The sequence below is a fragment of the Lycium barbarum genome, chromosome 4 (assembly GCF_019175385.1).
Source record: "Lycium barbarum isolate Lr01 chromosome 4, ASM1917538v2, whole genome shotgun sequence".
Taxonomy (NCBI): Eukaryota; Viridiplantae; Streptophyta; class Magnoliopsida; order Solanales; family Solanaceae; genus Lycium; species Lycium barbarum.
This window is the reverse complement of record NC_083340.1, coordinates 139004416-139148594: the sequence shown is the minus strand read 5'-3', so window position 1 is coordinate 139148594 and position 144179 is coordinate 139004416. Positions and strand designations below refer to the sequence as shown.

At 34.2% G+C, this 144179-nt stretch overlaps 5 protein-coding genes, 1 long non-coding RNA gene, 2 other non-coding genes and 1 pseudogene across 10 annotated transcripts; 2 read left to right on the top strand and 7 right to left on the bottom strand.

Moving 5' to 3' along the window:
* Positions 1-6233: 6233 nt before the first annotated feature.
* LOC132637904 (uncharacterized) lies at positions 6234-12794 on the bottom strand. Its single transcript, XM_060354919.1, has 3 exons — positions 12708-12794; positions 12322-12618; positions 6234-7601 (listed from the first exon to the last, which is right to left on the bottom strand). The coding sequence occupies exons 1-3, from the start codon at positions 12792-12794 to the stop codon at positions 6234-6236; spliced, it is 1752 nt and encodes a 583-aa protein (XP_060210902.1).
* Positions 12795-17310: 4516 nt separating this feature from the next.
* LOC132636640 (cytochrome b561 and DOMON domain-containing protein At3g25290-like) lies at positions 17311-21379 on the bottom strand. Its single transcript, XM_060353596.1, has 4 exons — positions 21043-21379; positions 20254-20612; positions 18954-19208; positions 17311-17855 (listed from the first exon to the last, which is right to left on the bottom strand). Exons 1-4 carry the CDS (start codon positions 21362-21364, stop codon positions 17496-17498), a joined length of 1296 nt encoding a protein of 431 aa, XP_060209579.1. The 5' UTR covers positions 21365-21379; the 3' UTR covers positions 17311-17495.
* A 49526-nt stretch (positions 21380-70905) lies between these two features.
* On the bottom strand, positions 70906-81273 carry LOC132636639 (homeobox-leucine zipper protein HDG2-like). Its single transcript, XM_060353595.1, has 13 exons — positions 81011-81273; positions 80130-80223; positions 79147-79367; positions 78874-78991; positions 77787-77975; positions 76569-77021; positions 75912-76013; positions 75488-75688; positions 74594-74774; positions 73605-73882; positions 72639-72734; positions 72040-72423; positions 70906-71181 (listed from the first exon to the last, which is right to left on the bottom strand). Exons 2-12 carry the CDS (start codon positions 80196-80198, stop codon positions 72043-72045), a joined length of 2289 nt encoding a protein of 762 aa, XP_060209578.1. The 5' UTR covers positions 80199-80223; positions 81011-81273; the 3' UTR covers positions 70906-71181; positions 72040-72042.
* A 7229-nt stretch (positions 81274-88502) lies between these two features.
* Positions 88503-88574, top strand: TRNAE-UUC (transfer RNA glutamic acid (anticodon UUC)). The gene has a single exon. It is a non-coding gene; the product is annotated as a tRNA-Glu (tRNA).
* A 7536-nt stretch (positions 88575-96110) lies between these two features.
* Positions 96111-97774, top strand: LOC132638713 (vascular-related unknown protein 1-like). Its single transcript, XM_060355505.1, has 3 exons — positions 96111-96548; positions 97062-97127; positions 97546-97774. The coding sequence occupies exons 1-3, from the start codon at positions 96201-96203 to the stop codon at positions 97690-97692; spliced, it is 561 nt and encodes a 186-aa protein (XP_060211488.1). The 5' UTR covers positions 96111-96200; the 3' UTR covers positions 97693-97774.
* A 13465-nt stretch (positions 97775-111239) lies between these two features.
* TRNAT-UGU (transfer RNA threonine (anticodon UGU)) lies at positions 111240-111311 on the bottom strand. The gene has a single exon. It is a non-coding gene; the product is annotated as a tRNA-Thr (tRNA).
* Positions 111312-111565: 254 nt separating this feature from the next.
* On the bottom strand, positions 111566-134117 carry LOC132638712 (isocitrate lyase-like; annotated as a pseudogene).
* LOC132638711 (fumarate hydratase 2-like) lies at positions 113430-117486 on the bottom strand. Of its 3 annotated transcripts, none has more exons than XM_060355502.1 (5): positions 117424-117486; positions 115711-115821; positions 115526-115609; positions 114450-114570; positions 113430-113726 (listed from the first exon to the last, which is right to left on the bottom strand). In XM_060355502.1, the coding sequence occupies exons 1-4, from the start codon at positions 117454-117456 to the stop codon at positions 114541-114543; spliced, it is 258 nt and encodes an 85-aa protein (XP_060211485.1). In that variant the 5' UTR covers positions 117457-117486; the 3' UTR covers positions 113430-113726; positions 114450-114540. The 3 variants fall into 3 exon arrangements, with proteins under 3 accessions (XP_060211485.1, XP_060211484.1, XP_060211486.1); XM_060355501.1 differs by having other exon boundaries at positions 114450-114551; XM_060355503.1 differs by lacking the exons at positions 113430-113726; positions 114450-114570 and adding an exon at positions 114608-114685.
* Positions 118322-119554, bottom strand: LOC132638709 (uncharacterized). Its single transcript, XR_009581857.1, has 3 exons — positions 118724-119554; positions 118544-118568; positions 118322-118447 (listed from the first exon to the last, which is right to left on the bottom strand). It is a non-coding gene; the product is annotated as an uncharacterized LOC132638709 (long non-coding RNA).
* Positions 134118-144179: the final 10062 nt, after the last annotated feature.

Here is a 144179-nt window from a genome sequence, read left to right as displayed (position 1 = left end):
AAGGAACATTTTAAAAGATGTATCTGCTGTTAACATAACAAAGCAAATCACACCTTTAAAAATCAAAATAGTCTTTTAAAATTAATGCTTCTCATTTGTTCTATTTTTCAACATAAAATCTTTGAGGAAAAGCTGAAGATAAAAATGTTGTCTGGTTCAAATTTTCCTCCCTGTAGCATTAAAGTAGAGACCACTATTTTCTAAAAAGAAATTTCTATACTCTTTGAGGTAGAAATTTCTAGACTTTTTGTGGATTTGGTAAGTCTATTAGGTTCAAAATGTAATTCATGATTTAGTCGAGTCAATAAACCTACCAAAAGGAAGTTCGAATTAAAGACATACCAGCTCGTGCACAGTGATCACAAGAAGTTCTAACGGAGTAATTCTCCATTTCTTCAATGGTGTAAAGAGGAAAACTAATACCTCTCTTCTCATCGCACAGATGTAAAATCGGACACCAAATTTGCATTTCATTTACTCTATACTGCATACTCTTAGCACAATTAGCAACAAAATCCATAATGTTCTCCTAAAAGGGAAGTCCACATTTACGATCTGCAAAATTCGCCATACTGTTTGTTGTCTCCTCCCCCTTCCTCTTGATGGAAGCCTCGGTCATTTTGTTTGGAAACAGAAAGAATTTGAAAGTTTAATATGTTTATCGGGACAAGGCCCCCGTCATACCTTAACTGCATAACTGACATGAAAATAAATAAAGATAACACTTCAAATGAAATGTGGCTCACCAATAGCTGATACGAGTAAAGACCTAAAGAGCTGCTCCGTCGTCCTGTAAATCTGCATCGTGATATGCAGGCCCCTGGAAAAATAAAAGGGGCCGTCAGTAAACTTGAATTGTATTGGTATATAAAGCAACTGAATGAAATAAACATGACACATGAAATAATAGAACCGAAACTGAAACTGTAAGCTGAACATGAACATGAGTATATATGACATGAATATATATATATATATATATATATATATATATATATATATATATATAAAACATTTTAAGTGAGAGAGCCTTAGTATAACTGACGTGTAACCATCACGTGAGCACGTGGCGTCTGATCTCAGCCCGATCAACTAAGCCATCTTGTACCTTGCCGGGGTATAAGACATGAACATGACATGAATGGATCCAATAATCCGCAATGGGTAAACATGAAGGAATCGTCCTAACTAGGCGGAGCGATCCTTATCGTACACTTGCAAACGTAGTTTCAGGCTGTCTGAGTTGTCTCGATAATCTGTGCAACTCTCAAAAACATGAACATGGATATGATTGGCTTAGTAGCTCGTGAATTATATAAACATGATTATAAACATGATTCGTGAGTATATTATAACATGAAGATAAATTAGACATTGAGATAAAGCATAACTCCAAATTTAGCATATATAAATAAGCAGTGATCCGACTGATAGTAGAAAAATCAATATGAAACAAGATAGGATTTTAGTTCCTCATACCATGGTCGCGGAGCCTGTTTAAACCCATAAATTGCTTTGTGAAGCCGACAAACATGAGTGGGATATGTCTCATTCACAAAACCAGGAGGTTGAGACATATATACTTCTTCAGTTAGAGTCTCATTCAAGAAGACATTGTTAACATCTAATTGACGAAGTGGCTAATCAAATAAAGCAGCCAGTGAGAGAATAACACGCATTCCTACTGGAGAATATGTTTCACTATAATTAACACCTGGATGCTGCAATAAACCTTTAGAAACAAGTCGAGCTTTATAGCGGCTAATACTTCCATCAGAATTATATTTAACACGAAAAATCCACTTAGACCTGATAGGTTTAGCTTGAGGATCTGCTGGTATAAGATACCATGTGCCTTGGCCCTTAAGAGCCGATAATTCCTCATTCATAGCAGCACAACATTTAGGATCTTTTAATGCGTGGCTAAAAATTCTAGGCTCAACAGGTTTGGGTATTGAACTGGAAGAAACAATAGACCTAGTAGGTTTGGGCTGAGGCAAAATTTTAGCATTAGTATTTGAGGAAGTGGCTGGCAATTTAGATGGTTGTGCAGTAGTGGATAATTCAGCTTTAGAAGCTAGAGTAACATTGAGACAAAGTCTTTGAATTGGCTTACTGATATTGTTTTTTGGAACGGGTAACCATGGGATGATTTAGTATAGGGGCAGAAGAAGGAATGGAGGAAGTGGAAGGGGTTGGTACTAATAAAGAGGATGATGAAGCAGAGGTAGAAGAAGAAGTAACAGAAGACGTACCTAGAAAAGACGCAATAGAATTCTTAAGCTCGTCTGATAAAAAGCGATTGCTGGTGGCGGCCTCATGAGAGGTACTTCCTGAATCCGATGTTGCAGGTATAACATGAGAGGAGTTATCAGATGGATTTGATGTAAAAGGAATAGTATAATGAGAGCGAACCCATATATCTGTCACGACCCGAACCGGAGGGCCGCAACTGACACCCAAGACCCTACTCGACTGAGTGCCATACTACCATTCCATCCGTGAGTCACAACTTTTTGTGAACCTTTAATCTACGAAATGACGCTTCCGTCAGGTAAAAAAAAAACTTTTCAATAAAAATCTTTTGTCAAATCAGGGACTTCTCCCTTATCGTTAATTCAAGAAAACCTTTAGTCACAATAAAATCCTTAAAAATAAAGCTTGAAAACACATCGACCTATATGGTCGCTTTATACCACTGTCGACTGCTCGACGCACTATCCACAGGACACTGTCTGCAAAGTCTCTAACATATACAGAATGCCATAACATAAGTACTTTGACTCGGCAACACTCCGAACTGAGATGGAGCTCACCAATCCAACTGATAGCTTGGGAACATCCTATAGCCAATGTCTTCTACTCATCTGTATACACCTGCGTGGCATGAAACTCAGCGCCCCCAGGCAAAGGAACGTCAGTATGAACAATGTACCGAGTATGTAAGGCAGAACTGAAACAATATATCTCGACTCGGATGATAAAAGAGTAACACATTCAACCTGTACCTGTAACCAACTTTGATAAACATGTACGTGCATATGAACTTTTGACGCAACATGAGTATGTGTGTGTATATATATATAATGCATGCCTTCACCCTGCTCGCAGCCCCTTCGGGCATAATAGCATAATGGCCTCTTCGGGCATCATAATCATCGTATACCAGCTGATCAGGTGGTTTGCGTATATAATGCCTTATCCCTTTTCCCTTCCCAATGAAATGATATCGTGCATGTATGTAAATATGCAAATGCGTGAAAATCTTTGAAAACCATCAAAAGACTCCCTTCGGAGCAATTTTAACGCAAAACGGGAACTTCTTCCCCTTTTCATTTGTCTCTTTCGAGACTCCAAAATTTAAATGTAAAATGCATAGGAAAGAAAAAACCCTTTGAATGTCCCCTTCGGGAATTAGACAATATTATGAAATCGCACAACCTATGGATGCCCCTGCGGGACTTAAGAGGTCAAAGATACGAATCCTCTTACACTGTCTAGGAATAGAGTCTTTGGAGTTCATTTATTTGCTGGGTTCGTTTAGATAATAAGGATCTTCGTCACTACCATAATCATCACCACTATCATGTCTCACTTTGAATGATCCATAACATAAACTGAGGCCATATGTTATATGGCACGCTCAGACATAAGTTGAGGCCATAGCACGCTCAGACATAAGCTGAGGCCATAGCACACTCAGATATAAGCCGAGGCCATATATTATATAGCACACTTAGTCGCGTCATGAAATCATCTAGAAACTTAGGCTTGAAATCTCTAGGATTGGAATCATCATAAGATTTTCAGAAATTATAGACTTCTGGCATTCCTAGGAGTAAAATATTATGAATGTCATGTATGGAATCAAAACATAGGAATCATGCCTTTGAAAGAAAGGTTTAACCTTAACATACCTGGAAGCTCGCATCTCGACTTTCCAACCTACCTCCTGTCTTGAAATCTACATATAAAACCATTCATTCTATTGGTAGGCTCGTTATTATATACTTATCCTAAACCTCCAAATAAATCTTTCTAGAATCTGCCGAAATTCGGGCAGCATCTCCCCTGTTTATATGCCTAGCCCGAATTCTCAATTCAGCAATCAACAACAACAACAACAACAATACCAACATCAATAACATCATTTCCATCACCAATATGTACCATAAAACAGCCCACACGCTGTTTTCCAACTTCTATAACTAACCAACTTACTACACTATTATTTAACGACTTTATCTTCGAGAATATACCGGTATTATGTAATTAGAAGAAGATTCATACCTTATTCTCGTTGAAATAGCAAGATCTCCAATATCCTCTTTGAATCCATGATAGAATCCACCACATAACAATGCTAGAATCATGAGCACGCGCTATCCGAACCTAAACTAATACTCTGTCGCTTAAAATTTGCTCACTTTTTGTTTCCCTCTCTCTCTCTCTCTCTCTCCAATTTTTGGAAATTTCTAGCAAAATCTGGTGAAAAAAAGGGGTTCTTACCCTTTTTATAAGGGTCAAATTCGGGTCGGGTTCACTGTAGCACGCGTTTCTGTTCTGTAAACTGAACTTGTAACGTCTATAATTCTCTACTCCGAAGTCCAATCGACGAGCGGTTTGTTGCGTTGGAAAATTATTAAATTCAAATAATTAGCCATTAAATAAGTAATTCTTAAAGCAATGATATTTATATGTATTACCATTAGAAATATTGCATTATTTCAATTCTGATCCTGAGTCAGTAAAGAAAATACTGGTATGTTATATATATAGGAACTTTTCTGGAGAAAATAGTAGAAGAATTTCACCTTGAAGTCGCAATTTTAATAGGTAAGTTCATTTTCTTCTTTATTACTTACATTCTTTGAATATTTATCAAAATTGTATATTGAATTTATTCAACTTTTTAATTAAGTGACATTCTCTATCTTACACATGGCAAACATAATCTAGTCAACACTATGTTAGCTAGGTTTACCTAAGTCGAGGATGAATGACCACCCTTGAAGCCCATCCTAGCTTAAGCCTGTCAAGTGGGTCGGGCCGAGCCATATAAATGAGGGTCACACGGGGCCGGGTCGGGCCATAGTTAGTGGGCCGGGTTGGGGCCGGGTTGGAGGAGGGTAAGGGGTGTCCGGCCCAGGCCCTACCCGGGTAGGGATACATAGTGGGCTAGGTGGGCCGGGCCGGGTTTTAGTTAGTGGGCCGGACCGGATTTTAAATATTTTTTTAAAAAAAATTCTAATACTAAAATTTATTAAGTTTGATACTTTAAAATCTAGTTGTTGTCAACTTTATTTTAACCATCAAGTTCCTTAAATTATACTTTGGCCCTATTTTCAATCTATAAATACCATTCATTCTTCTCCATACATTTGGTTATGAATTTATTGAAATTGTATTAACTTTCTTTAATGTTTAGTTAGTGAAGTATGCATATCTTTGAGATTTAAAATTTAAATAATTTTGTTATTTTATAACATTAAAAATAAAAATAAAAATAAAACAAATTTTATTTATCTTTTTTGCCTAAAACAGCCTACTATTATTTAAATGTCAAATATTGTTATAGGTCTATAACAGCCAAAAGATTTCGAACCTAACGACGTTGTTACAGAGAGATTTGACTATACTTGTCATATATTTCTACTACTTGTATGGGAAAAGTTCGCTAAGTGAACAAATGCTCACTAAGTGTCGGTTAGAGTCTAGTCCAGATTTTGGATTATGACATTTTTTTTTTGACAAAACCACCTAAAATGGTGGGAATTTATTGGAGCAAATATTTACAGAAGAAAAGCAAGTTACAGAAAAATTGCAAAGAAACGAAACTATCTAGAAAGCTGAAAACTAGCTATGATCACCACATTAACACTACTAGAACCTTCATCATACTAAAGCAAACCAGGGACCTTGATTTGTATCCATCTTTCACACTCTCAAGTCTCACAAGTGGAATGAATCAAATCTCTTGAATTTATCTTCAGGTCATCCTGGATGAAGTAGAGTTCAGCTCCAATCTTATAGATGTATGATCTTAACTAGCATAGATTCTGAACTTAGTCACAGAAGTTGCTGATGAACCTCCTGCTTATTACTTGCTGCATCTGATTCCACATTGATTAATTCCTAACTAGTAATATCAGTGTTTTGTGGTAGAATGAACCAAGGTTGATACCACACACCACAAAACAAAGTTATTTCCAGTTGTATCCCCTTCCCTACCTTCATTGATGTTCTGTGCTGCTGTTGTCCTGATTGCTGTATGAAGCCTGTTTGGTTGTTGATCTAACTCTGAAGTTTGGAAGTTGGCTTTTATCCATGTTGATCGATCTTCTTCCATGAGTTGGAATATCTTGAAACTGATTGTATTGAATTGTACCCGCAAAATCAAAAACCATGTTAATAAAATAATCTGCCACACTATTTCCTTCTCTGAACACATGCACCACTGAAACCTCTTTGTCATTCCTCCATCTTTGTATACTCCTCACTGGCAAAGCAATACTCCATGGCACCTCCCAAATACCATCCAGTACCTTTTGCATTTTAAGGGAATCAGTTTCCACTATAACAGGCAATAACTCATGTAGAACGCAATACTTGATTCCCTCTTCAATGGCCACAACTTCAGCAACTAGATTAGTTGTCTCAGTTAATATCCTTTCCATAGCATATATAAACTCTCCTGAACTATCTCTAATACAAAAGACTGCTGAACTTGGTTCTGGATTCCCTTTAGAAGCACCATTAGTGTTGCATTTGAAGCATCCTCTATCTGGAAATGTCCACTTAACCTGTTTATATATTAATGACAGCCTGTAGTTCTCTAGTAATTCAACTATCCTAGGCCACCATTTAGGCATGTTCTGCAGCCAAGGATATCTCTTCCTTGCTAGCATATATATGTTCCTATTGACATCATGTATGACCTTGTTTTGAGAAACAGCCCCTCCATGCCTTCTAGTGTTCCTGCTCTTCCAAATTTTCCATAAAACCAATGCAAGAATTGCTTGATATAGAGGCTTCAATCTTGCAGTAGTTTGAAAGTTCCACCAGCACAAGATTTTATGCTTAACTTGTAGGAAAGGGCCCAAGACACCTACTGCAGTTGAGAAATAATGCCATATTATAGTTGCAAAAGGACCTGTAATGAAAATATGATCCATGGTTTCCTGCTGATTCTGACAACACCAACACCTTGAGACTATGCTAATTCTCATTCTCATCAACACTTCATCTATATGTAACTTCCAATACCAAACTCTCCATAGGAAAAATGAGATTTTGTATGGCAAGCCTTTAATCCAGAATTTGTCATAAACAGTTGATATCTGCTTTCTATTTCTCAACTCCTCCCATGCACTTTTAACTGTAAACTTACTAGAACTTGTGAACATCCACCATGGCTTATCTATCTCATTTGTTCTCACAAAATGTCCCAGTTCCATTCTAGCATGATCAACAATATCTACTGGTAACACCTCTTGTAGCTTTGCATAGTTCCATTGATTTTCACTCATCGACTCTTCAAGCTCATCTCCTAAAACTTCATTCTGATAATGATTAGGTATCAGATCATACAAAGCACCTATCTTAGACCAATTATCAAACCAGATTAAAGAAGATCCATTCTTGGGTTTGTTGACACCCAATTTTGTCCCTCCTTTATTTCAATTTATTTCTTTGAGCTTCTAAATTTATTGACGAGCTGAACATTTTATTTTCACTATCACTAATTTTCACTACTTTACTATCAACATTACGAGCATTACTTTATCACAATGGCTCGTCATCATTTTATCTTCGTATTTTTGTGTTCGTTAAATTGATTATACTTTATCAAGTTTTTTTTTCTTCTTTTATATTTATCATAGTAAATAAGTGTACTAGTTATTAAATTAGAAGCCCAAAAATAATTAAATAGAAAGGATCAATAATTTTCAGCCAAATTATTAGCCCATACTCTAATTAATTCACCCCAATATTTCAGACCAGCCCATATGTTTGATTCACCCAGCCCACCTTTTAAACCCAAATATCCAGCCCAACACCCCGACCCGACCCAATTTTATTTTCCTAAAAACCTAACCCTTCAGCCGACACCCCCATTCCTCTTCAGCTCTCTCTCTCTCTCCTCTATCTTCATCTCCTCACCGCCACGCTCCCCTCCACTCATCTCTCTCTCTCTCTCTCTCCATGCTCTCTTCCACCTCTCCTTGTCCCCCACGCCTATCTCTCCACTTCCCCTTGTCTCCCACGCTCCTCTCCACTCATCCTCTTCCTCCGCTCCCTTACGCTCTTCCATCTCTCTCTTCTTAAACCCAAACTCTATAAAAGGATGGTGAGTTGAATCGAGGAGGGGGAGACCGAAAAATCCCAAGGATCTGGAACCACAAAATCCCCTACAAAACACAAGTTTTAATCATCAAAGATAGCCTTACGCGAAAAAAGAACAACCAACAATTACTCTATTTTTTTTGGTTGGAAACTTTTGTTACTTTAATCGGGTTCTTCGAGTTCGAGCATAAATCCGAGACGTCGACACCCCAGTTCATTGCACACAAAAAAGGTAAACCTTGATACACTCATTGTTTTTAATCTTTAGTTTCTGCTTAAATCAAAATTCTAGCTTATTTCTGCTTTTTCGTAGTCGTTATGCAGTTTCTTTGTTGTCCTGTTATTTGTTTGATGTTTGGGAGCTGTTAGGATAGGTTGATAACTGCTAAAATGAATTTAAAAGACGTATATTGTATTTTTGGATGTCTAGACTGAATTTCCAGGACTTAGAACCTATTTAAAGTCGAATATACATAGGATATACAGTGGGTTATCAAGGTAAGAAGGAGATATACATTCGATATACATCTGATATACACACCGTGGTGCGTATATCTTAGGTATATTGTGTATGTGATTAAGACAGATCGGCACTGAATCATCTCCATAATTGTCTTTCATTTGTAAGTTTAAGTTTCCTGTTTTGGTTGGTTTAATATGATGTCTAGTGCCACTTTACTGACTTTGGATAGATTAGTCTATTAATGGGCCCTTTATATATTTGTCTGATATGTTTCTCCTCTTAATCTATAATTTAGTCAATTCATGAGTTTTTCTAACATTAGTTTTTTTTTGGTAGCTTAGTTTAGGAATCATACATGCTATGTTGTTATCTGGTTTGTATGCATTGGTTGGTTTAACCTGGTTTAGTTACTGCTTTAACCTCACCTGAGTTAAGATAAATTTACCTAATCATTGGCATTCCTATAAATTCTGTTTAAAGTGGAAATTTTCCAGTTAGGTATTCATTAGAAGCTGTTTAGTCCATAGCCTGTTTGAACCTGATCCTTGCCTAGTCTGGTCAGTCACATACCTTAATAACTCTGTGCTTGATTCATGTTTGTGTTTTGGCCTGTTGATTCAAAGTAAGATATTTGCTCGACTACTTTGACTATCTCTAATATGTATTTAATTATGAGAAGGTTCATGTGCTAGTGGTTTGTATATGTTATTATTTAGCTTTAACCTGTGTTGAAATACTGTTTGGTAGTGTTAGTAATAGGTGTCATTCTTATCTAATATAGATAAGTGAGATTAGACATTGGCATGTTTGTATCTATTTACTTAGTATAGTCTCATGATATGAATGGTAACCTTGTTTGGGTTTCAATTTGAATCTTGTACATGTCCATATGCTGTTTGGTCTTAGTCCTTGCATTAACCCTTCATAATGTGATCTCTTAAGGTCATTAGATGTTTCTTTTCGAAATTTGTGATTGATTGGTTTAGAATAAAGTATGATCCTTTCTTCCTACTTTATAGCCTGAATGTATTCTCAGATATGCTCAGATGTGCTCAATGGTGAATTGTGTTTAAGCCTGCCTCGTTTCCTACTTATAGCTTGATTCAAAATCTTATTCTCTTTGTTCTGTTGTGAAGCTAACGTGATACGATAGCATACTTAAGGCTTATTTGTGTTAGTTTCCATAGGGGCCAGTAGGAGCTATCTATAATTTTGTTGCTTGATTGTTATAGTTTAACCTTAAACTTAAGATCATATTGTACTCTCAAATTTCTGTCAACTTAAGTGATACAATTGTTACTTGTGCCTTGCCCTGTTAACAACCAAAATTAATTAATTCCCTGTACTAATTCTGCTGTTACTGTTTGCATATTTGTGTATATGGAAGAATGATATTGCCCTCTCTGTCCTGACCCCCCGTCGTTTGATATTTTGGGAATTTAGCTTAGTGAAAATGTGATGACAGTTGCTGTTGGGCAGAAGCAAGCATTGGTGTCTCTTCTTTTATCTGAAAGTTGTATGATTAGTATCGTGGTCAATTTTGTGAAGTTCAGTGTCACTGCTAATAACTGATGTCGCCTAGGCATGTTTGTAGTTAATGTTGTTCACTGACACTGCTATGCAGATGCAGTTTGCCGTGGCATATTGTGCAGTTTTCCCTGCATTGTTCATTGCCACTTCTTTTTCTGTGCATTAGTATGGGATGCAGCCAGTTAGTTTTGTGGAGTACACTGCCACTACTGTGCAAGTTTGCCTATTTTCTAGTGTTTGTGTTGCCTCTTATTTTGTGGTTATCCCATCCTGCAATTTAAGGGATTGGAAAGTCATTTCCCTCTTGGATATTTTAGACTACAATTTATCCATGCTTAAACATCTTCATGACTAAAACAAGACAAATGGTTCATCGCATGTCGTTTTTATACTGGTCATGAGTTTCCCACCGTCGATAAATGTTTGTATTATGTCAAAGTGCACCATTATATATGTGCGTACTGATATTGAACTAATGCGAAACCCTTCTACTCTCCTTCTTCCTCTTTGCTATTATGCTACTGCTATGCGATATACATGGCATATACACCATATACACAAGCTACTGATTTTTTTTTAGTTTACATTTTATATGCTTAACCTTATTCATTGATAATATACTAATCATTTTCTTTTGTTCTTATGCATGAACATCACATACGAGTCCGAGGGGACTCGCCTTCTCCCATATCCGGTGTTGGGCTAAAAGCCCAACGTAACTCTTCCTGTGTCAGCCCAATCCACAGCTAAACAAGAAAAAAAATAAAATCTGGGCCCAAGCCCAATAGACAAGAACAGCCTGCAGCGGCAATACAAAGAAATTTATTGGGCCGAAGCCCAATAGGCGATGAACAGTTCGCGGCAACATATTAAGGCTGCTGGGCCGAAGCCCAACAGTCAACAAATCACAGCAGTCTAAAATGGGCTGAGCCTATTTGCATTATATCTACTCCTCTATTTTATTTTGTGTGCATTTAATGTGTATTGTATGGCTAACATTTTTGTTTGTTAATTTAGATGAACCTTAGTGACATTAAGGGGTTTAGTTTAGTAATGGGTAGTTAATTCTTACATGTCTATCTATAACTTTAGTCATATTTACAAAGCTACGTTCTTTTTTGATAATACTATATTTACACTTAGCCTAACTAATCGTAAGTCCGGTCGGTTAACCATTGTTAATGGGTCTTAAAGGGTGCCTAATACATTCCCTTTAGACTAATTGAACCCTTACTCAGATCTTTTGGTTTCGTAGACTTTAAAATAAAATCAACTTTAGATAATTACTTTAATTAAGTTTAGGTGTCCTAATTCACCGTAAATAATTAGGTGGCGACTCCTTAAACAAAAACAAAAATAGGAATCACCAATATGTTGTACTTCTAATTTAACCAAGTTAAAATGGGGTATAACAGGGTTCCCGCCAAATACCATGTTCCATTTCATCTCTAGCTTGCAACATCACTTCCAAGTCTGAGATCCCCCTTTCCACTGAACCACAGTTGGCCTAAACCTTCTACAATATTTGTTCCACATGAAATTGGACCACAGTGTACTGCTTGTTCTAAATCTCCACCAAAGTTTAGCAAACAAAGCTTTAGATATATCATGTAAATATCTGAAGCCTAATCCTCCCTCATTCTTAGGATAACATACATTTTCCCATGCTGACCAGTGCTTACTTCTTCCTTTTTCCTTAGTTTGCCAAAAGAATCTATTAAATAACTTGTGCAGATCTTTAATGACACATTTTGGAGGCACCATAACAGACATTAGATAAATGGGGATGCTTTGTAAAACACTTGATATCAAAACAGCTTTCCCTCCAAATGACAGTAGTTTTCCTCTCCAAGCCTGCAACCCGTCCTTCACTTTCTTCATCATATCTTTATAGAACAACTTCTGCCTTCTAGCATGAAAGATAGGACATCCCAAATAAGTAAATGGGAAGTCCCTTTGTTGAAGCCTGTTGTTTGTTGTACCTCCTGATTCAGCTCATTAGCCACCTTCTTATGCATATAAAAAAAGCTCTTGTCTGCATTAATTTTTTGTCCAGATTCTTTTTCATAATCATGCAAAATGGACATAATCATCTCCAAGGATGTTTTATCAGCAGATGCAAATATGATAGCATCATCTGCATAAGACAGATGATTCAACTTTGCACTCCACTTTGGCATACCATATCCTCTAAAACTGTTTATTTCAAATAATGAATTAAGAGCCATAGACAGTACCTCAGCAACTAGAATAAAAAGAGCAGGAGATAAAGGATCTCCCTATTTGACCCATCTTGTAGAGTGGAAAAAACAAAAGATTGTCCATTAATGAGAATGGAATACCGGTTATTAGCAATCAATCTCTATACCATGTCTACATACTCTTCTGCAAATCCCATCTTTCTGAGAACTTGAACAAGGAACCTCCAAGAAAGTCTATCATAAGCCTTTTCCATATCTAGCTTAATGATGACATTAGTAGGTTTCCATCTCTTTCTGATATCAGCCACCACTTCTCAAGTAAGTAACCCATTTTTAATGATATTTCTACCCTTCACAAATCCAGACTGATTTGGAGATATTAGAGATGGCAGAATCATCTCTAGCTTATCATGTAATAGTCTAGAAATAATCTTGTTTATGAAATTGCTGAGGCTGATTGGCCTCAGGTCTAAGAAAGTGTTGATAATTCTTTCTTAGTCAAGAGGACCAGATTTGTATGAGTTACTGACTTTGGTAGAGTTTGTCCCTCGTAAAAGCTACTGATCACATTATACACATCAGCACCTACTATATTCCAACACCTTTGATAAAAAAAACTCCAGAAAAGCCATCTGGTCCACAAGCACTATTAGGTGATAATGCAAAAACAACATTTTTCACCTATCAGGTGATAATGCAACTCCACCACTTTCCTGAGAAAATTTATTTTTGACAAAATGAAATAGCTTCAGTAGCAATATCATCCAAATTGTCCACCCATTCACCATCTACATTTTGTATTCTTGTAAGCAACAACCTCTTTCTTCTTCCTTTTACAAGACTATGAAAATATCTTGTATTCCTGTCTCCATCTGAGTGCCATTGGATGCCTGCTTTTTGTCTCCAAAACGCTTCCTCAAAATGCAGATACCTTTTGAATTGAGCCTGTGCCCTTTGCAACAGCATTCTATTCTCTTCTGATGATTCTTCCTCAAATAGTTGCTCCTTGATCTTCACACTATCTTCTCTGATTGTCAGTTGTTTGAACAAATCTCCAAATGTTTCTTTACTCCACCTAGACAAAACAGCCTTTAAACTCTTCATTTTTAACTTAAATGTAATGAATAGATCTCCTATAACCTCAGTTCTCCAATGCTGATCCACTGCATCCATAAAAGACTCATGATCCAACCAGAACTACAAAAATATAAAATGCTTCTGAAACTGCTGAGCCTGCTCTCCTGCTGACAGCAAGAGTGGAGCATGGTCTGAACCTGTTCTTGATAGATTCTCCATACTCAAGTTAGTAAACCAGTCCTGATATTGCTGATTAACTATAATCCTATCCAATCTTTTGAATATGCAATCTGGCCCAGTTCTTCCATTCCACCAAGTAAAAGGATCCCTCTAAACTCTACTTCAATTAATTCACAAGAGTTTACACAAAAAGCAAAGTCTTCATATTCTGATGGATAAACAGGTAAACCACCTATTTTTTCTTCTTCATTCAAAATAACATTAAAATCCCCACCAATCATCCATGGTAAATTCATAGAGCTTGCTAAGGAGTATATACTATCCCACAACTCTAATCTAGCATCAGAATCACACTTTGCATAAACCATTGTAGAGATTAGTTGCTTACCACTTTCCTGAAATAGAAGCTTAATATTCACTTGTTGTTCAGTGTCCATTAATACTTCCACATCAATTCCATCAGCAACAAAATACCAAATCTTGTTATTACAATTATGTTTAGCATATTGCATACCCAATCTCCTCTTATATCTATCAATTTGCCTTGGTTGTTGAAAAGGCTCCAATAAAGCTATGAGGACAAACTTATGATGTTTGTCCAGCATTTGAACTCTATGAAAAGCCTTCTGAGTATTAACTGATCTAATATTCCAAAAGAAGGACTTCATCATTAGAAATTAGATTTGTTAGTAACATTTCTCTTTGGAAGAATCCTAGTTGGTTGCACCTCCCCATCACCTTTGGATCCTGTTTGAGTCTTTTTACCTTGGATCTTAGCAGATCCAATTTCACCACCATTCTTGATCTTCTTGCTCTTCTTAGACTTGTTGACTTCTTTATGAATCAAATCAGCAGCTTTAGATACTTCATTCTTATGCTGCAATATATCCTCTTCTTCCATCTTGTTGAGGTCTATATTCTTTCCTGATTGATTTTTCAATAGCTCTTCTTCATTAATTTTATACATACTACTAAGATCATGAGACACTAAAGCATGCAATTCTTTAGTGGGAGATACTTTTTAGTCACATGCATCATTTGATTATTTTCCTTCATCACCAGCATTTCAGTAACCTCCTTCAAAACTTTGCCTTCTGTGTCAGGTGGGTAACTACCTTGAGAAAAGGCTTTCTCAATTTGGCTTCCCTGATATTTCTCTGCTGCATCATGTATATTATCAATGCTCTTCTTCTTTGCATCTGCTATTTCTTCATCTCTGGCATAGTCTACAATATGATCCTCAGGAGTAATATTTTCCAATCCTATGATCTCCTTTCCTTCATTGACAACATGAACTTCTGTATTGCATTCATCAATTACCACTAGCTCATTACCCATTTCTTCACTCTCTTTCTCTTGATATAGGACTAGATCTAGTCCTGAAGGTTCCATAACATCATATGCTGGCACCTGATCCTCCTGGCAAATTAGTAGCATGTCATATAATACTTCTTTTGGTATTAGCAGTTGACTAATATTGTCACCTGCTTCCTTTGTGATTTCAACCTCATCACCTTGACACCCCAAATGAGCAATATCTTCAACTTCTCTAAGATCCTTTCCATCCTTTCCAATCTCCTCCTCACTTGCCCCTGAGAGAATTTTAGTTGCCTCCTCCTCTACCACTGCAATTATATCAATTGAAGAGCTTTTATTAGCCCCTCCACTTTTCTTCTGTTCATCAGTACCAGTTGGTGATCTTTCAGAGATGCTTACCACCTGATTAAAGTTCTTTTCCGCCTAATCCCTAATGCTTAACTTAGGAGTTTGTACTACCTGATCCATACCACTTTTCTGAATATCATTTTCCACATTGGCATTAGACACTTCTGCTGCATTATTCACTTTGCTGGATTCTTCCTCCTCATTAATTATTGATAGGACATAAAACTTGTTAGTGTTGATCACTATATCTTGATTTTTTGTCATGGTACCCCATCACTATTATTATTACTATCCTCAGCCTTGTTTTCCTTTCCAGTTGAATCTACATAATTCTTTTATTCAGGATAAGTCACCACCTTGCCACTAGATAACACCTTGGGAAGATACTGTTGAATAGGTTTTTGCCATCCTTTATAACCTCTTCTATTGTCATTCTTTCTATTTCTTTGTTCTTGTCTAGGGTCTTCCACCCTCTCCTTATCATCACCTTGAACCTGAACCTGATCAACAACTTTATTCCCTTGATCAACAGTCTTATCATCTATATCTAGATGGAGGACTCGACAGTCATCATTAGAGTGACCTTATAACATACATTCAGTACAGTACGTAGAGAGATGATTATATTGAATCTTCACTCTAAGATTACGAATCTCCGTAGTATTTTCATCTTCTATATCCATCATCACAAACTTAGGAAAATCTGCCAATAAATCCACTTGCACTTTAACCCTAGCACAGTTTGGTCTAGTTTTGTTAACAGTGGCAAGATCCAATTGTAATGGCTTTCCAACAACAGAAGCTAGAGAGAATAATGATTCTTTCACAAAAAAAGTTGGAAGAATATTAGGGAACGAGATCCATGCCATAGCAGTCGTGGTTTCCTCATCAATCTTAAAGTTTGAATCATATATTAAAGGTCTTATCTGATAGGAAAATCCATCCTTCGACTTGAGCCAAAAAGCACTTTTGGATGAAATAGTAATGAAGTCTTCCATCCTAGTACATCGTATTAAAACGTGCCTGTTGCTGAAAAAACCAACCTGACACTTTCCTTTAACACCACATTGAGTTGGAATGATGTTCTTCAACTCTTCCAACTCAGGCCAACCGTATGAGAATTTTCCAACTATTGCATATTGTAGATTCTCTATCACTTCCATTCTAGCAACTTCACTTGATGTCCATTTTACGTAAGGAATCCCATCTACGTATGTAATCTTCTTCAAGGGAATGAGATCACACTCATGCATGGAAACAACATCTGGATCTATCAAAGTATTGGCATATAAAGTGGTCGGGATAGTAGGAAGCGGGTGAGTAGGGTTGTTAGCGGGGAGTTTCATTGATGGTAGAGGTAGGAAGTTTGATGATAATGCGATATCCAAAGGCTGGCCAACCGCCGTTGACGGCTGGCCAGTAGGTGGTGCCACCATGTGACTACGTTAGGGTTAGGGTTTGCATGGGAGAGGAGAGAGAAGAGAGCGTCCTAATTATTGGTTTTTTTTTTTTGGTTGGTATCCCCTATACCAATCTAAAGCTACGATGAGAGTCATTTTGGGAGATTTTAGATTATGACACTACTCTTCAGATAATTATTTTTTGGATAAGCTTTCAGTCCAAAAAATAATTACATCACCTGCAGAATATATAGATAGAAGCCTTTGCCAAGAAAATATGCATTCTACCACACCAAAAGATGTAAAAAAAAAAGGCTCCAAACAGAAACTTACAATAGGACAAAACAGAATAGAATCGAGCCAAAACAGAAGGAAACGAGTAAGTGGTCCAACACAGAGTGGCGGAGCCAAGAATTAAACAAAGGGATTCAAAAAAAATATTCTTACATTAAGAGGATTCAACAACTTTTATAGATGAAAAAATATTATTTTTAACCTATTAATATAGTAGTATAATATTCCAACGAAGAGTGTTCAATTTAACCCCCTTGCACCCCTCTACCTCCGACCCTGCAAACACGTACTATACCATAAACGGCAGCAACTGCCTTGTTGCTTCTGTATTAGTGTCTCTTAGTTGTTTTTAGGTGTATCACTAGGCTGAACTTTGCCATCTTCTCTTGAAGATTTTCTTGAATTTGGGTCCGTGTTTGGTAAGTTCTTTTCACATAGAATCCCAAGACCAAACTTGACATGCAAAAATCTGTACCACGATACAATTTCAAAGACTAGAAAGATGAAAGCCAGGCAGCCAGCTATTCCGAAATAAATAGGTAGCAAGTGCGGATCATCCGGATGCATTATGCTTATCCCTTTATATATGTTGATACTACTCACAACGAGTAATGAATATCCAACAACATGATGGAACATGTTCCTATACGTACGAAATTCGGCACGAACGCCCGGTTTAAATGATATGAAAACCAGCATCTGTGTGGCAAACCAAATGATCAGAGACCTTTATTTGTCAATATGAGCTAAAAAGATATCAATAATTTAACTCGTTAGGATCATCAGTAGATAATTTATTCTACTACTTGCAACTCTTTTTATTGGTTCAAGTTGACATTAATAATTTTTGTGTAGATTTAGAGGGTTTCTGCAATCACAATGCATAAATTTTTACACCGTCAGGTTAATAGTGGCCAGCAGCAATACATAATTCTAATTTGACAACTTACAAAATCATAGATCATCTGTTATGACCGGTTAAAATACACTAACAATACATAATTTTCCACACTATTAATATATACTCCCTTCCTTCACTTTTGTTTGTCCACAATGGACTTTACACTTCTTTTAAGAAAATGATAAATGAAGTGCATATTTTATTATAATTATACCCATGACTATTAGCATTTCAAAAAAAATATTGGAAAATGATTTGGAGAATTTAGTAGTTCTAATGTTAAGGGTAAACAGAAAAATAATTGTTTTTATCTTGATATGCTAAAGTGGATAAATAAAACTGAAAATTAGTATAGTTGACAACCGAAAGTGAACCGTGAGAGTATTATTTAAATATCCACACAAATATATGTTAGTATACTTTTGAGAGCATAAAATGTTGTGAAACCAATTGATAGATAATGTTGTGTTGTGTTAAAGAGTAAATATGCTTGTGAAGTACCAGACGGACCAAAAACACTCATCTAATTGGTTGTTTCAAGCGTAATATACACTCTCTCCGTTCATTTTTATTTATTCACTTTTAATTTTATGCATGACTCTTTATAATTAATAAATGAAGTATATATTTTATCATAATACCCATATTAATTGGTGTCTCAATAGACTTGAAAAATGATTTGAAAATTAATGAGTAATTAATGTAAGGGTAAAACAAGAAACAAAAAAGTTTGTCTTTCTCTTCATATGTGAATGTGGACAAGTAAAAGTGAAAATATATTTTTATTATAGTGGACAAGTAAAAGTGAATGGAGGGAGTACATGCTAGTGAAGTATCAGAAGAACCGAAGTTACACGTTACCAATAATTAAGGGATCTCAATAGAGAGACTCTTACTTGTAGGGTTGCAAAAGTGAAAATGAAGATGCCAAAAGTTCCATGTGTGGAGAAGGAGTAATATTTGGATGTTCTACCAAGCCATATTCCAACAGCCCAGCCAGTTGAACCCACAATGTATCCAACACTTTGGCATATAATATGATATTTTTCCCAACTCGGACAATGTAATGGAAACTCTTTGAAATTCCTTGCTATGATCACACCAATAGGTAGCAATGTACCCCACCCAATAATATTTAATATCCCATGAACCTGCACATAATATTCTCAATTCATCATTATGCAACAAAAATATCACAACATGCGAGTTCTTTATGTTGATGTTAGTATATTTGTCTGTACAGAAACACGTGCCGTTTATACCGATAATAAGAAATAGAGTATTAGTTATTTTATTTTATTTTTTCCATCTGGTACCCCCATTAGAGTCCGATTATATGGCGCTGCGTAAGGCCCATTTCTAGGAAAAGCACTCCCCACCAAATTTTTTTCCATATCGTCAAACGTACCTCTGGCTAAGGAAAAATAAGCCCCATCCGCTGCACCACATCCTTTGATGGTATATGAAATATTAGATGCTTATTCTATTGTTCACCTTTTTTACTTTAAAACGAACGAAAATTCTGATTTACTTTTATCCATTTATCTCATTTTATGCGTATTTTAATAGTTGGAATTTCTAAATTTTACTTCCTTTATTTCATTTTATATAAACCTATTTGACTAGACACAAAGTTTTTTTTTTTTTTTTTTTTATAAGGCTTTTGAATTTGAGGTTTCAAACAAGCTATGACATTTCTCAGTCTATAAAATCATGATGGTAAATGCGGTCTAAAGTTAAATTGTTTCTAAGAATAAAAAGATGTATTGTTTTGCTGGAATTGATTAAAAAGAAAGAGGGTTACATAATCAGATTCTACGAGAACCTTTTTATTTTTGTTCTTTTTTCTTCTTCGTGCAAATACTCCGTTGACCAATATAACAAAATTGTGCGCATTCTACATATACCGCGGCTAATTATATTGGGAAACTTATATGTACAGTTCAATCAAACTTATTTATCAATATAGTTAGAAACTTACAAAATTTATACACTGAATATGTATACTATATGTATAGGTATGTATATTATACTACGTATCTTATATGTGTACTATATGTATACATTTTGTCATATTTTGTAAAATAGATCATAAAAATGCATTGAGATGTAATTTTTCCTATTGTTATATATGCATATGGAGTTACCAAAATAAATTATTTATCCATATTCAAAAGTAGTAGAAGCCTGACTTACTTTTCTTATTCGAGAAGATGCATGAACTCTATTGCCTCGACCTTTGCCAGTCCTCAAGTTAATTGTCTCAGTGCTATCATAATTCCTTAGTTCTTTAGGATGCATCTTTGGTTCCTTTCCTTCTGCCACATCAATTCCAACTTGCCACACATGATTTAATCTCGACACATCATATTTCAGTGGAAGAACAATACTTGCTTGTATGACATAATACTGAAGATGTTCAATGTAACTGAAATTGAAACTGGAATTGCTTATGATCAAGTCAATGGCAGAAGGCAAGAGTTGACAACCTATCTTGGTAAACCTTGTGATGTTGTATTTATCCCAAAGTAATTCCCCATTCATGTTCTTGATACCTACGAGCAGATGTGGCAAAATTAGCCAATTATAACATAACCTACCCAATTTATTCAAGTTTGGGTTGGTTATTGACCTACCTATTTAATAGATCGGCTCATTCAGCCTATCAAAAATTGAGTTGATATGTAGCCAAAGCACGAGAAATTTCGTGAGAATATTTACAAAAAGATATTTTTTTCATTTGATATGTTATATATAGTATAATAGTTAAAACAAAATAGTTTAATTAGGTATTAAAAAATTATAAAAGAACAAACCAAACAATTAAAATTAGTAAGAATTGGGCAGGTTGGGTTATGACCCGCTTTATAGCCCATTTCAGCCCAAATAACTTTTGAGCAGGTCAATAACAGCTAATTTATTAACTCAGCCATTTTAACCCTCCCAAATTCGGCCTAACCTAACCTGCTCATTCGACAACCCTACCTATGAGAGCTTGTGTCCCAACCATTCTAGCTTCTGAACCAGGGTTCAAACCCCAGGCTAGCCACCCCGTTTTTTTCTCTAACTTAGCTCCCACCATTACGTCAAGTCTTCGAGACTTTTCGCGTAGATCCATCGCTATTTCGACTGCATTGCTTTCTTTATATCGCTTGCAAAATGTTATAGTTAGATTTCTCTGGTTCGCTTCTGACAAGAATCCTTCAGTGCAATGATGAGCATGAATATTTGTAAATGAAAATACTGATAAAAACAAGAGAACAACTCCAAATATGAAAGAGCAAGATGGTGGTGACATTTCTATCATATTGTTTAGCTTATTTTTGTGTGTATACCTACTTGTAAGAATATATAATTATAAGGAAACAAGTATAGATAATTTTCCATGGTGTGAGAAGGTGGAGTTGAAAGGAAGCAATGGATATATTCTCTTTTCTTTTTGTCATTTTTCACCTAAAGGATGAAAGGTTATGTGACCATTGTTCTGATTACGTACTACTATTCCATTTTTCACCACTTTTACTTCTTTTTCGTGGCCTTTCTTGCTCACAACGCCATCAACAAAGTGAGATGCCTTTCCTCTAGTTTTTGTGTGTTAATGATTCAAAGGGAGCAATGTGTTTCACGATATAAGGGAAGGAGTACGTCTCAAGGTACAAGCATTGCTTCTTATATACAAAGAAGATGTTAAAAATAATAGACTGGAAATGTTTGAACTTCAAATTTTGGAGAATGCAAAGTTGCCTATAGGTCTCTTCTAGACGCCCCAAATATAAAGGAGCAAGTGATAAACCAGCATTCTACATCTTTGAATTTCATCCAGCGAAACACATAGATCTATCTGCCTTTAATTACCATAAATATGCATGTAACATTTCATAAATCATTCTCATAACTTTGGAAGGAGAACATATGGTTTATATCATAAACTATAAGTTCCAAAATAATAGTAGTGCGTAATCATACATAATAACAAGACATAAATGTTTCATGTAAATAACTAGACCTTTCGACATTGTATCATGAAACCTCTAAGGTAAGCCTGTCAAGTGGGTCGGGCCTGGCCGGGCCATTTAAACGTGGGCCACATGGGGGCCGGGCCGGGTCGTAGTTTCGGGGCCATGCTAGGGGCCAGGCTTGGGGAGGGAAAAGGGTGTCCGGCCCAGCCCTACCTGGATAGGGGCTACACCTCGGGCTAACCGGGTGCCGGGTTTTAGTTAGTTAGCACGGATTAATAAAGAAAAGGTTCACGTAAAATGAAACGGAGGGAGTATTATATTTGATATAATCTACATATCCACAATATATATGACATGCTAATGGAATTTTACTTTTATATAAAACTATCACAATCTAATATATACTATATACTAAAAATGTATCAAAGGTATATTTGTTGAGAAAACAAGATTGTCTAGCTTTAAAATACAATTTTAAAGAAAACTTAAGTGCTCCGTAAAAAGAGACTCCTAATTTATTGGGATGCAATGTTTTTAAAATATTTATTATTAGTAATAAATGTAGTACTTATCTCTTTTCTTTTCTTTTTTAATTTTAAGTGGGCCGGGCCGGTGCCCCTGTGGGCCATCACCCGGGCTACTGGTGGGCCGGGCTAGGGGGCTGTCCACCTTGTCCGGCCCAGCCCCCTACTAAATCCCTCCTAGCCCAGCCCCTTGCACATCTCAGCGGGTTTGGGCCGGGCCGGTGGTGGGCCAAGTTTATCGGGCTGGCCCGGCCCACTTGATAGGCTTACTCTAAGGACGGACATAAGAATATAAAGATAATTCCCTGACTCGACAAAAGAATATCATAATGACTCTACACCGGCTAATGGCAACGAGGGTCTCACAACAAAATAAACTAGAAGGAGAAGACACATCACACATGTCGTTGACTCTGAAAATTCATGAATTTGTTACAACACCAACAACATTGCCCATAAGTCAGTCAGAAGCGGCTTTTGGGTGAAGCCTCTAAAGCCTAGGTTTTAGGCCCCTTATTTTGGGGGGGCCCATTTTTTATCAATAAAGGTTTTTGTTTGAAAACTATAAATATTTTGAGTACTTTTTCACATAAAAGAAGAGCCCTAAATCAGTAAGTAACATATAGTATACAAATGCTCAATCTATATTTAGTATATTGGCACCAAAGAAGGCCCCTGATTGATTTTCCTACAATATCCAATCTACTTTCTCTATACTTTAGTATACTTCAACGCTTTTATATTATTCTTTTTTTCTTCAAAAGAGTATTTGATTATATTGTTATGAAAGACAAGAGCCACACTGTATGAATTTGCTATTTTTATTTTTTCTCGGGCACCAAATATTGCAAGAGATATATTGAAGCACCAAATAATTATTCTCAACTCAAGTTATCAACTTCTTGAACCAGGTTATATTATTTCAATTTCTTAGTATTGTATTCATCTACAATTTTTTTTTTATATTTTACTACGTAATATATATCGTCTCTTTAACTATTTATTATAATATAAAATATGTTAACTAGAAAATATGTATATGATTGTTCAAAACTCAAAAAAGAAGAGTTGAATCTTTGATACAATATCAAAAAGGAGCTCTTGAGAAAGTTTGTGAGATATATATCCGACATAAATCCTCAGAAAGCAGACTTCAAATCAACAACAACAACATACCCAGTATAATTCCACCAGGTGGGGTTTGAATAGGGTAGAGTGTAGGCATACCTTACCTCTACCTTAGAAAGGAGGCTGTCCCCGATAGACCAAAAAAAGTAGACTTCAAATAACAAATAAATTTGATTTTTTTTCTATTCTCATTTCTGTGATTAAAAAAAGTCAAGGTCATTAAAGTTTGGCTTTAGGCTCCCGACAGTATCGAACCGCCCCTGAGGTTAGTATGTGTCACAAACTCCCTCCAATAAGGATGGAGAGATACTTAAAAAATATGAGCATGCATATATATATAAAATTACTAAATATGTCATAAATTATGTGTGAAAATCATAAATCATTCGTTAATATGAAAATTGTGTCTATAGGATTTTAACAAAACTGAAAATAACTTTACTTTAATTGAAGTTCCCATAATTACTTACATAAATTGTAACCATGTGTACATCATGGAGTCAAAATGAGCCTTTACCGCACACAGGGCGTACCGGCTATAAATGTAAAAACTACGTGGAAGCAATACTAGAAAATAATAATAAGTGTGTTCTCATATAAAATTAACTGAAAGTGAGTACAAGGTCAAATTAAGAACTCATAAACCCTAAATATTTCTAGGCCATGGAGCAACTAAGAATATGAGATACATGCATAGGTCAAAATGAAATGAGACTAAAAATAAAGATAATAACTGATATTGCCTCCTGTACAATTCAGCTAAACCTAGCTCAAAAAAACAGTATACATAACAAGGAACAAATGTGAAAATTGAAATTGGTAATGACAATGACACTTAGATAATGAGTGTTGGGATCGAAATAATCAGGGCGTCATGCGGAAGCTATCAATTGCAAACCTTGAACGACGATAAATAAGACGACAAAAAAAAGTATACTAAAAAGACATAATATTCTAATAGGGTTTGGCCACTTGACCTACATATGAAAAACTAATATAAAAAAGCATATAACCTATTGAGAGAATTATCTTCCCCTAACAAGACTCTTTAATGACTACATTATGGATGATATTGTGTTCTAGTTGTGGGAGAAGGTCTTCAATTTATAGATGTTTAAAACTTTTCCTCCAAGACAAGGATGTCACGACCCAACCCCGTGGGCCGTGACTGGTGCCCTAACTGGACACCCATACACATTCACTTACCAAATTGACATATCAAAGTCTTATTCATATTTAGCATACATTATTTTGCACAGATAATGAGAACAAACATCGTCTTAAACGGTCACCCGTAACAGAAAGATCATACTAAAGCCGGCAGGCTGGCGGAATACACGTCGCCCGAATATACATACAAATACAAACATATGGGCCGTTTCGGCCATAATAGCAAACGGGGCCGCTTAAGGCACAAGTCACAGACATAACCGAACAAACACGACCCATGACCCACATATATGTCTACAGGCCTCTACAAACCACAACAGAAACATATGACGGGACAGGGCCCCGCCGTACCCAAATAGTCACATATATACAGAATATGCATAACAGAAGATATGTACCAAAATATGAGCTCCGGATAAAAAATGAGTACTCCAAGTGGCAGAATATGTATCATATACCGGAGGATCACCAAAACGAACGTTTGTACCTGCGGGCATGAAACGCAGCCCCCGAAGAAAGGGGGTCAGTACGAAATATGTACTGAGTATGTAAAGCATGAAGTACAGTAATCCAAGTCAGAACTGAAATAGGGAGTATGGAAAGCGGTTACAGAATCAGTATATCAAACCTGTTTTAAAAGCATAATAATGCAAATAAAATCATGCATAAGGCTCAGGAACGTGGTCGCCACTCCGACGCTGGCGCCACAACACATCATACTCCAGAAGGTTTCAAATCTCCGTACAATCCCCGAACATATCATATCATCATATCATATCAAAACATCAGAACATATCATATGCCATATCACATCATAACGCTGTATATATATAAGCGGAACCCGGCCCTATGGCGAGGTCTCGGGAACCGTAACACATCATACTGCCGAATATAACATAGTGCGCACGATCACAAAACCGGCCCGGGATCCGGCGAACGATATCATAGTAGTAGGCACGAGCGGAGTAGTACGGAAACCATATGCATATACATATTTAAATGAATTCCAAGACTCGACGAATAAATACATATACATACTGATATTAGAAGGCTCAAGGTAAGCATCGAGTCCATCGGAATTTGTATACAAAAGTTACGAACTTTCAAATTACAAAACTTTCGAAAAACACATCATAGGTCATTTTCTGAAAATATTTCATAAGTCATACTTAGAAATTCGAGTACCATTTATATTAAGAAGCTTTCAAATAACATTATGGAGCACTTCAAACGGAGCTTTAGAATCATATGCACCTATCCAAAATATACATATCCAAACTTTGGCCATATCAAATATTTTTCGGACATCATTGTGGATCCCATATTCATACTAGGAAACTTGCAGATAACATTGTGGATCAAATCAAATGGGGACTTTAAGACCATATTTTCATATCGAAATATTCATCAAAGGCTTTAGTCTTCTCGTTTTTCTTTCGAACAACATTCGAAACATAACAAATAGAATCTTTGAACATCATAGAATATGTATCCAGCCATGTAGAATAGCTTATGGAGGTCAAAGATGTTAGCCAACCTAGTGGCTCTAAGAATAGGATTTTCCTTATAAGCATACATATACATTTTGTTTCTTCCAAAGAGGATCATGCCAAAAAAAGAAGGAACGATAGGCTTTACATACCTCGATCGCTCGCTAATCAATTTCCGAATCAAATCTCGGGCTCTCCAATCTCTACAATAATATTATCAATTACCCAAAAATTAGCTACTAGTACTTAGAATTTTTAATTCTAATTAGTATTTGTCTACCGAAATTTCGGCAGCACCTCCCCTGTAAATTCGCCTATCCAAATTTCCAATTGCTCTCCTGTTGACACAGAAATACCAACAATAACATATGGACACAACCATATCTTCAATTCTTTTATTTCAACAAGAACAACTACATATCAAAACAGCCCCCAACTATAACATAACGATGCCCGAAATTCTAACGAACACCTACAATACACCAAGCAGCCCATATACACTTCTTATGCCTTATTTCATGCAATCTTTTCAACAATTTTCAGGGAAATACAACAGCAGCCACACGACACCACATCATCTATTCACATGCAAGTAAACCACATTATTATCTCTATAATTCTTACAACAACCCACAACAATTTTAACTCCAACTCTAACCATTAAATTCCTTCATTCTCATCACATAATCCATGATTACAACAACCAAAATATTAATTCAAATCAGTCCATCAAATTTCAATTAAAAAAAACAGCCCCTATGGCAATCAACAACATTTCAACAACATTCCAACATTCGTACAATTCATGTTACCAAGTTACAACTATGTTTCAACATCAAGATACATAATTTCGTGGCTTCAACCATGCTTCAACATCAAGATACATAATTTCAAAATTTTCTTTCATTTCTACTCACCATAACACGTTCAAACCATCCACAACACATGCAATTTCATCCTAAAACATATAGAAAATGATCAACTCTTACCTTAGCAATTTGGCTCCTTAATTTGCTGAATTTAATGGCTTCAATTAAAGACCACCCTTGCTGCCCTCAAGGACCAATTCACATCACCATAGACCTTCATTTGATTTAGAACACCATGGAAAATTAATTTAAATCAAGCTTGGTGAACTTGATTTTTTTCCACCATAGCCGTGCACTCCCTCTCTATCTCTAGGGTTTTTACTACTTTGTTGAAGATGGAAAATGAACTCTTATTCATCAGATTTTTCCTTGTATAGGCAGCCCCTAAGAGTGACAAGTGTCCCACTCAAGGCTTGAGCCAATTAAATTTGGCCACATGTCTTGGTGGGCACCACTTAGTGCACTAGTGACTTGTTTAATGAATAATTAAATTTTAATCCCACTTAATAATCTAATCATGGTAAATTAATCCCAACTTTCCATTAATATTTTTACACTAAGTAAAATTTATAAACAATTCCTTTTCTAATAGAGACCGGAATTTAAAGATTTCTATTTCGTGCCCGAAAATGATTCCATCTTTAACTTGAGTCGATTCTCTTGCGAATAACTCGACGTATAAAAATACGGGATATAACAAAGGAATAGCCAATATGGAAGAGAATTATATTTTTCTTTCAGGAAAAGTAAAAGCAATTATGATAATATTTTGAATTTCCTTCAAGAGAAAAGTAAAACTCAAATTTGGTAAGAAAATCAGGGCAAAAAACCCAAACAATGGGGACAAAAAGGAAACAACATAACCACTAAACATAGGACACGTGTGAATTTGTTATATTAGTTAGTGTTGATGGGTTAGCTCAGAGAGAAGAAAGTCACTATTTTCAAAGAAAAGAAAGACTCTTTTTTTCAACAAACAAAAAAACAAAAAATCACTCTAAAAGATGTGTTTATTATGAAAAGTTTCTTTGGACAGATGTGTCTGTTGCGAATAGATTCCTAAGGTATTATAAATATCTGGTACTGCTTCAAAACAGATGGATAATTATAGTCTTTCTCTTCTTCTCTCTATTGCTTTCACTACAAATCGCAACGTTGTGTTCTTGTGGCAAATTCGAATTAATTGCTGGTATTCGAATTTCGGGGGCTTTGTAAAATCCTGAAGGAATTCTGCCACCATCCCTGCAGCAACAAAGTGGGAGGCTTAAATTCCTTAAGGACAGAGACTACTCTATCAAAGCCAGATTATTTCTTCCCCACCTTTGAAACCTGTTTTTCTAACAATCTTAAGGAATTTAATACAGTAATGAAGAAAAAAAAATGGGAAGAGTAGCGATGATCTGCAATGGAGCAGATATGGTACTGATTTCTTCATCATTACTATAACTGTATATGTTGGTTTGGTGTGTCGCAGCATCGAAAATTATTTGGTGACACAGAAGAGTTCGACGACGAACTAAATCTGACTAAGGCGACATATTGTTGTAGTGTTGTCAAAGGATTGCAAGATGCATCAATTATTTCCATGATGTCTAGATCTAGATTAGTAGAAATCATTTAAATTCAGTTTGCACTTTCACAAGGAATCTTCAAACGCCGTTGCTCGAAGGTTGAAAAGATCCTGATGGGATGATTTGGTCACATTGTGATGTCTTTAAACTACAAAAACAAAGGCATCAATTAAATTGATAATTATATTAATGAGAAGACATGAAGAAGGGAAAAGAATGAGTTACCGCTACGCTGTGTAAACTACGAACAATTGTCTTTATACAAGTCAAATGACACGGCGTAATTGGTGATTTGGCCACTGTTGGAAGATATTGGAACAACATAAATTCGGGTTTTATTTTCTTCACTCGTCTTTTTATTTTCTACCCTTTATGATTTATGAAATTCAATTTTATAAATGTTAGGTTAGATATTTAGGATTTGATGCTCTCAAAGTATGTTCAGTTTGCATGCCATAAAATTAATTGCTGGTATACAGTTTGGTAGCATGCATGATATATGTGGAATATTATTTTAAATGTAGTAAGACATGCATGAATTATTGCTTACAATAATACTTGAAAAGTTTATTTTTGAGATCATGAAATAGTAGAGATATATTGTTATGGAATAGTGAAAATATACATCTCTTAGTTTGATAAGAATGAAAGGTTAAACTATTGATGTTTAACGGTTACCAAGGATTAGTTGGAAAGCCATTGGAAAGGAAAATTAAAATCCTACGAAGTGATCGAGGAAGTGAAATACTATCCAATGAAGGAAAATATTTATTTATAAATATAGAAACTTCTAATTGGAAAGTAAACCAAGATAATACTACAACGATAATTGAGAATGTAGTAAGTCAAAATGATACTACGGTAATTGTGAATAAGAGTTTATTAACTCTGGACAGTATGTAGGATGAAATTTGTTTCTTCTTTGAAAAGAGATTGAATCTCCTATTGAACCTAGGAGGAGTGAAAGACTTACGGAGAATAAGAATTTCATTTTTTTTTACTTCTTCTCAAGGAAATTATATTTTAGTTGAAGGAAGTACTAATAAGGTATTAAATAAAATACTATTGTCTTGAATCTGGATGAAGATCAAAAGACGTGATGCACTGGCTTCAGGTTGTGTTTCCTGGAAAGGAGAAGAAATGTCTTAAGGTCGTTGTATGGATTAAACAAGCTCCAAAAAGTATGTGAAAATTTGATAAGGTAATTTTACCAAATGATTTTAAACACAACGGAGCGGATGAATGAATTTCAGGTTCACAAAGGATTACAGAGTGATAGTATATCTTTATGTTGGTGACATGCTATAAGAACTAATATGCAAGGCATGAATGAAACTAAGAAGTTTTGATACTATCTCTTAGGTATCAAAATTAAAAATGTAGTGGGGGTTAATATTACTACATTGAAAAGGTTCTTTCCAAGGTGTTTAATCATTTGGGTATTAGAAATTTTATACTCAATTAGATATTTTTATAAATTGATTGAGAAATGGGAAAGATTTATAGTCAATAAGACCATGCTAGTGCAATGGTAATCCGAGTTTAATTGCACTAGGTTTTGCCTATGATATTCGTAAATATGAAATATTCTCATAATCCTAGAAGTGAACATTGGAGAAGTATCACATGGATACTTGGTTATCTTAAAAGGACAAAACCTTTGTCTTATTTTAAAACATATCTTTTTAATATTGAAGGATAATGTGATGCTAGTTGGATAGCTAGTGTAAATGATAATAGGTTAGCGTCTGGCTGGATCCTATTTTGGATGGAGAAGCAATTTCATAAGCTTCTAAAAAAACAGACGGGGGTTACTCATTTCTTCGTGAAATTGGGATTTATAGATGCGGAAAGAGAGACAAATGACTGGAAAAGTTATTATAAAGTTGTGGCCACAACGGAAGTCAATTGTTCTCTTTGTACTATGACAGTGAAGCAATTATGTCTAAGGTACTTAGAAAAAAATGGAAAATCTAAACATATTGCTTGAATAAGACAATTGAATGTTGGTGGAATTATCACCAGTTGTTTATGTCATGTCTAAACAACTATGCTGACCCCTTGACGTCTAAAATGCTCTCAAGAGGTATGATTATAACACTATGAGTGTTGTGGGTCTAAGGTAAATTAAATTGTCACGGGTAATGGGAACCTTACCTCTACTATTGCTCTACAACAATACTAAAGGTTCAAAAGGTAACAACAAGTTACTATGTGACGATTAGCAAGTACTGGAATTTAGTACTTAGAAAATGGAGGGTGACTACAAAAGTACTCTTAATGAAGAAACCGGAGTTCAGATTAAGAACTAAGTAAAGTCCAGGGTAAGGACTTCATAAGTCTAAGATAAGGACTTTGTTTAAACCGTCACCTATATAAACACTTGAAGTGGTGCTGCTTAGTCCAAAGTTGGGAGACAAACTTGGTAAAGTGTTTATGAATTCAGAAGAGAGCACAAGGCCATAATCGGCTGCTAAGACTCACGAGTGAACAAGTTGTGAAGTTGGTATGATTTGTGTGTATAAATCTTTTCCGTCTTTATCATTAAGGGATTGTAGTTCAATAGAATTAATCTAACTATAAAATTCGACAAGGATTTGAATCGTTTATACAAGTAGAAGTTTCAACTCGAAAGAGACCTAATATATGCATAAATCTCATAAACAACATCAATCACGAAGTAAGTGGGGGATTGTTATATTAGTTAGTGTTGATGGGTTAGCTCAGAGAGAAGAAAGTTACTTTTTTCAGGAAAAAAAAAATAAGTCACTCTTTTCAAAGAAAAGAAAGACACTTTTTTCAGGAAAAAAAAATCACTCTAAAAGATGTGTTTGTTATGAAAAGGTTCTTTGGACAGATGTGTCTATTGCAAACAACTTCTTAAGGTATTATAAATATCTAGTACTGCTTCAAAACAGATGGATAATAATAGACTTTCTCTTCTTCTCTCTATTACTTTCACTACAAATTGCAACATTGTGTTCTTGTGGCAAAGTCGAATTAATTGCTGGTATTCGAATTTCGGGGGCTTTGTAAAATCCTGAAGGAATTCTGCCACTATCCCTGCAGCAACGAAATGGGAGGCTTAAATTCCTTAAGGACAGAAACTACTCTATCAAAGCCAGATTATTTCTTCCCCACTTTTGAAACCTATTTTTCTAACATACTTTCTAGAATTATTCAGGTCATTTAGACAACTAGGATAAACAGACCTGGGCTAGACAAACTCTGGACAATATCTGGCTTCAGCTAACAAGCCTATCGCAATATAACAAACGACCCACTTATTAATATAGGCTAATAATGGACCCGATCCTTACATTCCACTACCCTTTCAAGGGTCGAAGTCAAGAAATTGGTATTTGAGAAAGGACAGATCTTCCAAGATGGCCTCCTCTGGTGACAGGTTTGCCCACTGAACTAACCATTGTGTTGCATCGCGATTTCTTGTAACACCTTGTACCTTCAGGCTATGTTTGGCTCATAATATGGGGATATAATGGAACCAAGATAGGAAGTGTAGGAAGTGTTTTGAAACCTATAAAAGGTATAAGAAGAGTCTTCGGGAAAATTAAAGTTGGAAGCTACGAACGGACCATGTTTTCAAGTCAACTTTCACAAGGTCTCATTTCAAGTGAGCATAACCCTCTTAACCATTGGGAATTTTGGAAAGTTTCCTTAATAAAAGTTGTAGCCCTTTGAAATACCTTTCTATCCATATATGGACCGGGCCAAACAGATTTCTGTTCAAAATGTTATGCTTATTTTACTGAAAATAGTAAAACAAATATGGCACCCTTGCATCGCAGGGATGGCGCAAGCCGAAGCCTTCTTTGAAATCTTTTTGCTCTTGTACGGAAGCCTTGCGATGCAAGGGTAGCGTAAGAGTTGTGATTTACTAGCTTTTGTATTTTATAAGTATCCAAGGTCAGTGTTTATTTCCCCAACTTCCCCAAGTACTAAAAATGTCCTAGAAAGAGATAGAACTTGTCCAAGGCATCAAGAACCATCCAAGGTAATTTTTAATGATGCTTTCAAGTTGATTCCAACTCCCCAATACTCTTATTAATAAGATTAAACCTAGAAAACTCATAGATTATCGCTTGGGTCTTCATCTTGGACAAGAAACCCTAGAATCCGAAATTCAAGATTTGAACATCAAAAGGTAAGACCTTCATCCTACACTCAAATATACTTTTGTATTTGGTGTTTGGAGACTATATATTCTTTAATTATAGTTGGGGGATATGATAGAGAATTATGAATGATTATATGATTAGATGGTTAAGGGTTGTTGTTGATCTCATGGGTGATGAAGGATGATGGTATTTATATCTATATGAGATTGTAGTATCATCTAATGGAAAGAAGATAGGTTGTTAGATGAAGAAACACCATTGATGAAGGTTGTGGAGTTTCGTGCCCACTAGGTATTTGATAAAATTCTTAGATGACCAAACCATGAATATCCTAACTAATAATGGTTCCTGATACGATACGGGATGACTCCAGTGCTCAATATTTCCTCAAGGACTTATACTAGAAGTCAAGCCAAGGACTTTCAAGCTTTACAAGCCATGTTCATGGAGAATGGAGCTATGGAAGCTCTTAAAGACATACATTGGAGGGCCTTCAAACTATGGAAGATAGAATGGAAGAAGAGTACAATATCCCAAGGCCCAATGCTTGCCTCTTAAAAGAAGCCAAATGTGTCATATGTGGCTACATTTGCAAGCTTGGGTAGTTAAATGCCAAATGTGGCTATTAGTTAAATAATGTGGCTAGGCATGTAAAGAAAATACTATATATGCTTGCCTTATTCATTTCACTACTTAGTTTTTGGATGATTGAAGTTGACACCCAATTTTGTCCCTCCTTTATTTAATTTTATTCACTCGGGCGTCTAAATTTACTGACGAGCTAAATACTTTATTTTTCACTACTATTATTTTCGCTACTGTTAGTCACCGTTTCATTTTTTAGGATTCGTACTCATTAAATTAATCTTTACTTTATGTACACTAATTATTATTTGTCTTCACATAATATATATTGTACTAGTTATTAAATTAGAAGCCCAAAGATAATTAATATAGAGGAGGAATTTCAGCCGAATAAACAACCCACATTTTAATACTCAGCCCACATTTTTCAGCCCACTATTCATTCAACATCCCAGCCCATTACCTAATTCTACCTGATCCAGCCCACAAAAATCATTCGACCCGGTCCATCCCATAACATGAAATGAAACCAGTAGGGTTTCATTTCATTTTCTTTCCTTTTCTCCGCCGCTCATCCCTCTCTCCTTCTCTCCCTTTTCCCTCATTCTCGTCTCCTCCATCATTTCCTCGTCCCCACCGCGCCATTCGCCCCCCCGCTACTCTCTACTCCACTCACCGACGACCCCACTCCTCCACTCACCGCCGCACTCCGCTCCCCTTCATCATTTCTTCACCCCCACCACCTACGCTCCTCCCTCTCTCTCTTTTCTTAAACCAAACGAAACCCTATAAATCTGGGTGCGAATTAAATCTTAAGGGGGAGGATTCAGTGTTTTTGGGGATCATTCAGTGTTTTTGGGGAATCATTCAGTGTTGTTGAGGGACAGACAACCTTAAAAACTTGATTTCTCTTTTCCGGTGAACTTTAGCCGGGGATTATTCAGTGTTTCAGAGATACTCAACTATTTTCCAAACTTCTTTGCCTTTTTCCGGTGAACTTTAGCCGCGAAAGGATACTTTACTACCCTCAATTTTTCTATTTTTTCTTACTACTCTAAATCGGGGATTCAACACTGATTGGGGATTTTCTTTTTTGGGTTGATAGCTTACTCCAAATTTCATACGATTTGAGAAGTCACTTTAGCTTACTTTTGAACACTTCTGGTAAAGAATAATTTCTGGGTTGTTTCGATCTGAGTTGCGAAATCGTTCGCGAGTTTAAGAGGGTAGATTCAAAACCCCGACGACCTCAGTTCACTGCACACAAAAAAAAGGTAAATCTCGATACGTTTCTTATTTTCAATCTTTAGTTTTTGCTCTAGTTAGTGAATTATGTTGTTTCCCTATCGTCGTGTTGTTTGTTTGATGTTTGGATGGTGTTAGGATAGGATGCTAATTGCTAAAATGAATTTGAAAGATGTACATTGTAGTTTTGGATGCCTAGACTGAATTTCCAGGACTTAAAATCTATTTGAAGTCAAATATACATAGGATATACAGTGGGTTATCAAGATAAGAAGAAGATATACATTCGATGTACATCTGATATACATATCGTGGTGTGTATATCTTAGGTATATCGTGTATAGGATTAAAACAGATCGACATTGGACCATCTTCATAATTGTCTTTCATCTGTAAGTTTAAGTCTTCTGTTTTGGTTAATGCTAATATAAAACAGTGGCAGTGAGTATTGATTATTTGTTCTTCCATGATTTAGAGTTTGCTACTGTATATGTTTATACCAATCAGGTCCCAAGGTGGCATTAAATCACTGAAAATCTAATTCAATCCCGTCTGTATGTTTAAATGCCCATCGAAGTATTAGTTTGGCATAGTGACCTGAGCATGATGTTAAGGCATCAGTTTGCAGCTTGATTCTGTCAGTCTAGTAATGTATTGGACCTGTGTTGATATCCGGTGTTTGTTTCTTATTCTATTGGTCGTTTGTCTGATTAGCCGTGACTAGTTCCTATGCCAGTGTAGATTCCTCGTTTCGTTGGTTGAAGAATTGTACCACATTTAGCCTGATTCAGTCTTAATAAAGAAGATACATCACTTGATTTGGTTGTGGAAATTGTGATCATAATCTAAGCTGGAAATGACATGTCGAAGATCTTTTTTTTAGTCAACTGCTACCCTGTCTGTCTGTGTTATGTCTGGGACTCAGTACTTTGTTTCCTTCTTTATATATTCATGATAAATGAGAAACTGATCGTAAAAATGTGAATTAAGAGGTGCTGATATTTTGCTATAGATATTAGAGCTCTACATTGTCAATACTATGAATATGAACTGAAAATGTGTGCCTAAACACCATAATACCCCCTGAACTGCTGTGGTTTAGTCATTTTAGTTGTTGCTATGTTTAACTTAGTTTAGACAGTACTGGATTCTATTGCTGTGCTTGGTTTAGTTGGTGCTCTCGGACTGTTTTAACTAGTATATAATGGGTTGAGGCGCTTAAGCATTGAAACTGTTCAATATTCTCCATGATAATTGAGGTCCAAAGTCAATTACTATTTTACAAGTTTGAATGACGTGTATGTGTTTCTATTCTTTTCCTCCATCTTCTACCATCTTTTCCCACTTGGGATTTTCATAATACATAGGAGACAAGTCTCATAGTTGCCTAAAATTGTTCACGGTTGTTGGTCAAAATACTTTCTGTTGGCATCTTAAACCTGCTGTTGGTCCTGGTATTTGTCAAAAATCAGAATGGGCTCAAAAGAGTTTAAGCATTCAAAAACTCAGTTTAGCGACTTTAAACTTAGGCAAGTGACCTGTTGAGTTTTGTGAATGAAATGTCTGTCATAAACCAAAATGTTGATCTTGCACTGCTTGCATTAAACTGTCCCCAGATCTGAAACCTGGTTTCCCCTTGTACATTACCCTTCTCTTTGCTGCTGTTTGACTGGATCCAAGTGGAACTATGAACGATAAGGGCCTTCAAATGCTTTCCTTAGTCTGTTGAACTGTTGAATTAGTTTAGCCATCTGCTAGTTCTCAACCGAGATGATTTGGTGTTCAAAATCAGTTGATGTCTCTCAAATGCTTGTTCTTTCTACGAACCTGCCAGTTTAAAATCTGTTTATTGATTCTCTTGCAAACAAAATAAAATATGCTGCTTTAGGTCTATCAAATATAAACTGAATATTAGTTAAATCCTTGATTAGCCAAGTTCTTTTCGCTTGTTATTTAGAATCCCGAACCTTCATTGCTTTACTGTTTTCTGTCGCTGTTGGTTTGCAATGAATGTTTCTGTTTAGATAAGATCATGTTGATGCTCATATGAATATGTTTTACCTCTGATGTGTTGATAAATCATGAAAACAGCCATTAAACACTCCTTTTGTCGATTCTCGTTGTTTGGGATTTAACCCATTGTTCTCTGGTACAATTTATTCCTTTCGTCATTCCAACTAGAATGTCATGGGTCGCGTGGTCTATTTAAATTCGATATGTGTTTAAGGCTTGGCAGATTCTGTTTTAATTGGGTTTGAGTTCCTGCAGTTATGGTTTGTCTTCTTTGTGTCTAGAAAATGTGATGGATGTCTCTGCCCCCCTGTAGTCTCTAGGTTGTGTGTACTGCATCTCTCCTGTTTTGAGCTGTTAGTGGTCAGTTTGCTCATACGAAGTATGAAGCTTATAGATTTTCACATGTTAGGAACCTTGGATTATGAACTATGCTGAAACTACTCCAATTTATTTGGGGCCTACCTTATTTGTTTCTTTTGTTGCTTAAACACGTTATTAAGCCTGCACCTGTTTATCTGACTGTTTTATGCCCTGGCCTATTTCCCTTCCGTTATGGACATCTAATTCGAACAGGGGCCTGCCACACTCGCTTAACTTCATTTCTTATCGTTTGTTTAGAAATCATTAATGTATTAACCATAGGCAGTCCCCTGATTATTTGAAAGCTATTGGCCTTGTTTTGATTTTGCATTATATGCGTTTAGCTTTATTTATGGGTCACATACTAATCCTTTTCTTTCGTTTTTTTTATGCATGACATCTCGTATACGATCCCAAGGGACTCGTCATCTCCGCATTCGGTGTTGGGCCAAAGCCCAACAAAATCTTCTTCTCAAGTCAGTCCAATTCGCAGCCAACTAAGAAGACAAGATCTGGGCCAAAGCCCAATAAACCAGGACAGCTCACAACAGCAAATATAAAGGAATTTACTGGGCCTAAGCCCAAATAACATGAACAGTTCACCACAGTTGGGCCTTAATAAATGGGCCAGATCCATTTAACCTTTTCTTCTCTTCCTTATTTTTATTGTTGTATATTTTTTCTGCTTTGTATGACTAACATCTCATCTTATTTTGTTTTCCTAACTTAGGTGAATTCTAGTAAATTAGTGGGATCTCACAAATTATACACTAATGATGGCTTAGTTTGAGAAATAAAAAGGCAAGATAGTTCTGTGGATAACTTCTTCACTTTAGCTCTTTTTCAACACTTGAAACATACATTTGTTAAAGCAATCCTTACATAGTCCATATCGAACTAATAGTCTTTTGTAAGTCTTACTTTTAAATAGCACTCAAAATCTTCTTTTATACAAATAATTGTCTTCCTACAAGTCCTTTTTTAAATAGCATTCTTACAGGTTTATCTATAACTTTAGTCACGTTTACAAAGCTACGTTTTTTTTCTATAATACTATATCTACACTTAGCCTAACTAATCATAAGTCCGGTCGGTTAACCATTGTTAATGGGTCTTAAAGGGTGCCTAATACCTTCCCTTTAGACTAATTGAACCCTTACTCAGATCTTTTGGTTTCGTAGACTTTAAAATAAAATCAACTTTAGATAATTACTTTAATTAACTTTAGGTGTCCTAATTCACCGTAAATAATTAGGTGGCGACTCCTTAACATAAACGAAAAATAGGAATCACCAATATGTCGTACTCTAACTTTAACCCGGTTAAAATGGTGTATGACAATACTCATATAGAGTGATAGTTGGTTTGGTAGTCTAGTGTAGTGCTAATCTAGAGATTAGTGTTAGTGATAGTTCATCAATTGGTGGATTCCATTGTTGGCTATTGAATCCCTTTTCCCTTGATATTCATAATAGAGTTGCTCACTTGTGGAGATCTAGATTCATTATTAACTCTTGATTGAATTTCAATTAGTCTAGGTTCTCTTAGGTTGATTTAATTGGGAGTATTTGGATTTCATATATCCAAGTTTGCTCATAAATCCAATTCAAATTGGGTTTTGCTTCTATTCTCTATTCTCATCCCCATTTATTCAATTCTCATCTCTTGATTTCTCCCCTATCTTTAATTTCGCAAATTTGTTATTTATTTTTATATGTTCCCAAGTCGGATCGTATCAGTTCCCTTTGACGTATGTTGTTATAAATTAAAGTCGAAAGGGGTGACCCAAGCTTAAAGGACATAATCGAGGTATGTAAGACTAACTCTCTACGTGCGGTAATGTTATTGATCTTCCCTACGCCATGGTCATTCATGATTACTACGAATTACTTCAGATATAGAGTCATGATATAGTCTCATGAACACCTTCGGAACTTCTATTCTTTAAACGATATAGTTTCGTAGTTCATTCATGTATGTTATTTCAACCAACATGAACTCAATACGTAATCAATGTATACTCATGTTTGACATCCCATGAGTCTTAGTCTAGAAAACCCAGAATGCTTATGAACAATTAGTACTCTAAATTCTATGAACAACTCATAATTCCATGTCTCACAATAGTGATGCTAGTATTCCATGTTATGAATCACAATATGTCTCTCAGATCTATGATATAAATTGTTAAATGATGAACACATTTATTTGGACCAGATGCCGCCATTTATGTATACATATACTTGGGACCAAGGCTACAGAATTGTGCGCTTATAATTGGGCCAGAGGGCACAGTTTATGAATTCATATAAACAGATGATTTCCCATATTCAGAAAGGAGTACTTATGACTATGATTCTCATGTTCAGTTCAGTTATCCTTATGTTTAATATTCAGTATCAGTATGTTTCATATTTATTAATCTGGGACGCCCTTTCCCCGAGCACCCTACATCTATTTATTTCTTTACTTGGTTTTACATATAAGTACAATTCAAATGTACTTACGTCCCTTTTATCCGAGGCCTGCATTTCACGATGCAGGTACTGATTTACAAGACGACAGATCTGTTCATTAGGACCTCTTACGTATTAGCTGCTTGGTGAGCCTATTTTCTTTCGAGGCGTTGCTTTTACTTTCATTATTCAGTTATGTTAGATAATTAGGTATGCCTAGGAATTTGTCCCAGTAAACAGTCAGTATTTCAGTACTCTTCAGAGGCTTCATAGACTAGAATAGCAGTCAATCAATATTTTCTGATATTGTGTTAGCCATATTGGCTACACCTTTATATTCTCATATTTATGTCAATATTTCTTATTTATACGTTCAGTCAGACTTTCAGTAGCTCGGCATGTTTATAAATTACATTCTGTATCAGTACATGTCCTATGTCGATTCAGCCAGCCATGTGGTTCGCTCGGTCACATACAGTCAGGCACCGAGTGTCATGTTACGTCCAAGCCCATGTTCAGGGCATGACATTTCTCTTCTTGTTTGTCATTCTATCTATCATCACAATTGGCTCTATTATGATTCGACCATCATTAGCACAGTAGGATGGGTCTTGAGACGCCAAAATATGATCCCCAATCTTCTTCTTAAGTCCCGACACATGGAAAATTGGATGAACTTTGCATCCTCCTAGTAATTTTAGCTCCTAAGAAACTAAGCCCAAACTTTGTACCACCTCGTAGGGACCAAAAATCCTTGCCGACAACTTCAAATTTTAGCAAATAGCTACCAAACTTTGACGACAAGGTTGTAATTTTAGAATACCCACTCCCCCACTTCGAATTTTCACTCGCTACTTCTGTTATAATCAAAATGTTTCATCCTATTTTGTGCTTTGATCAAATTATTTTTCAACACTTTATCCAACAATTGTTAGCCCCGAAGCACTTTATCCAACAATTGACAGCCCCGAAGCACTTGATCTTTCGTGTCCAACTTGGTCTGAGCAATCATCTCAAAAGTAGGCTAAGGAAGATCATATCCATAAAGAGCTTTGAACGGGGCCATACCCAATGAGTTGTGGAAGTTTGAGTTGTACCCGAACTCAGCTTGTGCCAACCATTTGCTCCAATCAGATGGCTATGACCAGTTATACATTTAAAAGGTAAGTTTCCAAACAATGATTCAATCTCTCATATAGGCCGTCGGTTTGGAGATGGTAGGAAGAACTAGGCTTAAATTGACCCTATAGTCCCTTGACCTATTCCCTACAAAAAGTACTAACAAAGCTGGGTCACAATCTATAGTTATCGAGCTGGGTAAACCATGTAATTTTCACATTTGTCAAGGAATAATTGGGAAATTTGTGAAGTAGTATAAGGGTGAGTTAAGGCTAAGAAATGAGAAAAGTTGGTGAATCTATCAATTACCAACAAGATTGAATCTTTACCTTGCGATTTGGGAAGACTACTGATAAAATACATAGCTACATGCTCCTATTTCCTCTTTGGGATTGCTAATGACTGCAATAAGCCTGGGTAAGAAATATTTTCGTCTTTATTTCTTTGGCATATATCGCATCCTTTGATTTGCTTATTCATATCTTGTAACATGCTAGGCCAGTAAAATATGTTTCTAGTTCTTTGTTTAGTGGCTAGCACTCCTAAATGACCTCCCATAGGGTGGAATAAAGTTCTGAGATTAACTTCTGTCTCACCTAGCCATTACTTCCTACCCAAACATGTCCCTGATAGCTAAATATCACTTGTTGTAATTGGACATCAGGTATTAAGGTTGGATTTAGGCTGAGCTAGATGATGAGGCCTTAGGCCTACTGGTCACTCATAACTTTCATTTACCTCCAAACCCCAGTTGGGTCGCACAAATGTAATACCATTGCAATCTACCTCATCAAATTTCCTTGATAAGGCATTAGGTACTATGTTTTCCACACCTTTCTGAAATTGGATCTCATAACTAAGGCCCAGCAATTGTGTCACTCCTTATATTGGAATGATGTAGCAATGCATTGATCCTTTATAACTTTGAGGCTGTAATGATGTAGTAATGCAGTGATCCTTTATAACTTTGAGACTAAAATGATCAGTTTTGATCACAAAATGGCTAAGTTGTAAATAATGGCATCATTTTTCAACTGGATAAAGTAGTGTTATCAAGTTTTTCTAGTAAGTTGATAATCCCAAATGTTTGGGTTCGAGGATTGGCTAACTTATGCAATCAGCCTACCACCTTAGGCCAGAACTGCACCAATCCCCTTACTCGCATCAATGTCCACAACAAAAGACATTGTAAAATTTGGTAAAGCCAATACATGAGCTTGAACCATTGCTTGTTTGAGCTTCTCAAATGCATTTTGTCACGATCTAAAAATACTAGTCGTGATCGCACCTACTCCCGACCCGATAGGTAAGCCAAAATTTATTATCCACCAATTCATTTAATCAATTAAACAATAAAGTAAAGTGATAACACAACAATATCTAAAGCTAGGTTCTTTACTCATTAAAATGCGAAAAAGAAACAAAATACCAAATCAAGACTGGTATCATGTGTATAAAAGCCACTTAGAGTACTACTACAGGTCAGAAATGAACAAATATTTTGTCTGGAACAGCAAGGAAAGACAGATATGTATAAAAGATAGGAAACTGGCACTGCAGATCAGCCAGGCAACTCACCCTCAGATCTCCCTAAAGATAGCCTCGGTCTCAGATGGCTCCACGTGCCCTACTCCTACTCGGATCTAAATCTGCACCAAAAATAGTGCAGCAAGAGTAATATGAGTATGGAAAGCTCGTTTACTCAATAAATATCATAGACTGACAACGCTGAAGTAGTAACGAGGCTTATTGAGGAAAAATCTTATTTTAGCATTAACTACCTTAACACCATTATTTCTCCATTAACATAGTAGAGGATAAATCAAGTACTAAGTAGGACCAGATAATCAGATAAACCCAAATAGAAAGAATGCAATGCAATATGCAATCGGTATACACACAAGCTACCACGAGGGGAGGGGTCTGGGATTAGTGACCGGTTGGGAGCTCCATATGCCCACCCAGAACCAGGTCCAACCAGATCACATCGGGCAACTAATCATTTAAGACTGAAATAACCATCCCTCCACCCGAAACTAGGTCCAACAGACCATATCGGGCTAATCAATGAATATGCATAAATGATCATAAGAGAGCAAGAATATCAAATACAAAACAATTATGACCATGTACTAATCCGAACATATCTGATAGTTCTGTTTACGTATTACTCATGGTATTGACCATTGAAAAACTCAGTGTTGCTCCCAACACAGACACAAGTATACTCGGTCTTATAAGTAATATAGACCTTTTAAGTCCAGATATCGATCCTACATGGACTTAGGTTTACTGTTAAGCTAATCCAAATTCGAACGAAACTATTCAGTAACAAGAATGATGATTTTGTGTAAACTAACTAAAACTGAAAATAAATAATTTGTGAGAGGTGTTTTTGTGACTGAGAGTATTTTGACAAAACTGTAAGATTTATCAGATAATGGAGAGTTCCAGGGTTATGGCTTTCGACAATCCAATTGATCTTCCGACAATTCTACCTATCTTATTTCCTGGGTTACTAGTTCATGGGTTAATTGTAACTTTATGATATTCTCTCGAACTACTCACAAGCCTGTAGATATTACTATAACGCCTATATCTCTACGGTCGTTAGAGATAACAAAAACGCATTTAATTCTCTGTATTCAACTAAGTAGGGCTAAAGGGTATATCTCTATCCTCAGTAGCGAAACAATAATATCGAACAAACTCTATTTATTCTTATTACGTACGTGAATTCCCTTTCTTAAGTCGAATTCACACACCACATATAGTGTCTAACTATTGGCCAGATAATCAAATAATTAAGCACAAGAATAAATAAGCAACCCAAAATACGGAAATTTAATTGATAGAAATTTTCATCAAACCAACTTTCAAGTCTTACGCCACAACCCTAGAATTAATAGATCAGCTACTCATGATTCGATCATAGACAAAAGAATTCACGATTAGCTTAGGGTTTATGAAGATAAAAGTAAAAACGGGGAAGAAAAGGGTTAATGACGGCTTACAAGTGTCTCAAAGTATCTCAGCCCAAGAATACCGTTCTCAACCCTTAAAATAAGTATTTATAGCCTACGAATTTAATGACTCAAGAATAGACAAAATCCTAATTAAATTCGGACAGGTTGAGCCCATTCGGCGCTGGCTGCGCATCGCGGGCTCAACACAGAACCTTCAGTGAATTTTAGATGATGAATGTGCCAATTCCGCCAAGCCCTTGCAGTGTGGGACTTCAATTTCCCGCAACTCGATCTTCACGTGCTGGACCCGTGCTACAGGACTGGCACATATGCTTCCTTCAGTTCAATTTTTTTCCTTTTAGTTTATCACTTGTAGTCTTCAACTCGTCACCTCGTGTAATCATCATATGCTCCAAAATCAACCACTTTTAGCCCGATTTTCCATCATTTGTCTTCATCGTGCCTATACACATGAAATATAACAACATAAGCCCAAATACGATGATTTCATCATAGATTAAGCGATAACAGTCATAAGAATAGGAATTAAAATGACACGAAACATGATATTTGTGCAAAATATCACTCAGAATGATTAAAGGAGATGACGTATTTTAAATGATTAACTTAACCACCTAATAGATGAACGAAATCATACACAAAAAAAATGAAATTTGTACCAAAAGTGTGTAATTGAAACACTTTATTAAGATTTGAGGTGTTCAATTGGAATAAGGCTTAGTTCGAGTGTCTAAATGGAATATCCTGGCAAGCTTAAGGGGTAAACAATGTGTTGAGCATTTTAATATAGTGTCTATGAGATGTTAAAGTCACATTTTTTTGGATTTCACCTTTTCAAAAGGGAAGAAAAACAAATTTTGCTCATGGAAAAGAAAAAATTGGACAAAAAATTTAGACTATTTTAATGAAATTTAAATTGTATTTCATTTTGTTTCTATGTACTTGGATTTATTCTTATTGGTTATTCTATAATTTATGGAAGATGAAAAAGGTGATCCTTGTTATGAAATAATATTAAAAGTATACGATAACAAAAATTATAGCCAAAGAAACTTGGGGAGAGAGAGAGATTTTATTGCTCTTTCAATTGATGTTTGCAAATGAACTGAATTGACTTCTTATTTATAGAAGAAAGAAACTGTAATGACCCGTTAGGTTGTTATGTGAGTAGTTTTGACCATTTTACCCCCGTTGATCCATTCTCGAGACTTTAAGCGAGTCTAGTGAAAACTGAAGGATTTAGAATCCTTAAGTGAAAGTGTTTGACCAATAGTTGACTTTTGGACAAAAGGACTTTTTTCAGAATTCCGTCAATTCCTTGAGGTCCGGAGGATCGATTATGACTTGGTGGGGTGGAATCGTTAAGGCATTTGGTTGCGTTTTGGGAACTTGGTTGGAAACTTATTTTATTCCATTTGGAGTTGACTTGGTAAATTAGGCGTCTGTTGTAAATTCCGAAGCCACAGGTGAATTCATAGCGCGTTTTTGTGTGTGTGTGTGCATATTTGGTTTGTGTTTGAGGGGCCTCGAATTGATGTCAAATCGGAAAAGACTTGTGAAACCAGATTTTTGCTGGTTCTGGTGTGACCGCCATGGCGGGCTTTGTGCCGCCATAACGGGACCGCCATGGAGAGAAACTGGCATTTAATGATTATCCACCATGGCGGATGGTCTGATTGCCCCGTCGGGACCGCCATGGTGATTCCTGCGACCGCCTTAGCGGAATGATGGGACCAGAATCCCATTTATTCTTCTAAGTACGACTTCATTAGTAAAAACACTACTAAAACCTATCCTAAGAGCTTAAAGAGGCGATTATTAAAGAACTTAGGGGAATCATCCTTGAAGGTAAGTTCTAAACCATTATCTTGTTCATTTTCATTTTCCCTTTAAGTTTCCATGTTAGTTCAAGTTCTAAAAATGGTGGGTTGAAGACCTAGAATTCTAAATCATGAAACCTCAGCTTGAATTGGTTATTATTGTTTAATTCACTATTTATTTCATCTAGAAGTGTATATTGACACATTCAAAGGTTGAATTGCTTGATAGTCCAAGAATCTAAAAATGAGACTTAGGGTTTCACCTAAATTTGGGGTTTTTGACTAATTGATGAAATTGAAGGGTCTAATGTGATTAGAAACCCATGAATTTAAGGATTATAATTGTTGGGACTATGGGTAAGGTAATTTCACCCTTACTTTCCCTTTTTCCTCGTGATTCGTTAGGGGTATTTTGAGTATTTTGAGTAAACTTTCTCGAATTGATTTCTCATTCGATTAGTTGGTTGTCGTGGTCATTTACTTACTTGCAATGTTATTTGCTAGACTACCATCATTCTGAGATGCTTCGAAAACACAAAGCTCGTGTGGAGTAGTTCATGGCTCTTGTTCTGTATTCGAGGTAGGTTACGGTTTACCTTAGTTAGACTTTGATTAGTGAAACGTATATATTGTGTAAAATTGAGGGGAGAAATCATGAGTAGGTTTGCAGACATGATGTCTGGTTGGATATTACCTAGGTTGGTATGACTTCTGATTATGTGGGTTTGTCGTCATTATTTACGCATTGTGATGGTGTATTTGTATTCGTACTGTGGTGATTTGGGATGGTATTTTATTAGGTTGGTTGATTATGGCTTGTTGCCCTATTATTGTGATTATGCTTGTTGCCTTAATTGTTGTGTTGTGAATATGTGTTGCACTCATCTCTCTCTTGGTGTGTCATTTATCATCGAAGAAAGTAAGGACAACGAGATTAGGCCTGAATCGTGTTGTATAATTATGATGATATCATGCATGGAATACATTCTCATGTCACATGTATATTGATATCGAATGATGACTTGGTATTGATGATGATACATGAGTAAATGGAGCACTTTGGTGACACAAGACTTAGTTGTGAGGTGTACTTGTTAGATTTGGAAGTAAAGGGTGTCATAGACTCTTTATGTTGATTGAGATAGTTTGTATGATTCATTCCATGGTTGAGTTGGTTTATCTAAGTCCTAATATGGCTTGTGTCATTGTGACTCATACTTTCATTGGCATTTGATTTCATTGATTTATCATGCTTACTTTTGAGTTGGTGTTTCATATTGGGGTTCTAGACTTAAACCATGTTTGAACACTCGTCTTGCATACAATATATGTATATAAGGCACATCTGACAGGGGGTGAGGATGTGGCCTATCTTGTGATATATATATATAAGACACATTTGACAAGGGGTGAGAATGTAGCCTATTTGTGAACTCGTGATCTGAGGTCTATTCCGGAGCGAGTGGACTCATGATCCGAGGTATATTCTGGAGCGAGGGGTACATGGACTTCGCGGATCCCCCATGGTTCATGACTATTGAGCGAGCAATGCCTTTAGCATATGTGTACAAGTTTGAGGTATTTGGCCAGTGCATTGCATTGCACAACATTGCATTTTATTCTGCATCATCATATGGCTCTTCACGTCTGATTTGGTATAATCTATTCATATCATTGTGGTGACATAGATTGGATTGTAAACTGGGTCAGATTGCGAAGTAATGACTCTGCCTAGGTTCAGAACTTGGTTTTGTGATTATCGTTTGAGATTATTGAGAATCGACAGAATTGTGGTTTAGAAGTTTCATCTTAGGTTGTGATTCGGTTATGGGATATTTTGTGACCTTGGTTTGGGTATTATGTGCCTATCTGCTTATCTTGTTGATTTTATGCTTATATGCATGAACTAATCTTAGTCGCCTTTGATGCTTACTCAGTACTTGTTGTTTGTACTGATGCTACTCTTGATATACTCTTCTTTGAATGCAGAATTTGTTACTAGTTCCAGTTCCCATCCTCGAGGGTGATCTGAGTCTACTCGACAGAGATTCCAGGGTGAGCTTTTGAGCTAGATCCGCATTCGGAAACTCTTCTCATATTTAACTGGCTACTTTGTACTCTTGAGACAGTATTGACATTTGAGATTTGTACTTCCTATCAGACTTGTATATATGTAATAGTGGCTCTCTTGTACTAGTCCAGACCAAATTTTGGGGTTATTCTTACTTCTACACTTATCACTTATATAATTTGAATCTGTTAGTTAAATTGTTGTTTATATCCGCATAATTCTTATATATGATTAAAATAATTTGCGAAAAGTTCGCCTACCTGAGGGAGAGTGTAGGTGTCATCACGATTCACGAATTGGGTCGTGACAGAAAGCTGTTGCGAGGCTTTTCAGGAAGCTACTGCGAGGCTTTTCAAAAGCTGCTGGCAAGCTGCCTGCTTGATTGCAAGCCCACGGAAGCTGCTGCAAGGCTTTTCAGGAAGTTGCTGGCAAGCAGCCTGCTTGAGCTACTTGCAAGCTATCTGGTTGAGCTACTTGCAAGCTGCTTGCTTGATTGTAAGCTTATCCAGTTGACTGTGTATTTGAATGGACATCCATAATATGGTGTATTTATAACACTCTCCCTTAGATGTTCATGAATAGACTTGTGCCTCGTTAAAACCTTACTAGGAAAAATCCAGGGGGAAAAATCCTAGTGAAGGAAAAAGAGTACACATATATAGTAATACGCATTGCTAGCTACCTCATTAAAAACCTTACCCGGAAAACCCAAATGGGACAAAACATTGGCTAAGGGAAAAAGAGTACAACATGTATTTTACTGTCACGACCCGACTAGGGGCCGTGACGAGTACCCGATACTTGTACCGAGCACCCCTTACCTATCATTTTACCTGTACCTCTTAGCAAGTTGTATGAACAGTGCCATATTTTTTTTTGTTTCGAACTGAACATTAACATTAGCAGCGTCATTATGAATATAGGCTAGTAAGCTTCGCTACTGCTTCATACAGCAGCATTAAGATACCAAAATACCACATATTTAACTGTACATAACTGACTGTGCATATCTGTCTACGAGCCTCTAGACATAGTACACTTATACATAGAAAGGGCCGAGTACTGTCGTGCCCGAAAATATATACACAAAATAGTACCACGGAAGTGAGGCTCCGGAATAACTGGAGCGCTGTCAAGTATGGCTGGTAGAGCTCTTACGGATCAAATCCGCCGGTCTGCTGACCTGCGCGGCATGAAACGCAGCGTCCACAAGAAGGGACGTCAGTACGAATAGTGTACCGAGTATGTAAGGCATTAATAGTAATATACGGAAAATATAAAACGCGGATAATGACATAAAAGAGTTATAACACATGTCCTGGGATAGAAACATAACCTGTAAATATAAGTGCCCTTGGGCAGATGCCATGCATGCTTAGCTTTCCTTTGAAAATATTTTCTTGTTCATATATATCTATAAAAGTAGCACATGTCATATTGCCGAGGCGTCGGCAGCCGATCCATTTAACCATAAATATACACATCCCGCGTCCGGGCATCCCGCGTCCGGGACGATATCATGTCATGTAATGCCAACTGATCAGGTGGATATGCGTATATAACGCGCTGCCCTTATTTCCATCTTCCCCGTATACGTATGCATACATCACGTACATATATCAGCGTCTATAGCGCTCTGGCTCTTTCATCGTATACATATACGTATATCATGTACATATATCAGCGTCTATAGCGCTCTGGATCTTTTATCATATACATCTGCGTGTATCATGTACATATACATATCTTATACACATATACATGTTTTATATACATATTCATACCTTATATACATATACCATATAAGCATGTAAGGGATCCCAAAGAAAAATCATGTAGCCATCGGAGTGACGTAAGGTCGGTGACCTCCGATTACACTATGGAATACTCGTGATCGCTTTGTCTCACCTTGAAGGGACGAGTGTTTTAAGGTGAGACTATCAACGGAGAATAATATTAAAATAAACGTAGAATGAAATCGGGGCATCATCGATGTCAGTTCATAGGCTGTGAAATCTTTAGAAAATAATGTCATAGCTAAGGAAATATAAATAAGATTCAAAAATTAGTTTTTCATTTTCATGTCTACATAAGATACTTAGCTTAGTCATCTTGGTCATAGAGTCGTTCCGGTAGTGCGTATCATAGGCATATCCTCTTATCTAACATCATTGTTATCATTATCGTCATAGAAGTGCCCTCGTTAGAGGAATCATAGTACTTATCATTTGGTAACGAAATCGGGATCAAAGGTTCCCTTTGGATTCACTTCAAGTAAGTCAAGTAAGACTGTAAGGAAAATCCGAGAATAACGGGCCCACCTCGGGCCGGATGGGGTGGCGTATATGATTTACATATGTTACGTGTCATGTCATTACTTGTGAGAGTTCTAGGGTAATCGGGTCCCACTTATGCAAGTTCTAAGGTTTTAAGAGGTTTTTCCATCATTTGTACACTTTCTAGTCCAATTCTATTGAACAAAAAGTGAAAAACTTTAGGTGCGGATTCCGGGGACTAGGGTTGTCCCCGAGGCTCGTACCCGACTTATTACATCTAACACATGTCATAGAAAGAAGGATGAAACCTTACATACCTCTTTCCGCTCCTTTTGCTATTCCAAATTCACGTCACAATTTCGTCAAAATCTGCAAATTGGTCATTTTTACCAAAACTCTCATTAGTATACTTAGAGTTAGAATCTTAAGGAACCACTTGGCTACCGAAATTTCGGCAGCACTTCCTCTGTAAATATACCATCCTCAACATTCAACATAGCCAAATTCTCATCAATCACAATCCGGGAATTCAAACCAGGCCAAACTATTAACATAATTCAACAATCACACTAAAAATTCACATATTCCATTCAAGGTGCATTCCAACACTTCAATTAACATTCTACCTCCTTCAATACTCTCCAATTCCAATGAAACAACAATAACCTTATAATACATATATTCCAACAACATCATAGTAATACCATTACATGTCTTCCATACAAAAACATTATTTTCAGTTTACACAAACTTCCAATTGCCAATACTTCACCAAACTTATCAAGTCTTTATTTGTGATATAACATCTACAACACAACGATTAAGATATTAATTACAACTCGCTCATTATTCTTTCACAACTCACCAATATACACGACTATACATCAAGTATACACGGCCACATATACCATGCACACTCACACGGCTCCAACATGTATACACCACTACAATCTCTCCAAACTCATTCAACTTCCATTTTCCACATATCATTCACAACAATAACAACTAAACACTAATTAAAATAATTGAAGCATGACTCCTACACACATATATATATACACGGCCATATACTATATTTCTCTCCTTCATGAATTTCATCCATTTTAGCATACTACAACACATATAAACCATATATAACACATTAAACAAGATCAAAACTCACCTTTCTTCTTCAACTTCTCACTTGACTACAACTTGACAACTTGTATGATTTTGAATCTTTCTTGCTCCAACAACAACTCCACCTTGTTAAGCACCCTTTACTTGGTAGAAAATGAATTTTGGAGAATTTTTGCAAATTTTTCTTGTGAAAATTGCTCTTGGCCGAAATGGCCTTAAGTTTTTCTCCTCTCTCTTGTTCTTGCTTTTCTTGAAATTTCTAGAACATTATGTGGAATAAGATGACTTAGTCATCTTATTTATTGACCAAATTTTATTTAATATGGGCTTGGGCCATAACCATGGCCGGTTGGGCCTCACAAATTTGGGCCTTATTATTTTTTTTGATTTTTTTGGGCCAACTCGGTTTGGTCCCGAGTTGGGCCTAGCCCACTGACCTTTCGACCTTAAAACGTTCATATCTCCTTGTACCGAAGTCACCTGGGGACCCACGACCTATGGTTGGAAAGCTAATTCAATTATCTACAACTTCTATTTCTTGGTACTTTTCCAAATTCCAAACTTATAATACCGTTTTTGCCCCTTGAAGTCAGATCACCCGAAAACGTTTTCTTAAAAATATTCGTTTGGAGGACTTCCACTTTGATTTGGCCCAAGGGTCCTTCTTGAGTCGTGTTTAACTTCTCATATGTGATTCATATGAATTTTCAGATGTCCCAAAAAAAAATCTCGATGTGTGGGTCCCACCTCAGCAAATAATCTGACGTTAAAAAATACGGGATATAACATTTACTCCCTCTGATTAGAGCATTACATAGCTCTTGAAGACAGTACACTCTGATCTTGTATACCAAGTTATCATATCTTGAGGTTGGCAGAGCCTTTGCGATTAGATCTATCAAATGATCATTTAACGAACTGGTTGATCATTTGCATCTTCATTCCTTAGATAGATTTGCATCATCACCATATAATATTATTGCAATCACGCCAAGTACATTCTTGACTTGCTTCATAAACTATTGTTATCCTTTTATGATTTGACTGTTATGTAAAACAGCATGGTACGGCAGTAATCCTTCATGCAAATAGATAACATACCTGGATCGAACTCTTATGTCGATCAGATGAATGTCTTGTATGTCCAAAACACTTGACAACATTTGTTAGGATAAACACATTCATGTCAGGGCTTTCATTTGCAATATGCAATTGATCTTACTTCAATATCTCTATGAAGAGAGAAATTATATCTTGCTCATAGTCATAGCAAGATAAATAAGTGCATCAATTGTACAAATATATAGTATGTTAGGACCAATATAATTTTCTCATTTCAACTTCTTTTAGAAGATAATCTACTACTTTTGGAAACTCTTCAAGAGCTCCAAAAATATTCAAGTCATCAACTTGCACAATAATATGAAAGTTTCTGATTATCATAAAAAGACAAGGGTAAACATGGTCATATTTGTACCCTTCGTCAAGGAATATTCACTAAGGTGATTAAAACACATTCACCTTATCTGATTTAATCCATATAAGAATTATGAACAAGTTCTCCCAAGAACTTGTATGTGCTTTAGGCATTTTGAATCATTCAGAAATTTTTGAATTTTATCAAGTAAGACATATAGACTGTGACAACATCCATTTAGTAGTTAAATGGCGTGACATCTTCTGATGTCTGGACTGCATGTCCAATAAGCTTTACGCTTACCAAGATGTATCATATCACTTGGTAATTATTTCTACGTCGGCATGCTTTAAGATACTTAGAACTCGGATCCTCACAATCTTATACAATATTGCGTGTCAGATTGGATCAAACATATCGTCGACAAGATATAATTTTGTATCGTTTTGCAATTCGACGTAACTTACTGAGATCTCATCACTTTATTATTTTTAGGTACCTGAACCTCCCATAAGGTTTCATGAAATGTTATGTCGTAGGCTCTTCAAGAGAACATTGTCTCCTTATTATGATCATTTTGATAATTTGCTCCTCCTCCTTTTCAGGGATTATTACATTTTGAACCGATTGGTCTACTATGCGCCATGCATGTTGTAGACTATGTCCTTCAGGGGCATTAGGAGCATTTGCAGATGAAATATGAAATAGTTGGGTCGGCAAATGCTCCCAACATTTGACTTAAATTATCTGAGGATCATACTAATGATAATTCACAATATATTTCTTAGATGCATATTTTCTCCCCGTTATGCTTGAAAAACTAACACATATCCCCATTTTCTCTGGGGAAATCCATCTGTGTGCATCATGGTATATCCATTAATCATACATTGCACATCAAAAGTTTTAAGATGGAAATCTCTAGTTCCTGATCCTAAACCAATTATGAGGGGAGAATTTATCATAATTTATTGGTCTGAAGCATACAAGTGTTGTTGTATGCAATATATCTCAAACCAACATCTGAAGTTTTGTTCTCATAAGCAATGGTTTAGCTATATTATGGAGGCATCCAATACCAAACCAGCTTAGATATAAACTAGCATTTTCAAGATGAATTGTCTTGATTACATAATCGGGAAATTGTGCTTCCAACTCAATTATTTCGAGCAAGAAACATCGTAAATGTCAAAATGTCAGCTGACAATAAATGTACATGTGACCGTCTCATAGATACATCTATTTAAGACATCACATTGCAAGTGAACAAGCCCATATTCACCTTTTATATTTTCCAGAATTTTGGAAATTCAGTCCCAACATTAGCTGGTGTAATCACATATCATGAGTACAAGCAACACAAAACTTTGAAAAATCTTCCAGCTCTTCAATATATTCCTAATACTCAATTAGCACATCATATTTGAATCAAAATGACCAAAACGGTCATGAAACTTCAAGTTCACCATGACGAGTACTATTTGTTTTAGTAAACTTCTGGTTTACTATTGTAACATGTGATCCTATCATGCTTGGGTAACGTTTCACACACGTGTTTCCTACCCGTAATAACTTGGAGATATTTAATCTTCCAATATTTGTAGTCTCAGTATGAAAACCATTGTATTACTGGTAAACTCCAGGTTTACTACAATTTATATTACGATCTTAACAATTACGATATAGGATGAATGTTGTTATCATATGTAACCTCTTCGAAAGACTTCAATTTTAGGTATCTACTACTTCAGGAGTAGATTTCAAGAGTTCTACTACTTCGGAGTAGAATTCAGAGTCTTCCTACTTTGAGAATAGGTTGCAGCGTTTTACTACTTCTGGAGTAAAATGCAGAGTATTTACTACTTCAGGAATAAATTTCACAACCTTACTGCTTGAGGAGTAAATTTCATAACCTTACTCCTTCAGGAGCAAAGCATAAAATATTCAGAATATTTCTTCTCAAATATTCAACCGCTTCGGGAAGTAAGTCGTGATATCTTCACAACCAAGTGCACGTCTATATTGATAAGCTTTTATCAAAAGTTCACATTCTTCGGGTATGGAACACAATCATCTGAACTTTCCTTAAGCATATCAAATCGTGATAGCTTAGAAACTCTTTTTGAGATATTGCTACTTCAACAGCAAATCGAGGCATACATATAATGTAGAGAATTTTCCTCTAACAGATCATCAGTTGTAATCACAACAAGCCTATGTAAATATTACCACTCCAGTAATTATTGGCATATTAGCCACAACAAGGCATAGGAAATATTGTCACTTCTAGTGACCACATATTTCTTGCAAACTCTCATTTAGCCTTTAAGGGCTGTGAAATTAACATCATAATCCCTCTTAACAATATTGTTCTTCGGGAACAATTTTGAGGCATAAATGGTCCTGAACCAAATAGGTTCCCTCAGATCCAATCAAAATGTGCTTGTGGAAGAATGACCATCTTCATGTAGTCATATCTATTTTTCAAATTATTCCAAAGCATAAGAGGATCTTTAACAGTGAGATATTCCAATTTCAAGCCCTCATCAAGGGGTGTAGGAATATCATTGCTTTAGCACAGTCATGATCTAATGCCTGATTTTTATCTTTAATGGTGTCTACCAGACCCAACATGTCAACATAGATTTCACCATCAAGCACCCAAGACGAGCTTTTTCCCTATATATCCGGGACAACAAATTTAAGTTTAGAAGATTTACCATTAATTGAGAAAAAGTAAAGTCATACGTTCGAGGCTTTCAATGTATTTGTTCAGCATGACAGAGTCTTGTGTTGATGACGTGTTATGAAATATTATTAAAAGTACACGACAACAAAAAATATAACCAAATAAATTGGGGGAGAGAGATTTTATTACTCCTTCAATTGATGTCTGCAAATGAACTGAATTTACTTCCTATTTATAGAAGAAAGGAAGCTACTGCGAGGCTTTCCGGAAGCTGCCTGCTTGAGCTACTTATAAGTTGTTTGCTTGATTGCAAGCCTGAGGAAGTTGCTGGTAAGCTGTCTACTTGATTGTAAGCTTAGTCAGTTGAATGTGTATTTGAACGGATACCCATAATACGATGTATTTATAATAATCCTGAAATTGTTGTCTTAGTCCTAGATTTATTGGAGACGTCTTAAAAGGAGACCCCTTTAACTGTTTTAGTCAAGTCTTCCTCTATAGAGTCAAGGTCTTTCAACCTCTCTCAGGTATTGGTCAATACCTACCTACCATCATATCGTGAATTTTGGTTTTGGGCTAGTCTTTCAATGGTGTTTCCAAAGAAAAAACACCAAACCCCCCCCCCCCCCCCCCTTTTTTTTTTCTTCCTCTCTTTTTTTAGAAGTCAAGGTTAAAATGATGTTTCCTCTTCAGAGCACCCCTTTGATATACATAAAACTTGATGAAATTGCACGATTCACCCGTCAAATGGGCTGATCTTTAATTTCTGTCCTTTAAAAATCGAACTCATGCATTGCAGGGCATAAGTTCTTTAAGGACACAGGACATAACTTGTGAGATATTATAATGTGAAAATATAAACTTGTGTCTCACGAAAAAATTATTTGTTATGAGGAGTAAAAATTAAAGACGAGGACAAAACAAAGACATAAGTGTCAGTGACCAATAAAACGTCGTGCTAGTTGAGGTCTAGCCTGAGTTGATGGCGGGTTTTGAGTCCCTGCCCAACCTTGCAATACTTATCTAGCCCATTCGAATTGGCAAAAAGGTTCTTGGAAATTAAATAACTAAATTCTTCTTTCATTTCACTTTTTGGTTGTAATCTACTTCGATCAATGAGGGTCAACTTGATTAATTTTAAACTTTAATTCGTCATGGATACATGTTGTTATTAGACGACCAAGATCTGTCACATATGAGTAAGAAGCAACAATAAAACAACGAGTATAATGCCAAAAAATATGAAATGTGTGTATAAATAGGCGTTTGGCCATGAAAACCAAATATTTTTTCACTTCATTTGGTATTTTGGAGTTAGAGTTGAAGATGGAGTTGTATTTGGTTATAATTTTTGCAAAGAATATTTGGTTATTTGAATGTATTAAAAGTGAAAAAGTGGGGGAAAAAAAAAGTGAAAAATAAGTTTTGATTGTTTTTCAAATTTCAAATACAACTTCAAGTTGTATTTGAAATTTTTATGATCAAACACTATAAAGTGAAAAAAGTGAATAATTTTCATGGACAAACGGGACCTAAGATTATAACACTGTCATTGTTTTACTCTTTAAAAAAGCAAAATTGATTCACTTGGTTTTTTCTTGGGAAGATAAAGCCATGAGTTTAAGAGCATGTTTGGAATGGCTTATTGTAAGTGCTTTTACGCCAAAATAACTTTTAAGTATTTTTATGATGTTTTGGTAAGATAAAAAAAGTATTTTTAAGTCAAAATAAATAAAAGTCCTAAGTTAGAATTCCTAACTTATGACTTATGCTTATGAGCCATAAGTTATAAGCCCATCCAAACAGGCTCTAAGTTATATTCATTGACCGTATGAAAACAATTACATAATCAGGTCATTAATTATATAATTACTTTAAAAAGAATGGTACACCACTACAAAAAAGAAGGGTAATTTGTGGAGGTTGAAAGTTACAATTCGCAGGGGTTTTAGCCTCCACTAATTGCTTGAGGAGGCTAAACCCTCGCAAATTGCAGCTTTCAACCTCCGCAAATTACCCCTTTTTTTTTTTTTTTTTGTAGTGACTATATTTGGTACTTAACATTTTAATTTTAAAATACTCATTTTGCCCTTAATGAGATGATTTAAAGCCACACAAATATATATAATTTCATTTTAGGCCAAAAAATTCAAAAGTCTTCATTTATTTCTTAAACTTTGTGCCCAGTCAAACATCATCACATAAATAGGCACTCAGAGTAATAATCTGATAAATATAGTAATCTATCCGTCCCAATTTATATGACACTTTTTGTTTTTTAGTCAGTCCAAAAGAGAATGACACATTTCTATATTTTGTAACAATTCAACTTTAAATTTACATTTTGACCCTTAATGAAATGATTCTAGCCACACAAATTTCTATGGTTTGCTTTAGACCACGATTTTCAAAAGTCTTCCTTTATTTGTAAACTTCGTGCCTAGTCAACACCTTCATATAAAATGGGACGGGTGGAGTAATTTATATGTTATTATAAATTACGGAAAAGGGCCTAAAATGCCCCCTAAACAATCGTTTTTGGTACAATAGTACCTTCATCCACCTTTTGGGCCAAAAATGCCCCCGACGTCGATCTTTGGCGCTAAAACACCCTTATTATTAACGACCCACTCTGAATTAAAATTAATGACTTTATTTATTACGTGGCGCGATTCTATTGGCTAATTTTAAAATTATTCAAATTAATTAAAATTCCAACTCAAAATTCAGATCCATCTAAGAGTCACACCCGCTCCGCCTAAAAGCCTCATATAACTAAGAAAAAAAACTTCGATTCCCATTTTGTTAATTATTCTAAATCTAATTTTGTCTTCAAAATGTTGATCATCTTTTTCGTTGAGCTGTGCTTAAAAATTGATCTAAGCCACCTTAATCCCGCTTCAGAACACTCCAAAATTAAAAACAACTTCACAATGATGCTAAGAACAATAATCTGAATCACCCACTTCAAAATAAGTAATAAATTATGGATCGAAAATTCGAAATCTCCATTAGAGGTTCATCCGAGCTTCAATGGTGTTCAACAGATTTTAAAACTAGATTTTGTTTTCTTATGAATATTCAGCTGATTTATAATGAGTTCTAAGTTTCAAATACAACACCTATCAGATTTAAGCTCTTGATCGCACATTTCTAAAATCAAATTTATCTACTGATTTGGGGGTTCAAGGATTTCAAATTTGTTTAGGGTTCTGTTTAAAGTTGTAAGTTAGCTGAATCTTTGAGTATAACCATCTTTTAGGTCGCTTTGGTTTGACCTAATTTGATTTAGTTTTTGATTGGTGAATAAGATGGAAGAAAAAGTTGAAAGAAACTGTTGAAACTCCATTTTTGAGGCTGAAGAATTTTGGATCCCAATTCAAAATCGGAAAGCTAAAGTTTGTAGGTTACCCATTGTTAAAATCGTTTGGAAAATCATTTGTTGTACTTAGGTTGGATTTACTTACTAATTTGGGAATGTATTTAAAGGAAAATTATAATCACCATTGGAGAGTTAAAAAAAAGCTTGAAGAACACCCAAATGATCTGTTGTGAATCCATGAGAATTGAGAGTGTTTTTCTTAGTTAAATGGGGCTTTTAGGCTGGGTTGATATGGCTCTTAGATGGATTCGGGTTTGGGTTGAAATTTTAATTAATCAAGATCTTTATAAAATTAGTCAATAGAATCGTGCCACGTAATAAATAAATTTATTAATTTCAATTTCAGAGGGGCCGTTAAAAATAAGAGTACTTTAGAGCCAAAATGTTAACGGTGGGGGCATTTTTGGCCCTAAAAATGAATGAAGGATATTATTGTACCAAAAACAATAGTTCATGGACATTTTAGGCCCTTTTCCATATAAATTATAATTCTTTACTAGTATAAAAAATCTGTACATGATCTATATGAAGTGGCGTCCAATATTAACTATCTCGATAATGATTGCATTTTTGTATGTATTCTCTTGACTGCACCAAACCCCAAGACTACGGCATATCTTGTCACCAATAGTAGCCTACCAAACCAACCTTTTTTTTATTTAACAGACCAAGCTGACTTAAACTCTAGTGTATTTGGTATGAAAATAATTACTATCTCTACAGAAAGTGTTTTTTTATTTCTTTCAAAAAAACGAACCTGGTCTGCTCTCCCTTGCTGTAGTCTGTCAACAATATTTTTTTTTTTTAACAGACCAAAGATGTATTGTTGTTTTTCTCCCAAATCCTCTGATATTTTGATGACTATTAGAGTAGTACATTTAAATGGTCATGTTGAGGATTTTGATCATCCTATTAGCGTACAAGAACTCATGGGAAAATCCCAAAAGAACTTTGTCTTCACACATGCCCAACTTTTATCCGCTACCTCAAAGCCTATAAAGCCCGATACCATGTTAGTACAAGGTCATGTTTACTACTTGTTGCCTCGTTCCTTATTTCAGTCAAGTGTTTCTCCTATGGATTTGGTTCCAATAGCTAGAAAGCTAAATTGCATAGCCAAAAAAGGTGCAACCAAAAATAAGTCAAAGAAGAGGCAGTCCAAATATTCAACTAACTTAATGGTTGAATCAGAAAATGAAGTTGTAACATCGACCAGAATTGAAGAAAGATCAAATAAATCGCGATCGTGGAAGCCACTTTTATCCACCATTCGAGAATGGTCGTTCAATCGGAGAAGTGAATCGGATTTACAAAAATCTTTCAATGAGAGAAATGAATAGGAATTGCAAGAGAAGAATTCACAAATCATCAAGAAGCTAGCTTTACCTTTTTTCATTTGAATTTTTAAATCTTTGCTGTTCTGAGATATGTAACTACTTTGCTTTCTCGGAATCTTGTTCTGTTTTGGGGGCTTTCTTTCAATGATTCCATTTATGTAAGATGTTTTTGACAAAAGCTTATTGCAGGATCGTTGAGATATGTGGAGCTTTTGATAATTAACAAACAAAATGAGTTTTTGCGCTTGTGATTATGGACTGTGATCAGGGGCGGCCCATATGTTAATTTTTGGTGTTCAAGCACCCATTAACCGTGGCGCGGATACTCTATGTAGACATATAGAAAATATTGAAGTTTTGGTATAAAATAATAAATAGCATCTAGGAAGCAATAAAAGATCTTGGTACTTTGATTAAAAGGCTGTATGCTTTAGGCTAAGCCATGGAGGAGCCGAGTTCAAATCCTACTCAAAGAAATATAGTTTTTGTGATTTTAAGGTGAGCACCCAAGACCATTGAATCTTAGGTCCGTCACTGACTGTGATAAATAAGAAGTAAAATTATACTTGGTTGAAATGTGACATAGGTGGAACATATGAAGAACCAGCTGGTAGGCAAAATATTTGACTTGAGGCGAAAGAGTTACTTTTCATCTTGAGTAGGATTTTGATTTTTACTTAGACTTCAATTAATAATGCTATATGAATAATTTTGGCAAGGATGTGGCTGGTTTCTTCAAGTAATTAATCAAGAAAAATCAGGAGAGAGATGAAGATGGGGTAGGTGAAATAGTAAGCGGGGTAGATAAAATTTAATCTTACATTGAGCAATAGCCGGATAATCAGTATAAAGTAAATTTTGAAATGCCTTTGAATTAACTGTGTTTGCAATAAACTCTACCGGCTTTTCTATACTGACCGACTATATTAAAATATAATTAATATACATATTTTGGGCTTTTGTTTCACCTTAAAACATTTCATATGCTAAGAGATATTTGTCCGCCAAGTTGGACCAAAATTGCTCCTCATATTTTCTCCAAAGTCCGACAAACTTAATTTCCTTCATTCACTTGCCCTCCAGTCCTTTCGGTACTTCTCATACATGATCTTAAACCCTTACAACCATAAAATAGGCACATATCACTTGAGTGTTCACAATTAAGCAGTTAACACCTACGGAACTCAACGTCCGAACTACAAGGTGTAACAATATCAACAGTGTTAGATTGAGGTCGATTGGCCTTAATATCCATAGATGAGTATAGAAAATAATGCTCCACAAAGTCCACGTTCCTGGAGACATACAACCAAGACTTCACAGGATCAACACAAAGATAAGCACTTTGATTCGGTGAGTAGCCAAGAAAAATAAATGAGCTAGAACGAGGTTGCGATTTATTTGGATTATAAGGCCTTAACTATGGGTAACACAAACAACCAAAGAACCGGAGCTTGGTATAGTTTGGTAATTTTCCATACAGTCGAAAATAGGTAGATTGATTCTCTAAAATTCTGGTAGGTAAGCGATTAATCAAGTAGGCTGCGGTAGTAAAGGCATACGACCAAAATTTTAAAGGGAGACTCGCATTATGCAATAGGGTGATACCTGTTTCAACAATATGGCGATGACAACGTTCGGCGATTGCATTGTGTTAAGGGGTATGTGGAGGAGTCAGAAGATGAGAAATCCCATTGTTTTCAAAGAAGGACCGAAGATGGATGAATTCACCACCATTGTCCGAATAAAAGGAGATGATGGGGTTTTGAAAGAGCTTTTCTACAACTTTCTTAAATTTGGGAAATATAATGGATACATCAGATTTCATTTTATGGGAAAGAACCAGATATATTTTGTATAATGATCAACAAATATTAAATAATATTGAAAACCATCTATTGAAATTTCTGGCGAAGGACCCCAAACATCCGAATAAATATATTCCAAAGGAGAACTACTCTTTATTGTAGAGTTATAGAAAGGACACTTATGCATTTTACTACATTTACATGAATTGAAGAAGAAAGATTTTTCTAAAGAGGATGAAATACCTAAAAGCTTGAAAACTTGACGAAGAGTGGGTGGGGACGGGTGACCGAGACATCGATTCCAATTGGAAGCAGTTCCAGTAGTGGTGGTGGTGAGGGCTTGATAAGAGATTGACGACTAGAAAGATGATGGCTATGGATAAACACCATTTTCAGGTTTCCCTGCTAGTAGAGGCGCTCCCATGCAAAGGTCCTTCACAACAAACGAATAAGGTGAGAATTTCACAGAGACATAATTATCATTACAAAGTCAGTAAATAGAAACAAGGCTATTTTTCATCTTAGAAACACATAAAACATTGAATAAAGTTAAAGGCCGAGAAGATGAATGTAAAAAAGTGGATCCTGTATGGGTGATTTTATGTGCGAAAAGGCTAGTGATATGGAACCTCCTCTAGGCTATGTGTGGAGTGGTTGGTGTTGTGGAAGTTATCTCTGGGCTGTTTGTGGAGTGACTAGTAAATGGACATCGGGGGTCCCCCGTGGGTTATGACTATTGAGACGTGGAGATTATTCATCCGTAGCATATGTGTATGGAGCTAGATATTTGGCCAGTGCATATCATTGTATTGCATATGCACTCATTACTTCATTCATACATTATATTGATTCTGACTTGATAATTCTATATTGAGTTACTTATTCTTGGACTATGTTATGATTGTACTTGATTGAGAGCATATCTATTCTTCAGTTCATTTCTCTATATATGTTATCTAACTGTTGTCGGCCTATGATACCTACCAGTACATAGTGTTTGTATGATACTACCTTGTTGTACTCTTTTCTAAGTCCAGAGTTCGTGACAGGCTCCACTTCTACCCCTCGCGAGTGATCCCGAGGCCCAACGTTTGAGTGTTCAGGGTGAGCATCTGACGAGCCCGCTGCTCGGAGACTCATCTATCTTCTGTCTTTAATTACTTCCATTCAGACATATATTTTCACTTTTGGACTTGTATTTTTAGACATTTAACTTAGATGCTCTTGTATGATTCAGACCAGATCTGGGGGTTATATTTAGATTCCACACTTATATTTATCTATGATTTAGACATTTATTGCTTTTATTTATGTTATGGTTGTTTAGATAAATGATTAAGGGACGAGCTCACCTACCAGGAGGAAAAGGATGGGTGCACGCACGACTAGTGATTTGGGTTGTAACAAGTTGGTATCAGAGCCTAAGGTTATCGGATTTATAAGTACAAGAGCCTGGCTAGTAGAGTCTTGCAGATCGGTACGATGAGCTCCATACCTAGCTGCAAGAGGCTATGGGACATTTATGAAACTTCAAATTTTTCATTCTTTCGTGCTACTTTATTCCAATTGGTATCTAGAATATTCGAATTGGTATCTGATTAACTTCTATTCTTTCACATATGGTGAGGACACGAGCTACTACTGCTAAGGACGAGGTGCCCGAGCCCACTGTTAGGGTCGGCACACGAGGACGAGGTCATGCTAGAGGTCGCGACCGTACGAGAGGTCGTGGTGCCGCACCAGCCAAGGGTGGGGCCTCTATGGCTAGACAGAGGCGCGCGAGATCAGCTTCGCCAGAGCGCCAGTCTGTACGAGATCATGCAATTGGGGGAGGGCTGGGACCAGCCCAGACTCACCTCGAGGTTATGTAGTAGCCAAGTATTCATAACGACGTTGCTTTTTGATCCTTTGATGTCGGCTCTTCCTATAAATGTGAAGCAGAATTCACCAGGTGTTGGATAATTTACCCACCAATAGGGAAGGTGAGCTGGGTTTAAATCGTTGTGAGACGGGTTAGTTTTTCCCTACTGATGACAGTATCGCATAGTAATTCAACCTAGTACGAGAGGAACCGTTGATTCACACAATTGGTCATGGTGCTTGTTTGAAAATTCAGTGGGGCGAAGCTACCGTGTGCTGGATTATGACTGAACCCTTCTAAGTCAGAATCCAGACTAAAAGCGACGCGTGCGCCCGTCGTCCGCTTGCTGACCCTCAGCCGGGGCATTGAAGTAAAATTTCCATCGAGATGCATTATAATCTTTTGCATATGATATAAGTATCCGACGGGGTATAGTAAGTGGCAGAGTGGCCTTGCTGCCACGATCCACTGAGAGTTAGCCCTTTGTCTCTCTGATTTATCCCTCTCTCCCTAATTTATTCAATTTCCATCTTTCTTGAATGAAGGTTTATGTATTACTTCCTTGAGATATGGGGTCGTGTTGATATGCTATGTCGGACGAATCACGTGGGTCGTGCCATGGCATAGCCAACATGAAAGTATGATGCAAGTGATAAGTTCAACGGCAACCCGTGTTAAGACTAAGGACCAGACTTGTGACATGTCAAGGGCAAAGGCACAGCTAGTCCAAGTGACGGGAAAAGTCCTAGGCCGCATGCAATGATAGTGTTGCCACTAGAGGTTTTTCGTGATTTCTAGTGCAATTCTCATGCCAAGTGTGCCCAACAACACTAGTCCTACGCCAAGCGACACTAACACAACGCATAGTGAAATGTCATAATTAGGGGTTTTTTGGGATGGGTCTCCATCGTTTATATATATTTGGATAAGTTTCCACCGCCTATATGGGTCCCAAAGGGGCTGCCTGTGCAGTCTCGATAAAATGCGAATATCTCTCTTATCCGAAGTCGTATCGACGAACGGTTTAATGCGTTGGAAACTAGACTCGTAGACCTTCAATTTTCTAGGTGGATCACCCCTTACATCCAAGTATATTGGGAGAAATCTCAGTGACATCTGACCCAAATATTTGCGAACTTATGAATGTAACTTGTGACGACTATTGTTGACTTTTGTTTTACAACTCGCTTGACTTCAAAACTTAATACACAACTATCATATGACTAAAGTACCTCATAACATGGGTCTATGCGCTCGGATGACAATTTTACATGATTTTTTAAGTTCTGTGTATTTTTCAGAGATCTAGCAGGACAAAGAGCCTCAAGGTGGTTCTTCAATTTATTTTTGTGTCAAAACTCTTTTTAGCAGAAACGAAAAGAAATTTTTCCTGTATCAATTTTACTGACAAAGAGAACTGATCATATATATATATATATACGTACACACAGAAATAGAGAGAGGTGCATACTGGACATCTAAGAGGTGGTCTGTCTGGTTGTTGACCAGCTACAAGGCATTGTTCGGATACAAAATCCTCCATTTGATGTGAACGAGTTAGCTCCGATAATACTCCTATTTGCTGAAGTACTTCCTGTTTCTTTCACTCCATTTAATGAATTCCTCCCGATCTTATTATGGCACAATTGTTCGTTCTTATCCTCTCTAGATTGATTATTCTTCTTTCCTTGAGATCCAGGCAGTGACTTCTTTGACCATTGTCTAGCTCTTGATCCAAAATATGCATCCAAATCTTTCCTAGCACATGAGATCTTCTTTACCTTTCAGGTGCTCAGTTAATGCCTTAGATTCACCCAACGGGTAGTAGATGTTTCCTTAGCAATTGAGTTTGGGCAAAGAACCCTGACAACTTTTATGAAAGTCGCTTAGTGCTGGTCTTAACAGGTGACTATCTGTTGGCCTTAACATTGTCGTTTGGGCATTGACTGAGGTTTGTTCCCACATTTCATACCATATATGAGCAACATCTTGCAACTGAAAAACTCCCAACTCTGTTGCCTCCGTCTCTGAGGCAGGCATAACACAGAAAACTTTCTAAAGCCCATCAATGAAATTTTGAGGGTCTTCCCCTTTAACACTCCCCGTGAAAACTAGAGGCTTCATTCGCAGAAATTTTTGGGTCCTAGAACAATACGACCCTTCATTAGCACATGCGCTAGGAGCAGTTTCCTGATGCTGAGCTTGGTTAGTAACAATCTGGTTAAGCAGCTAGATATCTCCCCTGACATCCATGTCTGAAGCACTGGGCTGTGGAGTAACTATGGGACGGACCTCCGCAGGCCTTTATGTAGCTGGGGGTGCAGAATCTGATGCAGCCTTCTGGGTCTGAGGCTCCACTTCTGGAGTAACATTAGCAATAGCCCTCTGGCTAGTGAGCGTATCTGACACTTGTAAGTGGGGGAAAACTTAAGCACTTTTTGGGGCTGAATCCACTCAAGTTCATTGGTTCGTGAGAAGAAGATGATCCCCAATACTTTATGGATGAGATTTTCAAAGCCCTAAGGGCAATGAATGCCCGTGGTTCTGAATCTATCAGCAGTTTCAGGAATTCAAGGATGGGGAAATTTTTTTCGGAAAAGCAATTTTTCTAAATTGGTGTCAACCCACATATCAATTGCAGTTGGGCCAAACTGGGCAATTGTAGTAGGCATAACTACAATGAATTTAGGGGGAGCATGTGCATCAAATGGGGAAAGGAAAAGTGCGTGGGGCAGCAGGCTAATTGAGCATGCATTTCATAATGGTGTGATTAGGCCCAATCAATGCGCATCAATTCAACGTATTGGAATATTCCCTGTTTTGGTGTAGAGTGGAAACTATTTTAGTTTGGCGCAACTAGTTAGACTAGTTAGACAAGAAGGAAATAAAGTGTATCTTGTTTACTCTCAATAAATATTCTATCATTTTTACTCGTAATAAAGACTCTATCTTGTTTACTCTTAGTAAAGACTCTATCTGTAAAGACTATCTTGTCTTCGTGTAGAGTGTATGTTGTTTACTCTTTGTAAAGACTCTATCTTGTTTACTCCTAGAAAAGATTGAATCGTGTTTACCTTCAACCGTAAATCTTCAAGTGTAAATTGATGTTTTGTTGTGAATTCGTTTGGATCTCTCAAGTTGAGATTGAATCTAAATTCGTCTCAGCTTTAAAGACCACTTGAATTCATTTTGAGATCAGGGTGTTTTGAGGATTGATTTGGAGTTGGTGGTCGAAAACTCGAATCTGAGCTTTGAAGACCACTTGAATTCATTTTAAAATCTTCAGGTTAGTTTAAGTCAATCTCAACTCGCACCTTAGCCATACTAGTCCTAGTTCTTCCTTTGGGAGCAACATCCATGTCCATAGGTACCCCAATTGAACTTAGAATTTGTTTAATGTAACGTCACGTATGTTAATAAAAGGAAATTTTTTGGCAATATAACCCATACCGGTGTTAGAGGACTGTCTTCCTCAGGTGTGAAATCTGGTCAACACCGACTGAGCCACATGGTTTGTCCTTCGATCTACAACACATGTTTGGAATAGATGCTGTTGAAATCCTCATCATTGTAAACATCAACAAAAACATGCTTGTTACATAGACTCCAATTTTCACGGCACATTTGAGGGGAATCGGTTATTTGACAAAAGCCCTAATTGATTCAATTTGAGAGACTGTTTTAAGAAATTATCCAACAATGATGTATTTACTCTCCTCAACCAATATACCATAGTAATATTCAGCATCAAAGAAGACTGCCGTCATCCCATTATGTTTGGGAAGTGTAGCAATGACCGCTTCATGCCGATGGCCAAAAGTCGAGGTCTGGGAGCTAGCAGTGGCATTCGAGTAGGTTGGTTTCGGGGGAGTTGGTTGGAGTGGGGCTTTCGCCCCATTTGAGGGATTAGGGGTACAGTCCCGACGCGCCGGATTGAGTCCAGCCGCCAGCTCCATGAGGCGCGTGGAGTAGCAATTGGAGAAACTGTTACCATTGAGGGTTGTAACAACTACCGTACGAAGAGAGTTTTAGTCATTACTAAATAAGATATATTAAGTCACATGATTAAATGTTTTCTCATGTTATATTTATTAAATGAATGAAATGCTATCAAGCTCATTATAAAGATTATGTTTGAGGGCCAAAAATGCCAAATGATATGAAAGTGTTTTTGGGAATATCTTTAGGTAACTGGGAGGGTGTTGGGCTAAAGGGTCCAATGCTTATAAATGGTACTTGTCGTGTAGGGATGGTCGTGGCCATTGATTTAGCTCGAACTGGTCATGTTATGGTAGTGACTTACCCTAGTTATCAGAAGGATGGATACCGAACACATTGGATCATGTCTTGTTCATATGGCACTATGGTGAGACGACTTATTCAGTTTAGCTGATACACAGACTATACACATGATGGATTGAGTTTGACCCCATACTGTACACATGATGGATTGAGTTGAATTAGTGTTTATAGGTGCTCCCATGTTAAGGTTACAATATATGTTATATATATTACAAATGAGATAAGGCTACATGTTCAGTTTTCAATGAATTTTCAAGTCTTTAGATGTTCTTAAGATTTATGAGATGCCTTACATGGTTTTTGACTTGTATATTCATCACATGATGTTCTCTTTGAAGTCTTGCTCAGTGTTGAGCTATAGAATCAATGACATATATAGTTGAGTACAACGTGGATGTATTTAACCTTGCATGACAATATTATGTTTTCCACTTTCAGGCGCATGTCGGATCGGCATGGGGATGTAAGCTAGACATGTGATTCCTCCACATTTTTTTAGGCCAAACTCATCGACAGACATCTGTGCTCGTCCACTTCTTTCACTTGAACACCTCAAGTGACCTTTGTTCTATTTAGACATCTCAGGTCGGCAACTGATGTTCCATTTAGGCACTTTTCGCTGAGTTGGAAAATTGTGTGACCTTCACACAAAACAGGCGCATGAAGGGCTTAATTTTACGATTTTATTTTATTTTTTACGTCTTCTTCTTCCTTATCTTTCATTCCAACACTTCCTCCACCATAAACCATCAACTTGCCACCGCAACACCACCACCGGATAAGTTTTCCGGCATAACAGTGATAACAAATTGACAAACCCTTCCACTGCAAATTAGCAAATTGACACCACCAGTAGTTGCAATTTTTTTTTTTACTGTGCAATATGTTCCTCGTCAAACCCAGCTCCAAAAATCATCCAAACAACTTTGATTCTCAACCAAACTCCTGAATACTTCACGAACAAGTTCTTAATGCTCTTAAGAACAATATTTAGCGCACATAATTGATTTAATTATTTTCTCTTTCCGAGCTTCTAAGCTCCGTCCATGAAGGTCACATTTTTTTTTCTTTGAAAACACTGCCTTCCCGACTACAAATCTTTTCCCGAATGTAGCATATCTCCATTGAAGAAGAAAGTTGAAGCCGCCATTTTTGAAGCTCAAAGCTTCCAATTTGAATTTTCGGGTTGCCTCAAACGGGCTCCATTTTGAGTGGGTGATATTTCAAAAGAACCGGAACATCGAGAGGAGTTCGAATCCGAAATTTGGTGCTGTTTGGTTGAGATTTGAGGAACTCGCCATTAACATAACTTAAAGCTTCAAATTCGAAAATCAAATTTCCAAATTGGAGGACTGCAAAAACAAAAACAAATAATGATTTGGGGCTATAGATTAGTGCCAAATTTTGAATTATATGCTTCCAAAATGGATCAAAATCTAATGAAAACAAACAAATAAAAATGGAGCCGTTAGAAAAAAAATGATGCCCAGCAATAGTAGAGGTGTAGAAAGGAGGAAGGAGAGGTGGGGTAGGTGGGGGAGGGTTTAGAAAGGTAGGTAATTTATTTATTTATTTTGGTGAAAAATAATTTTTTTTTCTTTTCTTTTTTCTTGTAATTGATTTTAAATTATTATTTTACACCCTTTGCCACATGTCCTATTTTAATTAGTCACTATGCCACGTCATTCGCGAGTGTATGACACCCATTTTGCAATTTTAGCTGATTGCGAAAAAAGTGTCTAAATGGAACATCAGTTGCCCACCTGAAGTGTCTAAATGGAACAAAGGCCACTTGAGGTGTTCAAGTAAAAGAGCTGGACGACCACAGGGGGCTGGCGATGGGTTTGGCCTATTTTTTTTATGGTGAACACACAAACATACCAGTGGGTGTCGTAGTGTTTGGTTGTTTTATAAAATCTTCAGTCAGTTAAAAATTCCATGTACATTATGGGTCATGTATTTATGTTTTGAATAACCCCATTTACACCTCATGAATAACTTAAATATAAAGGTTGTAAAAGAATTTAGGCTATTGAGTCAAATGATTATGATTCCCCATTTTAATATTCATTATTTATCATGATGCATGCACGATTTATGAACATTTAGAAAGGTCTAGTTGGCTCGCTCGATCACAATTAAGACATAGCTGGTCACACGCTCGCTCAGTTCTGGAGCGTGACAAATTTGGTATCGGAGAATTAGACCGTGTGTAAGTCCTAGAGTGTCATGGAGTTATTTCAAGTAGAGTCCCACTTATCGATAGATTGCCAGCCATATCTATAATTTTGAGGCTACAAGAACATTCAGGAAAGTTTCTCTTCTTCTGTGTTAAATCGATGATATAAAGTTTAAAGCGAAAAATCAAACTTCTACTTTCGTCAATTCATGCAAAATCGACACATGGTAGGATGGAAAAATTAGAAAAGCTTAATGCTTAAGAAATTGCGCAAGTTCCTTGAGATTTAGGGTACCAAATGCCCTCATAACGAAAACAAGGATTGAGACTAAGGTGGACGAGGTCCAGAGGTTGGCCTTGGACATAGTAGAATCATCAAGGGAATACTAGAGATTAGTTCAGAATGAGATGATCAAAAAGCATCATTTTCAAATAAGGTTAGCGCTATTTTGAGATTCACAAAAGAATGTCGCCGACGGGGTGAACTGGGGCATATCAAGACTCTCTTCAAAGCATCAGAATGGTCAATTTCAACGACAACCACCAATAATGAAACAAATGAGACATGGAGAAGAAAAATAGAGTAACAAAAAGCTGGGTAAGAACACCTGTACGCCAAAGTCCTATAGGGGATTTGAGAGAATAACATAAATCAATAGGTCAAAATAATGCTAGTCAGTTATAAGTTTGCAACACAACCTTGTTCCTTGTGTACCAAGAAGCACTTAGAATAGTGCTAAGTGTAATTGAGGGGCATATCTCTATGGAGAAGAAAATGCATATAGAGGAAAATGCATTTATCGTGCACGAGATGAAATGAACCACATGAGCAAGAGAGACAAGTCTACGGTATTCAATAGATACTAGTCCGAGTTCATATATCTAAATAAAATAATCGGACAAGATTAAAGGCTAGCTTTTATATTTGACCGTTGCAAAATATTCATCTCAACCAAAATGAAAGAAAAACAATGATGCAAATGAAACCACAGTTTTTGATATATGTTGATATAATTAAGCAAAAGCAGACAAAAGAGTCTGCAAAATGCTATCAAGTTCAAAGACGACTAAAAGTCACTAGACATAAAGAGGGTGAAACCTGTTAGTACTCTACATTTTCTTCTATTTGGAATATTGCCACAGGAAGTCAGTTCACGAACCTCTTAATTAACCTAAACTAAACTATGTAGTAAAAAGATGAAGGTGCGCTCTTGACTTCCCCTTATTCCTTGCTAATCCTCTCCATACCTGCAACCAAAAACACAAAATAGCACTCATTAATATATTTCACTTATACACACGGCAATGTAAAATAAATCTACTGTGCATTATTTATATGTTGTTGTTGGTTGCCTATCTAATTTAATTTGTTACGAATAGTACTTACATGTTATTATTTTTTCAGTGACTTGAGAAGTTCTTTTTGTACAATACTCAGAGTATGTATAAAAGTTAAAATCAATAAAGAATAGTATACCTCCTTTGTTCTATTTATTTGACATCGTTTAAAAAAACTCTTAAATAAAGAATGATCAATTTCTATAGACAACTCTTTAACTTTAAAGTTATCATTTTATATCCTTCATGAGATGCTCTTATAGCCATAGAAATGTCATGTCATATCTAAAACTACAAAACTATAAGAGTACTTTGGTGCATGCAAAAAAAAATCATTTCTTTCTTAAACTTCGTAATTGATCAAACACCGCTATTTTAAAAATGACAGAGTTACTATATTGTGTCAAAACAACTTTTCTAAGACCATCCTATACTTACATTGACCCCTTACCATTAGCTTAGAAGAATGTTAACCGCTTTTCGGCAATGTTTTGAAAAATAGTTACTGTCATAGAAATTTAAATTTCACAGATGAAATTTCATCACATTTTAAGTTCCACACAAGTGGGAACTCCATGATAATATCATGGAATTTCATCTATTAAATCTGAAACTTCAGGACAATGGTTGTTTTTCAATTATAAAAGTTAAAAAGTAACTATTTGTGAATTTTACCAAAATCATCTTTAGGATAACTCAATCAAGTTTTTGACAAATTTCAAAACAGATAATACTCAAATCATTTAATAGCCAAACAAATATACTCACAGCTCAAGAACCTGGTGATGCCTCTGGTGTGAGAGCTCTTTTAATCCTCTCAATAGTGCAAGTAATCAGATTATTCACAGTAGCAACTGATCCCACTGAAAGCTTAGCAGTTGGAACTGAATCAACTAAAATCTGAAATGCCACAGTTAGTAAAGATCCACCAGAACCATTATAATTTGTTGCTCTAGCTGATGGGCCTGTTGGAGGCCCATCAGGGAGTATGGCAAAACCAGATGGCAAAAGGGCTACATAATCTGGATCACCACCACTCAAAATTATGTTCATTGCTGCAACATCAATAGGTGCATAGATGACATATGAGCCTGTTGGATCTGTGCTACTTTCTTGGAGTATTAACATGTTGCTCTGGCTTGCATTTTCACTCTGCAATTATTTACAAAATCAAGATTGAATTAATCCGTCTGTTGATGATATAGTTAAGTAAATAAACATGTATCCTCTCTGGTTCAAATTCCAGAGACAAAAAGATACTAGGTAATTTCTTTTCATCTGTTACCTGCTGGTGGGCGGTGACATGTATAATTGTGAGTTTCAAGAAGGGGAAGGGGAGAATCAAATCAAGAGTGTTTTTTACTTACATTTACTCTCAACAAAGAGACACAATTGCCTGTTTCTCTTCCATTAGCAATATGAGCCATTTCTTGAACAACACCCATATTTGAGAGAATGTCCCACTGTAACCAGAGCAGTATTGTTAGTATTTCTTTCAGTTTTTTTTTTTTTTTAAAAAGAATGTTATGCGATTATAAAGTTACATGGTTTAAGATGTCACGATATCATTAAGAAAATTGTGGAAACAAATACTTACTCTCCCCATTTCAGTTTGGGCTTGACGCGAAATTTAATAAACAAGGAAGATTTTAATACTTGAAATCTTAAGCATACCATAATATTTGTATCTCTATAACACTTCTGAATCTTGTCATAAATATGTAGCAGTATTCGTGTGACTTTAAAAGCCGCATTAAGGTAAAATATGAAGTTTAGTGTTTTCTAAAAATAGAAATTTGTGTCTCTCCTATTGGAACAGACTAATAAAAAAAATCTTATAGACTATAAGTCTAGAACTACAAGAGTAACATTTTTTAGGAGGAATTCTCATCTAAATAGAAAGCTTGCATTTGTTAAGGAAGCATCTACTTGACATTTGAGGCTTATTATTAGTAGCAATCTAAGTGTAAAACAAAATTCTATTAAGTCATATATGAGCCTGTTTGGATGGGCTTATTTTAAGCAGCTTATTAGCTGCAAACAGCTTATAAGCTAAAAAAAATAAGTTGGATAGCCCAACTTTTTTTTTTTTTGGCTTATAAGTGTTTTCAGCTTATAAGCTGCTTTAGATAAGCTAAGTCAAACAGGCCCAATTATTTTTTTGAGCTTATTTTTAGCAGAAAATGACTTTAAGCTAGTCAGCCAAACACTCAAAAAAGCTGAAAACAGCTTATAGGCAACTTATAAGCCAATCCAAACGGGTTCTATAGATTGAAAGTGTAAAAGTCAGTCGATGCATATAACTTAAACCCTTTTATTATCATTAATATTACCTCAGTTCGTGTGTTTTCATCGCGGAGGAAATCGAATACTGTTTTCGGAGAAATTGGCAGCCAAAATGAAGTTGCGGCACTTAGAACAATACCAGGTGGTCTGCCAGGATCATTGATACTTTTCCTAGTCATAACTCTAACATTTTCATCAGTTTCAATTCCTTCTGATATGGTTTTCCATTGACTACCAGCTGTGGAACTCACTCCAGAACTAAAACTATTCACCATTCTCTCTGCTAATTTCAACATACTACTTCTGCTTTCTGGAGTTGCTAACACTGCATGCAAGAAGAAGAATTAAATACTTGTGATCACAACATTAAAATCACTTAGTAATATGTATGTCTCCATTTGTATGACACAGTTTGGATCGGCAAAAAATTTAAGAAAGAAACGGAAACTTCATAAATTTTTATCAGTTATCCCTTTTCTAGGATAACTATTTAGTAAATGATTGTTTGTTTATTTTTCTTGCGACATATGAATCTTATAGACCATGGTGTATAAAGATCCATTTTGAGAAAATTGAAAATCTTATGTTAGACTGCGGTCTAAAATTATGTAAGTTATTGCAAACAGTAAATGACAGAAGTTGAGAAAAATATGAGCAAACATTTGACCCGAGTCTGACGTTATTCGAACGAGCAGTTCACTAAGGTATATTTTATACAACTTTTAAAAATAGGGACAAAATTTAAACGAGAGACTAAAAATGGACATTTGCGAAAATCAGTTATTTTAGTTGAAACTTGTTGTTTAAAAGTAGCATTTATTTGGCAAAACAACTTTTGAAACTTGTGGTCTAAAATACGTCGTAATAGTTTTCTGGTTATAAAAGCTTCTCTAAGGGTAAAATGGAAAGTATATAGTTAATTGTTTACAGATTTAGGATGCCTCATTTCTTTGGAATGAAGTAAAAGGAAAAGTGTGTAACACAGAGTGGAACTAGAGACTAGAGAGTGACATTTATATATTGTGGTTATACGTACCCATATTAGAAGGGTCATTGGTTGGAATATTTGTGGCCATAGCACTTGCAAGACGTTCACATTGTCTATCAAGAGTAGCAAGCCAACGTTGTGCACCAAATGCAAGGCCAGAATTCACTAGTGGCTTGTAAATATTGTGCACTTCTGTATCATCAACTTCTACATGTTCAACCCATGTCACCTAGAGCAAAAATAACATGTTAATTAATAGGAATCATGAGCATAATCAAGAAACTAATTAAGGCTACATTATTTAGAGAAGGAATTTGTATCGAATTAATTTAACTTTTATATACAAATAATGCAAATTACATGTCACCTAAAGGAGTATAATAATAACTGCTCAATAACAGCATTCCGCCATTTCATTTTCTTTGAAGGTTTTTTACTGGACATGATGCTTAAGCGAAAAAAATAAAGACTTTGAAATCTATAGTCCTTAAACATACCATGATATTAATTTTTGTAGCGGAAAATCATTCATTAATTGTAAAATAAAAATTAAAAATTAAATGATTTTTAATTATAAAAAGGTGTCACTCTTTTTGAAACTGATTATAAAATTAAGAATGTGAAGTAAAATATAATAGAGAGACCAAGTGAGACTAATAACCTGAAAAATAAGGTTCCAACCTAAGAGAACATTAAATTACACTCATAGTGCAAACATTATTGATATTGCTGGAGAATATTGAGTTAAATCCATTTATATCACAATGCCACTTATCGGCTCCTGTAATTGAAAAATAGTCATTCTCATGGAGTTTCAAATTCCATAGTTGAAATTCTAAAATATTTTATTTCGTTTGCAAAATTTGAAATTTCATAACGGTAATAATAATTTATAAAAATAAGACCGAAAAGTGGCCAATAAATGCTATTTTTTACATTTACCTTAGAGTAGCCATTAGGCATCTCTTGAATAAGGCATCCAGAGGGCCTTCTTCGGCACTTAGCAGCTGACCCGGCCCGTAAATGGTCCAATGAAACATCCACAATTGCCCATGTTCCATCAACTCTGTGTTTGCAATACCTTGCAAAGTAACATTCTCTAGTTGGAACCTGTGGAGAGGGTACTTGCATTTCTGCCAATATCTGCAAAATCAATCCAAAGAGTTTAACTTTTATATTCTAACTACGTAAAAAGAATTAGAATAATTATCGACGGACAAAGATAGAGTAATTTAGGCGTAATAAGTACTCCATGCGTTTCAATTTATTGTCACCTTTCGGATTTTGAGAGTCAAATGAGTTTTTCTCTTATATCATATTGGAAAAAAAGATTGATGAATTAAGGAGAATGCCATATATTTATTACCACTTGCACGGCTCCATTGTAATTTCCTGCTACTCCAGTTGAAAGTACATCAATAGTTGAAGCCCTCGATACAATACCAGAGAACAGACTGGACCAGTGATTCTGGTGATCACAAGGGAAAGAAAAGATAAAATAATAAGTTTACAAATACATATTTAATATTTGCGACATTACTAATTTATTGTGAATTCAAATTAGCCAGTATAATTTTATTAATAGATGATTTGTCTTCTAGAGTTAAAAGGTAATGTTATCTAAAAAGCAACAAGCACACTTCAAGATGTCCTAGGGCTTGAAACTATTATTTGCATCTAAAGTTTAACCTAGCTTTAACACTATATATTTGCAAATTCACTCCAATAATCTCAATTCTTGCACATGAAAGGAAGACTTGGTACAATGGTAAGTTATATCATCTAATCTATAGGTCACGGGGGAGCTATAAAAACAGTCACGTTCACATCAGTTAGGAATTAAATTGAACTGGTAATATAATTCTTCATATTAAGATGGATATGGTAATTAACCTGGAAAATAAAGTGAGTCTACTATAACCAGTTATATCAGATTGATCATGTAAAAAATATTAATCTTGTCAGTGTATATAAGTTAAATTCAAATGGTAAGCATTAAAAAAAAAAAAAAAAAAAAACTTACCACATCCATGAGAATCTCCACAAGGTTGACATGGTTCATAATGACAACAGCACTTTCCTTTGTAGCCTCAGTCTTAAATCCAACAGGCTTAGGTCCAATTCCTCTTTGAAAAATCCTAAAATATTCTTCTTCATTCAACAAATTTGTTCCATTTTCAATACTAGGGAACCAAAGTGGTTCTTGCATAAAAGCCATTTGAACAAATTCCTCCATGGCTACTACAGCAAGTTCAATGATAAATGGTTTATCACCCTCAGTTGGTTCAATTATTGAACTCATTATAACATCTTCAACATGATCTCCATTGTTATATGCATCTCCCTCGACACTTTGTGGCGTTGAAAATGGAGGAAGCACTCCATGATCAAGAGGATGAAGAGAGTTTAATACATTGCGGTTTGGAACTGCAGGCCTTCCAGCATATTTTCCAGCTATGCTTGAAATGCGTTCAATCTATATATAAAAAAAGGGTGAAAATAGTGAGGAAGAAAGGAAACATAACATTATATTAGCAACCACAATGTTTCAAAATAATGTATTTCAACCTGTAATTCAGGTTACTAATTTCACTTTTTGTAGATATCAGTTATATGTAACTAATTTGGGTTTAATTGAACATTTGATATCTTAATTAGTGATAAATTCTAATTTATGTCCTTGTAATATCTGACTAAGCACATTGTACGTCAATTAATTTAAGTTGGTGCACTTGTAATCCTTTTGCTTGCGACTTTTCCCAAATTTATTGAAATATCAACCGTTACACTACTCAATTGTTTATGTTGTAAGTTAACTTAGTATTCTTACTCAATATTTGTAGATGATGTAATTTTAAAAATAATCGAAATATAAAATAGTATTTCTTATAACAAAAATGCACATTTTTGTTAATTAAAGGTTAGATGTGCTAAGTTAAATATCACAAGGATTAAAAGTAAAATTTAGCAACTGTTAAGGGACTAAAATGCTATTTTCCCTTATCTTTTAAATATAAATGTCCTAATAATGAGTAGTATTTTATTTCTATCAATGATTAAAAGTTAAATTCCTGACAAAAAACAATATACATCTTAAAGGCAACTATAAGTGGCTATATATACTTAATTACGCAGTAGATTTAGTAACCTGAAAAATAAGATAAAGTAAACTTTTATTGTTAGTTTATTAATTGCAGTAATTGTGTAGAATTTCAATTACACTGTCAGTAATTAATCGTACCTCTTCTCTAAGTCGAGTATTTTCCAGCCTTAATTGACGTTCATCATAGGACATTTCAGCAATAGGGGGTTGGCCACCACAATTAGGACACGTGGCATTGCCTAATGCTTCTCTGAACCGCAGATTTTCAGCCCTAAGCTTCTCGTTTTCTGCTCTAAGCTGTGAGTTCTCATGCCTCTCATGTTGATTCTGTCATGAAATAAAAGTTAAACATTAAGGAAATATATTAATTTGCCAACTATATCATAAGATTTCGAATTAGAATTGAAGTGTATGCACAAAAATGACTTGTGGATACATGATCTATTCTTAACTTAAATAGCAAAGAAAATGGCATACTTAGTTGCTATTCTTTTCGTCCACTTTACTTGCCCGCTATATTAAAAAAATTCACATTATATTAAAAATAGATGTCCACTTTTGCGTATCCAGTTTAGGAAATCAAGAGATAATTAACCATTTTATACCTATTTTACCTTTATTATAGTACTACTTATTTCCAGTTCATTTTCCAATAAGTGAGATTACTTATAATAATTAGGGGTGATATAGTAAAACTATCATTTTATTATTGCTTCTTAAGGGGTATGCCAAGTCAAACACGGACAAGTAAACATGCACAGAGGGAGTACAAATATTTGAGGTGCATGTAATAGAATCTAGAACTCATAAATTTCAAATCCTGAACAAGTCTCCGCCTATTTGGTGATGTTTAATTGGAAATGGAGTTCAAGAAATAATATAAGTTTTTGAAACTTCCGGTGTTAAATATGCCATAATATTTGTATGACTATAAAAACATGTCACTAATTAGGGTACGTAAAATAAGAAATTTAAAGGTAAATTAATTTTAATATAGAAATGTGTCACACTCTCTACCTAAAATGTAAAGAATGTCACATACAATTAAGTGAATATTTGAAACTACATGTCCAAATTAATGGTACAACCCCGAAAATGCTAATTCTAGCTTTTAAGAGATGAGTACGTACGATAAACTATTTGCAATTTTTTTTTTGGGGGGGAAATAACTTCAGAGTTTGTTATGTTAACATTTTGTGGAGTCAATAGATTAAATGCATTGTACCTTCATCTGAGTTCGCTTATTTTGGAACCAAAATTTGATTTGCAAAGGCTCCAGTCCTAGTTCACGACTTAGCTCCTTCCTTTGCTTGTCATCTGGATGCGGACATTCCTTAAAATATCTGAACACCAAAAACAAAAACAAAAAATCAAATCAAATTGAAAAAAAAAAGGTGACCCAAGTCGCGGCTCTTATTATACTATCACAGTGTATATAATAATTAAGTTAAATATCTTTTTTATATTTTGTTTTTTATTCTCATGGATTCAGGCTTACGCTTCTAGTTCCTGAATCTGACGCTGAGTGTGTCGGTGATATCGCTTTCTCTTCTTCTTATTATTAGTGGCATCTTCTTCTTCATGTTCATCATCACCAATATAATCGCCTTCATTATTATTATCACCAGATGCAGTCCCAAACTCTTGAGGCATTTCACTTTCTGATGTGTTTGATACCATGTCCATTGAATGAAGTTGACTATTCATCATGGTACTTGACTGTAATTAAACACAAGTTAAATTAGTAAATCGTTAAGCTAAAATTTTGAAAATGGTATATATATGAGGCTATTGATTTTGTGTTTTATTTTTATAGAAAGAAAATGAAGAATAATACTATGAAGTATAAATAGACATTTCAGCAACCAAAAAAAAAAAAAAAGACATGAAGAAGACAGGGCAAAGGGACATAAGTCTTCTTGAGTCTATTTTTAATTAATTAGTCTGACTTAGTATATAAAAAGCAACGTTGAAATGTCTGAAATGTAGTCAACCATAGGTTGACCAATTTATATCCAAATAAAATAAAATAAAATAAAATAGGAGAGGACCTTGACGCGGTTTCCGTGTTTCGAGAAGGATTGTTACTCGAAAATGCAAAACTGTGAATATTGCTGAACATGAGGGTTTTTTTAAAAAAAAAAAAAAAAAAAAAAAACTGTTTTGCTGAACATGATAAAGAGATTTTTAAAAAGGGTTTTCTTTTGAAAACTCCAAAAAGATATTTAAAAGGGCTTAACATTAGTATTTTTTTTGTTCATTAATAATCATGAAGATTAATCTTGATTTATGGTTTAAAAAAAAATTATTCTTATATGACATGTTAACTAAAGACTTCATGTCTTCATCAGTCGATCTTAAAACATTCCAGAGACACGGATAGAGAAAAAAAAATATTTGAGTGAAAAAAATTATTTACATTATATATATATATATATATATATATATATATATATATATATATATAAATAAAACTTTTACCTGACCAACCGTAAACCCATCATTAACGACCAACATCTTGCTTGCCGGACCGGAAATTCTTGCCGGCATGCACCACTCTCCAACAAAACAAACCCTAAAACAATAACATAAAAAAGTCAACGAAAATGTATCACTACAAATACAAAACGAAAAAAAAAAACGAAAAAATGTCAAGATTTTATTTGTTTTTAATCAATTGTAGTTCAGTTAATGTTGTGCCAAATGAAATAGGATTTAACCAAACGAATAAAAGAAAACGAAATGGGATGATGTAGGTAGATTTTGACTATGCTTTTATTGCCATTGAAATTAATGAAGGTGTCTTTATAAGAGAATCTCAAAAATTAAGACAGCTGCATATATATAATGAGGGTGTGTCGAACATTCAAAAAATAAACTTTTAAGAGATATATAAACACCACCGAGAGAGAAAAAAAAAAAAATTAAAGAATGACTCCCATGAAAATCTTGAGCAATCCAACCAAGTTTTTACTGTCTCTCCTCCTTTTAATGTGTATATGTGTGTTTAGTTTATCAACCCACCTTAATAACTATCTAAAATGAGAAGCTAACCAAATAGGAATTTTTTTCAACCTGATAGGAATTGGTAGGAGCTATATGTGTGTGTATATATTAGTGGCGTGGCTATATAGAGTGATGATTGTTCAACTTTGGCCAGTTAAACATCATTCATCGGAGAATTTTGCTATATATATTCAAAAAAATTGACTTCACCACTGATATATATGCGTGTATAAATTAAAACAGGAACACGGACACAGAAACATAATTAAATGCATCATCGAAAGAAAAACAAATTAATGACACTTGAAAAGGACTTTGATGAGTATAAATTCTAGCAAGGGGAAGCTAGCTCTTGCCTTATTTTGAAACTTGAACAAGCTTAAAAAAAGAGAGTTTTGAGATCTAACAATAAGGGATTATGTGTTGATGAAGAATTAGTGAAACGGAGAGGGGGTTTTTATAGTGAACAAGTCAAAATTGAGAGTACATGTGGAGATGAATTAAGTTGACCATATAAGAAAACGACGAATTTGAAGAAGAAAGGGATGAGTTTTCCCCTCGTGTGGAGATAGAGGGATTTTTGAGAAGGAGAAAGATGGAGAAGAAAAATGAGGAAAGGAGGAGTAATTGCAAGGTGAAGAGAGATGGTGCAATTGGCATTAAATGTAGTAGGGGTGTTATTATTGCAATGCTTGAAGGGGTGTGTTGGTGGGGGGTGGGGTTAGGGGTTCAAGAAAGAGTAATAAAGAGGTGTATGTATATGTGTATATTGAGTGTATATATGTATATAGAGGCGGAACCAGAATTTGAAGCTTATGGATTCATGATTCTGGTCCTTTTATTAAGTAACTGGTTCTATATATATATCAATAATCTGTACATATTCAATGACTCTTTTTAGATAATACCAAGTTACTTTTTTAAGATAATAGAAGGTATGGACCAAAGTTACTAGGTTCGCCCGAACCCGTAAAGTACACACTAGTTCTGCCCCGTAGAGGCAAACGAGCTTTTAAACTCTATGGGTTTTCATTACTTAAGGTTCTTAGCATTAACTCGTTATATTTTAAAAGTTGTAGGTTCATGTCTACTATTTATTGTAATTTAGTAAATTCTACACATACATTTATATCCCGTATTAAAAATATTAAGTTTAAATAAATCTGAAACTATAATGGTGGATCCACCCCTCGTGTATACCGGTGGTGAATATTATGTGAATCTGATAATGGCTAACAAATTTTTCAGAGTTTGACTTTGTATTTGGAGTTGAATTAGTGTCGGATCAATAAATAATTGCATATTTAGTTTTTTTAAGGATATGGTGGTTATTTATTTCAATTTGTCGAGATTCTGATAAAAAATTATGGCGTGAAAGAATCTGAACGTGCGCGTGTAAATCGTGTGGACGAACCTTAATATACACGTGAAACCTGATGTTTTGTAATCCGTACATTCAATTCAAATTAATCGGGTGAAGTAGTAAAAAGGATTGACTATGCACGTGAAACCTGATTTTTGTAATCGGTACATTCAATTCAAATTAATCGGGTGACGTAGTGAAAAGGATTGACTGCACGTGTAACTCGATTTTAATAATTTGAACATTTATCAGTCGCAGCAAAACGGATGGAGTATAGTCTAAGACACGTGCTATATCTCGCACGTGTAACTTAATTTTGTGTTCACCAGTGACCTTTAAACATCTACACAAGTATAAAAAAGTATAAACATCCAACGAAAAATTGGAATTAAACATAATATGGGTGAAGCACCTTGATCACGATTTTTATAAAATCCTTTGGAAGCTCTTATACAACTCACTTAAAACGATTAATATGTAACTTATTATAATTGCATAGATGAAGAAACTTATATTTAAATGACATAGGTAATGCTCCCCTCATCTCAAAATAAGTGTCATCTTATTTTGAGCTAAAGTGATAACTAAATGGAATGGAGGGAGCATTTGAAATGAATCAAAATAAGTAGTTATATTGACGAATTAAAATTATTCCAAGATATTTAGCTGCGAATTAACAAGTTGACCTTGTGCAGTTCCAATTTTGTTTCCCAAATTTTTTTGGTTAAAAGTCATTAGTCAAAGCTTAAACAAGTGTATTACATGCGAAGGTGCAGCCTTGACATTTATTATATTATAATCCCAAATTCCCAACCGTCTCCCAAACTCCATTTTCGTAAACAAATTAAGCATTAAATTTTTTCTTTGGCTTTTTTTTTTCCTTTTTTTTTTTTTTTTAACTTTTGAGTCTTAGAGATGAGTTTGCAAAGAAATTAGTGAGAAAAAAGACAGCAGAAGTTAGTTGTTTGTATGTGGTGATGAAGACTATATGAAACCAATAATAGCTAACAAACTTTTCAGAGTTTGAATTTCGTACTTGGAGTGGAATTAGCGATAAATAATTTTTATCGTTAAACAGTAAAATTCAATTGCTAATTCTTTTAACGATGGAGTATCAATAAACCGTGTTAGTAACATGATGAGTGATATATTAGCAACGAAGTTTATACCTTATTCTAATTATTTTAGTGGACTTATATATTTAATGTACTTCCCATTCTCTCTATATTCGTGAATGAAAACAACAATCAAACCTCTCTATAACATCTTTGAGTTCGAATTTCTTTGTTGTTATAGCGAATGACTATCATACATATATAACAACATTATCTTTTAAATAATATTTTGTTGTTATAGCCAAAAAATCTAATTTTTTATTTTTAATTGTCAAATCCCAAACTTAATTACACTTTGTATAATGAAGAAAAATCTTTAATGATTGGAATATATATTCATTTAATAGTTTTTGTATAAATAGTTATTAAAGTATCAAAATATTTGGTAAAAAATCTCTAGACTTATTATTGGTAATCTTAGAGATTCTATTTTTATAAAGATAGCTGGTCATTATATTACTAAAAAAATAAGATAACTATTATAGAGGGTAATTTTACAAAGAGCATACTGCTATAAAGATGGATGTTGTTGTTATAGGTAAAAACAAAAAATTATTAGATAGAGGTAAATATAACATAAAAAATTTGTTCGAAGAAAAACTTGGTTGTTGTAGAGAGGTATTGTTATCAGTGACGAAGCCAGAATTTTCACTAAGGGGGGTCAATATATAAAAAAGTAAACATAGCAAGAAGACAAAGGGGGTTCAACATCTACTATATATACATAAATAATTTTAACCATGAACAAACAGTGTTTTTTTCCGCCCCCTATGTGACTCCACCCCTGATTGTTATATGAGGATGCCGTTATAGAAAGGTCTGACTATCCTTATTTATGCATCCTTTAAAAGTAAATAATTGCAAACATTTGGTCTTTTTAAGTATATATTGGTTATTTATTTCAATTCGTCGAGATTACTGGTCAAGATTTATGGTGTGAAAAAATCTAAACATGCACGTGCAAATCGTGTGAAAGAACCTTAACATGCACGTGAAACCCGATATTGTTAATCAGGTTAATTAGTGAAAAAGATCGATTATGCGTGTATAACTCAATTTTAGTAATTTGAATATTCATTAGTCGCGTCAAAATGGATGGAGTATATATAGCCCGACACACGTGCGTGCTATCTCTCACGTGTAACTTGATTTTGTGTTCACTATTGACCTTTAACAACCTTACAAGTGTAAAAAAGTATAAACATCCAACGAAAATCTTAATTAAACATAATATGGGTGAAGCACACCTCGATCACGACCTTAATAAAACCCCTTGAAAGCTCTTATATATTCAACTCAAATTGAACAATTATAGGAACTGCGCTCAATACAGAGATAGCAATTCATGCAAACTCCATCTGACCTTATGATTAATGATATCTTTTTCAATTTCTCGGAAGGTCAATTAACTAAGATGCTTAGCCTTTTAATAAAGAACCGAGATAGTTGAATTAGAAGCTTTAATTACAATAACTAATAACTAGCCTTAAGCTTTAAAATTTGAGTGTTGCACGCTTAGCTCAAATAATACTACGGTTTCAAATATTACTCTCTCTGGTTCTTTTTTAGTTTTTTAAAAACGTTTTGGCTTACCTATTAAATAAACCATTTTACTATTTAATCATAGATATTATCTGACTAAATTATTATTTTCTCTGCTCAAAATGAGAAATTTTAAGAGACTTCTTAAAAAGTTGTCCTCTCGGCGGTCAAGTGTCTTTTATAGTTTTGGTATACCCATTAAGAAAAATCAGTTAATAATATTACTTATAAAGGTTATTTGACTAAATTATTCTTTATCTTCCCTCGAGTATGAAAAAAAATCTTAGATTGTTTATCAGAACAAGGATACATTTGGATAAAAATAATTGGCTTAATACCTAGATGGACCCTTAAACTTGGCATGTTTTGTAAGATAGACATATAAACTTATAAGGTGACCAGATAGACACTTAAACTTACTCAAAGTGTATTTTTCAAGTTTTTCAGTTGTTTTGAAAACAAAAACTATATTTTTCAAACACTCACAATTTTCATGGCCAAACAAGCCCTAAATATATCACAAAATATTTTTTTTAAAATGCAAAAATAAGGCAAACGCATATACATGAGACTATAAATGTGCACTTAAACCAATAAATACTTGCTAATCGCAATTTTGCAGCTTTCAATTAACTCGGATTTTTTTTTTACACTTGAATAATTAAAAAACAATAACTTTAACCAATAAAAATCCTTAAAAAAAGAAATTTCTAAGTTCAGCATTTCAAGTGTAAAAGAAATTTCAAATTAAGAAAACTGTAAAGCCGAGAAGAAAATCCTTAAAAAAAAGAAATTTCTTAATTTGAAATTTCTTTTTTTAAGGATTTTTATTGGTTAAAGTTATTGTTTTTTAATTATTCAAGTGTAAAAAAAAACCGAGTTAATTGAAAGCTGCAAAATTGCGATTAGCGAGTATTTATTGGTTTAAGTGCACATTTATAGTCTCATGTATATGCGTTTGCCTTATTTTTGCATTTTAAAAAAAATATTTTGTGATATATTTAGGGCTTGTTTGGCCATGAAAATTGTGAGTGTTTGAAAAATATAGTTTTTGTTTTCAAAACAACTGAAAAACTTGAAAAATACACTTTGAGTAAGTTTAAGTGTCTATCTGGTCACCTTATAAGTTTATATGTTTATCTTACAAAACATGCCAAGTTTAAGGGTCCATCTGGGTATTAAGCCAAAATAATTCATATTATCTTGATTTCTTAAAATGACACTTACTGTGAACCAAATCTAAAAGGCTAAAAAGACATTTAAAATGGATCAGAAGGAGTATAGATCACTTGTTGCCATAAGTTTAAGTTTTGAAAAAGAAAATGTTAATTTTTTCATTGTCTTCTTAAATTTCTAAAACGACACTTATATTGGTCAAAGTCTATTTTGCTAAAATGACATTTGAAATGGATCAAATCACGTAATTTTGACAAATTAAATTTATTTCAAAATATTTAGCTGCGGATTTAACTGGTTATCCTTGTGCAGTTCTAACTTCTTCTTTTTTCCAATCTTTTTTTGATTAAAAGTGATTAGTCAAAGCTTAAACAAGTGTACTACATGCGAAGCGCAACCTTGGCATTTGTGCAATATACTCCCAAATTCCCAACCATCTCCTAAACTCCATTATATTTTTGTAAACAAACTAAGCATTTAATTTGGTCTTTGGCTTTTTTAACTTTTGAGTCTTATAGATGAGTTTGCAAAGAAATTAGTGAGAAAAAAGACAGCAGAGTTCAGTTGTGAGTTACAGACTTTGTAACTAAATCTGATCTATGACTCTATTGAGCATCCGTTTATTAATTAGAGATGAGACAAATTTTTGGACGAGAGATTGTTTCTTTGCATGAAGTCACTGTGGCATCACCATGACGTGAATGTTTTGGAAGAAATAAGAAAACATTTCCTGTAAGCTTTTTTTTACTTATTAGTTTTTGATGTTTGATTAGTAATATAAATATATATATTTATACCAGTGTTTTAAAAGGCGGGGGCGTAAGGCGGGGCGTTTTACATACGCCTCGACGAGGCGTAAGCCTCGAGGCATGGGGTGTAAGCCCCATGGGTATTTAATTTTTAGTATTTCTTAAAATAATATAATTACAATAAATATTTTTAAATAGGTAAAATTACATAAAAAAATAAAAGAAAACTGTAAATAAATGAAATATATATATATATATATATATATACATATATGTATGTGTATATATATATATATGTATATGTGTGTGTGTGTGAGAGAGAGAGAGAGAGAGAGAGAGCGCGCGCGCTTGATCCTCACAAAAAAATGATCAAAGCAATCCATTATACACCGCTTATAACTTGTAATTATATATAACATAATTTTACAAGTATAAACAATACAATGAAATAAAAGCTATTATGAAATGCAAAACAATTCTAACATTTTAACTTTCAAACACCGAAAAAAACACAGTTTCTTAAAACACTATTACTATCATACTATTCATTTTATCTCCCTATAAGCAAATAATCAATAAAATTTATCAATATTACAATTAAAACATAACTTCTTCATGAACAAAAAATAAAATTATATGATAATTCTGATACATAGGACTTATGGCCAATGACAAGTGAAAATGTACAATTCCGCTATGTGTTTTTTAAAAAAAATTAAGTGATATTCACCCTCACGACGTTCTCAAGTAGTAAATATCCAATACTACGACTTGTTATATGAGTTACACCCAATCTTCTATTTCTATAGATGAAAAACTATTAAGTATCATTATTTTGTTACACAATTATGAGAGTGAATGATTTTAATTAAGGAATTTAAAATATAATTTGTGTAAGAACTGTTAGGCAAGCCCTGGGCGTTAGGCGTTAGGCGTGCTTAGGGCATACGGTTGGGCGCGTTTAGGGCGTACGGTTGGACGCTTAGGGCGTAAGCCTCATAGGAACTAAGCCCCGCACGTTAGCCCCAGGGCGTTTTGCCACTGCCCTGCCCCGAGGCTCGCCTCGGGGCGAGTCCTGACACTGTCTTTTAAAACAATGATTTATACATACATTTATTAATTAAATTAGACAAATTTTTGGACGAGGGATTTTTTTTTTTTTTTTGCACGAAGTCACTATGGCATCACCATGACCTAAATGTTTTGGAAGAAATAAGAAAACATTTCCTGAAAAATATATAGTTTTTCTTTACTTATTAGTTTTTGATGTTTGATGATACATATATAATTAAATATTTATATATAATATATGCAAACACTATGGCGGAGGAGGAATAAACAATTAGAAAAAGGGCGGGGGCCTCTGGTTTTGAGAGCTAAACGGTTACGAATTTGAGTTTAAAATGGGTGGACTTATTTTCAAATTAAATAATATATGTGGTCAATCATAATAAGTCATGCGGCTTTTAAAATTGAAAAAATCTATCATATTAGGGTATTAGTTTGAGGTTACTCTTGAGCAAAAAAAAAAATAGCTTAGAGGTATTTTTAGAACAATAGGTAGATAAGGGGTTGTAAGTCATTTTCCATACGTTGGAGGTATTTTTGACCCTTGTCCGTAACATAACTCAGGAAGGATGGAGTAAAGCTTATACTAAATAGTACTCCCTCTGGTTAAAATAACTGTTCACTTACTTTAGCAAAAGGGTATTTCGACTAAACTATTTTTAATTAATAAAACTCTTGATTATTTATTTCCTCAATTAAATAAAGACAAATCTAAAAAAAATAAAGTTAATTTCTCTTGATTATGTAAGCGTACACTTATTCTGAATCAAAATAAAAAGGCTAAGTGACACTTATTTGAACCAAAATAATATGGATAACAAACTACAATCACAAATCCGTTATCGTCCAGCGGTTAGGATATCTGGCTTTCACCCAGGAGACCCGGGTTCGATTCCCGGTAACGGAAATACCTTTTTCATTTTAAAGTTAAATTCTTTTGCGATGGAAAAGAAAACTAATTAATTGACAAGAGAAATGGAAATTTTCTGTTATAGTATACTTTTAATAGAGTACTGAATAATACTTGCTTGCACACAGAAATTCAAGTACATAAATGTCGTGGGATATATAAATTTATTCCCACAAATAAAAAGTTCATGAAATATCTCCTATAAAAATTTCTGCATATTTGTTTGATTTAAAGTAATAAACTCTTGTAGATTAAGGATCTCCGTCTTTTAGCATCTCATATTTCTCTCTTTTTCGATGGACATATTTTTGAAATATTCATTTAATTGTTCACTTTATTCAATTATATACCTCCATTTGCCAATTTTGTTAGACATGCAAGTTCGAAAAAATGTGAATGCTAAAATTTAAGTATCTTCTGAATTAGTTTCTCTCATGATTACTGAACTTTATTCACTACAATAATAAATTCACAAATTTATTATAACATTAAAAATAATTGAGCTCTTTATCCACAATACGAAATTGATAAAGAAAAGGACTCATTCTTGTTAGTAAGAATTGAAGAATGATAAAAATAAGAAATTTACTTCATTTAATTGGTTCACATTCATCAATATATTTCCATCGTAATCCTCATTGTTATCGATATACAAATTTATGTGGGGCTTCATAACTTTTTGAGGAAACATGGTACATATTGCATCACTTTTCAGAGACGTGATGAATGTTGATGGTTATATTTCATTCAGTATAATAAAGGAGGGAGTACTTCAAGTTTCTAACTCGGCAACTGGCCTTTTGCTATTGAACTCAAATTTGTCATTTTGATTTGTGTGGTTTCTTGACCGTCAAACCGGTTTAATAAAAATGTCGTTATTATTGTTGTCGTGGTATTCATTATTATTTTGTTATCATATTCTCTTTATTCCCATTTAGTGTTTAGTAATGAGAAAGGAATCTAACTCGATAACTGACCTTTCGCTATTTGACTCAAATTCGTCATTCTGATTCGTGGGATTTTTTTACCATTAAACCGATTTAATAGAAACGTCTTTATTATTGTTGTCGTGATATTCATTATTATTTTGTTATCATATTCTCTTTATTCCCATTTAGTGTTTAGTAATGAGAGAAAGGAATCTAACTCGACAGCTGGTCTTTCGCCATTGGACTCAAATTCGTCATTTTGATTCGGGTCATTTCTTGACCGTTAAACCGGTTTAATAGAAACGCCGTTATTATTATTGTCGTGGTATTCATTATTATTTTGTTATCACATTCTCATTTAGTGTTTAGTAGTGGGAGAAAGGAATCTAACTCGACAATTGGCCTTTCGCCATTGGACTCAAATTCGTCATTCTGATTCGTGTGGTTTCTTGACCATTAAACCGGAAGCGTCGTTATTATGTCGTGGTATTTAGTATTATTTTGTTATCATATTCTCTTTGTTCCCATTTAATGTTAGTATATCATTTTTGTTATGTTATAATAATGGGAGAAATGAATTTCAGTCGACAACTAGCCTTTCGCCATTCGACTCAAATTCGTCATTCTGATACGTGTGGTTTCTTGACCGTTAAACCGGTTTAATAGAAACATCGTCATTATTGTTGTAGTGGTTCATTATTTTTTTATATCATATTCTCTTTGTTCTCATTTAGTGTTTAATAAAGTATTTTTGTTGAGTTATAATAATTGGAGAAAGGAATCTAACTTGGCCACTGATCTTTCGTCATTGAACTAAAATTCGTCATTCTGATACGTGCGGTTTCTTGACCGTTAAATCAGTTTAATACAAGAGTCATCATTATTATTGTCGTGGTCTTCGTTATTACTTTAATTTGTTATCATATTCTCTTTGTTCCCATTTAGCGTTTAGTATAACTTTGTACGCGCCCTTAAAAAAAAATAAGAAGAATAATTTGACTAACATACCTTTACTACTTCTTTAATATTTAACTACATTAATTTATTTTTCAATAAATAAGTGAACTCTATTTACGTGTCTCTTAATGCTGGAACAACTAATGCTAATGGTAAAGTTGAAAAAACAGTTTTTTTTTTTTAAAATGACAAGTACTAGAAACACCAATTTTAAGTAAATATGAAAATTAAACGTGAACGTAAGGAGTAATATAATAATAAATATAATTATTTTTATTAATTAATATTGTGATTATTATTGTTGTTAACAATAGATTATGTCCTTTGATATAGTACTCCCTCCGTTTACTTTTACTAGACCATTATACTAAAAGTACATTTTTATTTTTATTTGTCACTTTTAGCATATCAAGGGAAAATCATATTTTTTTCATGTTTTACGCTTAACATTAATTACTTATTCCCCAAATCATTTTTTAAGACCTAAGACTAAACATCAATTAAAATGGGCATTGTGGTGAAATACTCATATCAATTGTTGTTTCTTAAAGGATGTGCAAAGTCTAAACTGAACAAGTACCCCCTCCGTCCATTTACTTGTCATGTATTGACTTGACATGCTCCTTAAGGAGCCATAAATGGAATGACAATTTTACTATATCACCCATAAGTATTACTAAGGAGCCGTTTGGACATGATTTGAAATCATGAGATGAGATCATGATGATTTAAAGTTGAAGTTTTGTTTGGACATACAATTTGAATTTCTTAAGTTGTATTTTTTCTTATAGACATAAAAATCCCACAAGTTGTGAAAACCATAAAAGATTTCTCAATTCTTATACAATCTTATCAAATGAGCAAGTCACAGTTCATAACAAAATTAATACGCTACTAGAAGACCTTTCTAAAAATTACAACATCAATTGATCAAACTTTAGTTCAATAAAATGGAAAATTGAACATGAGTTGTAGTGTAACTACTCTTTAATATAATCCTCCCACATGGTTGTTAAGAGTAAATTTGTTATAAATATACTACCAACTTGTAAATCTTTTAATATTTGATATAAATGATTGGTAAACATGATTAATAAATATATATATATACCAACTTATGGATCAATTTTTACAAAATATAAACTTATGAGTCAACTTTTGCTTAAAAATTTTGAAATCATGATTTGGAATCCCAAATCATGCCTTTTTATATATATATATATACCAACTTATGGATCAATTTTTACAAAATATAAACTTATGAGTCAACTTTTGCTTAAAAATTTTGAAATCATGATTTGGAATCCCAAATCATGCCTTTTTGGATGATTTTGGATTTCGCATGTCCAAACGCCTACTAAGTCATTTAATGGTCGAAATCAATCAAACATACTTTAAAAGTTGTACAGCCAATAACAATTCTTGAAGTTTCTAACTCAATGATTAAAAATAAGGGTAAATAGATATGAAATGGTAAATTATCTCTTGATTTTTCAAACAGGATAAATAAAAGTGGATATCTATTTTTAGTATATACAAGACAAGTAAAGATGGATAGAGGGAATAAAAGTGAACGGAGGGAGTAGTACTATTGTTATTGAATACGAGCACTGCATTAATACTTTGCATTTAGTGAGGGGAAAAAAGTCATCACTAAAGGATGTGGTCCAGCGGATGGGGCTGCTCCGCCTTTAACAGGGGGTCTCCTATTTGAGCCATGGGTAGGGAGCGTTTCCCCCTAATGGGGCCCTACGCAGTGCGAATCTGGATATAGTCGAGCTCCAATGCGAGTACCGGACACCGGGAAAACCCAAAAAAAAAAAAAAAGGAAAAAAAAGCCTGTTTGCTTTACATTAAATGGTGAGAGAAGAGAAGGCTCCCTTGTCTCTCATTTGGGTACCAGCCTTGCAAATTGTGGACACACCAAAATTAATGCGTTCAATTTTAGCATTACAGATCCCATAAGACATATTGAACTTCATTAAATTATCATGGGATTTTTCTTTAATCTTGATTAAAATAAAATGCTAAATCACAATTATTTGGACCTTGTTTAGAACCAAATCAACATGGATTTGTTCCAGAATTGATCCAAAATTTAAGAGAAGTTCTATTTTAGTAAGTGGGCTTAATATATCTGGGCCTTGTTGAGACTTTCCAGAGAATCACATTCTTAAGGACCCGATTTAGAAGTAATTGCACGGTTTGTGCTTCAAAAAAATGGACTGGTCTTTAACTTTTGTCCTTCAAAATCAAGCTTATGCCTTGAGGGGGTGTAAGTTCTTTAAGGACACTGATATATCTTGTAATATTATGATGCGTAACTTATGCCCTTCAAGACATGAGTTCGATTTTGAAGAACAAAAATTAAAGACCAGCACATTTGAAGGACAAAAATTAAAGATCAGTCCATTTGAAGGGAAAAAGTGCAAATGATATCCCTATTTAAAGAATAATCAAAGTTTAACAAAGATAACCATTTCGACCCCTATACAAAAAATAGTTACAGTGTTTACAAAGTCTTTAAAGTTTAGCTATCTCATAATTAAATTCATACCTGCGGATCTGAACTTTGAAACTTCAGTCTTATGCGTATGAAGTTGGAATTATCAAAGCATAACTATTTATCTGAAGGTTTGAAAAGTCGAATTTTAAATCTTCGGGTTTGAAGTTAGGCTTTAACGTATAAACTTCAGGTCCCTAGGGATGAAGTTTGAAAAGTTCAATCCCAAAGGTTTGAAGATATCAATCCAATATGAATCTGCATAGTTCAACAACGACAGTTTAAAGTTTGTCACATTGAGCCCGTTTGGATTGGCTTATAAGTTGCTTATAAAGCTGTTTTCAGCTTTTTTGAGTGTTTAACTGGCCAGTTTAAAGTTATTTTGTGCTTAAAATAAGCTCAAAAAAATAATTGGACCCATTTGACTTAGCTTATCTAAAGCAGCTTATAAGCTGAAAACAACTTATAAGCCAAAAAAATAAGTTAGACTACCCCAACTTATTTTTTTTAGCTCAGCTTATAAGCATAAGCCCATCCAAAGAGGCTTATTGACTGAATTTCAAATGACTTTTAAAAATTGAGTATCGTTTTAAATAGGGATACTAAAAGCAACACCTGGTGCCATTTCTACTAATCTGAATGGCCATGGCCTAAAATATATATATATTTTTTAAATTGTTATAATGATGACAAATGTTTTGTTAATTCTGTTTGCATGTTGGTTGATCTTCTTAGCCTTGCCAAATTTTCTCTCTCAATTTGATAAGCAAAATGTCTTATTAATGTGCTTGAATAAGATTGATCAGTAGTAATTTAACCTAAGAATCTCATTAGTTCACGAGGTAATTTCGAAAATCAATCAATTTTTTTTTACATCACATGTGTGACACACAACGACAAAATCATCCCAAGCATCACTATTGTCGTTACTATCAGTTTGATTGGGCAACTTCTGCTAAGATTAAAAAATTAATTGATCAAGAACGTAATTGTTTGTGCTTCTTTTTATTTTTTGAGATTGAGTTGGACAGTGACGTTAGATATGTTCTTATTGTTTTTACTTGTTTTTTTCCTTTTGAATATTGAGAAGAAATAAATACAGGCCTGACAAGTGACAATGGATGAAGTCATTACATGAAAGACCCTTTAATTTGCTATTTAAGTGCTATAGCCCATATATAACTAATCAATATTGCTATTTCAATTTAATTTCTTTCTTGTTCGGTTTGAATAGCTTCTTTTTCAATCTATCATACATATTTTATATTTTCTATTAAACAATAAACAATTAAGCATTCCTCTAGTTTAAAAGGATATATTGTTAGCCGATAGGTTCTTCCCAATTATAAACTGCACAAACGAAGAAAAAGTTGGCGTGATTCATGTACGTTTTCCCAAGTCAACCTAATGTTTCTTTTTTCAAATATTAAAATAATATAAACAAAGAGTCACAAGAGCATTAACACACCTTTCTATTGAGACAAGTGTGAGGACGAAGAAATATGCTTTGTCTTTGTCAATTACTCTCTTCGGTCTAATTTATGTGACGTAATATAGTATGAATTTTTTTTAAAAGTAATTTTTTGGACTTAAAGTTTTAAGGATATATAATATTTGTGTGGCTAATATTTTTTTAGAACTTTTAATTTTAAACAAATAACATTTGTTCTATAAGAAGTTTTTATTAAGGATATAAGATAAAAAAAAAAATTGAAGTAAAATTATTTTTAAATATAAGAATGTGCTATTTTTTTTAATCAAACTAATAAATAAAGAATTTTAGCTCTATACATCGTCAGTTGAAGTGTCAAGTGGGCGAGTTCAGCTAAATTTAGACAGATAATGAATTGAGTTAATAAATGGACGGGTCAACGACAACTTGTCCAAAGGTTACCTGAGTGAAGATGGACTAAGTCAACATGGGTTAGACAATGGGTCATAAATTAACTCGTCAAACTCTTACAAATTTTAGTTTTCTTATTGTTTGTTCTTTTGTTATATGTTTAATTATCAAATAAAAGCCCCATCCCCACCCCACCCCCCACCCCAACCAGGGGCGGATCCACATGTTGTCGAGGGTGTTCATCCGAACACCCTTAGCAAAAAATTACACTGTATATATAGGGTAAATTTTCTATGTTTATGTGCAAATATTAACTTTTGAACACCCCGAATAAATTATATTTAGCTTCTTTTTTTTTCCGAACACCCTGAATGAAAATCTTGAAAATCCTCCACTGCCCCCCACCACCCCCTATGAGTATATCTAACATATCTAAGATAACATATAAAAAAGTAAAAGTATTTTAACAAAATTTTTTGAGGGACAATTTGAACTACATATCTATCCCAAATCAGTTCAACTTTTAAAAGAGCTAAATTGAACGGATCAATATGAGCTAATAAAGGAGTTGACCATTAACCCACACAAACTTAAACAAGTTGAGGAAATCATATTTCTATAGACTAATTAATTTTACTGCCCCTAAGCATTAATTTTTTTGTTTTAATTACATAGGGGATAGAGGAAAGGGATGACGGGAAAGAGAATTATAAGGTGGAAATCAAATCTACACTAATAAAATAAAAATTCAGGCAGTCAACCAACTGTAACATTAAGATCCAGACCGCCCTTAAGTGTGTAAGAAACATAAAAAATAACGCAAGTCTAAGTTTTGGGATGACCCCCGATTTCTGTAACTATGTTATTAAACAAAGACCTTTTAGAGATAGCATCGTTAAGATGCATCTCACTGCCCTTAGAGATAGTACCACTTAGGTCTATCTCAATTTGTACTTGACTATCTTTTATTTCCGTATTTAAGTTATAAAATCCTTCGGTTTAGCAAAAAAAAAAAAAAAAAAAAAAAAAAAAATTAAAAAAAAATCTCCAAGGTCAACCAATTTCTCTATCTTCCTTGAAAAGTTCCTTTCCATTTCTGCACGTTATCTCTTGTTTGTTCCAACTTTTTCTTTTTCCCCTCTCTCTCTCTCTTTGGTTCTTTTTTTTCTGTTGAATTAAATGAAACTTTAGATTTTTAACTTCCTCAACTTCCCTCACCTGGCCCCCACACCAAGATTCCATGTGCCCTTTTCTTTTCCTTCCTCTATATATATATATATATATATATATATATATATATATATATCCCCTCAAACTATAACAAATAAACTTCACAACAAAAAGAAAAACACATATTCCAAGAACTCCGTCAGAACGAAAAAAAATCAAGAATGAACCAAAGTGAGAATAGATCATCAACAAATGAAGATGTACAAGAAGAGAGCGGATGGACAACTTATTTGGAGGATTTTTCATTAATGAATAACCAAAGGGAAAATTATAGATCATCATGTTATTCTCATGAGGACGATGATCATAGTTTTGGCCATAATTCTTTGTTGTCTGATGCTGCTTCTAATGCTGCATGGAAGAATTATTGTAATACTACAAATTACAATCAAGTCATTGGGAATGAATGCCCTACCAAGAAGTTGAATTTGAAGAAATTACCAAGAAACAAGAAAATCAATGATCCTGATTTGGAAGACACTGCTAGCTCACCTGTCAACAGTCCTAAGGTTCTTGTCTTGTTTTATTTATCCTGGTATCTACAGTTTAATTATGTGACTATCTCATCTGAAAAGTTTAAGTGATCAAGAAAGCAATTTTTTTTAGTTATTTAATAATATTATGTTTTTCAACATGGCTGGTTCGTTTTTGACGGGGCGAAGTTGTGCTTTTTTGGATGATGGGTGCAAATCTGAACTCAGAGCTCTTGCCTGATTTGATACCATATATATATATATATATATATATAGAAATAATGTTTACTGGCCACTTTTTGATCTTGAACTTAAAAAATAGCAACAAACATGGAGTTTGAATTTCACAGGCCGAACTCATAACAATGTCTGCACGAGTTTCACCTATAGAACTTAAAATTCTATGATAATGACTATTTGTTATTGTGTCACCACTTCATACGAAAATTTAAATTATTATATTGATTACACTTTTAGTTTACTAGGAGTACTAATTATATTATGTCTTCAACATCTACTTCTACTGATGTCTTCTGTGATTATCAATAGCTAAGCAATTTTAAGCAGATGGAGATCAATTACAGAAGAACAGAAAACATCAGTGGAAATTTCCTGGTAATGTACTCTAAGAGATCCCTCCTTGCTTTTTTTTTTTTTTTTTTTTTTGTTTTGTTTAAGGGGTTCTTTTATAGTCCACAGAAGACCTTTACAATAATTATTGCTAGTAAATGGGGTCGAAGCGAATTTAGACGGGTTAAAAACGTGTTAGACATAAATAGATAAAATATCCGACCTGCCCCTCACTACAAAAAACACTGCCTTTTCCGAAGGAGAAAATCGACAGACAAAATAGGTAAAATGTCGAAGAAGGCCCTTAATTCGATAAAACTAAATTATACCGATTTTTCCCGACATCCTATTTAAAACGGATAAAAAATGGATCGAGTGACGAATATTATAATTTATAGGTATCCATATCTATATATGGCTTCTTGAATAATGTCATAATTGTGGGTGTTTGATCGTATTGTAGGGCAATGAAGGTAGCTCGAGACAATTTCAAGAAATGCAGAAAGTAGAAAGAGGCAATGTATCTTTAGAAAATAATGGCTATACAGACTTGAAGAAGAAAGGACTATGTCTTGTGCCTTTATCTATGTTCGTCAACTACCAGGGCTGATTTTTCTATCTCTCCATGTAAAAATCTTGCTTTACTTTTAAAGGACATATATATACAAGATGATTATAAAATATAGTGAAAAGTGCTTTCATTTCATTTAAGAGATTTTATTTATTTAATTATTTCTTCAATGCGTCCTTTACGTGTGGGTTTGATTAATTTTTTTTAGGGGTCAAGCATGTGAAAATTCCTTTTATAATGGACGGTAAGACGTGAATTCAGGACCTCTTTCTATTCTAATATCATGTTTAAATGTGTGACCATATAAATTTTATGTACTTAATTATGCCTTCAACACTATTACACAATATTATCCTAAAGGCGTAAAGGATTATTTTTCCTTATTTAAGGTCCCAATGTTTAATTGGTATAGTTTGTCTTCTGAGAAACTTAAGTTTAAGTGATAGAAGAAAATCGGCAAAATACATTAGTTTTTGATTGGTGAATATTATTTGCTCATACTTCCTGATAAGTTTTTGAAGTTGGTTGACAACCTGGCATAGATTAAAATGACAGTTTTTGTTTAGGTCGAATTCTAGTTTATACTAATTCATGCACTTGTTGAATTTGATCCCTTCTAATCATTGTAATTAGTTTCAATGGAATAAAAGAACAAGATTAATATGTTGGTGCTTAAAAGCCAAGGAACCCTTATAAAACATAAACAAAAGGTCGATTTCTTTAAAGTTTTTTTAACAAAAATATTCTTTAGACCCATACCCAAACATACTAATTTTCCATAGAATAGTAAAAAAGCAAACTCGGAAAAACAACTGGATAAGAAATTTTTTAACATGGTTATTGAAACTGATTTTCCTTCAAACTTTCTGTGGCAATTTTAGTTCACGAGTAACCAAAAGTCATGAGTTGTTAGTACATTGGCTAGAAAAGAAGCTAGGATCGAAATTCTATTAGAATCTTATTTTATTTCCAAGGAATTTACTGATAAGAATTTTAAGAATTTTCATACCTTCATAAAGCTTCATGTTGAAAAGAATATGTTACTAGATGAAAATTGTGAATTACTCCAGTCGCATTTACTATCATATTTAGCTGCAAAAAAGTTGGTAAAAAGGTAAAAAGGAAAGGTCTAAAATCACCGATGCACTATATGAAACTATTCAATATTGTCCTCCTTTACATTTTTTTGTCTATTCATATACCCTTAAATCATCTCGTAGTTATCCTTGATATTAATAAAGCTCTTCCATGAAATAAAAGAACTATACGTGTCCAAATTTGAGCAAAAAGGTCTAAATCGCCCCACAATCTGCTTAGTCTAGTTCGACTCGAACTTCTGCCATGTCAAACTTTCTGACCTGCTTAAATACAAACCGATATTATTTTGTATTGTACCCTTACTTTTGATTAGGGTTTAAAATTATCCTCAAGTTACATTAGAACTCCATTAAAGTTAAGGGCAAAATTAACCCCCCCCCCCCCCCACCACACACAAATGATAGGAATATTATTAAACCAAAAGTTGCTCAATTCAAATAGTACAAGGTAAATTTGACCCTTTCACCAAAATAAAAAAAGAAATAAAAAAATAGAAAAATTTAGCATGGCAGGTTTAATAATGAATGGATTTGGAACTTAGTTTAATGTCATTTTTTAGTTTAAATAGTCAGAAAACTGATTATAGATAATTAGAATAAGACCCCTCCATGTGCATACACATTTAGCAGCTGAGCATGGTGACTTCGGATATAACTCGCCATTAATTCCTCAAGTTTACTATTTGTCACATTCTTTTTGATTATTTCTCGAGTTCCCTACTTCTTCTTCTGTCTATATTGAAAATTGATTTTTAGTCCGTATGATGCTGACATATTAGCAACAAATGGACTATAATTATATAATACTACAACTACTCTAACGATAATGTCCAATATATTTGTGAAAATACCAAACAAAATAACTTGCAGATCTGCACATTATAGAATAGCTACTGGATAGCAGTTTAAAAAAATATTATCGAAGTGTCACGACCAAAATCCTTGAGCCATGAAGGGACATAGAGAACGGCTACCCAATAGGCAATTTTTTTTCTTTAACAACTTAAGTATTCTTAAAAAAAAAAAAAAAAAAAAAATATCAAGTGCATGTAATAATAATATTAAATTCTCATAAAAAACGGAAGTCATAAATAAAGGTGCAAGTCTAAAGTCACGAGCATCTATACAAAAATGGAATACAAGTTCAAGGCATAATTAACCCAAATACAACTGAGAGCCTGTTTGGATGGGCTTAACAAAAGCAGCTTATAAGTTGAAAATAGCTTATAAGCCCAAAAACAAATTAGTTAGGGTAGGCCAACTTATTTTTTTTGGCTTATAAGTTGTTTTCAGCTTATAAGCTGCTTTAGATAAGCTAAGCCAAACGGATCCAATTATTTTTTTGGCTTATTTTAAGCACAAAATGACATATAAGTTGGCCAGCCGAACACTCAAAAAAACTGAAAACAACGTACAAGTTGTTTTCAGCAACTTATAAGCCAATCCAAACGGGCTCTGAATACTCCCTCTGTTTCAATTCATGTGAACCCTTTACTATTTGGAGAGTCTACGAGGTGGTCTTTGACCACTTTTCTTTGCATTTTTTCTAAATTATTTTAATAATAAATTATTATAACTTATCGTATTTTTAATGTAGTTTCTAAATATATAAATTTTATTTTTACAAACTTGAAAACTCTATATCAAAATTTAAGATTAAAGTTATAATGTTTGACCCTCATACTCCAAAAAGGTTCACATAAATTGAAACAAAGAAAGTAATAAAAAGATAACGAATATATATCACCACGGATTAATGTGGTAGGCTCACCTCAACATGATACAAAAGCTGCCTCGAACAAGCTATATATATATATCATCGTACCCAAAATCGCACCTATTATGCACGTGAAATGTGCTCAATCGTATATAGCAATTCATTTTTTCTCTTTCCTTTTGTTGTTGGATTTGATAAATGCATCATATTCACCTAGACCTGTTAACCTGTTTGAATCAGATCGGATCGGTAACCCGTTAACAAACCGGTCGGTTTCCGGTTAAAAAACCAGAACCGGCCACCGGTTAAAAATTCGAAATCGGAACCAGTCCGGTTCAAACACGTCCAAAACCACTTTTTTTTGTTTTTTGTATAGTATATATATATTATAGTATTTATTAGTATATCGTAGGTATATTTACATATGTTATATAAGTTTATAAGTAAAGTTTATATATTTACTGACTAATAGGCTAACAGCAAGTCAGCAATACAGCATATACGTGTATATATATATATATTAAGTTAAATGCTTAAGTTATACTACATATACCTAAAATATAATAAGAATATACTTATATATATATCAATATACTTATATATATATATATATGTTTAAGTTATATGTATACTATATATTATAAGTATATTCTTAGTATATTTTAGTTATTTTTCAAGTATATAACTTTCTAGTTTTTAATTTAAGTAGATGTATATTATAAGTATATTCTTAGTATATTTTAGGTATATTCCTAACTTAATATAAGTAAAAATATGAACACAAGTAAATAGAAGAAAACTTAATAAGCCATATATTTTATTCATTCTTGGATAACATTTATTTGCAAGTTGTAGTTTTTTTTTAAACTTGCAAATAATACATGAGTTGCAAAGAAATAGTAGAATAATAAAATCACTAATTTTCAATCATTTGGTTAATTTCCCCATATCATATTCGGCCATGTAGATATCTTCAAAGTCTTCCATTTGGTCCGGTCCACTTGCTATATATCTTCCTTTTCGCCTTCCTCCGCTTCTAAGTTTTGGTTGCGTCGTTCCGATCTAATCCAATCGCGAATGCACACTAGTACTTGCAAGCTAAAGCTGGATAATGAGTGTCTATGGACTCTAATATGTTGTCTTCCTTGTCTAAATGCACTCTCCGAATCCACGGTTGATACTTGAACCGTAAAGATATCTCGAGTCATTCTTGAGAGTATCGAATGACTTGCCTTGTATTTCTTCCACCATGCTAAGACGTCCAACTCATCTAGTTCCTTGATATCCACATTTGGCTGCATCAAATAAAAGTGATAGTCATCAAAGTTTGCATTACAAGAAGGAGTTGGATGTGAATGTAAAACTTTTAAACCCGACAAGCCCTTTTTGCTACTTTGAGAAGTAGTAGGGCGTGGAGCAACGGGTGTAGGATGTTCTTCCAAATTAGAATAATGAGTAAAAACTTTTCTAAACTCGTCATCAATAGCGAGTTCGGCTTCAGCTAAAGATGGTTGAACTCCCTCTTCAATTTCTAAAAATGTATAAATTTGACCAACCAATGCTTTAGTATAAGACCTTTTAAACAAGGATTTAAAAGAGAACCCAATATAAATAAAGTTGGGATGAGAAAAAAATACTTCTTAAATTTTTTTGTCACATCAAAAATAGCCGCTTGATAACCGGGTTTATATTTATACTCTTGTAAAACTCTAGTTATTTTCGCTAAGTAGGCTAAAATTCTGGTTACCGTGGGATAGAATTATTTAGAAAAAGCAAGAGTTGCATTATAAAAAATTTCTAAGAATTCAACACATTCCTTAACATCTTCCCAATGCGTAAAATTTAACCAATCATCATTATTAATATTATATTTGTTGTGAACTTGTTGTATGGGAATCCTATACTCATATGCTTGTTGTAGCATAATATAAGTGTAGTTCCACCTAATCTCAATTTCTACTTGGGACCGCTTGGCAATGGCCATTTTTGCAAATGGACCGTTGGCCAACGGTCCAATAGAGTAGCCCAATGGCTAATTTAAAAAAAATAAAAAATTAATTCCACCGGTTTTACCGGTTTAACCTGTCCGGTTCCGGTTCCAAAAAAATTGAAACCAGATCGGTATATAATAAACGGTTAATCGGAACCGATTAACCAATTCCAGTTCCGATTCCGATTTTACCGATCCAGTTACCGGTTTGAACCGGTTAACCCGAACCGGTTGACGGGTCTATATTCACCCCTTATTCGAAAGCTTGCTAGCCTAAACGCCTTGTAGGACTTCTCGTCAGACTACCCTCCCTCATAAACGTCTCATTATGTTATGGAAAATCTGACATATGTTGCTTAACATTTTTGTAAAGTCATAATGAGTGATAATGACTAGACGTAGTAGTTAGCTTGGAAACGGAGTTCGGAGCAAAAATAAATTGTTCAAAACCATTGATTCTGATGGAACGTTAAGTGACTAGGTACTTAATATGGACCTTGAAAATCCAACATTAATCACATGATCATCATTAAGATTGTCAGTTAATATTCCATTAGTCTTCTAGATAAGCCCTTAATGTCAGATTTCAAGTCAGTTTCAAGCGTCATTATTCAAAATCAAAGTAGATAATCTATAGCTAACAGAGAGACACTAGTGCAGAACAGAAAGATTAAAAATAGACACAACTTGATTGTAATTGTGGGATCACATCACCATTTGATTTTTTCTCAAAGTTGATAGAATATTAGAGGCATCAAATTAAAGCCATTGAGGATGTTTATCTCATGAAGTAATCAGCTTTAAGTTTGTGGGAAAATCACAATTATTTAGTCAATCAACTTGTGGACAACCAAGAATTTTGAACATGGGCTGCTTGTAACATGTCGGCATAGTAGGTAAAATTTTGCAAATTATGAAGTGATCACTCTAAGCCTAGCGTTCAATCACGACCAGAATGAAAAATAGAATTAAAATGCAAGAAAAGAAAAGGATAGATAATTTGACACAACTTAAGACCTAATTTAGCAACCAAAGTTATAGAAAACTAAGACCTCTAAATTAAGAACAAAAGAGACACCAAATTCTTAGGATGATCAAGAGGGATTTGGGAATCCCTAATAACCAATCCTCTCAACAATTACTCAATCAAAGGTTTCACAAGCTCTCAACTCTCAAGAGTTTTACAATATTAAATATCAATATTCAAAATAGTCTAAGTCTTCTAAATGAGAGAAACTACTATTTATATTAAGGCTCAATACTACACTATTAAACTTTTACCCTTAATGAAGTAAGGACCTTGTTTGGGTGTCTTCTTTTGGGAAAAGAACTTGAAATTGCAAATCTTCAAGTAATAGCCACATTGCAAGCATGACCATCTTCATCCCTCTTCTCCAAACCATCCTTCCAAGCAATCTTCCACACTTGAGATCCTTGGTATGGGCGCTAATGCATGCTCACAAGTGCCTATCTTTATGTGCAACCCTTGTGATGTTTGGGGTTCCTTGACTTGATTCCACATAGGTGATCTTGGGGCAACTAGGATTGTATCATTATCCCTATCTTGAAAGGAATTTGTCCTCAAATTTAAGGGGTCACCCACACACATCCAACAAGAATACAACATGCCTCCACTACAAAATTCATTAGTACTAGAGAGATCTGCAAGGATCACCCCACAATGACAATCATCATAAGCAAACAAGTAGTAGAGGAAAGTGTCTCTTAGCTCAAATTCAATTGTAAAATTCCCATTGGGCACATATGCCTTTTGGTCATCATAAGAGACTTCACATGCAAACAATTTAGCAAGAAAAGTATCTACCAAAACAATACCATCAACATAGCTATCATCGAGATCACTCACAACATCAAAGTCAAGCTTATCAATTGACCTACTCAAGGATGATACTACACTCTTAGCTTGAAGATAATCTTCCTCACCAGCTTTCTCATCGGGCAATAGATCACTTGAAAAAAAACAAGCATGAATATCATCATCATAAATGGGAGGAGAATCATACAAGGACTCACTATCAATGCCAACATTGCAAGAATAATCTTTAGTTGGGGTTCGCAAATAATCGAGCAAATCAAATTCTTCCTCAACCAAAGGATCATCATTTGTTAAGAGATAAAGGTCCACATCAACTAGGGAATAGTTAGCAAAACCTTCATCACAACCTATGTTCTTAATGGCATTCATGAAATAGAATAAAGAATGAAATTTTATCATGCTATCTTTCCTTTCAAGAAAATTACTCTTTCTTCTCTTGCCGGCACATGACATTGCACTTGCATTCTTCAAACTCAACTCAAAGTTACTTGTACCACTAGAAATCATGCCTTTACAAGAAGAGGAATCAAGACAACTACGTTCACTTTGGTTAACAATGCAAGAAGACGAATTACCAAGGTTACACAAGGACAAGCCACCACTCACATTCAAGGTCTCAACAATACTACCATTCTCTTCACACATGTCAACACTAGATGGACACAAATTAATCTTGCGAAAAGATTCAATTCGGTCAACAAAAAGATCAACTAGTGTATGATCACTTTCATTAATAACATCATGAACACTTGACGTATTAGGGATAAATAACTTACCTTGATGCTCAAGAAAAAGATCTTCTTCCATGGGCTCACTTCTTTCCTCCAAGTATGGAAGTTCTTCACATGAGGACTCCTTTAGCAATTCTTTTCTTTGGGAACCTACAAAAGTGTCTACCCAATGTGGTATGGTACGCTCCCCTTCTTGAGGCACGTTCACACATGTTAACACCTTTCTTACCAAGTAAAGTGGAATAGTGATATCACCATCATCTTGTTCTTCATTACTCCCAAGTTCATCATTCTCATGATTACCCTCGTCATCTCATTCCTCACATTCTCCCTTATCGTGGCCACAAGTGTCTCTCAAAATAAAGGTTCGTCGATTAGGGCACTCACTGGCTCTATGACCAAAGCCATGACATTTAAAACATTGGATGGGAGCCTTCGTACCTCCTTCCTTTGGGGCGAACTTTGGAGGTTGTTTATCAACTTGCTTCTCAATTTGAGCGTTCTTTTCAAATGGGTTCTTGATTTCTTGCATGGTGCCTTTACTCTTTTGCCAATTTGAGGAAGAAGTTCCTCCTTCGTTGTTATTGATCCATGAACTTACATAGCCCCTCGACTTATTGATTTTGTCTTCCTTGAGACCCTCATCTATCTCAATAGCCGCTTGAAGGGTTTCTCCAATGCTCCCATAGTTGTGGAGTCTCATTTGGGAGACAATGTCACCATTTAACCCGGCTCGGAACCGAGTCATAGCATTTAACTCATCCTCGTCAAAGTCGATTCTCATCTTGACAATTTGGAACTCATCGTAGTATTCTTCCACACTCTTTTTGTTTTGCCTTAAGGTATATACCTTCTTGAGTTGTTCTTGTTTGTAGCGTTCGGTGACATACTTACGCCGCATGGCATCCTTCAATTCATCCCAAGTAGGTGTGGGTGGGAGTCCAATAATTCTTCTTGCTTTCACTTGAGTTTCCCACCATGTGGAGGCATAGCCTTCGAATTGAGCAATGGCGTAAGAAACCTTTTTCACCTCGGACATGTCGTTCATCAAGAAGATTCTATCACAATGCATCACCCAATCAAGGAATGTATCGGGATCACTACTTCCTTTGAAGGTTGGGAGAGTAACCTTAATGGAATTGAGACTCGTGTCTCGCCCTCCTCCATAACCATGATTCCCATTAAAATCTCCATCGTCATCATAACCTTGATGGTCACGACCTTGGTACCCTTCACGAGCTTGGTACCCTCTTTGCCTACCCAGGTGAGGGTTAGGACCATGCCTTCCACCCCTCCCTCGATAACCTCCTTGTACTTGCCCTCATTGCCTCCAACCTTGGTCTCCATATCGTTCGTGCTCGAGTATAGCTTCTTCTATCTCATCGTCATTTGGTTGTTGGATGTTTGGATGGTGTTGGGGTGGCATAGGTGCATTTAGGCGCGGATCATTTGGGGGTGGATCATTTGGATGTGGATCATTTGGAGTTTGATTTGTGGGGGTGGATTGTTCCGTTGGCCTAGGGGAATGTTGTTTGGTGGAGTAAGGGTTGTGTTTTGAGGGGTGTTTTGGGGTGTGTTTTGGGGAGTGGGGTTATATAGATGATGGAAGGTGCCGGGTGACAATGTAAGTGAAGTGCTTCGAGTAGCTCCACTTGTGCCTCCTTGGTATTGCACTCGGGGCAAATACGAGACCTCCCTACTACCTGCTTCAATTGCTTCCACCCTACTTCCCAAGTTTTCCATTCGACCATCCATGTTTTCCATTCAACCACCCATACTATCCACCTTATCGTTCAAGGCTTGTAAGGCCCTCATTACATCAACTAGTGTGAGTTCCCCGGTGGGAACTCGAGTTTCATCCTTCGTAGCCATGGTACCTATTAAGACACTCAACAAAACAAGCAAAGACGTTAGATTAGTAAAATCAACTCACAATCGCTCAAGTATGCGCACCTTTGATTGCCTCACAAATTGCTTCCGCCAAAGATTGTGTGCTTGTTAATGTCGACTAGTCACAAGGGTTCAAATTCTACTCTTGGTCGGAATAGATTCTTGTTAGACTAAGAAAGACGGAGGACTCAATTCAACCTAGCGGACTTGAACCAAGAAATTAACAACGAAGCAAAAAACGAAGAAAAGTACGAAAGAATTGGCACGAAAGAAATGCGGACACAAGAACTAATTAGCAACTAATAAGGTCGATTACTAGTTGTTAATTAGTTGTAAGAATCAAAGAAAAGAAGTTAGGAAAGAATCAAACCATTTTGACACTTGGAAAATTTTTCGAAAACTCTTCAGTGATTCACGCTTTCCTTCCGCTTCGCGGATGAAAAGCGGATGCTCTCAGACAATTAGGCTTTCCTTCCGCTATGCGGACCAAAACCAGATGAACAGTACTTTTTTTTTTTTTTTTGAAAAAAAATCTGAAAATAAAACTAAGTATTTCTGAGTTTTTTTTTGTTGGGCCCACAAACACTTTTTCACAACTTTATTTGAAAACTTTTGAATCAAATGGCCCTTTGAAAAGTCTTCTTCCTTATGAAGATTTGAAGGTCTTCAAGAACACAAGAACAATTCAAAAATTCAACTACCCTCAAATCAACTCCAAATTGGCTCAAATTTCGGATCTAAGTTCTCTTTAATCTAGAGAACAAAGCCCAATAGGTTTCAACCTTCAATTTCACCTTCTTCACTCTCCGACTTCAATGTGCTATTTGCCCAAAATGTCATGTACACCTCATTTTAAGAAGTATGCCAACCTAGAAGGTCTTTCAATCCTGCTTGACCCACCCTCCTAAGCCGCCCCCGTCAAGGGGGTCACATACACCCCTTCTTGGGCGTCACAATCTGTGAGTCATGATACCATATTTTTCATGACTCAAGCCAATGGCACTTGTCATCCGCTTTGGCCCGATAGGCTTCACAGATTTGTCTCTTGGGCTACATCATCATCGAGCTCAAAAGCGTGCGTACCATGTGAAGTTGAGCTCTCCCATTCCGATGTTGAATTTGCCTAAGATGTCATGTGCACCTCATGTTGAGAAGCTTGTCAGCCTAGCTAGAAGCCTGCTAGTTCTGCTACATCATCAACGAGCTCAAAAGTGTGTGTACCACGTTAACTTGATCAGTTATGACTTACAAATCCCTTTACTTTCCTTTCGTATTCCAATGTGAGATTCGTCTAAGGTAACATGTAAAACTCATCTTCAGAAGCTTGCCAGCCTAGGTAGAAGCATGGCAATTTTGCTCGCCTACATCAACCCACCCTCCGTTAGGGACGTCACAAGTCCAGTAACTTCATTGACAAATCAACACAGGAGGATAGTGCCTGGTGAAGAACAGTTTCCTTGTGTTTCTATGAATAGAGCAACTTCCGTGCGTTGTCACAAAAAAACAATTGAATTTCAATGGGACACTTACGTCTCTGTTACCCACTAACGACACACAAACGAAACAATAAGTACTAACTTAATTATAATCATGTTCAACTTATTTTTCAAGTACCCCATTCAATTGGTTTAACCAATACCTAGTTTAAAGCAAACTGACTTGATTAAAAATCCAACTCTTCCCAAATTTTTCTATGTATACTCGTGTATAAGAGATCTCCCGTGTATAATCTTAAGAAATGTTACAACCCGTTTGTCCATAAATCTTACCTCAAAATTTGAAATAATATTTTGAGATTATTTCGAATAAGTGTTTGTTTTATCAAACTGGCTCAAAACAAGTTTAGACATTTTAAAAGTATTTTGAAGTTTTGATTCACAAAATTTCAACTTTATTTTCATGTCCAAACACAACTGTAATTTTCAAATTCTTTTCAGCTTAATTTCAAATACTGTAGTACAATTCTTTTTTTTTTTCTTTTTTTCAAATATCAACCAAGAAATGCCCAAACACACGTAATATATCTTTCAATGGGAATTCGTCAGAATCTTTTTGGTACAAAATAAAGTTAATAAAGATGATCACTTCTAAAGGCGTCTTGTGATATGAATCTTCTCATTGTTTTTGTATCTCTCCCACAAGAAATAAAAAATTCAAACAAACTTTAGAATAATTAGACTTTAGAAGGAGCATAAAATCTTGTAGAATCTCGTGTTTATTTTTGTGTATTTCTTAGTAAAGGGTCATTCGAAATAGCCTAAATTCAATTGCTGGTTCTAATAATTGGAATCATTATGATTAATACAATATTATTAACTAGTATATCTTATATAGCAGTTGCACTACTCTTTGTGGTCCTTCACAAAAGGATCAATTAATTAATTAATGTTACTATGTATTAAATAATATTCCTTATATCACAAGCCAAGAATATCCTATGTTACACTTACCCATATTGATTTCACCTTTAAAGGTCAAGATACTGTGTCTGTTTGTCTTGTTTTCTTTCACCATTATTTTTTCTCTTGTTAGATTTATTATTTTTTAGATGCGATAGTCATATATTGCAAAATATTCCCTTTCCAATAAAGAAAACATCTGTTCATTTGGATTTTTTTTTCAAAAGATAAATGTATTGATTCTATTGCATCATATTATATAATGAAACTTTTCTAGTCGTTTTAAATAATTTTATGTTATCAATACAATTAGGAATCAACTTGCCTTTAATAATTTATTTTTTTGGCACAAACTTTAATAATTTTAAGAGTAGGCTTGCCTCTCTACCTCCTGAAAACTGACGTAAGGTCTGTGTACACTCCACACTCTCCAGACTTGAGAATAATATTGGTGTAAAAAGTTTTATAAACTAACTCTGTACCAAACTTAAATCGAATTTCAATGCTGATTTTCAATCCAATTTCACAGCAACCGAAGATGTGGCTATTTGTCTAAACCGTCCTGTCTAAAAGCAGCATAAATTGTATATTCTCGTGTTCTCGGATATGCATTTTCTAAGTTTATTAAAAATTGAAAGGGATTGAATTTGAAGGAAGTAACCTAAACTCAATCATCTGCCGGTTTTATTAATCATTGGAATAATTATGATGAATGTATTTAAGCAAGTCCAGCATAAGCGGTTTCAATAATCTGTTGTCCTTCACGATAACCACAGGATTGTTTTAATTAAAAAAAAGTTCCTTATGTTGCAAGGCAACATTATTCTCCTAGGATCCATGATTTTCAACTGCAATAGTCAAGATATTGTTTTTTAAAGCAGTTTCATATCGGTGGATGTGGAATAATAATAATAATTTTTTATATGATTTTAAACAATTTTCGTCTATTCAATTAGTTTTGGGTTGACTTAGAGTTAATTAAGGCCTATTTCTTATCATGGTGTTACAGTCAAGCGCATTGAATTTTTGTTTTACCCGATTTTAGAGTCTCATATTATCTTGTTCACGCTGTAGCTGTAGGTTTGGGTGTGTGAGTAGTCCTACATTGATTGATGGGATAACAATTTGTCTCCTTATATAGTTTCGGGCAATCCCCACTCCTTGAATTAGCTTTTAAGATTAAGTCAGGTCCCTGCTCTTTTCTATAATTTTTTCTTCCCTTTTTTCTCTTGTTAATATTGCTCTTATGGTGTTTCGTGTTTGATATGAAGCAATATTATATTCATGAAAACTATTCTATGAGGATATGTTCCACCTTAGAATATATGACTAACAATAAAATGTGGAGAGTGCGGGATTAGTTTTTGGTTTATAACTTTAAATACTAAAAGGTTGAGAAATGTACATGTTAATATAATCTGAACGTGAAGCTTGAGCTAAAATAAGACTATTTAATGAGTTAAAATAACATTTTCTACCATTTTCAATGTATAGGCAGAAGATCAAAAGAATAAATGAATTATTGGTTATATTTATAAAATTAGTATATCTTATTGGTTATATTTATAAAATTAGTATGTCTCATCGTCACTCTTTACCAAAAGAAGAAGTGTTTCGACCAAGTAACGAAATCCACATCTAAAGTTTTTAGATGCGAAAATCACATATCTCAGTAAAATTTTCTTTTTAAAAGAAAACAATGACCAGTTTATTTAGATAAAGTCCAAAACAAACACTAATAAATTCTACTTGGTACATACATATAAAAATAATCATAAGATGGAAGCATGGCGACTAAATTTAAATACATATAGTGAATGTGAAAGAAATTTTGGATTAATTCTTCCAATAAGAAAAAAATTTAATCATGTTTTTCATTTAAAGTAACAAGAAAATAAAATTAAAAAGAAGAATAAAAACCTAGGTGCCCCCATGCAGGATCGAACTACAGACCTTCAGTTTACAAGACTGACGCTCTACCACTGAGCTATAGGGGCACCTGTGCTTGTAGAATGATACAATAATTTATATATATATATATATATATATATATATATTACTTATTGCTGAAAATTTATTTGTATTTTAAGAGATGAATATTTTAAATTTAAACTGTATTTACTGAAATATCTGGTTTTAAAAAAAATTCCCTTGGTTGAGAAATTAGGACCAAATAACTTCATTGTACATGAATATATAACATATTTCTTCTAAATAATTTTTTATTACCCGCTATGGTTATTTGTATATTTGTACTTTAATTTGTGATTCTTGAGGTTAATTGCTCAATCTAGTATAAACATATGGATGTTGGAAAAAGACTTCCGAGGTTGTAGTGTCATCTTTTTTGTCCTTGCCTTTTATTTCTTTTTAGCTAATTAAATCTTTTTCTTTTGTAATTATTTGATGATTTTTTTTTTCTTTCGGGTAAGCAATATAAGTATTTAAAAGGAACAAAATTTGCTCATCGGAAATGTTAGTGATTGAAATTAAGCACAATATCTTCTTTTATAAATAAAATTCAAGTCCAAATGGATTTACAACATCTTTGTAAATCAAAGTAGTCCAAATAGAGACACAAATGATAATCTTAAGCATTTTGAGGGCCCAAAAAATGGCCCAGATTAATATGAATCACAGCAGAATTATTGAAAACTTGCATTCCAGAATTTAATGCCAATTGAAATAATTCCAGAATTTTGTTCTACATTCTCGCCTTTGCATTGACCATACTTCCATCGCCCAAGTTCGTTGCTCCTTCCCTTGTTCATTTTCCCTCAAATTGCCCCTCCGTCACCCCTGCAATTGCACCAAATAAAAAAAAAAAACTATTTTATTAATCATTTTCTCTTAATGATGTACATATTTTTACTATCATAGAAACATGAGTTTGGAGGAGGATCGTCGTCCGTCCTCCAACTTATGTCCAATACAAAAAAAAAAAAAAAAAAAAAAAAAAAGTAGACCCCACCACCTCCAAATTCATTTTTTTTTTAAAGTGAATCCCATATTAAGAAAACAAGCAATACATTAAAAAAAAAAAAAAAACATGAACCCCATATTAAAAAATCAAACAATATTCATGTAATTCCCAAAGTATCCTCATTAAGTCAATAATGGTGGTCATTGCCACATGCGTATCAACCCATTAGTGGGAGCACATAAAATCATTTTATAACAAAAAACGTGGACCCATATTATTGCTTTTCTTCAAAAGACTAAGTAGTCAAACCATACAATTTTCTTTCTTTTCTTATATTAGACTGAGATCTAATCTAGATATTTAAATGTTGTATTTGCTATTCTGCCATGTCATTTATTTGTTATGTTTACTAAAATAAATATGCTTAAAATATTTATATTTTAAAATAAGATAGAATTTAATTACTTTTTCATTTTTATTCTTACTCTAATAAATGTGAAAAGAGATTAATGTCGTAAAAGAAAAAATAATATTAAATGGAGATCAAATAATAAATAAGGTAAATTAATCAAATTATAATTCTAATTGACGATTTCTTAAAAAAACATGCAAAAGACAACACGACAAGTAAAATGAGCTAAACCAAGAATATTCACCAAAAAATAAAAAATAACACTACTAAAAAAACAGCGTTTAGTGACGGACGTATTCCGTCGCTAATCAGCATATATCTGTTGCTAAACATGTGTTGCGACGGATTAGCAACGGAATGTCGTCTGTTACGATTTTGCGCGTTGCTAACCTATTAGCGACGGAAATATGAAATCCGTAGCAAACTTAGCGACAGAGTAGCGACGTATGAGATCTGTTCCACATTATAGCAACGGATTATTTTGTTGCTATTGTTATGAATTCCGTGACTAATTTCATATTTCATTTCGTCGTTTTAGTAAATTAGTGACGAAAACCATTGTCGCTAATCCGTCGCAAAATATTTGAATTATTTGTGCCTGCATTTAGCGACAATACAATGTTTGTCGCAGTCTGTAGCCTACTGTTTTCCCTCTAGCAACGACCAAAATCCATCGCACATCTGTCACAAATATTTTTCTTCCGATTTTTTTAAATTTTAAATACACCTGTTGAAACATACTAAATACAAAGTAATAAATACCCTTAAAAATAACTGACATTCACATAAAATAATATTTATAAAAAAGATTCAAAATAGATAGCGAAATCCTAATCGTTAAGTCCAAAACACCGACAACACCAAGCTATCAACTACCAAAAGAACCCACACATCCATCAAGTATTGTTAGTGCATAATTTTGTTCTTTCCAACAAAAAGCAGATAACTTTGTGCTTGAGATCCAAGACCATATATTCTTCTCTTCCTTGTTCCCCCAGCAGCTTCGTAATATGCTTCACATTGATCAATATCAGACTGAGACTGTGATTTTTCCCGTAATATTTCTTGATATATTTCCTGTAATAAGTAGTGAAATTAAAACATCAAGAATACTAACCATTCAATTTTACCAAATAAAAAGAGAAATGAATTCCAAAGATAAGGGAGCAGATATTTATCCATTTTTCGTTGGAATTGAAGTCTCATGATGACCAACAAAAAAGAGTTTCATACAACTTGGATATAAATGATCATATACACTGTCTCTAAACAATGTCTACAAACTGTACGAGTTTATACATAAAACACATCTCTGCGTTTATTTGTCTATTGCAGTGTGAATAATTTTACTTAAGTCAAAAAGAAAAGCTGGTTGGTCCCTTCATATGCTTGTATACAATACACTATGCTTATAATACTCAGTGTAATTATTAATTTATTATTAAATCTAAAATATTTTTGTTATTGATGTACATTTAGTCTAAATGTATTAACAAGAAAATCACAAACATCCCTGAAGTTTTACTTGTATGACATACACCCTTTGTGGTTTTAAATATTAAAGAAATCTATCTCTCATTTTTCGTGTACCAAAACAATATTGTCACATACAAAATGGACAAGCTTTACTATTTTCTGTGAAGTTTACTTTTTTCTTCTTTTTTCTATTGTGTACTACGTACTTGCTTCATTATGATTTATGGTGGGAGGCATGCATTTTATCATTGGATACCTGATACCACTGATGAGAGTGTATGCTGAAAATAACAAACATCTGAACCTGAATGTGGGAATACTTACCCCTTTTTTGTGTTCAATCCTGTTCCAACTGCTGTGCCTCCTTGTGCAAGTTGCTCAAGTGAAGATGCAATCAGTAAGAACAGCTTCTGCCTTAATCATTTTCTGCTATGGGGAAGAGCCGCTATTTGTTATGAAATTATCAGACTGAGTCACTCACCATACAAACACCTTTCATTTTAAAGTTGAGTTGGAACGTTAGTATACATGTTGGAGAACAACCACTATATTTCCATATCCTTGTTTGTTACAGCACAGACACATCATTGTTTGTTAGATTAAGAAGAAAAAAAAGGCAAGCACATAATATAAACCATAGGAAATTCTCCATATATCACAAAACTTTTATTTGCCTAACATTTGCAAAGGGAGATAACTACATCCTCGTGGTCTCTTGGAAGATTTTCCAAAATATCAAGCAGCATTTTTCAGGTGGTTTATACATGTTACTGTAGCCATATATGGTAGTAGAAAGTAAAATTTTTACAAAGAACAAGTGAAGAAGGATACATGAGAATGAGAGGAGAGACTTTCATCTTACAAACTCTTTTGGCATTTGAATTGGTTTTGGTTATTCTGAAAAACAGCTTTTGTAAAATGGTTCTGAGTAACAACAGTGTTTGGGTTGCTTTAGTCTTTAGAATTAATAGTTGGGCAAATGACCAAAAGCTGTCAATGGACCTAAGTCTATTGTTCAAACTGAGCAGAACAGTTCATTTTGTTTTTTCTTAATTCTTCTCCATCATAACTCAACAAAATTCATTTTTCCCTATTGCCCCTATAAATTTGTAAATTAATGAAAGTTTGAGGGAATGTTGTTTCCCCTTTTATGCATTAGGAACCTAGTAGATGGGTATAACTAAGAGCAGGACGTGGCCTGCTCACTACACAGTATACATAATGCCCCTACAAGAAATCACTAGAATCAGTCATCAAGGTAAACAAGCAAGCACAGTTGACAATTGCATGCTACAAAACCACATAGTGCTGCATAAAATGCTAAACAGCAATGGAACCAGCTGCTAAAAGAAAAGGTAAACATGCGTCCCAATTCTTTGTGAGTGAAAAAAGAAATCAACCTTCGAGTGTAGTGAAGTATGCAACTGTTTTAAGTTTGGTACTAATCTTTTATTTATCTCCATAGCAGCAGCAATATGCATCACCTACAAAATAACCATTGCTAAGAACTTAGCATAAGTTTGAAAGGAGAATTAGAAACATAACAATATATCTTGCAAACAAGTAATCTGAAGGAGAAACTCACAGTAGGAAATGTGTCATTTGAAGATTGTGATCTGTTCACATGGTCGTTTGGGTGCACATGCTTTTCGCCCCGCTTATGGCTAAGAATTTCAGCTGCTCTGTTTGCAATAAGCTGAAAAGATCAGATAAGGCATCACTAGAAAGAACCATATTAAGATTTCTTCCCTTTTGTAGAAGATAATTCCTTGCAGCACATAAGTCAACAAAATACTCTCACAATATTGCCAACTTCCTCAACATTCTTATAATACAAACGCTTTACAAGCCGTCACAATCTGACAAATGCTAGCTACCGTCACAATGCCGCTAGTTTCTTCTCTAACTAATGTACTACCGACAATTAAATGTTAGCCGCTAACAAGCAACTTTCGGTGGTCTTGAACTATTTGCTGAATGAACTGGTTTACATACTGGAGAAAGAAGTCAGCGCTGCTAAAAGTGATCAAGAAACTTCTTCACCAACATAAAAGATTGCAAACGGACCAACCAGTGTTCATGCTAATGGTGTTAAGAAGGATCCCCAGGCTTACATACGCGCACAAGAATTTCCAGGTAAAGCCTGCTTGTCTTGGCAATGCTGTCATTTCTGGTAACACATCACTTGAAATGTCATTAATTATATTCCCCTTATTTCTTTCTTTTTTTAGTTTCATCTCCCAGACCTATTTAAGCTGGGTTGTCTAGTACTCTGCACTTCATGATTGGGTCTTATATTTAGTCTTGCTGTGTACTTTGTTCAATCTCTATCTACAAACAGGACCTAAAGTATATTTTGAATGATATTAATGAACTGTTGGTATCCAGTAAGGATCTGCTTTGAACCCATACTTGTAATGACCCATGCTACATGCAAACAATATTATATGAGATATAAAATTAGTGAAGCCCACTAATATAGTCAGAATGACTTCTCTGTTGTCATTGATGCTGATCTTCTTGAGTTCAGTTTTTTTAATCTTTATAACAAGACAAAAACAATGTAAAATAATATTGTCTCCTTATCCAAAAAAAAGTGAACTAATAGTCTCTCCTTTAATTTGATGATGGTTACATGATGCCTGAAAAAAAGATCTGGTAAGAGTTGCAGTTCTTTTATCTAATTTTATTACCTATGAGTCTAAGTTAATTTAGAGTTAAGAGTTAAAGGCAATACAAGGTGATGATAACTATATTTATCTTATCTATCCTACACTCCCCAACTTTATGTGAAAGAACCTCAGTTAGGAAGACACACGAGTTTATACCAAGGTAGCTTTAATTTTAGTGAAATACAAAGCCCTTAAATCTGATGAGCACTATATTTAGTTGTAAGCTCTTTTCCCTCTTCAGCATTCTATCAGAAAATGACAATAGTTTTAGTTATCAGAAAATGACAATAGTTATAAGATTCAACTGTTTAGGTTTTTGTTTTTGTGTTTGACACTTTGGAATTATGTATTAATAGTTGTTGATTGATTTGGATCTAATGAAGTGCATTAGCTTTGTAAAATGAAATATTTTTATTACTTTTTAATGTAAATGCATATCAGAATTGTTGGAATACGATGAATTTCCTTGGAGTCAGCCACCTAGAAAAACGAATGCATGAGTAGATTAACTAGAAACGCCAAACAGAAATCACATTATGCACAATTTTCTCAAGCACTTATACATTCAAAAGAGAACAATATACAAAAGGAGAACCAACTACAGGCAAATGGTGCAGCAAAAATACCTTTTTACATGTTCCCAGCATCTCGAAGTCCATATTTTCAATGCTCAGTCCAAGCTCCTCTGTAACGACCTACCACACATAGCAGTAACAGACATTGGTTAGGTATTAGTAAGACAAACAGCAACTATCTTATAATGAGCACAGAAACTGTTGCTACCTCAGTGTTCTCCAAGCTCCAATAGCATAAACAAGGAGTAAAAAGAAAACAAGGCAACTAATTTCACTTGTGCTTCATGGGAACGAGTTGGCACGGAACATTGGAAGTTTGGCCAACCAAAGAGCGAAGCTTATCGACAGCTTCAAATAATTTTCAGCTGTACAATTTAGGTTGCATATGCCCTCAATGAGTAATTTCACTTTGTTACTGTTTGATCTAGTCTAATGACATGCCTAGATAACGGCTTTCATGTTTTCCATTTTTAGAAAATTAAGAGCTTGTGTCTCTGATATTGTTGCATTTTTTTTTGTATAAATGGAAGCATAGATCCAATAAATGACCAAGTCAAATGAAAGACAACAGAGTCTCATCACAAACCATCAGATCAACACAACATTTAATGTACACATGTACGAAAATAGAAGACTGTAATTTGCTAAAAACAAGAACATTTCACCAAAACTAGATTCTTAGCATGAGTTTTACTTGAGCACCAAGTATTCCCTCCAAGGGTCAAAACAATTGAACTTTACATATCTGGACACTACATAACATAACAAGTACTATAAGTCACAATATTTTATACTAAACATTGTTTACATATAAATATATGAACAATCTATGTAACAAACAATGTGTATTCACTAATGGGGTTGAATTGTTTACATATAAATATATAAACAATCTATGTAACAAACAGAGTGTATTGACTAATGGGGTTGACAAAAAATTCACCTTTGGACCCATAGTGACTTTAACAACATCAGCAAGTTCTTCAATACCTTGAAGCATTGCAGCTCGAGCTTCAACACCAAATCTAATATCCTTTGCAGCATAACTTCTACTCCAATTTAACCTTCCACCAATCTGCAACAAAAACCATTTATAAACAGACAATCCAAAATACAGCTCTTCTTGATCTATACAAAAAAAAAAAAAAGTATCTTGCAAAATAGTACTCACTTGTTGGGTGTTGGTTCTTGCCACTCTGTACAAAACAAGAAAATGGGTATTTGTTAAAAGTAATAAAGATTACATTTTTCTAACACAAAAAAGAAAAACAAGAAAATGGGTATTTCTTAAAAGTAATAAAGAATACATTTTTCTAACAGAAAAATTCAAGTTATAAAATGTGAATATTACCTGGCTTTGGAAGCAAGATTTGCTACAAAACGATACATTTTGCTAATGAGAAATACCGCTAAGAGAGAAGAACAAGCTGAAATAACTTATTGAAACAGAAAATATCATTCACCTTTTAGTTAAAAAAATGACAAACTGAAACAAAAAAAATCGAGTAAGAAACTCAGTTCACTAACACTGATTTCAAATCACAGAATATAAAGAATGTTGAGTTCTTCAAGCTTTTTCTCGACATGCAACGAATTAAAACAAACTTTAACCACCAAATAATATTATCCTACAAGATTTAGCACAAACAAAAGTCGAATTTCCATTTTCATCAGATTTTGGTCGAAATATAGATTCCCAACACTTAACCTTCAAATAAATTATAAGCCCAACAGTTTTCAACACACCCAACTTCGATTTTAGCCCAAAAAAATACTTAAAGACACTCTGTCCTTTAGATAATAAGCAAGAAAACACAGATAGATTTAATGTCAGAAAATACAAAGAAGGAGATAAAGAAGAAAGAAACTGCCCATAAAACATAGAAAAATCAAAACATACCTTTCCTTTAGATAAAAGTTGCAGTAGAAGAAGAGAAAAACACAATAGAAACCCTAGATTCACATTATTTTGATCTATGTTGTGCTCTCTCTCTCTATGTTAGCAATTTCGCAGTCTATCTCTCTATCCGTGTTGGCTGCTGTGTTTGGAAATGAAATAATGTGTACCCTAGCTACGAGATATCTTTTTTTTTTTTACATTTAACGACGGAATAGCGACGGATTTTATATTCCGTCGCTAAATAATACATTCATTTCTTTTAATAATTAATATTGCGACAAAATATTCCGTTGCTGAATCCGTCGCTAATTAAAAATAAAATTTGTCGCGCCTCTTCTGTTGCTAAATCTGTAGTGAAATTTAAGGCGCCAAAAATTCGCGCTAATTATTAGTAACGAAACTCAGCTTTCGTTGCTAATCCGTCACTATATAATGAGATAAAATTTTAGTTGCTTTTCTTGCGACAAAATGAGAAATCCGTAGCTAATCCGTCGTTAATTAGCGACAGAATATGGTCTGTCGCTAATATTCCGTCACTAAACGCTAATTTTTTAGTAGTGTAATAGTTCTTCGTTTAAATAGAAAATCAAATTTCTACTTTGTTTCGTTTTAAACATGTAAAATTAATTTAATAATTTGAATTAGAATTATCCTAATCAAAATTTGATAAAAATAATAAGTATTGTTTAGGTCCAATCTACATACATTAACAATAGAATATTTTACACCTTTAAATTAATCGAATTAAAATTCAAAGTATCAACTGATGCTTAAATATTGTTATTGTTTTGTCTCAAAGAGAGGAAAATAGTTTCCTTTTAAACAAGTCTTCTCTTTTAAAAAGTATTAATAAATTTTTGCAAACTTTGCATTCGTAGCAAACACAGATATAATAAAGTTTTGGATACGGAGCACAAACTGCAATGTTATATTAATCGTGTTTTGAACATAGTGTGTGTGTATATATATATATATATATATATATATATATATATATATATATAAACTTATGTATGTTTATTAGCAATATAAAATATATATATATATATATTATCACTACTCAAATACAACTACATACACATAGATAGAATATAATTCAAAGTGTTGGACCCGTGTACATCACGGGCATATGCCATCTAGTTCTATTATTACTACTTATTAGAAGCAGGAGTTGGGGCCATTTTGGTCGTCTGCTTCGTCGTCATCAACAAACAAACAAAAAAAGCAGACGTCGTCATCAACAAACAAACAAAAAAAGTGTGGGCCCCACCTAAACATCAACCAATATTAAAAAAAAGTGTGGGCCCCAACTAAATCAAGAAATATTAAAAAAATGAATCTCATATTAAAAAAACAAACAATGTAAAAAAAAATGCATCTCATATTAAAAAATCAAACAATATTTATGTAATTTCCAAAGTATCTCATTAAATCAATAATGATGGATTCATTGCCACATGCATATCAATCCATTAGTGGGAGCAAATGAAATTATTGTACAACAACATACTTAAAATACTTATATATTAAAACAAAATAGAATTTACTTACTTTTTCATTTTTATCCTTACTCTAATAAATGTGAAAAGAGATTAATATCAAATGGAGATCAAATAATGAATAAGGTAAATTAGTGAAATTATAATTCACGTTTTCTTAAAAAATCGTGCAAAAGAAAACATGACAAGTAAAATGAGTTAAACCAAAAATATTTACCAAAAATTAAAAAATAGTAGTTCTTCATTTAAATAGAAAATCAAATTTCTACTTTGTTTCATTTTAAACATGTAAAATTAATATAATAATTTGAATTAGAATTATCCAAATCAAAATTTGATAAAAAATAATAGGTATTGTTTAGGCCTAATCTACATACATTAACAATAGAATATTTTACTGATGAGTCGTAAAATTACGCGATATTCGACGCTAATTCCTTAAGCTTTTGTGAATCCTTAAGCACTTTTGTTGTTACTTTTTGTGTTTTTATGTTGTTTTGTAGGAAAAGATGCCCGGAGAGCATAACGGAGCAAAACGGACCAAAATAGAGCGAAAATAGAACAAATCAACGTTTCTGGCACCACATGCTAATAGTATGTGGTGCAGCATGTTGAACATGCTAGCAGCATCTGCTGCCAGTGAAAATGGCACCATATGCTACTCGCAGAGTGCAACATATGGCGCAGCATGTCGCACATGCGAGCAGCATGTGGTGACAGAGAAAATGTCACCACATGCTACGGTTTTGGCACCACATGCGATTAGCATGTTGAACATGCGAATAGCATGTGGTGCAGCATGTTGTGCAAGAGGGTATTTTGGTCCAGATTTTGTTCCCGTTTTTTTGGAATGATATAAATACTCTTTTAGGGTTTGTAATATTTATCTTTGGCAGTTTTTCATCAAGTTTGGAGACTAGGTTTCTACACCACACTTTGGGGTTGAAGATTTGAAGATTTGGTTGAGTATTTCTTAAACCTTTAATTCATTTCTTCAATTCCTTGCTTTGTATTGTATATCTAAGTGTGTAGCTTTCTATTCCATAACTTGAATCTCGTTTATGAAAGTATTCTTGATTAAAGTTTGGTTTGAAACTCTTGTTAAGCTTATGTATTGAATGATTCTTATTGCTATTGAAGTGGGTCTTTGTTGATTTAATTAATCTCGTTCTTGAATGTTTCCAAAGGGATTAGCTAACCCTAGGACTCACCCATTTACTTCGATTGAGCTCGGAAGAGGAAATTTAGGTTGGGAAAGATTAATTAACAAGAATTTGGGTCATTAAACTCATCTAATAACTTGAGCTCGGAAGAGGATAGTTACTTGAGGTTAAATTGATTGTGTCTAATATCACACTCTAAGGCTTGGAAAAGCTTAGAGTGAAATTCATTGATTTGGTTGGAAGACTTTCAATGAGATTTTAGATATCATTATCTATCAACACAAACCCGCTCTTAGTTGTAAAATTGTAAAATACGTTGGATCGTTACTTGAGTGTAATCTCCGATTATCCATGCTTGTGGCCATTGATCATTTTACTCGCTTTCTAGGTTAGTTTACATTTCCGCATTAGTTAGAATCTTTCTCAAAAACCCAAAATATTATCTATCGTTTGGCTTTAGCTTAGTTGGTGAAAGTTTCTTACTTTCTTAATCGCCTAACATATTGTTCCCTGTGGGATCGACCCCGACTCATAGTTGGGTAAATATATTGCATACGACCGTGTACACTTTCTCTTTGAGGAGTGTATTTGGACGTTATCAAAAATGGCGCCGTTGCCGGGGAACAATTTGGCGTATTTGGGTTAGTTTAGGATTTAAACTAACTTGCTTTGGTCCAAACTTTCTTTGCTTTATTTTATATATTAAAAAAAAAACATGGCATCTTGGAATGAAAATGGGTTTGATGGTTGTAATCCATATTTTAATGACCCATGTCCATATTGTGAAGGACCCCACTTTTGGCAAGATTGTGAATATGCTCCCGGGAGAGAGATGTGTGCACCGTCTCAATCCTATGATGAGAGTATTTGTAATATATGTGGTGGTCAAGGTGGACATTGGGGTGATTGTCCCAATTATTTCGCTTCCCCTCCCCCAAGTTGTTCTAACGAAAATGCTAGTTGTGCTTTTGAGTTTGACAGGGACAATGACATGGCAAATGAAGGACAAAGTGTCGGATATGAAGGCATCATGGCAATGCTCCAAACATACTTAGATCGGGAAGCTAAAATGGAGGAAGAGCGAAAGCTCCTCCAACAATCCGTTTTAGAAAATGGAGAAGCCATGAAAAGAATGAATGATTCATTTGAGGATGTCAATTCCTCAATTGTCATGGAAGTGTCTACTCCTCAAAATGAAATGGTTGAAGAAGAGATTTCAAGTTTACAAGATGAACCCGAATATTCTCGTGACCACGACGAAAGTTGTGAAATTGAAGAAATGGTTTAACTTGAAGAAGAAGAGCATAATCTTGAAGAAGAAATCTCCAATTCTCAAAAAGAAGAAATTGAGGAAATTTTGAAAAGCATAATGGGGAGGAATGAACAATATGGGCAAGTCTTGACCAAATTGTGGGAAGAAGTTCAACATGGAGATGATGAAACTATCCAAAAGGTATATCTCACTATGGATGGATTTTTACAAGAGTTGGACGACTCTCACAATGAAGAAAATCTTGACAAAATGGAAATTTTGAGCCAAGTTTGACTAATGAATCAAGCTCAACAACTTGAAGCCTATGAAAATCACCGTGAAGGCATTTCACGGATGATGGAGGAATTTATGAAAATACATGTTGAGCAAAGTCAAGAAGTGGAGCTACTTGAAATTACTATCCAAAAATTGGAGGCCGAATTGAATGCAAAGATTGAGGCATGTGATGCTCAATATCAAAGAGCCATGGATTGTAGTTTTGAGTTGGTTTCCAATGAACAAGAGGTCAAGATTGATTTCATGAGCTAATGGTAAATTGCCAACCTACCAACCCAAAAATAATGCAAGATGCCAAGATTGAAGAAATGATACTAGAGTTGCATAAAAAAGTTCATGAAATGGTTTTTGAAGACTCTAGTTCATTTTTGGGTGAGGATGTCAAAATTCATGCAAATTTGGAATTTGAGCGCGTTGGACCTCATTCCAACCATTTTTCAACATTATGCTTGGTTAGTGAAATGGAAGTTGAACTAACCGAGCCTATGGAGAATTTTAGAGATGAAGATCAAAGCGTTTTCATTTTGAAGTTTGCTATGCCAAGAAGACAAAATGGCATACCTCACTTACGGGCCAAGAAGTGCAAAATGCGACACCTGAGAGTTGGCCTCTTTGACTTACTACCACCGCCCCAGGAGCGTCGTCATAAGCTTGATTCAAAGTTGGGGCGCAAATTCATATCTTCCAAATGGAAGGAAAAGTGGTAAAGGTAACCGTCGTGCCGCGACGTTAAATCAAGCGCTTGGTGGGAGGTAACCCATCGTTTTAAAAAGTTTTAAATCGTTTTTGAAATTTTATTTTTTAGAATAGTTTAGTTTATGATTTTTGACTAATCTGCAAAGTTTCAGAATTTTTGGAGTTGTTTTGAGCATGTCGGATACCCGGACAGCCCCCAAAACCAGTAAAAGCTGCGAAATATTTTTTTCTGGTGTCATTACATGCGATTCGCATGTCATACATGTGAATCGCATGTCATACATGCGAATCGCATGTGGTGACAGTGAGTTTTAAAAAAAAAAAATGGTGACATCACATGCGAATCGCATGTGAGGTCGCATGTCATGCAAAAACAAAATCTTTTTTTTTTAGATTATGTTTTGTTTAGATTATGTGCAGCGAGGACACTGCAATGTTTATAGTTGGGGGTGGCACGTGGTAGCGCATTATATTTTGAAACTTGCTCAAAATTTTTGAAAATTTTGTTCTTTTGACATGTTGTGGATTAGTTACTCTTATTATTTTATTTTCTTTGAGGAAAAATGTGAAAACTCTTGGCTTGTTTGGTACTAATAGAGTTAGTCTCTTGCATGTGAAATTGAAATGCGAATACCCCTCCAAATTGTTTTGTGAAAGTTAAAAAGCAAGGTGCATAGGAAAGAATGATCTTTGTGACAACTTTTTGGCTCATTTGGTGACTCTTTACCTACTAGTTGTGTTTACTTTGGATTATGAGATATTACACTAGTTGATCCATCTAGACTGGTTCATATGCCATGTCTAAAAAAAAAAAGAGAAGAAAAAAAAGTGGAACCCACCACCTCCAAACTCATGGAAAAAAAAAAGTGGACCCCATATAAACAAAATCAAGCAATATTAAAAAAAAAAAAAAAAGTGAATCCCATATTTAAAAAAAAAGACAATGTCAAAAAAAAAAAAGTGCATCGTATATTAAAAAATCAAACAATATTCATGTAATTTTCAAAGTATCTCATTAAATCATTAATGATGGATTCATTGCCGCATGCGCATCAACCCATTAGTGGGAGCAAATGAAATTATTGTACAGCAACATACTTAAAATACTTATATATTAAAATAAGATAGAATTTAATTACTTTTTCATTTTTTCCTTACTCTAATAAATGTGAAAAGAGATTAATGTCATAAAAAAATATTAAATGGAGATCAAATAATTAATAAGGTAAATTAGTGAAATTATAATTCTAATTGACGTTTCCTTAAAAAAATCGTGTAAAAGACAACATGACAAGTAAAATGAGTTAAACAAAAAATATTTACTAAAAATTTAAAAATAGAAGTTCTTCATTTAAATAGAAAATCAAATTTCTACTTTATTTCATTTTAAACATGTAAAATTAATATAATAATTTGAATTAGAATTATCCAAATCAAAATTTGATAAAAAAAAATCATAGGTATTGTTTAGGCCCAATCTACATACATTAACAATAGAATATTTTACACCTTTAAATTAATCGAATCAAAATTCAAAGTATCAACTGATGCTTAAATATTGTTATTGTTTTATCTCAAAGAGAGAAAAATAGTTTCCTTTTAAATAAGTCTTCTCTTTTAAAAAATATTAATAAATTTTTGCTAACTTTGTATTCGTAGCAAACACTAATATAATAAAGTTTTGGATACAGAGCACAAAATACAATGTTATATTAATCGTGTTGTGAACATAATATATGTATTACTTTACTATTACTGCTATATAGAAGAGCCGGTTTATAGAGGCAAGATCGTCGTCCATGTTCGGTCCCACTTTTTTATTTAAGGGCAAAAAATTTCTTTGTGGTCCCACCTACTTTTTTATTTAAGGGCAAAAAAATGACATTTTATGCTCTATATTACCAACTCTTCTAAAAAGTCGATAGAAATACTTTAGTATATTTCTATTTTTCTACTATATAGAAGCATCGGTTTACCCATGCTTCGTCGTCAGTCACTCTTAAAAAAAGAAAAGAAAAAAAAGTGGACTCTACCCTCTCCAAACTCATGAAAAAAAAAGTGGACCCCACCCTCTCCAAACTCATGAAAAAAAAAACTTGGACCCCATATTAAAAAAAAGGCAACGTCAAAAATAAAAAATATGTGCACCCCATATATTAAAAAATCAAACAATATTCATGTAATTCTCAAAGTATCCCCATCAAGTCAATAATAGTGGATTCATTGCCACATGCATATTAACCCATTAGTGGGAGCAAATGAAATTATTGCACAACAAAAAACATGGACCCCATATTATTACTTTTCTTCAAAATATTTAATTGCTGTATTTGTTATTCCACCATGTCATTTATTTGTTATGTTTAGTAAAATAAATATACTTAAAATATATATATTTAAAAAATAAGATACAATTTAATTACTTTTTTATTTTTTTTCTTACTCTAATAAATATGAAAAGAGATTAATATCAAATGAAGATCAAATAATGAATAAGGTAAATTAGTCAACTTATAATTCTAATTCACGTTTCCTTAAAAAACCATGCAAAGGACAACATGCCAAGTAAAATGAGCTAAACCGAGAATTTTTACCAAAAATTAAAAAATAGCATTTCTTCGTTTAAATAGAAAATCAATTTCTACTTTGTTTCGTTTTAAACATGTAAAATTAATTTAATAATTTAAATTAGAATTATCCAAATCAAAATTTGATAAAAAATAATAAGTATTTTACACCTTTAAATTAATCGAATTAAAATTGAAAGTATCAACTGATGCTTAAATATTGCAATTATTTTATCTTAAAGAGAGGAAAATAGTTTTCTTTTAAACAAGTCTTCTCTTTTAAAAAGTATTAATAAATTTTCATAGCAAACAAGAATATAATAAAGTTTTAGATACGGAGCACAAACTACAATGTTATATTAATCGTATTTTGAACATAGTATATATATATATATATATATACATTATCACTATCTAAGCACAACTACATATACATAGATACACTATAATCCGAAGTGTTGGGCCCCTGCGCAACACAGGCATAAGCCATCTAGTAGTATAGAAATAAGCGTTGTCAATGGACGAACAAGGGTAAACATGGAATTAACAATTTCCTCATGCTTAACAACATTGTACTCTTTGCATTATATCTGTTTTAGTTCTTGTTTGTCTCTCTTAGTTGTGGCCAACTTCCCCCTGGCAAAAGTGACACGTGCTCCGTGACAAATTGTAGAAACAACTGTCACCTAATTTAGCAGTATTTTAGCTTTTCGTAAATTTTGCATCTTTCATTTTCTCCTTGCTTTGGACCTTTTCTTCTTTTTGTAGTTTTCAAATCTTTTTTAATTTTAATTTTTAAAAAGAAATTTTTACGGGAAGGTATGCATATTATCTTATCATTGAATTTTACATGTAATTTTATACGTCAATTATTTTTTAATTGCAAGTATATAAAGAAATAAAGAGACTAATTTAATCAAAAATCAAATATTTGTTCAATGATAATTACTTTTCAAAATAAAATCAGATTTCAAATGTAAAATAAAATAAGGAGAAATAGACTAAATATTTAGTTAGGTGGAAAGACTTTTGCAGTTATAAAGATTTGATCTCAATAAATTTAATTTACTATTTCATTCTCACACAATCAAATACTCAATAATGATACTTACCAGTTACCACGCCAAACAGAACTCAAAAATTCTAACTTTATGTGCAAATTCCATAATTAATCTTTTGTAATGGTGTTAAAGAGAGATCTTTTCTACCAACACTTGGTAAATAATAAAGAAATATTCTTTAAGCCATGTCCAAGGGTAAAATTGCTTCTTAATTAGAAGGTGCTAATACTTTCTGCCTAATTTTGATTGTTTGCGTATAGAATCTATAGACAATATATTTTTGAGTTATTTCTGATTGTAATATGTGCCAGAAACGTGATCATAAAATTAGGATTGAATAATATTGTAATTGAGTGGAAATTAAATTTCGCTTCAATATTTTTTTCAAGACTTATTTTAAACACAAATATCCAGCGAATAGAAAAGATGCAGCAATGTCAGATAGGGAACATGAAGGTCCTAACAAGGATTTTCGATAAATACTGCTCTATTTAGTAACTACTTCTCTAAATAATGCATGAATTACTTCTAAAAGACATTTGCTTCCAATAGGATGGACAAAACCTTGATTTGCTATAGATGTAGCATAATATAACGATTCTGCTTCTTGACAACTCAAAATTTCTACTGACACACATCTTGCAGATGAAAAATCTCCACTTAATGAAGTTCGAGTAGTGGAAACAATGGTCTCTAAGCTACTATTAAATGCAAAAGGTAAATCAATTGGTAGGATCCTCCACAAGCTTTAGAAAAGTCTAAGGTAATATTAATATAGAAAAGTTTCTTTTATCTTTAAGAAACAAAAACCGACCAAAGAAGGGGTGAATTAGATTGATATAGACTATTAGCCAAAACATATCCATTGTGATTATCCCTTTCCAAGAATTATAAAAAGAAAGAACAATGAAAAGCCAACCAAAAACACAACATACACCAAGTCAAACCGGGTAAGATTTAAAATGTCAAATTAGTTCCAATACAATACAGTAGAGAATATTATAAAATATAATATTTATATGGATAAACAAAAGAGAAGAGCAGAATCAGTGAAGATGAATATCAGAACAATAAATCGGCATAAATAATGAGACATGCAAAGAAAATGCAAATAACTGTCATATTGATTTGATAGTTAAGACTAAAGGTGATTTGAGATGATCGAAGATGAGCTGCATCAACCTTTTCGAAATCTACTTAATTTTTGTAACTCTCAATTGTATGTAAAGAAATTAGAATAATTATATACGATACCTTTGTTTTGTTATAATTTAGTGACACTCAGTTTTGGTGCTTAGGCATATTACTACTACTTTAAGGTTCACCAGCTTGCTAAAATTCTATGCTAAATCAGAAACAAGTTGTCTAATTTAATTCCTTCTTATATTGGGCCCGTGCAAAGCACGGGGATACTATACTAGTACATAATAATAAATAATGGATTTAACTTATATACTAACAATGTAAAGAACTTTTTCACTATCAATGTACTTGATCTGTAGTTGCATATAATTATCTTTCTTGTTTTCCAGATTACTCATAGCAACTTTTTATACTAGTGATGTACCGTTATATTATCTTTTAAGTGACCTGCTAGTGTAAAACTCACAAAAAATACCACCTCTAGTCCAAAGTTAATGTCCTTTAAGGTCTTACACAACTATTAAGAAAGCCATCTAATTGTATTAATTATAAGGGTTATTTGACTAAAAGTCAAATTACCCTTTCTTTAATCTAGTAAATGTAAATAAGCATGGCAGATTTTTTAGAACAGGTGTAGCCGCAAAGTGACGTGTGAAGTCCGAGTTGGTCATACCTGTTTGTACACCATAAAAATATTAATATTTAAGTGTGAAAGTTTTGAAAGTATATTAAAAGTGTAAGCTTTTGTGTGCATTGCCCGTGCATGTGCGACGCACGTGCATCTCATGACAGTTAGTAAAAAAATTGTATAGGTCATTTGTTGAAGCAATGACAAATTTGGGAAAAAGTCAATAACTAACAAAAATACTTTTTTAATCAATTTTATTTGTCTAAGATGACATCAAGATGGACCTTAAAGGAGTATATTTGTATACTCCATCTGTCCCAAAATAAGTCTCATTTTTTTCGTTTCAAGAGTCAATTTGACTCTTTTTTCAAGTAAAATTGGATTAGATCAATTTAATATTTTAAGACTAAAATTTATATATTCAAAACTATATGAAAATTACTATAAGTTGCTATTTTGACATGTCAATATAATAATAAAAAAAAAATCATTATTGATCAAAGTTCACATACTTTGAATCTCGAGAAGCAAAAAAGGACAAATAATGGGACATAGAGAGTAATATTTTGAGCTTGGGGGAAGATGTTGTTACCTTTGCCCATAGCAGCAGTAGAGGTGATGCCTCCTTGAACAGTCCTAAGAACTCTATCATAGTAATTAGCACCTGACCATTTTATCAACTCCATGCTTCCTCTCTTTGTATTTTCTCAACATATGCCAACATTCCCCTTTTAGCAAAATCCTTTGCAAACGTGTCCACAATTAAAGCATCGCATGAAAACCAGCCAATGTAATAAACTGCCAACAATAGCCTAACTTTGCAATTTTTGGTATAAAATCCATCATTTGAAAATCATTCATCCCAATTGAATGAAGGTGACAAATTGTAAGCCAACATTGCCTCAGGCTTGATGAACTTAACTCCCTCAGCAAGTTTTGTTCATTCAACCAAATCAGGGCTAGATGTTTCCATCCAAATTATGTCAAGGTGGTTCGTGAACGCCCAGCCTCGAATGAAAGCAGCCTCTATGGACCCTTTGAACATGTAGCAGCGGCGAAACCAAGAATTATGCTAAGGGCATTCAAAATTTAATAGGGCATTTTTCATTTTTGGCCTGTCGGCCAAAATTAATTACAGGTGCTAACCAAAATATACAGAATATATATACTAATTGTGTATATTATAGGTATATTGTATGCATATTATATGTATATTTGTACTTGATATACAAAACATATACCTTTACAGGCTAGTTTTCTATATGCACAATGTATATTTTCGACAAAAGGCATTCAATTGACCAGCCATCACTGTACCTGTAGCACCCTTCTCTGGTTCTTGGCAAATCCCAGTCAAAGGAAAGATCAGAAAGGCCTAATTTTTCAGCAATTTCCCTGCCTTGTTCATACGAAAGACATTTTTCGTAGCTCGAATATTGCATCAATTCATTCAATCTCCTCTGTTTTTCGGACCCCGAAATGTTCATGTTATTAATTGCATCAATGATGCATTCAGAAAATGTCTTGAGTTGTGCCATTTCTAGCCAGTTATCCTCAATTGATTGAAGTTCTGGCCCTTTTTTTTTTTTTTCCTGCAGCCATTGCTTCTGATAATATTGTTGCTAAACTCTTGCCTTTGAGATTTGGATTTGTTGCTCCTAAAATGAATTGATGGTCCATTCTGTCAACATCGGTTTGGATCAAAGTTGCTGCTACTGCATCTGTTCTTGCCACAAGGACTCTTTCTACACCCATAATATCAAATTGCAATCTTACAGCCACTAGCCTGTAATTATAGAGAGGTGGCCAAATTAACTAATTTTTAAGTAATAGGCTCAAGTTTAAACGGGTTTGGCTATGAATGTTTTGTTAACTTAATCTAGCGGGTTGAACTCAAAATGATCGATCGAACCATTGGGTCGAGACGGTAAAAATAGGGTAACCAGATAGGGGGATGCAACCCGAACTTAGACAGCTAAATGTATCAAAAATAAATTTAGAGATCGAAAATTATGCAAAATTTAAAAGAACTTAAGGCAATAATTTAAGAAAAGTAGTTTTAACATTTGTTCTCCAAAGAAACAAATAAAAAAGAGGTAATGCAAGGAGGTTGGGCCATAACCCTTTTGTTGATCCATCTTAACCCAACTTATTTTGACCCACCAAACAAATTTTGGACAAAATTTCACAAATAACCACGTTTTACAATAATGGCCTTAGAGATGGATTCTTGAAATTTTGACCATGTCGTCCCGTGGAAAAACTTCAAGACAAGTGTTGACTTTGACCTTGCAGGATTGGCCATGGGCAAACAGGAGGTCAAAAGATCAAGATTACCCATTCCCAAGGTCATTGGGTGTAATTTCCTGACTTCTTAGTCCCCATAAGTGAAAATAGCCATTGTGAGTTTCAAAATTCATAAGTTTGAAGTTTCACATGTGGAATTTTTAAACTCCAAAACAATGGTTATTTTTCAAAGACATGACCGGAAAGTGAGAGTCATTTCTACCAAGTTAGAGCAGATTGGATAATGACCCATTTATTAATTTACGTTTTGACATGACCAAATTTGACCCAACTAGCACATTTACATGTTAATATGTTCACTAATGGCAACAAGAACTTTGCCAGCCATATGATCACATTTCTTAGTCATAGATGATTGGTCCTCAATATGTACACCAGCAGCCCCACGATCTACAAATAACTTGCATAATTTCACAGTAGCAGTGGCACCACCAAATCCAATGTCCCCGTCAGCAATAATTGGCTTTAAGTAATCAATAAATGGAGTTTTAGCTCTTTCTTCTCTGCTCATGTTCATTCTTGCTTCCCTTTGTTTTCCATCATGGTATTATTGGGCCAAAAAAGGTGTTCAACTCTGTTGGGGACAGTGTCATATGGATAATCAGCAAGGCCAGACCAGCATATATAAAGGTTAACAAACTTAGATACATGAGAATAAATATGACTGTCACATTCTTTTTAAAGCTGAAAATTGGTTCTATAGTCACTATATTTAAATGAGTATGTCATGTTTCTATATTTTAAATGTAATTTAAATTTAAAATTTTAAATTTTATCCTCAATGAGTTTATAACCACACAAATGTCTATAGCTTGTTTTAGACCATAAATTTAAAAGGAATTTTTTTCTTTTTCAAACTCTATGTTAAATTAGATAGTGTCACTTAAATTAGGACGAGGGATTAATAAAGATGTACCATCATGTTTGCTATCCTTCACATGTTACCTTGCTTATTCTTTCTTCAAGCCTTTGTTTTTTCTTTCTTCTTTATTCCTTTTCATATTCCAATGGGCTGGTTTCTTGTTGTAGGAGAAATCAAAAGGTGTAAATATTTTACCATTATGAATTATGATGGGATAGCTAGGATCCGTCTATTATTAATCAGAAGGTCTCGACTTTTAGCCCTAAGAAAGGAAAAAGTTTCTTATAAGATGTGATTCCCCTGGGGACTTACGTGACACAAATTCAGATTAGTCTGCCCAGTGAATTTTGGATGCCGAATAGTTACACCAAAAAAAGGTATATTTTTATTTTTTGTTAGGCATTATATGTATATATATATTCTTGGAGATAAAAAATTATTTTTGTCACTTGCAGCTAGTAAGAAAACTTCTATCCTAGAGAAAGTTTTCTGAAACCGCTTGCCTAAAATTTTATGTTGTTCGGACTTTTTAAAGATGTCAATATGATTGCGTGTCGGATCTTTTAAAAATAGTACATTTTTGGAGAATCTAACATGAATAGAACTATATTTTTGGAGAATCTGAACAATATAGCTAAACCTAGCATATTAAAACAACAATTACGTGCACATTTAGACTCCCCAAAATACTCAAATATTAATACAATACCTGGTTCATTGGGGAGGTGTGGGTAGAGGAACACTGCGAACCAGAAACATAAATAGTGTCCAAATGTTTGGCCATCATAGTGACTGCAGTGCACCAAATGTTCTTAATGTTGTGCCATTGGCTTGGTGAGTCTTGAGTGTCATCCATAGCTTTTTAGCCAATTCATTTTGATGCATAATTTTGCCTCAAGTTGCCTCTAAGTGCCACCACATCCCTATCAGAAGATGGCCTCTTGGTTTGCTTGAACCTCTCTGTTCCACCATGCTTGCACCTCTGCAACTTCAGTTTCAAACCTCCCTTCTTCCTCCATCATCTATACATGCAAATTATATAGGAAAAAATAATTACTCCCTCTATCTTAATTTACATATCATACTTTCGATTTTAGCTTGTCCCCAAAAAAAAAAAAAAAAAAAAAAAAAAAAAATCATATTTCCTTTTTTTTAGATAGCTACACCGTTTCGTTATTTTAGACTACCAGTTATAATTTTTTTTATTTCTTTTTAAAATTACGTATCCAGTCAAACATCACCACATAAATTAGGCCAAAAAAAGTAACTTTTATAAAGTAACAACGTAAAAGAATTCTTATATAGTGCCAAGTCACCTAAAAATAATTACGGTAACTATTCATAAAAAAGTGGGATTAGTAAGTTATAATTAAGACAAGTTATCAGCTACACACAACAAGTTAAAATGTATTACTAGAAATGATTAGACAATTTACCTTCGACATGCGAAACGAGTTAAAATGTACTGATAGCACAACTGTAACCTAGAAATAAGACAAGTTGCCAGCTACATGCAATGAGTTAAAATATAATAATAGCATCGTAACCAAAGGCGAATTTATGTAAAAAAAAATTGGGTCACGTGAACCCATGGCCGCTTGACTAAACTCGATATATTATGTGTATAATTCTGAAAATATGTCTAATATTAACTGAACGAACAAATAACCAAAATTGGCTGAGTGGAGCACTACTTGGTTTAATTCTTCAATGTCGGGGTCGAACCCTACCTGTTGCACTTTTTTGTTCTTTTATTTTGTTTCTAAAGCAGCCTTTAACTTTCCTTTTTTACATTATTTCTAAACTTTTTTCCTTCTTTAGTTCTAAATACCCAAAAGGCAAAAAACTTTTCATTTTTTATATTATTTCTAATTACTTGTTTTTTTAATTTCTAATTACTCAAAAGGCAAAAGAAATACACTTAGATGAAACACAAGCTCAAACAATCAAAACGGCAAAACCAATGAACCAAAAATTCATCAGGCAAGCAAAAGTACAGTCTTCTCCTTTCTTTATTCTAAATCAAAAGCTAATGTTCCCATAGCCAATAGCTTGGAAGTTGGAACACTTTGAGTTTTTTCCAACCCCATATCTATTCTCTAATATAGCATTATTAACCGGAAATTATAGTACTATGCATTATTAACCGGAAATTATTACTCCCTCCATAAAAATTTGAGACCAGTAGAACCCAAGGTAGATAATGAATTCAATCCCCTAAATTGTATTAAAATAATATTTCTCCACAATGGTACACTGCATATACGTACTACATGAATTCACTCCCCTAAATAATATTAAAATAATATTTCTCCACAATAGTACATTGCATATACTTACTACATTGACAAGAATGGTACCGAGTTGCATGAAGTAATTTAGATTTTAGTTTGCTACAGTGATATCTCAAAAGTAACCTAAGGTACAAATTCACCAAACCACTGGAACTGTTCAAATTCTAGGGCTACTGAGATCTTTTTGCGGTCATTTGTAAAAAACAAAAAGACTAGCCCAAGTAATAATAGCAACAATTAAAAACTATTTATGCATCCACCAAATTTCTGAGTTTACAGCACATAAATGGCCCACTATGGAAGTACTGCATTAGTCAAACAAACAAAGAAGATGAAAAAGCAACCAAACGTGTAGCCTACTCATCAACCTAATGATTACTTTTTCTTTTAAACTACTACTAGTACAGCAATTTAATTCCATAGTCACGTGAATTGGGTTGAATGATTTACCTGCAATTGGTTATATTTTCCCTTGTTGTGCAGAGTTTGTGCGCAATCTTTATTTTTTTCAACTGCTCCTAGGCTTCTTTCTTTTCTTTGCAGTTAATGAATTTAGACTCAATGTAGTAGGTCTTCCTCGGATGGGCCACTAACGAGAAGTTGTGTGGGCCTAATCTGATTATTTATCACATTAGCTTCCTTAATTCATTTATTCCCTTAACCACTTCGTCTACTTTAATATTTACCCACTCCATCAAATAATATATTTACCAACTATACCTTATATGGGTGCAAATAATATTCCCATGAATAAACTATTATCACACATTAAGTAAGTATATATACAAAATTTTACTCGTCAATTAAATGACCGAGTTACCCATCACTGCAAGCTATAAACACCAAAATAAGGCCACAGGAAGGATGTTTTAGGAATATTAGGTCTAAAATTGCTAGACGACCAAATGGGTTGTTACACAATTGCAACAAAAAAAAATACGGCGGGCTCCACGTGAAGAAGTCCGAGACAATTGCAACAAAAAAAAAAATAGGACATTTAAATAATGATAATAAGTTCAGAAAATGGTAAAAGGTACGCTTAGAGAAAATTTAAAGAAGAGAAATTCAGGAAAAAAGAAATAACGATTTAAATTGAACACAAAAACCGCTAAAGAAGTCATAAAACCAAAACATTTAAAACTTATACCTTTGGGTATAAGTTTAGACATATACGTCTCACACAAATAATGAGGAATAACATCAAGCTAAGAAGACGAAATATAAATGGTCTTCTGTAATAGTAAATTATGAAATAAAATAAAATCAAGGTGGGGTCCACTCTTCTAAAATAGTAAAAAATTAAAAAAAATTAAGGTGGGGGCCCATTCTACTATGATAGTAGAAATTAAAAAAAACAAATTTAAGGTGGGGCCCACTCTTCTATAGTAGTAGAGATAAAAAAAAATTAAGGTGTGGTTCACGTGAAGTTTGGGTATAAGTTTAGACACATATGTCTTACACAAATAATGGGGAATAACATCAAGAAGACGAAATATAAACGGTCTTCTATAATAGTAAATTATAAATAAAAAAAATTAAGGTGGGGCCCACTCTTCTATAATAGTAGAAAATTTTAAAAAAAAATTAAGGTGAGGCCCACTCTTCTATGATAGTAGAAATTAAAAAAAAAATAAGGTGGAGCCCACTCTTCTATAGTAGTAGAGATAAAAAAAATTAAGGTGGGGTCCACGTGAAGAATTCGGAGACAATTGCAAAAAAAAAAAAAAGTGGGCCCCACGTGAAGATGTAGAAGACAATTGCCAAAAAACAAAAGGTGGGATCCCCGTGAAGAAGTAGGAGAAAATTAAGGTGGGTCCACGTGAAGAATTAGGAGCAAATTAAGGTCGGGTCGACGTGAAGAATTAGAAGACAGTTGCAAAAAAAAAAAAAAAGGGGGGGGGGGGGGGGGGGCACGTGAAGAAGTAGGAGAAAATTGCAACAAAAAAAAGGCATTTAAATAATGATAATAAGTTTAAAAAATGATAAAGGTATGCTTAGAGAAAATTTAAATAAGAGAAATTCAGGAAAAAAAAATAACGATTTAAATTGACCACATAAACCGCTAAAGAAGTCATAAAACCAAAAGATTTAAAACTTATACCCAAAGGTATAAGTTTAGACACATACGTCTCAAATAATGAGGAATAACATCAAGAAGGCGAAATATAAATGGTCAAGAAACGTATACACATATATTTCTTAAAGTGATGAAGTTGGTCTATACTTAAAAATTTAAGACTGCAGCAGATGCTGACACATGAAAGCGCTTTTCAATTTTGTTGAGTAAAAAGAGATGATGGCATGAAACTCGGTAGGAGAAGGTGTATTTCAAATCTTTCAATTGGAGAACCAAACCAGAAAAGTCATATATGGGAGAAGCGGACTAAATAAACTAATTTATTGATATTTTCAGTTAATTGAATTATAATACTTTTTATAATAAAAATTTCATAATTATATTACTAAAATGTACTCTCTCTGTCCTAATTTATGTGACATAGTTTGACTAGGCACAAAGTTTAAAAAAGAAAGCAAAGATCTTTGAAACTTATGATCTAAAATAAGTTATAGATATTTGTGTGGATTTAAATCATTTCATTAAAGGTAAAAAGGGAAGTTTCAAGTTAAATGATTTCTAAACATAAAAATATATCATTCTTTTTTAAATAAACTAAAAAAAAATGTGGCACTATTTTTTGTGTTGGGCCCATGCTAGCACGGGCTTTCATCATCTAGTTTAAATATATACACCTGAGCAAGTGGGGTCCACGGTAAATGTCATCTCTTAGACAAAGCATGATCAGCATGTAAATAGACAAAAAGGTCAAAATATTTCAAATGAGCTACAGTAACTCCATTTCTCATCCAATAAAGTTGCTTCATTTAGTTGTAATTAGCACATGTGTCTGGTGCTTTCGTCATTAGGAGCCCATGGCAATGCGTATGTTTAAGCAGTAATAAAGCATACAGCAGAAACAAACACTGCACAAAGTTTAATTTTAAATGACCAAATTAACCTCAAAATAACATTATTCACATTAAGCACACATGTTGACGGGAAGCTCCTCAATTGTGGCATATATATTACTTTTACTATTATATATAAGAGAGGATCTTAAAGTTTTGTTGTCCTCACATGAATTTTTATCTTTTTTTTACCCCTAATTGATGTTTTAATTACTTTTTAAATCCCCACACATTTTGGTAAACTAGTTTAGCGTACGTGTGTTGCACGTGTGGATCGCGTTAACAAATGTATACATAAATTATTACAAAAAATTGATTTAAAATAAACGCGAGATTTATTTAAATCTATATATAATATAAAGCTAGGTATAAACAATCATATATGACACCTCTCTATGACCTCCATTGACATTTATCTTTTTTCTCCTTTTTTTTGACTTTTTCACTCATTTCTTTTACTTATTTTATTTAAAAAAATCATCTCCATAACTTATACCTCTTAATTGCTCCATTAGTAATACTAATTTAGCCACATAACAATTTGCAATAACATCCAAATTAATGTTTGTCTGAGCAGCCCACCTAGCAGCACAACATAAATATATAGCCTCCATTAACTATTCCTCCATCTTTTCCTATTCTACCGTAAACAATCTCTCTCTCTCTCTCTTTCTCTCTCTCTCTCTCTCTCTCTCTCTCTCTCTCTCTCTCTCTATATATATATATATATATATATATATATATATATATATATATATATAAATGTTATAAATGTATATATAATATAAAGCTAGGCAGAAACAAGGTGATGTGACACCTCTCTATTGCCACCATTCCTATTTATCTTTTCTCTCCTTTTTTTGCCTTTTTATTTCATTTATTTGCTATTTTAAAAAGCTAAAGAGTTACTCCTTTTAACTTTCTTAATTATGTTAAATGTGCTACATTTAACTCTCTCTATATCACTTGGCGATTTGTCTATTAGACCATCTTTATTACTGCTATCATGTAGCCTTTTCATTGTCTTAATCAGTTACAAGACTATAATAACTAAAATTACAGTATACCAAATTAAATAAAAATAGTCTGAAGAATGGTTGTAACCGTTACAACCATTCATAATTATCCACATTTATGCTAAAACACGTGTATATGGCTCTATAATAGACATGAAAAGGGGACAAACATCCCTCTCTGCCTACACTTTGATGAAATTATTGACCTGAATTGGTTATTGGTAATCTTGGATAATACTTTTTTACTGGTTGTCTAGAGATTGTAGTGATGACGTGTGCACTTTGGTTTGCAGGTTTGAGAATACTCTTCTTGACAGCCATGCACAAATAGATAATTCTGGAAAAGGTATGCAATTTTTGCTTCATTTTATTTGGATTTTCATCAATAATTATATACTAAATACATGATGAAATTAGTTTTCACATAGATCAAGTACTAACCGGTGAAAATCGGTATGTAGCTATTTTCATTAATATGTGGGTTTATGTTGCAACATCATTTTGATTATGCATTTATTTTTAGAGGACTTAAGGAAGAGTTTGTCAAAGTCGCGTAAAGTTTCTAACTATTATTTACCCTAACTTCTTGTAGGGAATGGCGAGAGCTCTATTATTTTGTTCTTGCAGTCATAATTATCTAGAATGTTAGTATAATCATGAAGCTACTTCCGATTTTCAACGTAATGGAATTAAAATTTGTGTTGACTATTTTTTACATTTGATATTCTTAAAAAAATTAATTGATTCAATTTTGATTTCTGTATACGCTAAAAGGAAGAAGTTGAAGTAATTGTTAAATAAAGATTCTACGAATGTCCTGGAAAATAAATCAATTAATACTACAACCTGTGTTGCAAGATGTATGAAATTGGATAAAATGACTTCAAATTTGATGATTTGATCGAGTTTAACGAGCAATTTTGTGAGGATCTCCTTATTTTTTTAAAGCAAGATAAATACATATTACTTCCATACAAGTATGTCATTGGATTATGAAGGTTTTGTGTTTGATATTATGCATTGAAGTCCAAAAAAATAAGATTTCAATATTTGATAAATAACAATCAACTTTGTGAAAATATTTATTCAAGGCGTAACTGAAATTAAAGTGTTACGACCGGATAATATACTAATTATAAAGTTTGTCAAAAAGTACACCGCCATCACCAAATTGAATGTCTTAGAGCGATAATATATATTTTTGTATACTTTACTTTTTATTGTAGAAAACTAATTAAAATATAAGTTTGCTCATACTTTTATCACCGCGCAAAGCGCGGACAATTTCACTAGTGATGGAATAAATGTCATCCATCATACTAACACTATCAAGAGTTTACTGTTAAAATATGTTGGATCCAAATCAAATGCAATTCTTAAATCTCGAGTTCCACCATTTAATATACTAAAAAGTGAACTTGGAAGAACTTTTATGTCAACCGAAATAGTCGAGCAAGTACTCCTCCAACATGGAATTACTATCAGAAAATAAAATCTAATAATTCATCATTAAATCTCTACAGTGAGAGAAGAATGAAATTGATATTGAATTATAAACTATAAACTAATTATGTTTACCTTCTCAAAGTTGGACAGGTAACAGTATAGCGAGACGGAACCAATTAAAGCTTTAAGCTGACAAATATATCTTAAATAGAACTAAGTATTTTCTAAAAGAATTCGAACTTTTTTTTTTTTGATAAAAAAAGTACTTCATAAAAGAACTCAAACTTTTGAGTAAAGAGAAGTTGTAATCCCATTGTATTCTCTAATGATATGAATCCTTATGGTAATAAACATGATCCGTTGGCTAAACGTTAAATGACTAACACATTACTGACAATATCACTACTGAACGTCAATATATAAACCAATCTAGTGCTACTATTAAAAAAAGAAAACAAAATCTTGTGATGCAACTAAGCTAAACACTACTTTTCGATCAGCTCGAATGAAGGATAAAATTCACAAAAATAAAGGGAAAAGCTTATCACTTTGACCAAAAAAATTACTACCCTAACCAATTTTGTGTAAAAGCTTATCACCAGATCAGACGTTAAATTTTTTGAAAATATTACCTAATAATCTCAAAATTAACATGAAAGAGTCGATTTCTAAATTCCAAAAAAAAAAAAGGTGCGATGAAAGAAGACAATAGTTTTGTTGGGTTTAAGTTAAGGTGAATGGGAAATTTTTCTGAAAAGATACAACTTAACTGAAAAGTTGCAACTTTTGAGTTGCACCTTTTTACTTAACTCTACCCAATTGCTATATAAATCTGGCCAGTCCATCAGATTTTCCTTACGAAAATTGTGAACTTCTCTCTTCTTTCTTGCACTAAAATAAATTCTCGTGTGATATACTGCCGTCGAGTGGTTCGCCGTCACCGGAGTTTGCTGTACTGCTACAACGGTGAGTAAATCGTTCTATCCTGAGAGGATATATTCCACAACCTCGGGTACATTGAGGGGAATAATTTCCTTAAGGACACACTTGTGCATTCAGTGGGCTCGATTTAATTCCTTATATTTTTTAACATACTGTTCTTCTAAATTTCAGAATCTGCTTTGTTTAGTTTTCAGTTTCTGGTTAAAATAATTTTTCGAATACAGGTTGATAACAATCTTAAGGAAATTATTTTATATATATTAATCTGTATTCTGCTTTGTTGGAGACGAAACAAGAAATAGAATTATTTATCGGCACAATCGTGACATGTGGCGTGGAAAAATGGAAGACCTTTCTGGACTAGAAAATGGAATAGTTTTTCATGCAAGGATTTGACTTTCGATTTTTGTCCCTGTCGGCGTTGCTGAGAGATGAGAACTGCTTGCTCATACAATTGTAAGTTTATATGACAACTTTGCTTGTTTTCTTTGTCTGTGTGCATTCCTCATTATATGGAGTAAATCAAAAGAATTTCTTTTCCTTTGCTTGAAAAGTAGTTTGTTTTCTCTCCATGTAATCCAGCAGCGAAGACATCTCAAAGTTAAAAACTCATTCTATGTGTTTAAGTGATCTCTGGTCGTGGTCTAAGAAAGTATTATGTAGTGTGATTGAAATGTACATGTGCATATAATTATTATTTTAAGTGTGTCAATGGAAGACACAAATGAAAGAACGAGAAAAAAAATAAAAATGAAAGGATGGTTAATGTGACCGATGAGGAGCAATGCCTCAAGATTTGATCTTAAGTGAATGTGATGTTCTTCCATTAATATGCTCCAAATGTTTAACTGATGTAACTTTTCAGGCGTAACTTGTTTGTTATGATTACATGTTGGGAGAGATTGGAATGACATTAAAATTGAGTTATATTTTCTTCACTCCCTTGTCATTTAATTTCCTACCCTTATGATTTATTAAATTCATGTTTATACATGTTAGGATAGATATTTATTATTTGATGATCTCAAAGTATATTCTATGCCAGAAACATTAGTAATACATGGCAAGGTGCTGAAAATTTATCTCAGCAACTTAACTTGAAATTTCATTCATTGAGATCATTAGTTATAATTTTCAGAAAGTATGGAACCCAACGGATAAAGTGTTTTTCTTTATAATCTACTTAGAAAAGAAAATCACTCTTTGAGAGAAAAAAAAATAATACTCTTTTTGGAGACTAAAACCTTTGTGGTTTTCTACTCCACTGTTTGGAGATTAAAATCTGTGTGAGTTTTTACTCCAAGTTACTACTCGGTTTAAAGAATATAAAAACTTTATCGAGTTAGTAAATTCGGTTTAAAGAATATCAAAATTTTGCTGAAGTTAGTAAATTGTGTTGGTTTGAAGAAATAAATCTTCGTTGGTTCTCATTGTTTTGAAGGGGAAAAAAAGTATTTTTCCAGAAATAAAAGTACTATTTCCTGAGATAAAAAGATATCTTTTTCCAAGAATAAAAAGTTACTTTTTTTGGAAACTAAAATCTTCAGATTTCCTACTCTAGTTTTGAGATGAAAGTTTTCGTAACTTTCTACTCATTTGGTTACTCGATTTGAAGATATAAAAACTTCATGGAGTATATATAAGTTTCTGCATTCGGTTTGAAGATATAAAAACTTCACCGATTTATTAAATCTATTTGTGCCAGAAATTATTAGGTTTGAAGATATAAAAACTTCACCGTTTTATTCTCTGGTTAAGGGGAAAAAAACTTATGATCGTAAGTATGTTCATTGCATTATGTGGTACGAATGACTGATAAAGATGAAAATTAAAGGAAAATTCTAATTGGAGGTTTAAAGTGGGAACGGATATGTTTTTTCTATAACTCCTTGTGATTGTCCTTCTGATTACAAAATTTAGTGGCTAGGAATTTATGAAGAGGATCATATTAATTGCTTGACATTAAATATGCCCTTGTTGTCTATGTTCATGGCAAAGCCTTCTTCATCAGTCCCGTTTCCTATTTCCCTAACAGTCTCAAAGAGATTCAGGCCATCAATTTCTTACTGGTAATTTAAGTGTTGATAAAGTGGTTATGATGCAAGGAGCAGGAGCTGGTTTCTTTAGTTCTCCTTTTACTAATAGGTGACTAGTATGTACTAGTACTGATTCACAGGAACTAAGTCCATATGTGTTTAATGATGATGTTGCACTGTGAAGAACGATTTAACATAGATGGTAAATGCCTTATAAACAAGTTTTGGTTTGCCTCAGAACTTGTGGGGGGAAGCTATCCTTACAGCTAACCGAATACTCAATCGAGTGCCCCATGGTAAACACAATCTATTCCATATGAAAAGTGGACAGGAAAAAAGCCCCATTTGAAATACATCAAAGTGTGGGGGGTGTTTGGCCAAAGTGAAAGTTCCTAAACCCCAAAGGATAAAAATAGGACTTAAAACCGTTGATTGTGTTTTGATAGGATATGCCACAAATTGTAAAGCATATCAATTTTGGTGTACAAATAAGAAAATCTGACATTCATGTTAATACGGTAATTGAATCATATAATATTGAAACTATTTATCCGTATAAAAAGGAATGTGTGTCGTCTAGTGAAAGATCTAAACGACCTCGGAAAGAAACAAAGGAAAGTACACATAACAAGGAAAATTCAAGGAATAGTAAACGTCAAAGGATGTCTACATTCTTTGAACTAGATTTTTTGATATTTTGGTTGGAAAATGAGCCTCAAACTTTTTAAATA

Excerpts from the sequence above, each read along its gene's own strand:
- LOC132638711 (XM_060355501.1), bottom strand. The coding sequence starts at position 117,456 with ATGGACTTCGAGATGCTGGGAACATGTAAAAAG. Across the intron at positions 115,822-117,423 it reads TGCTGGGAACATGTAAAAAG|CTTATTGCAAACAGAGCAGC; the intron begins GTATTTTTGCTG and ends TGATCTTTTCAG. Across the intron at positions 115,610-115,710 it reads CAAATGACACATTTCCTACT|GTGATGCATATTGCTGCTGC; the intron begins GTGAGTTTCTCC and ends GTTATTTTGTAG.
- LOC132636639 (XM_060353595.1), bottom strand. The coding sequence starts at position 80,198 with ATGCCGGCAAGAATTTCCGGTCCGGCAAGCAAGATGTTGGTCGTTAAT. Across the intron at positions 72,735-73,604 it reads ATGAAAACACACGAACTGAG|TGGGACATTCTCTCAAATAT; the intron begins GTAATATTAATG and ends CTCTGGTTACAG. Across the intron at positions 72,424-72,638 it reads TCTCTTTGTTGAGAGTAAAT|AGTGAAAATGCAAGCCAGAG; the intron begins GTAAGTAAAAAA and ends AAATAATTGCAG.
- LOC132636640 (XM_060353596.1), bottom strand. The coding sequence starts at position 21,364 with ATGATAGAAATGTCACCACCATCTTGCTCTTTCATATTTGGAGTTGTT. Across the intron at positions 20,613-21,042 it reads TGGGACACAAGCTCTCATAG|GTATCAAGAACATGAATGGG; the intron begins GTAGGGTTGTCG and ends ATCTGCTCGTAG. Across the intron at positions 17,856-18,953 it reads TCACTTTTGCAACCCTACAA|ATGCTGGTTTTCATATCATT; the intron begins GTAAGAGTCTCT and ends TTTGCCACACAG.
- LOC132637904 (XM_060354919.1), bottom strand. The coding sequence starts at position 12,794 with ATGGAAAAGGCTTATGATAGACTTTCTTGGAGGTTCCTTGTTCAAGTT. Across the intron at positions 12,619-12,707 it reads CAGAAGAGTATGTAGACATG|GGAGATCCTTTATCTCCTGC; the intron begins GTATAGAGATTG and ends TGGGTCAAATAG. Across the intron at positions 7,602-12,321 it reads CTAATGAGCTGAATCAGGAG|ATAGGTGCTTTGTATGATCT; the intron begins GTACAACAAACA and ends AATTGGTCTAAG.
- LOC132638713 (XM_060355505.1), top strand. The coding sequence starts at position 96,201 with ATGAACCAAAGTGAGAATAGATCATCAACAAATGAAGATGTACAAGAA. Across the intron at positions 96,549-97,061 it reads CACCTGTCAACAGTCCTAAG|CTAAGCAATTTTAAGCAGAT; the intron begins GTTCTTGTCTTG and ends GATTATCAATAG. Across the intron at positions 97,128-97,545 it reads ACATCAGTGGAAATTTCCTG|GGCAATGAAGGTAGCTCGAG; the intron begins GTAATGTACTCT and ends ATCGTATTGTAG.